Source organism: Strix aluco, chromosome 2 (assembly GCF_031877795.1).
Source record: "Strix aluco isolate bStrAlu1 chromosome 2, bStrAlu1.hap1, whole genome shotgun sequence".
NCBI lineage: Eukaryota > Metazoa > Chordata > Aves > Strigiformes > Strigidae > Strix > Strix aluco.
In genome coordinates this window covers 27,089,394-27,233,572 of record NC_133932.1, presented here as the reverse complement: position 1 = coordinate 27,233,572, position 144,179 = coordinate 27,089,394, and the positions used below count along the sequence as shown (strand labels likewise).

At 39.0% G+C, this 144,179-nt stretch overlaps 1 protein-coding gene across 4 annotated transcripts; it reads right to left on the bottom strand.

Annotated features, from left to right (window-relative positions):
- Window positions 1-44,301: 44,301 nt before the first annotated feature.
- On the bottom strand, window positions 44,302-140,442 carry USP25 (ubiquitin specific peptidase 25). 4 transcript variants are annotated; one of them, XM_074813680.1, is made up of 26 exons: window positions 140,278-140,442; window positions 118,246-118,323; window positions 117,019-117,163; window positions 107,870-107,993; window positions 101,689-101,851; window positions 85,579-85,665; window positions 80,117-80,254; window positions 79,143-79,219; window positions 78,360-78,433; window positions 76,731-76,879; window positions 72,809-72,936; window positions 71,965-72,060; window positions 71,529-71,690; window positions 69,528-69,736; window positions 68,737-68,807; window positions 64,841-65,069; window positions 63,341-63,538; window positions 61,758-61,897; window positions 58,948-59,061; window positions 56,961-57,056; window positions 53,433-53,611; window positions 52,185-52,263; window positions 50,243-50,322; window positions 46,219-46,342; window positions 45,337-45,532; window positions 44,302-44,897 (listed from the first exon to the last, which is right to left on the bottom strand). In XM_074813680.1, exons 1-26 carry the CDS (start codon window positions 140,320-140,322, stop codon window positions 44,725-44,727), a joined length of 3,354 nt encoding a protein of 1,117 aa, XP_074669781.1. In that variant the 5' UTR covers window positions 140,323-140,442; the 3' UTR covers window positions 44,302-44,724. The 4 variants fall into 4 exon arrangements, with proteins under 4 accessions (XP_074669781.1, XP_074669796.1, XP_074669789.1 ...); XM_074813695.1 differs by lacking the exon at window positions 140,278-140,442 and adding an exon at window positions 133,004-133,021; XM_074813688.1 differs by lacking the exons at window positions 56,961-57,056; window positions 58,948-59,061 and having other exon boundaries at window positions 140,278-140,439.
- Window positions 140,443-144,179: the final 3,737 nt, after the last annotated feature.

Genomic DNA, 144,179 nt, shown 5'->3' with positions numbered 1-144,179 from the left:
CTTTAGTACAGTATTTATAAAACAAAAACAGCTAACAAAACACAATTATACAATAGACTTGGGAAAAAAGCTGTCATTCTGCCAAGTGACACATGAGATTCTTTTGGTAACAGGATAAATCAGTGACACATATAGTTTAATAGTTCAAGAACAACTGCATATTTCTTTTTAAAGGTACAATACAGTGAAATTATATTACATAACGAAATCACTATTTTCTACTTTTAAACAGAAATCTTAATTGTTCCCAAATAACTGTGTGTCTGTACCTGTACACTCACCACTACCCATCTTCCCTCCTGAAAATAATTAAGGAAGGAAATATAAATTAAAAATAGGGAGAAAACACACTGTGGAAGTGCTTGTTACCAAGCCCATAGCCAGATTCTATAAAACAGAAATAAATGCTTTTTCTCAGTAGATAGGTGTTTCATTGTCAGAAAAATAATACAAGTTTGGGTTGGTTTTTTTTGGTTTTTTAAAGAACATTTTGGGGGGGTTGGGATCACAGATGGAAGAGCAGTTCTTGGCATGTCATTGTCACTAGCTGGAGAGAGATGATGAGGGGAAATGAACATGCTAGAAGAGGGAATGGAGATGCATCTCCTTCAGGTGCACCTGTGATCACGTAGGATGAGTACTCTGCCACTGGCACCCATCATCACAGCCACTGCTATTGACAGCATCTAAGGAAACAAAATTCTAGATTCTCTTTAGCAGATCTCATCCTCCACTTAGGTGTATTATTATTTCTTGGGAATTAATAATAATTTCCAGTGTGGAAAAAATCATGACAACTAGGACTTTTCATTGTTAAACTCAGATTGCATACCCCCCTATTGCACTCATCATGCATAGACCTAGAAAAAGCAAAAGCCCAAATCTCTGACTTAGAAGCCTTTAATGGAGAAAAAAAATTAGTTTTTAATTAGAATGAGAGATCTCAAGCATAAGGAAGACACAGATGAAAGGATATTACATGTTCTGATAAAATTTGCTTCCCTAGCCCATGGTGGCTACAACAGTGCCACTAGTGAAAATGTACATAATTTCTAAATGAACTGAAAGGCCTTTTAATCTGTAATAACACGAGTAATATGCACGCTTCCTGTGGAAGTGTGAGTGACAATGAAAATACAGAATAAGCATCTGAGACAGGGAGCTTTGATGGGGTTTGGGGAGGGGGGAGAGTGTTGGATTGTGGTTTGTTTCTGTTTTTTTTTTAAATTTCTGGTGCTACTGTCAGTTTAAAGAACTATACCAGAGCCAAAAATTAGAATATCTTACAAGATGTGTCTGTCTATTCTATGTTAAAATAGACTTCGAAGACTATTTTAATGGGGTCATACATCTGGAAAATTTCAGTGACACTATGGGCACCAGCGTAAAGATCTCTAAAGCCAGTATTTAATAGGCAAATAAATGACCTAGTAACAGGGCTTGATATGGACACTTGCAGATTTTTAATGACCAAAGCCTAGGCTTGAATGAAAATTAAATATTATAATGGCCTCACTCTGATTTCCTGAATCCAGGACAAATCATTCTAAACTTCCCTGAGCACAAAGCATTTAGAGAGGGGGTTGTTGGTGGTTGAGGAGAGGGAGGTTTTGTTGGGTTTTGCTTGGGTTTTTTTCCCTTAAAAAAATGAATTTTGTTTCAAATTTTCCAAAAGAATTTGCAATCTGAACACAGACAGATCTGGTAAACTACAGGCAATCAAATCAGTCCAAACAATAACACTGTAAAATACCTTCAAGTAATGCAAGTTAAACTAAAACCATTCAATTTTAATAATCCACAGAAATTACTAGCAAAAAAAAATCCCATTCGTTGATTTAAAAGATGCCACCATTATGATTTGGTTAATCCGATAGTGTCTTTGTAAGCTGTTCACGTAAGACCTCTGGTTAAAAGGCAGCCAGTGATGGATGAAACAGGTCTAATTACATACCTCTTTGTAGGTTTGTCAAATGCATAAATATTATACAAAGAAAATGGCTGTGTGATAAATTATAGTAAATTACTATAATAAAAAAGTTTACTTTTGTTTTAGATAATCAGCAAATTAATTGTGTTTGTTGCCAATTTAAAATGTATAATTAGTACTACATCTGTGTCATTTAAATCAGCTAAGCAATTCTCATTGTATCATTACTGGAAGAATTTGAAGTGTACTTAATGTATTAATGATTCACAATGGGGAAGAATTCTCATTAGTGGAAACTTTTGCATAGTCAATAACCATGAAAACTAGTAAATAAATAAACGTTTCCACCAACCTATGAATTCCATGTAGGCAAATAAATACTTGGTATAAGGGTAAACCTCTCAACAAAATAAACTGCATATACATCAAGGGTGGATGTTTGCAAAAGCAACACAATAACACAATATTGGTTTAACCTTTTTGAACATCTAAGGGAAAATTTGAAAAATTAAATAGGCAACACGGACAGCTTAACAATTATATGCTAGGCAGAATCCAATGGTTTTACACATCCTTGCTATCAAATCACTCGTGCATTCCAGTTTGGTTGAAAACAATACAAATTATCAAAATTTCAAGTCATTCAAGGTGTTCACAATATTCTGCTTATGCAAAAGCAGAAAGAGCGAGCAGTAAAGGACATAAATACAATATTCCAGTGTATTGAGATTGTCCTACCAGCAAATCTCAGCGGGAATATGGCTGGGATGAGACTGCTCACTAAAGGATGCAAGGGGCAACTGCAGACTACCTTATATTTGGTCAGCACGGCTTTCCTGCCCCTATGCAAAACAGGCAAATTCATGCAAGTGGTAATGAGTATCTGTTTTCATATAGTCTGCAAGGACAAGTCAGAAGATAGACCACATTGCCAGCTGAAGACCTGAGATGGCAGAGTATGGGCCTCATTGTCATCAATATGCCTTTAATATGTGCCATATAAGAAATCACAACATTTAAGAAATTAATCAACTTATCCAGCTATTTTTAGCCGCTACACTGGCCCCAAGTACCTTTCCGCATTAGTTATTCAAAATGCTTTTTGGGAGGCTAAAGTGTGGGAATAAATGGGGAAAAGTGCAAGCAAATGGAGGTATTAGTTTCTGTACCTCTCCAAGATAAAATTCATGTTCAAGTCACTCAGGCATTCAGGTTTGCAACTCAGACCAGCTGTAAGACTAAGATCTACTAGGAAGAACTTGTTCAATCTTCTCTTCATGTAGCATACTGTTTATTTCTGAAAAACAACATTCCTGTCAAATTGGAAAACAGTTCATAGAATTTCTGGCTTTGAGCAATCACTGCCCTGATATTTAAATACACGTATCTTCAGCAAGCCAAGAGAATAATTTCGGTAAAACTGGCTTGTCTAACCAGCAAAAAATTTAGGAATTTGGCTTCTAAAAACTGGAAAAAATGAGCTAAGGTTCATCTCATTGAATATAAACCTTAAAAAAAGGATTTTTTTCAAAATTTCTTAATCTAGTTAGAAACTAGCAGAGCTAGAAACAAAGACTATATGAGTGAGAATAAATTTTAAAAGCCTGCAATTAACTACTAATCATTTTAATTTACTAAAGGTGAGTAGTGTGATAGTAGTGCTTTTTTTCCTCTCAAACTGTTCTTGGTAAATATTAAAGATTTTCTTTTTCCTCACAGATTAGCACAGATTCGTTCAGGGCACTGAAATGAACATGAAAAAAATAAATTATTGTACACACATGAAAAGACAACTTACTTCACTGTGACTGAAACCACTACAAATTATGCCCTTAATTCCCTAATTCACTTTATGAGAAAAAAGAGATTAATGCGAATGTCTGCAGAACTGACTGCATTGCCAGAGCCTATAAATATGTTGCAAAAATAAAGAGAGAACCGGTCTATTCTTTCAGATTAGAAAGAGAACTGAAATACACTTCCACTTCCCTCAGAAACTGAGGGAAGAAATTTCCAGAGAAACTAGAGTGGTTTTTTCACCTCATGCCCATTTCAATGCCCAGGCACCAAGATACCAGGTAAGCAACCAAGGTAAGGGATTTGGGCTCAAACTCTAATTTCACCACAGAAGGATGAAGGTTTTCATGTAAAGCAGAACAAGGAGAATCAGGGTCCCTATTTGAAAGAAGCCAGGACCAGCTCTGACAGAATATGAGGGCTGATTGCTTGGTCTGTTTGAGACAATGTTTGGGAGTGTATGTGTGTATATTGTAAGTTGATTTCTATGTTGATTAAAAGGAATAAAACCAGAAACAACTTTGAGTCTCCCAGCTCTGCTACTTACAAAAAAATATCTTTCAAGCTACCATTGAGACATTTAATTGTAAAAAAATAAAAAAAATGCTAACTATACAAAGCCCATGTTTTGAAAGAACCCACACTTTCCCCCTGGAGTAGCATACAATTCCTCTAAGGAATCAAGTGTAATGCTTTTCTCAAGGGCCTTTTGAGTGGATTATTTATTGCTGTTTCCTGTTCAAGTTTTTATGGGCAGGTCAAGTGCCAGAGTGTTGTTCTGCTCTGTCTGCCAAGAATGATAAAAGCTGGACTACAGTTTGACAACAGGACCATATCTAATTATTAAAGCAAGCACTGCATGGATTGCAGAGGGATCCTCCCCACCAACCCACTCACCCTTGATTTTACTAATTTAATAGACAACACCTTTATGGAACAATATACAGCAGCACCGACAGTAGTGTTTATTTATAAGGGATTCTTTTCAAATTTCATTTTTAAAGTTTTCTTTTTCTTTTCAAAAGTAAATAAATAAAAAAGGATGTATTATTGCTTCTTCCAATTTAAAGCATATAGCAGCAATGGGGACTAAAGATCTCTTTCACAGCCATGAGCTAGTTGCAGTCATGCTGCTATACTTGAATCCCCCATGCTGTGCTGTCAGTGACCTCCATGGTGACCTGAAGTAATGGTTATATTTCTTTATTTTCTTCCTTAGGAGTAACGAGTAATTCAGCTTCTGTATTCTAGGCATTAGTTCTACACTTCTAGTACTGAACAGAGACCAATCATTATACCAGTGGGCATTTGTTATATATCTTCTTACGCAGCCAGATTTTCAACACAAGTTCATTTGAACATGTACACAACATACGTACAGCACATGATTTACTTAAGGTGTTAATGGCAGCAGTGGTATATTTATTTTCCTTGAGCACTGCAGTGAAGTGGATCACTTGCTTCCCCCTGTAATCAGTCCCACAGTTTGGAGACTTTTGAAGAGGTTCTCTTACTAAATAAGAGCTTTCTGGGAAGAACATCAACTATTCCAGACAACAGTCACTCAGTCCCAAATTGTATAATGAAAACTGTCATACAAATTTACATTTGCAGAGAATACAAAGAAATGAGAAATTAATACAAATAAAACAGAAGCCAGAGCAAAATTTAACAAGACTTTTGAGTCCCAAAGTTTAGTTAGCATTGGGTTTTTTTTTCACTTCTGGGCCTGTGCTTCTTTTTGAAGTTCAGAAGAAAAGTAAGCTAGAAATGTATATGGTGTAAAACATCTAATGCTTCAAGTGGGATGGAAGCAAGTAGAGGTTCTGCAGATGTGCATGTTAATGAAGATTTAATTGGGAGGCAGGTGCACATAAATAAGGAGCATATGGAATGGGGCAATAGTAAACACAATAGGACAGAGCTCAACACAGATTTAAACACAACAGAATTTAATCTTTTTTTATACTCATAAGATTTCCCACAAAAATGTACTCAGGTAAACATTCAAAATTTAGGACACACAGCTTGTATTTATTTGTTGTCCAAACCATGATCTGAGAATAGTGATCAGCACTATATTCTTGTTATCAAAATGGTGACACTTATAACTTTTTGGTTATTAAATATTTGATGTATTAAATGAATTAAATTTGAAAGCAGGCTGCACATGAGAAGATACTATCATTTCATGTATTCACTACATAATTTCAGAAACAGAGAAAATCCTGCCATTAGAAAAACTTCAGTGGACGCTATTCGGATATCAGGTCAAAAAGGTGAGCACTTTGTGGATCTGAAATATGAAAGGTCATGTTCCAAATTACAGATAAGAGATCTGGGCAAAAAGGAGAACAGGATAGGAACTGAGCCTGTTCCCTTGATACTCTGTGCCATTTTCAATTTAAATTTCAAACAACAAACTACTACTAATAAGAATGTAAAGCTTCTAACCTCTCTGCAAAGGAATCAGAAAAAGTGAAGTCAGTCTGCAATGCATATGTAATAAAAATCAAGTACAAATCAGATCTTTGCATTTAAATTGTAAGCCAAACAGTGCTGAGTTACTACTGGACAATAAATATAATAATTATACTTATGGTAGGCCTTTTACTCGGGACAGCACATTCCTAAAACACTAGCCTGGAAAACAGGTATTTCATGTATTGTGGAAATAAATGGGTATTTTTTCCAGAATGAAGTAGCAGTCTTTTACAAATATTTTTGTGCCTAATTTCTTTAATATATTCTCCATTAACAGTGTTTGACCAAGAAGATATATACTTTGACTTTATCCTTTTTACACATTACAAACAAGGAGCGAGAATGAGCTGTTTTCTACCTACCAGCATAAAAGAACCAAAGAAACACCACAAACAACAACACCACCACCAACTTTTTTCATTATTTTTGACAAAGTAGATATAATAGACGTAATAAGACTCAAGAGAGGAAAAGGTTTGGCTGGCAAGATTAGAAGTTCACAAAGTTGAAAGAGATACCCTTCCTCCTCACTGGTCTGCTAGGTGCTGCAGAAATGTACCTGACATCCGTTACAATAGAAAATGTTTTAGCTGAGTATTGTAAAAGATCGAGACTTGGGTCTTGAATCTTCTTGGGTGAAGCTTGGGTGATAGCTTTATAGTGAGATAAAAGGCTATGTGCTCTAGCATAGCAGAAAGCAGCTTGTCAGGAAAATAAATGGAAAGAGGACTCGAGTATCAGCACCCAATTTGATACAGTACTGGTAGCCATCAGTGTTGTCTTGCTCAGAGCCAGCTAGGTCTGGGGTAAGACAGGATGAGGGCCATCGTGCAAGACCAGCTGTAAGTCTGTCATTTATGGTAAAGATGAGTTAAAGTTGGGCCAGTGACAGAAAATGGCTACCAGGGGAAGCAGGGAAGTTGTGGGACTGTCTTCTGGGAGGCCTCTGCAGGAACGCAGCTTGCTTAAGCCCAACAGAATAAAAGCTGGCAGAACCTGAGACCACTTTGTATTCCTACACTGGGTGTAAACACCAGGCAGAGACAGACAAGAACTAAAAAGGAACTGGGCTAAAAACACCAAAGACGTCTCAGGTAGAACTCTTTATAAAGCCCAAGTAACTCAAGTGCAACTGCACTGTGTACCAATAATACCTCTTCTCTTAAAAATGCACTCAAGTAAAATAAAGACTGCCATGTACCTCTGTTACAGAATTACTTTTTTAATGGTTGTTTAGTAAAGATGAATCTGAATTTCAAGCACCCAGACAGTTCTCAGCTCAGAAGGAAGAGCTTGATCTTAATGGACTGAACATCCCTGAGTTTGACAGAAATACTGCCCTTCTTTACCCAGTAATTGTATCTCATTCCCAATGTATCAGTGGATTTCTCTCAGGATTTCTGTGAAAGTATGTATTCATCACCTAGTTAGGCAGACTTCTTAAATGATAAGAATCACTGAGAAAAGAGATCCCCTTTTTGTTAAGAAAACCTAACCTCATAAAATGCAAGGTGACCTTGTCATTTGTAAACTACCCTTGCCTGCTATGAGAAATTATGAAGCATAAAATGTGAGAAAGTATTGCTTTATTTCATTTGCAGACATCTCAGTCCAGAACTGCTTCATTTCATAGTATCCTTGTTTGCAATAAAAAGATGAAACATCTATGTGGATATAAAATAATTCTTAAAACAGGAGTGATAAAGCATGATATTTAATTTTATTTTATCACAATAAATAGATCAAAAAAGACCAACTGAGCTACGTCATGTCTCACTGAACTTTTTGATTCATACCCTCTAAGCATTCAAAGTGTTTTTTCCAGTCTAGCTATTAATGTCACTGGCAATATGAACTTTCACCACTTCCCCTTGGAAAGTATGCCATGGTCTGATAAAACCTTTAGTGTCGAGATAATTTAGAACAGACATCAGGAAAAGTGGATTTTATTTCATTTTCATCTTATTGCACCTCCCTCTCAGTTTTTTATCTTCCTCCACAACGTTTTATATACTCAGAGATGGTGAACATCATCTCCCTCTTTTAGGTAACCAAGTTGCATTTTGGGGTCTGAATTTTACGTGCATTTTGTAGTCGGTTCCTACCACAACTGGAGTAAGCCATTTTGTAGCTAGTCTAAGGGGTAGTAAACAATAGGCTGCTATAGCTCTTTTTGAACACAGATGTTGAAGTGTCTCTGAATAGAGTGATGACATGAGTGTGCCAGGAGTTGACGCCCACTGAAAGCTTGGTTGCAAAAGTTGAGTCATATGCACATCTAAAGAAGAACACCACACATTTTTGCAGAAGAGCTTTGTGTGTGCCTACATGTAAATTGCTGATGTGCCACTAATAAATGTGCCAGTAGGAGCATGCAGCCTAAATGCCACAATTTTGTAATCGCAAGGCGGCATGTAATACACCACGGATAACTTCTTGTGTGTAGCGTGTGTGCACGAGCACATGTGTGGGTATATTTGAGATCTTAATGCAAAGAAAGCCTGAAAATAAAAACATATACTCCAATGTCAGCCACCAGTGGACCACACAAAATAAATGAAGTGAGCTATTCTGTGATCTGCCTGTGTATGTGCACTATCATATCCACAGTGTTAGGTGGGAGCACCAGCACACAAGGCTACATGTACTTTGGGGATCTGCATTATAGAATCTGCCACAAAATCTACCCCAGTTAGAAAACCATGTTGCAGAGTCTAGAATAAGATCTAATTTTTAAAAATATGTAGGGAGTTCCCTAGCTCTTTTCAGTCACCAAGACAGCTTAGGTAGTCCTTAACCCCCAAGTAGTTCAGTGCATTGTGTGGATATGTTTATTTGCATGGTTATGCTACAAAACTAATCAAGTAATTGGTGTGGCTGAACAAAAAAATTGGGTTTTTTTCTGCTTCCATAGGGTTACTTTTTCAGCCAGATCTGTTCTTTTACTTAAGCCAAGGCACAGCAGCTACAATGACAAAGCAGAAATGAGTGGGCAAAGCAAAGGCTGCTTAAGTATTGCTGCTGTGTATGTGCAACACAGTTTTAGATAAAAATATATGCATGCTCATGTATATATGTATGTCTGTGTAGATGTGTGTGTGATATGCATACATATATATGTGCATATACATGTATGTACGTATACACTTACATACACACACACAGTATAAAGAATTAAAACAATTCTAAACCGATTTCCCAGGCCCCCTAGTCTTAACATTTGCACTGTAACAGACCTTTACCTCAATCGCAGCATTAATTCTTCAGGGTCATCTCCTTCACACTGTTTTTCATCTTTTCCCAACCTTCACAGTTTCTCAAGAAACTCAACACGTTTGTCATCAAACTTTACAAAGTTGCTGATAAAATCCAGGGAAAACAAAAATAATTATACAATGCTTTATCTGCACATTAAAAAGTAAAACAAACAAAACCCACCCAAACGTTTTGTCTGTGAGAATAAGAAAAGTGTTGGAAGGTTCCTATTCAGGTCAACACATTTACAAATATCTGACAATGTCATCCTGACCTCTACTGGAAACCGTAAGTATTTGCAGGATTAAATCGTGGAACATCAGTAAACTCAGAGCAACACATCATTTAGAGATGTAACAAGTATTTCCCAGAATCTTTTCAACATTAGTTACGAGACACTACATGGAATAGTAGTGGAGAGTTGCAACACCACCAGCAACTGAAGAGGACATAAAAAAAATAATATTTTGGAATGTTCCAGTATGCTCACTTATCCAGCTATGTATAGGGTTATGTCTTCTACAACTATATATAGAGTTTAGTAGATGCACTTGCTTTTAATCTGATCATTTATCCGTATTAATTTTTGCACGTCCGTTAAAGTAATGGAAATATAAGGGACTAGGAGTCAGAGTCACAATAGGTACAAACATTTACATCATATCATGATTCCTAAAGCCCTTAGTATTTAGAAAATTAATCTAAAATTCAAAGCGACATTCAGAAAAGGCAAGAAAATTATCTTCTGCTAAAATCTCAAGTACTTAAAGGAACGATTAACCCTTCCAGGTTCGTACCAGAAATCACAAACGCTGCACAACTCAGCTATGACAAATCCCGGAAGACATTAGGAAACTTACAGCCTGGAAACTGCAATTGAAATTTGTACTTCTGCATTTCAAAGCAACCATATAATTTACTAACACATTAGAAGTGACATCAAAGCTCCTGGAACAGTTGTAGTTAGGCTCACTACTTTCCTCAGTACATAAAAGTTATATAATAACCTCTGAGAGGCTCAGAAAATTTCTATGTTTTGAGCAATTTTGGTGTTTGCTACTGAAGTTGCTAAAGATGAGCCAAATTCAGAATTGTTCTACTCTGCTTGTATCAGATTCACGGAAAGCCAGAGCCTGCCATCCCAGCTAGGACTTCTCTTGCAAAATCAGTATATGCTAAGTGGGATCTCAGCTGGTACAAACGACTGTAGCTCCAGGGACATGTGTGAGAAGACACACATTCCTCTATGACCAGCTCTTATGGTTTTGCATTTAGCAACCATCTTTGCCTCTGCTAAATACACATAGCTTTTTTTGATAAAACACTAAGGAACTTTATTTATTAAGTATTTCTTCAGACATTACTCTCATTGGGACCCCTTAGAGTGGCCTCCCAGACAATACCCTCCTTTAAATCTTTGCTCTGAACACAGGCAAAAGTAAAGGTAGATGAATGTGAGGAACCGCAAATGGAAGATTCAGTAGGACAGAAACTCATACTGAGCAGCTGAAACCAGTGTCCCAAACTACATAGGGAAGTGTGTATTCCATATACTATTAATCAAAGCTACCTGAAGCTATCTTGACTATGCAACAACACAAAGTCTTGATACAGCAAAGCACAGAGTTGTGAGAAAAACTAGAATGTGGCCTGCTGCAGTGAAACTGAGGAAAACAAAGCTTCAGCAGAGAGCACGAACCTTTCTGAATAGGGGCATCTGGCAAGAATACCATTCCAAACAGCATTATTTTAAGACAACAGAATGACTGGACGTAACCTAATATTAAAATGGCACACGTTTTGAAGAGCTCTTGTCGGTGCACACCCAAACGCTGCATATTCTTCAAAAGGCAAATCTAGTACTATGAAGGCTGAACCGGGAGTGGGGAGCTATCCTTCCTGCCATTACAAGTTATGGAGCATCTCACATGCCCACTTCCCTCTGACATAACATAAGGTGATAAATCTGCTTGACATAAAGCAGTTAAGGAAGAACACAAGCTTACTAAATGCATCTTTAAATCAAGGGCAGGATTCTCCCTCAGTACTAGATCAAAAGCTCAAGTTATATTTAAACTGTAATGAGAAACAGCCTTATTTATTGGTGGTTGGGGCACAGGGCCAAGAAAGCTTCTGTGTTCCAACTCTGTAGCATGCCAAATACTTTACTTTTGGACAAGACTGTGACTCCATTTCTCCATCACGTAACCAAGGATTATAGTATTTGGTTACCTCATAACAGCTTTAGGAGAATATATATAGTCCTTCTGTGTTGTATTTAATAAACTCCTACCCTACAGGATCTGTAATCTAAATCTAAAAGTTTTAGATCAAATTGAAAAGAAAGCATGGGAAAAAATGTGAAATAGAAAAAGTAATTATTACATTAGAATAATACAATTTCAGTTCTGATAGGTTATTATAAAAACACCAATAAGAAAGGGTCAAAGAGACCCTTGTTTCATTAATTGGCATGTTGTTTAGCAATGGGAGAAAACCAAACCACCCTCCAAATGATAGGTAACCAAAAAAAGTTAATCACCCCTGGTTCTTTCTATATCAATTAGTTTCACCCACAACAGCTATTTCTTACAGCAGATTAGGCCTTCAGCAACCCACATACAGCCCAATGACACTGAGGATATGGCTTGGTCTGCATGCCCTCTACCTCCTGCTCCAGAGAGAGCCAATCCTGTAGGAACCCACCGGGAAACAACAACAAAGCCAAGTATTTGCCTGTAAGGAAAGCAGCAGGGACACTATGGCTGTGGTTCTCTGTGGAGGCACAAGCCACTCCAGATGGAACAATGAACAGGTATTACTGCTGAAAGGAGGGGAATGTGTCTGGGAGCAGCTCTGCGTACTGCACTGCAGGCTCGAGTGACAGATACCCAATGTACAGCGCTCATACATCCACAGCCAGCATCCTGTGGTGCCTATGTACACACGCTGCCTCTGCCCCCCAAAACAATAAAGTCTCAAGGCAAAACCAGAAATGCTGGCTCAGTCTCACTCTTCTCTCAACCCACTGCTGATCCAGGTGAGAAGAGAGGCTCTTCACCCTATGCTAAATACAAGGTGACTTGGAGCACAGCAGAACTTTCTCAAAGCACCTGGGTGGTGATGCAGTAAGGACACCCCTGGCAGCTGGGGAGGTGGGAGATCTGGGAGGCATGTACAGCATGAGCTGACCACACAAGTTCTGCTCAGGCACAAGATTTCTAATGGAGTACAAGCAGGTGCTAAATCCATATGTTTTTAATAACAAACATGTTTATGGTGGTGCCTTTCACACTTTATTAGTTGAAGTCTATCCAAGCACTCCCATGATTGACATTCAAGTATCATCATAAAGAGAGAGACCACCTCTTACAGCAAAGCGTTCATGTGCCTTTTCAGGCTTTGTGAGTCCAAGAATCTATCCACAGTAAAACTTTACTGCATGCAGCACAATAAAAGAAGAAGAAAGGAGAAAAAGTTTAACTTTCAAGTCTCAGACCAAATTTGTAATATTTACATTTTGGAAAAATAAAACACCTTTTCCTCCAATTCTTCATTAACTTTATGCTCAATGCCACTTCACATTCACATTTTTTGGAATAGAAAAAGAGGTAAGACGCAGACTTTTCTAAAGAGGCCTTGAACTTGCTGCAGCATCGAGGAACTCAGCTCTTCAGCTGTTGTCTAGAAAGTAGATGATGTATTTTCACAAAACCTCAATGACATAAAATAGACATGACCTAATAGAATAAGTGAAGATTTTGAGTTTCAACAGTTGTAAGTTCTTCTGAACTAAATTCTATTTAATACTTCAGAGCAGGCGTAGACAGAAAGCATGGCTGCATATCTAGATTCAGAAGTTCTAGCATGAGCTACAATATCTGATTTTATTAAGTAAATCAGAAAAACTTTGGAATACAGAAGTTAAAGCAAGCATATCATTCACATCTTGTTAGACATTTTAACAAGTTTAACATACCTGAAAAATCTTGAGTGAATCTTCTACTAAAAAAAAAAAAAAAAACCACCACCACAATTTCTTGAACTGGAACAGGTTCTCCACTGCAGAATAGCAAGAGGGTTTCTAAAGATGTAAATACCGAGTTCTCCTGCAAGTCACTGTTGCTTATAGCCAAAAAGTTTCAAAATATGGACATTTGTGTTGTTTGTTAACAAGAAGCTAAAATTAACTCATAGTTTGAATGGTGCTTGACCAACAGTGCATTTGATCTGTACTTGCTTTGGAATACTGATATTTAACATGGGAGAAAAACATGCAACGATGACAAAAATGAAGTATAGTTTAGAAAATTATTCTTTTTAGAACTATTTTCATCTTCAAAATTGCTTGCCCCCAAAACTATTTTCAACTTTAGCTTAATTCCATTTCTGAAAATTTACAAATCCAATGAAGTGTTTTATAAGTAGTAAGTGATAAGAAGGAAGATAAATGATCGCCAAGGGTCACATTACTAGGCAGAAGCTCAAGAGACTCAAGAGACTGTTCTTCATGAATCTATTTATAAATGTGATGCAACCAACTTGCTTGCACAACGGTATTGTGAAGAAAAGACTCTCACAGTCTGCCCGATAAAAATTCTACAGAAGCAAAGGACATAAAAGTAACATGCAAGGAAGAGAAAAGATTATTAGGAGGTAAAGCATTTCTTTGTCTATACAGAACACAATAAAATTCCTTCTACTAATTATTTTGACATGAAAGGTGTTCCCGCTATAGTGGCAAAATGCATATTTAATGGTAAAGAGATTAATACAAAGACTTTTGAGGCCTAACAAACATTTTGTTCAAAGTCATGCCTTTTAGTGGGCTTTTTCCTTTGTAACAGTAAGATTTGGACAAGCTATAGATAAATGTTTTAAACCAGATCAGCTTAACGAAATAGCACTATTTACACTTTAAATACAAGTGACAAACAAATTTGAAAAAAAAGAATCATTTAAATATGAAAAGCTTCTTTCAGGTTAAAACTACGAGACCCAAAGCTGGAAGCCAAACCACAGTTCTTTATATACTAGCTGCTAAAATAAGATGAGGGTTATGTCCTAGAGCAGTCTTCTATCGGCAGAACTCCCAAGCTGAACAAATACTTTCCAATAATTCACTGATCATGCTATGGACTTAAACTACACGTAAAACCTAGGGAAAGCAGAGAAGAGATGCCTTAAACTCTGCACTGAAAGTCAGTGAGATTATTCCCGCCTCTGCCAAAGATTTCTTACATTATCTTTGTTATATCAACCAGAAGCAGATTTCCCAATATCCAGAAATCAAAATCCTCAGCCTATATCTTCAACATAGTTGAGTATCCGTTTGGTGAGTGAAATACAGAAAAGACATCCATAGGCAGCCTGCTGCCATGGGGACACTTAAGACTTGATTCTTCAGCAACTGAAATTGTAAATTTTTTGTGTTGAGGTCATGAAAATTTGATCCTTTTTTTTTGCGCTTCACTTTACAGTCCTTGCAAAACAAACAATACTGCTTTTTTTTTTTCTTTCCCCTCAAAGAAAGTCTTGTGTAATTAGATTATAAAAGGCTCGAATTTTGTCTCTTTTCCACACATAAAGTGAGACAGCAGAACCATAACTCTGGCTGGAGCTTTTAAGCACAACTACAATAAAAATAACCCTCCAGTCCTTTCTATGTATTACTCTTTCTTAACAGACAGTTACTAGATATGAATAAAATTATGTAAGTCATATAATAAACCAGAATGTTTTGACAGTGGAAATTGATACATTGTTTCAGTCTCAGCACAAAAGATGAATAATTCCTAACTGGTTACAGGATATACGCTATAGACAAAAATGTTCTCTATACGTTTAACTCCATTTTAGAGGGGAACAAAAGGCTTTCTAAATACAGCTATATGTTTTGGCAGTTGTGACTTGGTGACAAAGCACTACATGCCAATGACTGTCAATGTTGTTGAGACTGGAAAAAACACAACCTCTGAGTTTGCACAGTATTACTTGGCCAAAGAATATGCATGAGCAAACAGAGACCTCCAGCCTGGTAACACATTTTGGGCTAGCCTGAAATGCTGTGAGGCTTGCAAAGTCAATGGCTTTGAAAGCTGGTTTAGACCCCTTTTGTAGCTCTAATTTAAACACTCAAGGTCAACAGGTTAAATCATGAAATCAGTGTGAACTTCAGTATAAATCACAGGACAGAGCCTATAAGGACTTTCCAGGTAAGCATAAAATGGTCCTAAGAGCAAATCTGTGGGCAACTTAAAGCTGACAGTGCTTACAGTTTCAAGTGGACAGACTTGCCTATTATTTCTATATAATGCTGTTACACACATGTAGCCACTCTTTCTTGACGTATTATATTTATACATGTGCTATTTTATTTAGAGGATCTGTTTCCTCCTCAGGAAAAGTTAGGACTGGAGCTTGTAAAGAAACACAGTTCTTTACAAGCAATCTTTACTTCAATTCAAGTTCTAATTGTAGAACTTGACTAAAGGAAAATTATCAAACCTTTCTAAGCTTTCCATAAAATTAAAAAAGGAAAATCATACATCAAAATCATAGTCACACCTTACCCCAAGTTCAGCAACTATGAAAAAAAAATAAAATAACATCAGGTGCACCATTACTAGCGTTTTTTTTCCCTGTTTCTTTTTTTTTTTTTATTAAAGCCATATCTCCTCCTCACAACTTCCCTCATGAATCCCATAAAAGCAGTAGATTCATTTTTGCTTCTTGGTTATCATTCTTCCTTTTGCTTTCCTACTGTAGCTTTACTCAAGGAAATATCAATCAAGATGCCACCTTTCAAAACATATTTCCATGTCTTAATTTGCATGTTCTGTAATACTCAGAGATCTGCCAAAAATCAATCCTTAATATGTACACATAATTCCAAGCAGTGAAACTATCATCAAATCTGAAATTACAAAAAGAAAGCAATCTTCCCCAGGTCTCTCTGAACACTCAGACACATCAATTTGCAGACCATTCTGATCATCTTCCAGAGGTTCAGCACACTTTGGCTGATGAGTGTTATCAAGTGGAACCTAAAGGCATTTTCAATGGGGTTGAAAGTACACGGGAAGCAAACAGATCAGAGCGCACTGTACGGAGAATGTTAAGAGGGTAAACTGCATTCATGGCACAAAGCATTTTCACTTTTTCAAAGAATCTAAGCTGTAGGCATTTTGCTGTTACAAAAATACAAGATTTTTTCCTGAACTTCAAATTTGAAGAACACAGTGTTTAAAAAGCACATTAAAAAACAGTGTCAGCAGCCCCTACATTTTTTTCCAAATCTGAGGGAAAGGGGTACAGATCACATAAGACATATGAAAAAAACCCATATCACCAGATATGGAGTTTATCCAATAAAATTCACATGTACATGCCAAGATAAGTCTTATTTAAATTTTGTGGAGCCACCGAAGCAAGGCTAGGTTTGATAAATTAAAGTTGGATCTTACCGCTGTGCAGCTTGCACTAGTCCCTCCTTTCCCACTTGCCCCCTTGGTCCCTGGACAACAGAATGAACTCATTTTATTTACAGTATAAATTGTCCTCCTACTGAGAAGGACAACATTGCACCTCTGAGCAGAGCAAGTTCAGTACATTATTTATAGTCCAATTTTAATTATTTAATTTTTCATAACCCACTGAGAAAAAAATTAACTGAAAAGACAAGCAACATAAATGTCCCAATTTTTCCTTCTGCACACTCAGGAGAGAGATTCCCTGAGGTTTACTGTCTCAGGAACAAAAAGCTAATACTATCCCCAAACAGAAAAGCATGTGTGGAGGCTGTCTTAAGAGTATGATGTTATATCCCTATAATATACAGACTGCTTCTTAATGCTCTCTGAATTGTTAACGGAAAAAATAAAACTCACTTCACCCAGGTAGCTCTAAAATACGTGCATGTATTTTTTAGGCAGAGGATAATTTGTTGTTACAGAGGCAGAGTTATGAAATCAGGTCTCTTGTGGAGAGCCACCTTTTACATAACTAAATCAAATCCTAAGTCAATTGTCCACAGATTGGATGGATCCAAATTGGATCCAAAGATCCCTTTTCCAAGCTCTAGAAGTAGCATTTTCATTTTCTTTTTTTCTTTTTACAGTAGGCCATGGTGTCTTTTTCTGTGGAAAAGAGGAGTAATACTAACCTTGTTTTACTCATAATACAGAAGCTCCAAAATAGATCTGTTGAAGTTTGCACCAAAATGCTTGTCTCAGTCTTTGTGAAATAGTAATTTAAAATAATATGAACCAAAAACTGCTGAGCAACACTTTAGGGAGCAAGGAGCAAATACCAGAGAAGCTTCCAGTAAATGATGCAACAATCAATTAACCAGTTTATCTACATTTAAACCAGAATAACCTCCCCTTTCTTATATGTCTCTGCTTCAGTTATAGCCCTAGTTTTAAAACCAAATGGAGTATTTTAAATGACACTAAAACACACCTGATTTATGAAACACTGTTTAAACTACATCATCTTAACGGGCCAGCATTAAAAGATCTAATGGTGACTGGTGCACATCATTTACATTTCCCCCTCTGAGGGGAACAAAGATTTACAGGGCTTCATTTGAGCACTAACTTTGAATACAGAAATAAAGTGGCTTAAGTACCTTATCTTGAATTAATGAAAATTGAAACCCTTTCAACACAACAATGCTGGTTGCAAAGGCTTGCAGTATATACAACATTTACAATTACTAATGACTAATTACCTACTAATTAAACACAAGTGGTATTGCACCCTAACCAATGGCTGTATTGGGATACCACAACATTTCTTTATTCTAAATGGTAATTACTGCAAAGCATAATGTAAGACTAGATCTACAAACAATACATGAAATGCAGATCTGCTTGTGAGGGGACAAGGCCTTCTCACCAGTTAGGCACTTCAGGATACGATTCAAGCCACCACGTTACTGAGGAGGCAGAGTTTCAACACTGGCATGTAACTATTTAGAGCTAGGTAATAGGAAATGCTGAGAATTAAAAAAAAAAAAAATCTCCAGTCTTATGTCTCACCTGGATATCAGACATTTTAATCAGAATTTCAAGAAAGTGCCCATACACACTGGGGATTCAAAGCCAAAAGAAAAAAAAAGTGTCCAAAAAATGTCCACACTTTTTCCCGTTTGAGTCTTTTCTTATGGCTTGAGACTTTCTGGCTAATTGGTCCTTAAGATGGCTAGTCTCGTATCACATGCTTTTTTCCTTCTAATGAGTTTGTAAATTTTCCTAAAATTTTCACTAACAGCAAGTAAGATCAGAGAGGGGGCTGTGTTTCACAGCAAAGAGAAAGGTGTTTTTGAAAATGCAAGGGAAGTTGTCAGAAGCTTTGGCACAGGTTTACTGTGAAATTTAATGTATATCTCAAAATATTTCATCCTTTATCAGGCATAAATTGAATTCTTCACAGGAACTTAATATTTCTCTTTCCTAAAAAAAGCACACTGAAGGCAGACGTTAGGAAAAGGGCTCAGGCACCTCTGCAGCCTTCCTTCCTACATCATAACACAGCACAGGAATGCTGTGATCACAGAGGTATGAGACAGGAGAAGACACCGTCCAACCAGGAAGCCTGGACACACGAGGCAAAAAGAAGCATAAGGAAGAATGGCAAATTAGCTTGTTGAATCTTGTATAAAAACTGGCATATTTGATTATAGAATGCCAAGTGAAATAATTATTCTAATCATTGTTTTCCTGAGTGGTTCACATACTGTAGTGAACAGAAAACCAAAAATTTTTTTGATATCAAAGAAAATATTTTTTATTTCCATGGCATGAAACCCTCAGCTTTGATCTATTCAACAGTAAAGTTATTCTCAAAAGAAGAGAGTTCTTCACAAAGTCTTAGCTGGAGCTATTCAGCTTTCTGAACTCTTCCCTTATCTCCCTCATATGACTTGTGAAAAGATCTCTCACCCATATTAACAGCAACTTCATACTTTGATGGAGTTTTGAAGCAATTCCTTATTTCTTCTACATAAGGACAAATCACTTTAAAAAATAAGCATTCCTTGGCCAAAAATACATTAAAGCATAACATAATCAACTGTTTCTCACTTAAGTGATTGAAAAATTTATAAGAAAAGGCAGGAGAGAGTGAGATGAAAAAAAGGAGATAAAATAAAGGTGTGAAGAACAGCTTAAAGAAGGAAAAGCTATAGCTTCCTAGAGGCACAAGAAAAGTAAACGTGTGTGTGTGTAAGTAGCAGAAACTCTACAGGGAAAAGGAAATGCAAGAGAGAGAAAGGAGTAGGTTTGTTTTGCTTTTAAAATACGCATTGATTTTTTTTTTTCCTGGAATGATACTCTAAGGCTCACCAGTAACTCTTTTCTGATAGGTTTACGTGCTGCTTTCTTCTTCTTATTTCAGAGCGCAAAACTGTTAAAATGCCAAAGTAGTCCCAATTCAGGCTGATATGCCAAGACCTTGTCAGTAGTAGAATCTCTCTGTAGCATATAAAAATAAATATGTCTTTTTGTACCAAATCTGGTTTATGTCATGCTACAGTTTAACTATTAACATGACTGAGAGGATTAATGCAACAGCAAGTTTCCTAACTTACAAAAGATCCTATATTTTACACTGGGGTTACACAAAGACCCTCTTCTACAACAGATACTGACAGAGACTAATAGTAGATGCTGTAACTTAATCTCAGAACCCCGATGATGTCAAACCTCTTGAGCATCATATACAGTTTATGGTACGGTATTATCACAATCCTTCAATGGAATTACAGTTTCGTAACTAATCTCTCCCTATCAGTTACACTACACAGAAACTGTGAAGTCCGCATACAAAGAGACCATAGGTGTGAATGATTGCACTTGAGTCTTTTCCCCCAACCATATTTCTAAGCCTGAGAGTAATAAATGGCACACCAGTTATAAATGGGCAATAGGATCAGTGGAACTAAAAGCTGAGAGTTCAAAGAAAAGTCACAATTCTTAAGAGTTCAGGAAAAGGCCAGAGGCTGATGTTGCAATGCTTAATGATAAATGGCCAAGGTTGTTATACTCCAATTAGAGAAGATAGGTGATTGGCAAATAACTGCGGCAATGTGAATGCTACAGCCTCAGACCATCCAAATCACCTTACTAGTGAGTGTTATAGTTTTCCTGTATCAGTCTAAAATTTTTCCTTGACAGAAACCGAATAGCCATAAATAAAATAGCCAGAAGAGGTTCTGGTAATAAGGAAATTAATCATATGAATTAAAAATAAATCAGTCACACCTTCACTAGTCCACATGATGACATCAAAGTCTGAGAGAAGAGGGACTTCATCATTACGTCTATGAACCAGATTTATCATAGCAGACTGAAGGCCAAATCTACTGACAATTTAGGTACCTAAAGCGGGAAAAATTCAGAGACTAGAGGCATACAAGTTCAAAAGGCTGACCCAGGAACAAATTTGCACAGACACCTGAATGTCTACCTGTGCAACTCAGAGAAGTAGAAGCTGACAGCATCTTTCTTTTGTAGAAAGGGTATAACGTTTAGACCATTTTCTCAGGCATTGAAAAAATTGGGTTCTAGACCCCCCCAATACTCTCACAACCCAGGTGAACACCCTACACACCAGGAGCACTTTCCATCCTGCACTAGTGTACAATCAGGAGATGAAAACTGGAAGAAGCACTGGCAAGAGGGAACTTGAGGACCTGGCCTTCTGCCATTCCCATGCAGGAAGGAAAGATAAGATGGTTCCTCATTTCAATTCCAATATTACTTCTACTTTTTAGCCAACGGACTAATGTAAAAATAGTCACCATGGTGAGGCTCGGAACAAATCTCCTTCCTGATAGATAAGATCCAGATTCTAGATAAGCTAAATTGGAGAGATCTCCAGACATCTTTAGAAACAATTCCCTGAACAGACTTTCCAAGGCTGCATTTCCAGGGTTTGTTCAGAGCTGGAGGCACCAGATTCCCAGAATCTTCTTATGTCATGATCTTATAATGGTTGAATTTGCAGGACTGGGGTCTAAAATTGGATCTCAAGAGTGATCATGCAATGCAATATACAGAAAGGTTTGCATTAGGAATTAATTACCATGTATTTTCTAAATCCTTCTCTCCAAAATAAACTTCATCTTTGCTTATTGCTTTTTATTGTATCTCTGCAATCATAACAAAAAAATAGTTCTATGTTAAATATTTTTACATAAAAGTTTGAACAGTAATGAACTAAAACCAGATATATATTTGCCAGAAGATGCTTAGACATAGAACATGAGGAAATTTTACATGAAACAGCTATTCACGCTACCTGAAAATAATTCTTCAGAGATGTACATCAGTGCCTACAACAAAATTACATAAAAGAGAACTAATTGGCCATCCTCACTTTCATATTATAGACTTACACGATGGAATAAATGTCATAGTAACGCTAAAATAATTCATCTATAAAGTGAATGATAAGGCCAAAACATTTAAAAGAACTCACCTTTGAAGACGAGAGTTGCAATGGGAATAAGAAACACTGTTCACAAAATCCAGAACATTGCTCAATGTTCTTTTAAATATCGCTATTCGATTTCCCCTATCAAATCACTCCTTACCATGGGACTCTCCCCTTCTTTTGAGAACTTAACTAAAAAATAGTATAAACGTTCTTAAGTAAAACATTCATAAGGCAGGAAATGGGGAAATTAATTCCCCATCTCACTCACATATACAGATTGAACAGAGTCTTTATGTGCTCATATAACATTTGCTAAACGAGAGTTCACTCCCTCATTACAAATGCTAAATGGGTAAGCTATTCAGTTCTTCACTGCAAAGTCACTACCCTTGGTTCATAAAGTTCCTGAACTACAAATTGCTGGAGGTTAGGAAAATATTCTTGGGAAGTATCGCTATATGCTGATACATTACACGTTCTTCCTCAAGCATCCACTACTGGCAACTGTCAGAGATGTAACGCTAGGCTACATGGAGTTGTGTTACAACCCCACAGGGCCACACTAATAATACTGGGACTGGTTACAGTCCTGGTATCACAAACAGTACACGTGCAGTTAACACTGCTTCCTTTATTCTCGTATGTCAGAGAATTGTATTTACTGTACCAGGTTTTTTCCAGTATGGTTTGGGAGACATGCTCATCTGAGTGTAAGGAACATGCTTTCATCTAGTTGTATATTTTGACATCTAACAGTATTTAGAGGTAACTCTTCCAAATGAACCTATCTTAGCAAGCAAGCAAGCCTGACTGCTCTATAAATTCTCTGCAACTTAAAATGCAATTATTTCCCTTCATTTTGTTCCAATCACTGGCTCCCCTTCTGAAGCATGCCTGAACACTCACCTGGGCACAGCATGGGGAAGTCTTGTTTAGCCTCATTCCCCCACTGCTTCACAGTCAGCAGCACAGGCAGGAAAGAGGAGGAGGCAAGGAGCAGGTGGCAGCATCTTGAGGGTAGGCCTGGGGTGGACAGGAAGGGAATAAAGCAAGGAGACAATGATGAAAGACAAGAGAACAAGGCTGAAGTTACTTGGATGTCTCCAAAGATTGATCTAGAATAGGACAGTGGTTCCCATTCATGAAGAGAATGAAAACTACTGAAAAAAGAATCAGTCTGCAGAAATCCACTATCAGGTAGTCATCCTTTCCTCAGCTAACTATTTTGTAACATATTTAGTGGGGCCTACACTCATTTTGCAGAGGAGTGTATTTTTAATACATTGTACCTGGGGTCTCATTTAACTTGCCTGTAATTCATTCTTCTCTTTTGCACTTCCCTCCTTTTCCAGTTCCCTCATTACCTACATACCTTCCACAGCAAAGCTGGGATCTCAGACAGACTAACTTGCTACACAACCCTAATTCACTCCTTGCAGGTCATCTGAGCAATGTATGGCATTCAGCAAGTATTCTGCAAGTGGTAGAAGGTAAGAGAGGCGCACATGGTCACATGCCCATTTGACCAACAGTAATACCCATGGTATTATTACAGACTGCCCTACAAACTGACAGAGAATCCTGTGGAAGATCAACAACAAAAGCCACATCAGCACAGAAACCGAGGGCTGTCAAGGTTTGCTGTTCATTCACTATTATGGACCCAGATTCACTTCACAATACCCTAGCTCTCAGGGCACATGTCCTAGCCATCTGGGATAGACTCATGTGTCTGATTTGGTTGAAGGGGGATTTTAAATGACAGAGAAACCTTTGTGTTCAAGTTGTTCCAAAAGTGAATTCTTCTCGGTGATTCAGAAAGGGGGTTTGAACATTGGTCTCCAAGATCTGAAAGCTGTAACCTGATCACCAGCTATTTTAGAGAAAGTACCTCCAGATCTGCTGGAGATATTCCACTTTGTATGAACAGTGCAAGAAGACGATGCCTGGACAACTCATGGCTGGGGGACACCCTCCAGCCATGCAGGAGGGACAGCAACCTCAGCCTGAACCCCAGCTTCCTAGTAGGAGCTTTCATAATGGCATTACTTGCTATTTGACAGTAGAACCTTTCTTTTTCCCTCCTCTTCCACCCACCCAAAGGGTGGTCAGAAAGATTTCTTATGAATCAGAATTAGATCAAATTTCTTTAACTAGACAATTACCAATCAGGTCCATTCATACAAGGCAGACAAGGGGTAAATGAAAAGCTGTGTAAGCATCCTAAGAATACCTACCTAGAAGCAGCTGACTGAAATGAAAACCAGAATTCAGCTTTAGGGAGGTCTGGTTTCTCTCCGACAATTTCAACCTCTGAGACAAAATTAGCCATTTTGAGAGCAAAGATCAACGTCACTTCGGAGTCTAGATATCAGAAGCTGGCAATTGTTGCAAGGCAAACACTGAACTTTGAAGTCCTGCACTTTCATTTAGTACAGCAAAAGTCCTTATCACTCATACTTAAACCACAGTGACTTTTCTACAAAGTGCAGATTGTACTGAAGCTTTCTTGCAAAAGACTCTGAACTTTATCTTCCATTTTGAGAATACTGCTCGAAAAAATACAATTTGGCACTTCAAAAGAGACACCTGACTTGTCCTTGTTTCAAATGATTGCCCTTATAGCCCTTGAGCAACTGCAGCTTTGGGAGCATTTCAAAGTGAAATGTTCTAGCACTGTGTTCATTTGGTATCAGAGAAAGTAGTTAGTCTGAACTACTGTAATTCCCATTATCATCTTCTCTGCAAACGTATTACCGCTTAGTGAGACATACAGCTTAATTTTCTCAGTCTTGTTTTTTAGCTATGGTACCTAACATGGCTGATACTTAAGATGCAGAAAAGGTGTTTCAATATATTTCTTTTCATCAAATCTGAAGAAAGTAATATCTGCAGCCATTTAGGGCAGTAATAGCTGAAAAAACATCATTACGTTCTTAAAGCTTGTGTTAAAATGTAATCTGTAATTCTTAAGAAAACAATCATTATCTTTCATCTCAATGAAATATACACAGTATGTGACTGTACACAGACACGGGTTTTTCTTTTTTTAAACTTAAGTGACAGCACGTGAAAACACAGACACTTTGATGTATATATACTTATGCTCTAAAATAATTTTCCATATTTGAAAGAAAAAAACAAACCAGCAAAAAAACCCCAACTATAAACTCAGAATTACCAATATTTTTTTGCATTTCATTATCCATGCTGCTTCCTATTAGGTTCTCAAATATACTTCATCTGATTTAAAAACTTATAGCAAGGTTACCAAGAGGAACAGAATCAGGTCAGCACATTAAACTAGATTTTTCTTTTACATCGGCTCCCAGGCAAATCTTCAGATTTTCCATGTTATTTACAAGGACATTAAGAAGGTCTTGTTTTTTCTACCTCAGTGATTTAGTCTTCCCATATGCAGATGTGATAATTCTTTAGAAGCTGGTTAATTGTATGTTCTAGCAATAACAGCAGGATCTTAACAGAATAACTCTGATTTACCGACCTTATAAAAAGTCTGTCCTTACCTTTCAAAATCTGATTTTACTATAGGATATGCTAAATTAGAATAATAATTCTTAAAATAAATTAGCAAAAAAAGTCAGTGTCTGACACCTCAAGATGCAGCTACAAATACAGTAAATGCTTTTACATAACTATTTGACAATTTGTTTAAAAATATTTACAAAAATAATTTGTAATATCAGAAGTATCAGAAGTTAAGCTATTATTAGAAATTACTTGGGGATGTGATGTTCTTAAACAAGCACCTACTAGTTTTGTCAAATACAATTTGCATAGCTGCAGTACACTCCCACACAAGGTTTTGTTAAGAGATGAGGGAAAACAAGATCTTCATTCAGCTAGATTTATTTTTTTTTAACTAGTATGTATTTTGCATTCAAAATAGGACTAGTTTTTTTTCTAAACACTACTAAACTTAGCCTGAAGTATGAGGATTCAGTATTAGGGTGCAAATGTCAGATTTAGAGATGCTTCTATTCAGATATTTTACACTCAGACTACATGGACTCTATTCATAACCCTGATTTGACACAAACCACAGAACATCTGGAACCACATGTTTTGCTGACTTGCTTCATGCTGCATTTAAGTATTTTTGGGGTCACTGGTCACCTCAGCTGTTCACTGTCAGAGTCAGCCTGGTGGCCAGAGCTCCGTCAAGTTCTTTCTCCTGACCAGGAAATAGCTGAACAGCTTCTGCCTTATCTTCCACTTGCAGAAGCTTGCAGCAAGGTACCCAATAATGACCCAACAACAACAAATAAATCCCGCCGCTCTTGTGGCTACCTAAACGTGCTCAGCAGCTTGCACGACTGGACACTAACCATAAGACCAAACCGGAACAGATTCATCCCTAGGCTGCTTTTGTTTACACTTAGGAAACAAACTGTTCTTTAGTTACTGGAAGTTACATAGCTCATAAAAAAATATTTAATATTCTTCCTATAGCATTTGATAGTACATTTCTATCAAAGATACTGTTAGCTTGGCTGGAAAATCACTTAGGAAAAGACTTACCTTATGTAGAGTAGACAAATTAAACCCAAGTTTTCAGGTTGAGACTTTTTTTTTTTCCGTCTAAGGATGAATTTATCTCTTTTCAGTTCAGTACCTCTGTGCTCTCTTCTGACCTAATTTTGCCCGTGATAAATGCCAGAGTTTCAGTGGAGTCACTTGAGCTCCTGTAAGAAAAGAACTGAAGTAAAAAATAAATGCACTCAACATTCCTGCTCTGACAGATTGCTTGTCAGGACACTAAAAGCCTTGCAAGGCTATAGGTGAGGTAAAGCCCCAGAACTGCCATTCTTCAGACAAAATTGCATTTTGGTTTTCTACTAATTATTCTGTACTAACATAATGAAGTTAAAGCTCATTCAGACTAAGCAGGTCTACAATTTGTACAGGCCTGATACAGGCTGTTTTACAGGATTCATTCCCAGGGGTATTGCATGGCTAGAGGACATTCAAATTAAATTTCAGCCTTGGTTTAGACAGGAGAAAGGCAACAAATGCCTTCTACTGAGAGGTACTGCAAAGCACAGCTGGCCAAAGTAGTTTCTCAATTTAACTACTTTTTATTCTTTCCCTACCCAAGCACCGTACAGGGAATGTTTTTCACTTGCTGATAGAGGGTCAGGAAACAGGAGGAAAGATTGAACACAGCTGCATCTGCTCTTGCAGAAACAGGCAGAAAATGACCACAGAAGGTGCAGGGTGGCTTCACATTCCAACCCTTCTGGGTGGATCCTAAGGTGCAGCAGAGGACCCGCCACCAAAGCCCATGTTACAGCATCAGGCACACATGAAAGCTCAGATGCATCAGGTAACAGAACGATAAAAAGGGCTGTACTGGCCAGGGCCAAAAGCTCTTCCAGCCCCATATCCTGCCCCTGACACTATCCAGTAATGAATCCTAGAGGAAATACAGACGTAAGCACATCATGATTTTTCCTCTACTATATGCTCCCAGCTTTTAACACCCTGAAGCCTTGGGGCTTACAGAACCAGCAGGTGTTTCCTTCCAAGGCTACCAGCAACATAAGGGCTCACTGATCACCCATGCTAAAGCCCTCCTGAATTTATAGAGTTCATTTAGCTCTGCCTCAACACAAGATAAGCACCTCACAGAGCAAAGACTTCAACTGGAGGAGAAAACTGAAGAAAGTATATCAGAATCTCATAACCACACAACACATTTAAGGAAGAAGAGTCTTTCTCCAGAAACTGTCCCAAAGTATGTGACACCTTATGAAACAGTTGGTGGGGGGCCAACAATTAAACAATATGGGGCTATATGATATATAATCTTAAATTGCCCTCTACTGTGCTCTCGTGAGGCCCCACCCAGAGTGCTGTGTCCAGCTCTGGGCCCCCAATGTAAAAAAGGACGCGGACATGCTCAAGCGGATCCAGAGGAGGCCATGAGGATGACTGGGGGGCTGGAGCACCTCCTCTATGCAGACAGACTGAAAGAGTTGGGATTGTTCAGCCTGGAGAAGAGAAGGTTCTGGGGAGACCTTATAGCAGCCTTCCAGTACTTAAAGGGGGCTACAGGAAAGATGGGGAGGGACTCTTTAACAGGGAGTGTAGTGATAGAACGAGGGGAAACAGTTTTAAACTGGAAGAGGGTAGATTTAGATTAGGTGTAAGGAAGGAATTCTTTACTGTGAGGGTGGTGAGGCACTGGAACAGGTTGCCCAGAGAAGCTGTGGCTGCCCCCTCCCTGGCAGTGTTCAAGGCCAGGTTGGACGGGGCTTTGAGCAACCTCGTCTAGTGGAAGGTGTCCCTGCCCATGGCAGGGGGGTTGGACTAGATGATCTTTAAGGTTCCACCCAACCCAAACAGTTCTATGATTCTGTGATAAGTCTTAAGATAATTTAATAAAAACATTATTAAAGGATTGTTTACAGTAGAAACCGCACTTCATTGTGCTATTTTAATACCATCATCAGGTTCACTTATCCACTGAAAACACTCCAAAGTTGTTTTAACTTACTAAAAAACATGCAAGTATCTGACTATTCTTCTGAGGTCTCACAGTTTGCTGAACAGACAAACATTGTGTTACTTAGTGTAAGAAAGGAGTGCCCAGTTCCATCTCCCACTAGCAAAAAAAAGAAACCCAAAACATAAAATATCTTACCTAAAGCACACGAGAACAAAAGACTGCTTACGATGTTAACAAACACTCATTTCATATGACATGAGCGAGAAAATACTTTCATCAGAAGAGCAAGTTATCTTCCATTAGAACATCTCCATTCTTCCTAGAATGCCCCCTCAATCCTCTGAAAATAGATAAATGAAAATATAACCTTTTTTTAAGGAACAGGATTATCAGATTTTTGAACTAATAGTAAAACACAGTATTGCAGTCACGTTAAGGGTACAGTGCTTCCCAAGTCTATATGATAAAATTCCTCAATGTCTTAAATGATTGACTGAGGCTCTGAAAAGTCAATATTTAATAATACGTCAGGTCTGACTTCCAGATGCCCAAGTGATCGTTTAAAAAAAAAAAAAAAAGCAATATTTAAAATAGTATAGCTATAGCTTTTCATTATTGCTAGGATGGGTAAATTCACATGACTATCGCAGAACAAAGCATACACATCGCTTAGGTATCATCAAAACTTGCAGACCTGCGTAAGAGGAACATGTTTGTAAAAGTATTTATAGTTCACATGCTTGTTTCTGAAGGAAGATTAGACAGCTTTCATATATCTTATTGCTTAAACATTTCCTCATCTCTGAGAAAGTACTTGAATTTTCAAAGAAGGCTTAAGGAAATTAAGTGTTGTCCCCTATTGTCAATGATACTCAGCTGTTTACTGTAGTAGTGTCTCTTTTGAAACTCACCCTAAAATAAAAATATTCTTTTGCAACCATTAAAGACCCCACTGCTTCATTCACTTCTGATGTCAGAATAATAATTGTTCTTTTCTAATGCTATTTTCTTAAAATCAATTACACTATTACTTACACAACATGCAACTGGTATCAGAATACCAGTTAGGGAAAACACAGCAGCAATATACTCAAAGCTTCATATTGCTGCATACATGTTCTCCCAGTTTTGGCACTCCTTTTATAAAAACTTTTAAACTTATACATGAATTGTTCTGGCCCTTAAAACTTTTCCTCAAATTGCTGAATAGGATTCTAGAAAAAGCAGTTGGGAATGCAGTAGAGAAAAAAAAAAACCAACGAAAATCATATTTTATATGTGTCTAATGTTGTTCTTTGACTTCCATGATTACAGAGATAACAGAATTTCCAAAACTGGAATTGGAAACTGCACGTTTCCTCCACTTCAAAAATCAAGAAGGGCATTTAAATCTGAGAACTGGAGAAGGAAATTACAGGATTACATTCAGTGCTAGCTTGTAAAGCAAAATATTGACACAGAGGTTGTTGTTATGATTATTATTTTTAAAAGAGCACCAGAAGAACTTAGCACCAGAAATGAACAGGACTAACTGCTAAAACTCGTCTTCCTTCCATGTCTGTACCACAGCAGGAGTCCTGGTAAGGCAAGGGGCTTAGGGTGCTACCTAGCAATTTCAACAGCCCAGTGCCGAAGACTTTTGCAAGGAAGCATCAGCTGCGTGAAAACAACTCCTGTGAACCTGTCTGGTTTCTGCGGCAGCATCAATATGGTAGCAGTCTAGATTCAGATCTCTTTCTTGTAAACTTTTCAGGCACCATGGAGAAAGAGTTGCCTTGGTGCATTTATGCCACTTACTCCCAAGAGGATTTTGCACAGTGGTTTCATCTACTACAACTGAAAGGACTGGGAAGCAACTAATTCTGACAGGAGTGATGACAGCAACTCTTTTTTTTCCCCCCTCCTTCAGAAGGAGATGAGTACAACTAAATAAGGACTAAAAGCTGGATTCTAGGACCAGTTGCATCTAAATGCTCATTTCAGCAAGGTTCTTTTGCATTGGTATCCAGGTTGCTGCTGCTGTTTATGCAAACAGTGATCCATGGCAGCCATGCAAAAAGCCACACACAAAACATTCCTGACCTCCGGAATCCTACAGTTCACTTGGGACACAAAAGCCTTAACAGGGGAAAAAAGGTACAAGCTAGAAGCTGAAAATAACAGTTTAAGTCCCACTTTTCTCTTTAGTATTTACCCCAAAAAAATAGCTTAGCTGAAATTTCATTTAGCCCAGAAATAGCTAATAGCTGAATAATTCCCTATGGTGCACACACTTCAGCAGTTTTAATATGAGCATAATAAAACTGAATTTTAATTGACTTTGACATTACAGTTATTCTAAAATAAGTGTTATTCTCTTTCAACTATATTGGAAATAACTTTTTCTTTCATATAACCTACAAATGCTATTCAAGAGAAGAAACACAGATTAGACTTGGGAGTGTGAATGTATCAGATACCGAAGGCTAACTAACATTCTGGAAGGTGTGTTTGCTCCACACAGCACTCCCAAAACCTGTATACTTCTATTTGACCTATTATCTCTATAGATTTTTCAGTTTCTTTCATACTTTTTATATGCTTCATTACTTTTGAAAGTGATTTTTTAAATTATTAATTTTTCAAAAATCAAAACAAAAAATCTTTAAATCATTTTTAAGGTTGCACATTTGCAGAGGTCTGAGTAGCTTTGAACAAAAATATTGATTATCAGCTTTCAAAATGGAACCACTGACCCCTTGCAAACAAATCTGCTTACATGGCAACCAACAGCCATCCAGAACTTGCTAAAATGTGAGTCTGAAGGTTTTGGTCTTTTTCTGAACATAGTTGTCTCTCTCAACAGTATATTCCATTTTCTCCTTCGTGGAGGAAGAATCAGAATACACATATAAACACACACATTTGTGCCAATCCCAGACTACAGCCAGCAACTGTTCTGTTTAATCTATAGGAGAAAGAGATGAAGACTGGCTTGACAGTAAATAATCAAGACTTGTTTTTAACATATTTCAGACTTTCTTGAGTAGGAAAGAGGGAGCATTCAATCGGCTTCTCTACAAGTGGTTCTAGAAGAAAGATTCAATACCCCAATCAGAAATGTAGTCTTCAAACACATGGCCTAACCTTATTTTTCTTTTATTTCTGCTCAGTTTCCTTTCCCTACACTGGGGAGAACATATCTTTCTCCACTCTGTCTTTTAAAATAAAAAGATGTTCAAGACAGGTATTCACTCTTACCATTAATGATTTTAGTACACTAACAGCAGAACTTTTCTCTCAGCTGGGGTTTCAAGAATATACTCTAATGCAAACCAGAAGGTGATGATGAGACTACACATCTCCAAGTTTTGTGTTCCTCCCTGCCTCAAGGGAGTGTCAGGTCCAACTGCTGAAAGGCTCTATTTGCTCAGGGATACCTGCTCATAAACTACAACAGACAATACTTGGCTCTCCAAAATTGAAAGCATGTTTCCAAGAACTGTATCATCAGTCCTTCAGAGGAAGAATAGGGCAGGAATCAATTTTTCATACATTTACAACCCCTCATTACAACATATCATATTAAGATTTTTCCAAGTGTGCGTCATTTCAGACCGTACAGCTTACAACTGTATATTCCCACCGATCGTTTCCATTACAGCATAAACTTTGCTGAATGAACCCCACAAAAGACTTAAAAGCCTCGATACATGAAGAGGGGATAGTGCTGCACTAGGTTAGCTTTAACACACAGGACAGTGAATCAGTTCAGAAATCTCCCAGTATATCTAGAAGTAGATTAACAACAGCAAAAACAGAGACTATAATGACAAAAACCAATTTACTGCACTTTCATTCTGCAACAAGGCATGCATATAGCTGGTAATAATGTAAGGGCAGGTAAAGTACTGTTTGTCTGGAGTTTATAAAAAAAAATATGCTGGTTTTATCTTATTTCTCCCACCACTGTACATACTCCATTATGAGAAATTCCTTATCTCAGTCTGGCATTCCATAGCTACAGGTTGCTCACTCCAGGCTAAACCCAGCAAACTTGCATAAAAAGAACAAAGACCCGTGTGATGAAAGAACGGAGTGTTATTACTGCACGCACTAACTCCACCCTTGACTTTTGGCAAATCTTCTCTCTGATTATTTTGTAATGAGTATGATGTGCAACTGAAGAAAGTTACTGTGACTTTTCAGCAAAGCATTTGGAAGTGGGACTATAGAAAAAGCTCAGCATCAGAAGCATGACATATTTCCTTCTATTCAGCGCCAGGATTTTGACAGAGCAGGCTGGCAGCTGAGGACTGCTGTCAGCTCTCGAGCATTCCATTTGCAAAGTGACAGAAGTCCATCGTCACCAGCCTGACAGCCGTATGACGTGCTGCCAGCAATCCGCAGCGTGACATGGCCAGGACAGCAAGGCTGAGCTCTGTGTAGCAGGTAGAACATCACCTTTGGTCAAGAAAGCAGGAATGAAAGCAGCAAGCACAGAGCAGCTGCTGGGTTAATGAAATGCATCAAATAGCAGCTCTTCAGCACGGACACCACAAATGGCCTAGTGCTGGGCTCAGTTCTCCAGCTCTCGTGAAGTGCTGTAACTTACAAGCAGTCAAAAAGCATTTATTATGGCAAGAAAGAAAAATGCAACAGGTCTTGAGAGTTGGGGGTTTTAAACTTCCTGTTGATATATGAAAACTGAATATCAGAGATTTTGTGCTGTAAGTTTGCCTTCTATTTAATATGGCAAGTTTCTTTCTTGATCATATGACTTCATAAACTATTAGGTTGTTAAGGGGAGAGAGAAGATTTCAGAAGTCCTAAAACACATCAGGCAAGGAGAAAATACTTCCAGGAAAGTTCTTATAGATATGCTACAGCAGACCCAAATTCCATCCATGACTTTGATCATATCTAAATATCTCAGGTTATCTCTGTCATTTTGATATAGTGCTATTTTGGCCTTGCACACATGGGACTGAGCAGCACAGAAGAGCAAACATTGGGCACCACTTGAATTCATCAAGAATTAAAAAGTCACCAACAGTCCTGGTCCAAAAATTGTACAAGACTAATTGTACTTTCTAACGTGTCCAGTGTTCCTTTGTAGCTTTTGCCTCCCTCCCCTCAACTTTGGCCAGTCATTTTCGGTACTCCATAATGTCCATCTTGGGGTTGTGCATACGAGGAACTCCTTACTGTCTGTGGGATGAAGCAACTGTTGTAATATGTGCCACGGGAAAGGCAAACATTCAGCCTCCTGGTAAAATCCCAGCTAGTTTTGCAAGTGGTAAGCAATGCAGAAGGTGAGGCAGAACGCTCCTTGGGCACCACCCAGCCCAGCATTACATGCTGCAAACCTGCACTCAAGCACTCACTGCCAGGGCACTGCCTTCCTCTCCTGTACCCCTGGCCATGGCAGAGCAGGGGCCCAGGTGTTTTCCCTGCTCTTCCTTCACCAAGGAGCCACCTGACCCTTGCCTGCCCTCTGCTTGTCAGCCCCGCAAGTGGAACCAATAGCTGCCTGCAAATTAGCTCAGTACATGCTGACATATCACTCTGGAAAGCCTATTTAAAAGGTTAATAACTTCTAAAATCCAATTAGAGAGCCTAATTAGCTAAAGTAATCTTTGGTCTGCCTACTAAATCTCAAAACTAGGTGAACACAATAAAGATTAATCTCTTCTTCATTTTTCTGTAGGCACTGAATACAATGCTGGAGAGCGCTGAACACCTCTGTTTTCAGGTAGGCACTGCGATGACACCTTCTTCAGAGCAAGTTCAACTACTGCAGAAAAGCTCAAGCCACAGATCTTGTGTACCACTGTCATGACTGAAGTATCATGATGCTGATACCTCAATCCTGACAAGCAGGCAAGTGACACTGCCATACATACTAGAATAGAGACAAACCTGCCATTTTTGGAGCAGCTAAGTGTGGCACATTGGGTCAAAATTATCTGATTTGCTAGGAACAGCAGCAGTTAAAAACATGTTATAGACAGCAATTTTATTTCTTCACTCAAGTATCTCTGTGGAATTCTTCTTTTGTGACTTGGACCAAGTTAGATCATCTTGTTTTCACTATTGCTTCTTCACATGTATGGATTTCCAAACAGAGAAAAAAACCTCTTTGTTACTAACCCACTAACTCATTAGCAGGTAACTGGCTCAAGACACCCACCTGCAACACTGTTCCACCATTTCATAAACTATTCTTTCTCTTCCCTGCTAGGCATTGACAACAGCCATTTAAAAAAGTAAATGAAATAACTATTTTCCTAGAAACTTAAAAAACAACAACAAAAGCTCCCAGAAACTTCCTGTATATGGCTATCCTGAATCTGTCATCAGCACACAACCTCAAGGCAGAATTATTAAATTCACAGTATGTCAGATTATTTTTTAAACATCTTCTAATGACCTATCCCCCAGTCTCTTGTTCACAAGCACCCCAGGGTCTTGTAAAGCCCCACCAGTTTCCTAGGAATGGTTCCTGGGAGCTGGCACCTCCTGCCAAAGCCATGGGATAGGTACCAATCAAAAAGTGAATTTCAGAGCAAGAGGACCCATGACTAAAAACGTTGCGCTATCAATCACTGGCCATTTTAAAGTCAGAAAGCTGTTTAGTATGAATGGCAACACCAACTACAGCCATTAGAGCAAACTACTGGAAGATGCTGCCTGCCCTAACAAAACACCTCATCACTTCAGGCTTCCTCTGGTAAAATCTACACCTTATTTCCAGCTCAAGGAAAGGAAGAAATTGTTCCTATTCACATGAAGGCATCAGCAAAAAGTGTGAAATTATTTTCCCTTGCTGCAACTGGTATGAAGCGTCATGAGAGAAAAAAAAAATAAATAACGGCCCCGGGCCAGCTGCTGTGCCGTTCTGCCCAGGCAGAGCGAAGCACCGCACCAACCGCCCAGCAATCGCACCCCCAGCGTTTAATGGCTCCAGCACCTTCGGGGTTCACTCCGGAGCGCCCGGACGGACGCACGGCGCTGCCCACCAGCAGTCCGTCAGGAGACGAGCCCAAAGCAGAAGCACCGGGGAAGCCCCCCCGCCCCCGGCAGGGTCCCTCCAGCCCCGCGGCACGGCGGCAGCCGCGGTCCCCGAGCAGGGCCGGGCCAGGGTCGCCGAGCAGGGCCCCCCCCCGGCCCGTGCCCCCCCGCCCCCCGCTGCCTGGCGGCGGGAACCGCTGCCGCCGCCGTCACGCGGCTCCCGGGCAGCGCGAGCGAGCCCGCCCCGGCATGACGAAGCTCCGGTGGCCTCGAAGGGCGGCAGCGGCACCTCCCGCCTGCCCAAGGGCTGAGGGCACCCCCCGGTCTGGCAGAACCACGCCCCGAGCGAAGCAACGCCCTCCGGCTGTCGGCCTGCAGCTTCCCGTCACCCAGAGCCACACTGCGGTACTTTCAGTGAATCTGTGCAAGCAGAAGAAACGTAAAATATTTCAGAATCTTTTTCCCCTGGAGATTAAAACCCCGCAGCCGCCCCAGCTAAGCAGCTGCCTCCATCGCCGAGAGAAGCACTCGCGTTTTTAACGGAGGGCGGCAGTGATACACCGCAGGCCCGAGCAGACCCTGTTCCCTGAGACTACGCATCGCCAGAGGTGCTGTAGTGATCATTTGCAGAGGCTCTCTAGAAAACATAAAAAGTACAACAGGCATAAAAACAAAACAAACCCAGTTCAGACAAAAAGCCACAGACACTGTAAAATCTGCAATGTAAAAGCATTGTCAATAATACATATGGTTTATACACTTAAAGAAAGGCTGTCCAAACTAATGCATTCATTTTAAATGATTTCCTAGGTAGGCCAGCTGAAAAACTCAACAGAAAAGTTAAAAAAAAAAAAAAAAGAGTATGTACAGACTGTCACTGAGCATTTCATGAAAACTTCCAGATTCCTAGTTCAGGGAGATGGGCCGTTTAAGATAAGAAATAGAAACTTCTAAAATACTGTGATACAGTAGGTAAGAGCTTGGTCAAAATTGAACAAATACGAAACTTCAAGTGCATTAACTGTATTCCTCATCATTAGGTTGTTGCCACATAAGGCTTTTCAGAGAGGAAAGGTTTAATTTTCAGCATATCTGTGTTCACTTGCAGTCTGTCTGATGTCATTTTAACCCAAGTGTTTATCTTTCTCTGGTGTACGAGACCTACTACTAATGCTGGAATTTGTAACTCGGGGACTTAACGTGTAAAAGAAGCTTCCCATATGCAACCTGATAATCTCCTACACAACCCTGCTGCACATGCTGTCGGGACATTTGCTATTACTCTGGAGAACCACGAAAACTATTTCACAACAGCACACTGTGCTGGTGTTGAAGAAAGTCTAGTGCCAAGTCTAACCGCACCAAATAGTCCAGGGAGCTCCTATGGGGGGAGACCACAGACCACCAGAGGAGATATCCCATTACAGTCTTGTAGCTCTTAATGCTGCCCAAGATGGCCCTAAGACCAAAAGTTTATGTTTTATTCCAAAGATGTTTAGGTGGTGTCATGATATAGGTTTCTTGTTACTGGTAACTACTTTCCAGAGCAAGCATTACTAGTGAGGGGAGGGGAGGGGAAGGAGTCAGGCCCTGCAAAGACCTCTTCATCAGTGAGCTGAAATATAAACAATAACTGTCAAAATCTGAAAATGGTGTAAAATTTGAAGGAAGGATATACATTGCCAAGAGTCTGTCAATTACAGTGTGGCTGAGACTACTCACAGCTGGATTCAGTTGAGTGCAGATTTAATATAGGCTCCTCTGCACTATTTAGGAAGCAAGAACATCACTGATCCAACAGGGCTAGTACTGTAGAAAGCAGAGGCTCAGAAGGGACTTAAAAATAAGTAAAAATGAGCTTGCAGGTGAGACACTGAGCAGGAGAGTGGCAAAGCAGGCACTCAGCCACTGAACCAGGCTGCTGGTGGACAGACCTGTCAACTCTGCACCCACTCTGCCGGTGCATGAGCCTGGAGTCGCAGCTCTGCCGAAGGGAAGAAGGGGAACGGCCAGTGTGCAGACAGTGACTCCTACGGAAAAGAAGGGGTTTCTCCCAGCTGTTGCCATCCTTTCCACTTCCAGAAGTGGCATGCCTAGCTTCCTAGGGCTCCTTCCAAAATGCGCCCATTTCCTCTCCGTCTTCTACAGCAGAATGGAGCCCTGCTCCTCCACCTCTCATGGCCAAATCCAGCTTTGCCTACATTGCTGAGAAGCATGAGTCTCCTCTGGGCAAAGAGCCTACAACTGATCAAAAGAAAGATGAGGGAACGCAGCAGCCTTCCCTCTCCTGCTCTGCAGAAATCCTGATGGATTATCTCTGTCCGTTCACACCTCTTCATGTTTCTGTAGTTGATAACACCTCCCATTTCTCTTCTGATCTCTGCTGGGATCAAACTCACAATACTTTCACTCTGGAAAGAGGTGTTAAGACTACAGTACTTAGAAGCCCTCCACATTTACTCATAGTCCAGCACTTCCCTTTACACATTCTTTGTATAACACCCTTTTATAGAGGGCTTGTAAACAACATTTTTAACTATTAGCACACCACTTAAAACCAAATTATTCAATCTTAATAGCAGAAATAATGAGACAGATTAGTTTAAAACCAGCTATATACTAGCCTCTCTTCCACTCTTAGCCAGATCTTACCAGTATTTGATAGCTACCTCAGACCTCTTGTAAACCTCTTTGCCAAAAAACTGATTTTAAAAAAAAAAAAAAAAGAACATGATAGTTTGCCCTGAGCCCAGTACTTAGTTTCAAAAGTGCTTTGGTTGGGGCAGTGGTGAATTAGCCAAGTAATAGGATAGAGATAACTGAGGATAACTGCAAAGTTTCACTTCACTGAACTTCTGATAGAAAGTAAGACATCTGAACTCATCATACTTTCTTATCACCAAGAATTCACCATATGCATTTAGAAAACAAGGCTCTTTAAAGAAAACATGCATAAAGCAAAATACCCATAAAATTACTACACAGCAGATAAAAATCCATCATAAATACTTTTGATTATTTTAGCTGTATGCCTACTCCAGGAAAAAACACACTATGCATGCAACTGCCCTCCCTAAGCGATTACAACCAGTTTTAACACTTGCCTGATTTTACCTAGTGGCTTCTATTTTCTTAGAAATGATACCCAGCTTTCCTAATCTTGTGTGGCACTGTGTCAAGGGAGAAATTATTTAATTTTGTTACTAATTAGGAAACATCATTATGGCTCTTCTCTGTCAACTACAACCAGCAGGTAATTAACTCCATTGCTTTCCATCTCAGTTAATTTCACAGAGCACAAACCACTACAAAATCTCTTAAAAAGCCCAGATAACACAGAGATGTCACTGTCTTCAGTGGAAAAGACAAGAACAATGGCAAACAAAATCAGTACTGTTTTACTTGCCCAGTGCAAGCATTAAACTGGACCAAGAAAAAGGGGAAAGGGAGTCAATTCTTAAAACACAGCAGTATAAATCTTTGTATGCAAAGTATATTGAATACTCCATCCCACAGATGGATGCTGAAGCAAGAAATCGTCTGTTCAAGTATCTTGCAACAACTACATAACTAAAACAACCATTAGCTGAGAGTGGAACAAGTGTCTCTACCAAATACAATGACAAGTCTTAATCTCATGTTCAAAGGCATTGGGGATAACAAATCTTCCTTCAGAAATTCAAAGGGAAATTGTACATATTCCAAAACAGAATGTACTTGTTTAAGATCTCCCTCAAGAAATGGGGATTTTGTTATTTGATTTTGTGGGGAGGGGTATTTTGGTTAGGTTGTTTGGTTGGTTTGTGGCTTTTTTTTTTTAAAGAATGTGCTTCATGAGATTCAAAACTTAAGTAATCTTTCCAAACAGAAGAGCTTCATAAGCAGATTACAAGAATGTATTACCTTAAACTATTAAACGTTGCAAGACTTTCAGTTCCGTAGATCAAGGTTGCTCTCAAAAGCCTAACACTCCAACCTCTTCCCTAAGAAAGCATGAGGTTCTCTTCAAATTGCAGTACTAACACTGACTTTTCTCTTAAAATTTACTTGAAAAAGTTTTTTCCTAATCCATATAAAAGTTTACTATGTTTACATAGCAGTTCCCTCCACATTATGATTCTGTATTAGCTCTAATTTTAAAAAAATCAAAAACAAACCCGCCCCAAACTCCCACAGCTTTTCCAAGCCCTTAGTTGTGCACTAATTCAATTAAAAGTTTCACTGTTACAGATTAAGGCCACAGACAAAAGTTTTGTTTCTTGAAGGAAATGTACAGGACTTCTTGCTCTCTCCCTGTTGCCTGCATGTCCGTGAAATACAAATGGATTTAGAGAACTTTAACACAGATAATGAAGATGATACAGTCCCACAAAGTGATAGGAAATACCTAGATACAGAACACAGCTATGGGTGGGGACTCCACAGATACCAAATCAGAACATAGCTGCTTTTTACCAAAATTTGTTTGACCGCAGTTTTAAAAATTCAAGACAAAGTGTGAGGATCAGGGTAAACTGAAGATTTTTCAATGTCAGGAATAGCCTCTACAGCCTTCATAAACCTGGACAGATAGAGCTGAGATACAGTGCACGAGACACCACTCACGCTTCCGAAGTGCCCAGTTCATAGTGCTCAGTTAAGACAATCTCCAACAAATTACTTATTTTTTTTTTAGCGTGCCAAGAGACTATACAAAGCCTGCAGCTTGAACTAACTATCCATAACTTTCCTATTTCAAGCACTCAGATGCTGAGTTGCCAGACAGCATGTGTGTGGTTGGTGTTATTTGACCCACAGATCCTGCACAGGCATATACACCAGACTGGTTCCAAGAAAAGCACTCAGGAGCCTGCAGAGGTGCAAATCAAAGCCCACACTGATCAGATGGAAGCAGAGCATCCTGGTTTCCTATCACTAGCTCCACCTGGTAGCGAAGGCACAGTGGTTAGATGAGATGATGAAGCAAAAACCAAACTAACTAGAAAGCCTGGAAAGTGGATACTCAAGTGACTTAAATGGGGAACAACAGGGCAGGGAGGCAGTAAAAAATGAAATGAGTAAGTTAAAGAACCACGGAGACCAAACCTTTGAGAGGTACTTCAGTTAAGATATGAAGGGAGAGATGACAGATCCTTAACATTCATGATGAATCCACCCAGTGAATGCCATTCTGAAAACAAGCCTTTCTTACTGTACATTTCCCAGCCTCTGAGAAGGGGATTTGGGTTGATCCTAACCACCAGAAAGCAAGTCAAGCTGTTCTTTCAAAGTGCTGCCTCAAGAAGCTGTTTCTGAGAAGTGAGAGGCTCTTCCTGCTACTTAACAGTGAAGACCTGAAATTCATGAAGAAGAAAATTTCATAGCCAAGTCCAAGATTTTAAGAGCATGACAACAAAGTTGAAGCGCATGCGTGTATGGTAGCAATGGCTGGAGCTGTAAGAAATACAGGTGTCTGCAAAAGTTTTGTAGCTTTGCTCCCGTAAGGATCAAAACTGAAACAGGAAAGCTGAACCAAGCAGGAATGTTCTGCTGATGGAAACTCAACTAAGGGAATACCGATACCATTAGTCTGCCTACAAAGGAAGATGCTCCTTAGTACTTAAGAGTGTTTTCAGTTAATAGCTTATCCATCAAGACCAGAATTTCAGAAGACCTTCAAGGACACAATACCTAAAGGAAAAACTGGGTATCAATCACATGAAAAATAATTCTGCTTCACTTGAAAGAATCACTGCCCTTTTGAATTCTACCGACTACATCTGCAAAAAGACCTCTTTTGCTAAGAGCTTTTTCATATCTGTATTAATATCCTCTCCAGAAGCAAGTAATGGAAAGATGCAACCACTTTCCTATCAATGCCAAAACCAATACCCATTTTTCTTGCATCCTTCTAGACACAAAACCAGAATATATTTTTTAAAAATTAATGCACATATTTATGTTGGAAAGTGCTGCATAGATGAGGTATTTATTATATAGAGTGGTGCATTTTTTCATCAACATTCTTAATGTGTGAGCCTCCCACAGGCTCAATAGGTTTTGAGAAAAGAAACAGCACAAAATGAAGAATACAAACAACAAACATTGACTCTCTTTATGGACCTTTACGTTTGTTGGACAATATCAGATTATTTTTTGTGTTCTACTGTTTATGTCAGGTACCTGTCTGGAGCTGCAGTCTTCACATGCATACTGGAGTAGCCTGAAAATAATCTGAAAGATATTTAATACAGACATGATCAGATTTTTGTTTTTTAATGCCTGAACATGAAGTGTATGCTTTTCACTTTGCTTATACTTCACATTTTCTAGAGCAAATCTGTTCACTGCATCAGTCATTCACTGCAGTTAAAGTACAGATTGTCCACAAAGCAATGGTGACTCAGTAATGAAGGTCTTGTCTACCCCCTTGCATCTGGTGTGATTTCAAATATCATCACATCTGAGTAGTACAAGTTAACTCCATCAATCCTCTTCATTTGTTCAGATTAATTCTGCTGCTGCTCATGGTCTTCTGCTAGGCTGGAATGAACAGATCTGCTATGGCAGCTTTAGCTAGAAACAACAGGATTTTTGGTACTACCAAAACATCAGTTAAAGTGCAGCAATATGATAGGTCAGCTAAAAAGAAGGCATATGGGTGAGGGAAACAACTGAAATTACTGAAAGACTGCAGTGCCTTCAGGGTCCTCCACAGTATGAAGCAACATCTGGAAAAAAAACCCTTCCGTTTACTTGACGGTGAAGGTGATTTAGTCAGTGAATTTGGGTTAAATTCCCTTAATCTGTGTGTGTTCTATAAACTGAAAAAAAAAAAAGCCTGATAAAGTCTCGTAATTCCCATACTGAAGAGAAATATCTACTTATGTAATTCAGTCACAGATTATTAGGTGCCCAAATGAACTGTAAGCTTTACTGTCTTACACAGTGACTTACACAGGTTTTGTGCTAGGCATTGTGAATCCAAGCTATCAGCTATCTTATTGCAGTGGAAAAAAAAAAATCAAGACTTCTAAGACAAAATAGTATCTTAATGATTTAAATTAAGGTTTAAATTCATACAAGATATGTAAAAGATATTAAAATTGTAGAATACATATATATTTATTTCTGCTCTACTAGAGACCTTCTCAATTCAATGCAAAAATTCAAGTCATTGCAAAAGAATACATATTTTAGTACTACAAACTACAATGGATTATTTTCTTACTTTAAGAAACAAAAAAACTGAAACAAACCGAACAAATAATCTCGTCCTTGTTTGGTTCCTTTTAATTTAAATATCTTAGATATTCTTCCCAAATTAAATACTTTCTTCCTCTTTATACCTTAAAGAGAGTGCTTTTTACCCTGTGTTTGTCATGGAAGATTACACAGATGATGAGAGTAACTGGCTTCTGCAGGTTTAGATGGGAGCTTTCCTTAGAAGTTTTCACAAACATTCACATTCAAAACCTGTTAGCAGTAAAAAATGAATTTGCTCTTTGACTTTTGTTTTTGCCATTACTGAAAAAGGCAAATGAGAAGTCTAATCTGTTCAAAGCCTTGTTTAAGAATACACAGTGCTAAGCAGGCATATTCTTGAATTTCAAATCAAAGTGCAACAGATGCAAAATGTGAAATATTTTTAAAATATATCTTCACCCTTTTCATAATATGCATATATTTTTCCTTGAAAAGTGGTATTTCACACATCAATAGTTTCAGACCTAAAAAAAGGCTCCTGAGTAGTACTGCACTTGTAAGACTTCAATATTGTATTTATAAAAAATTTGATAAAATAAATGGATAGTTTGACAAAGTATGAAGCACTGCAGTATTGAAAACAGAAGAGAACATCCCTAAAAAGATTTTGAATTGAAGGCCACACTATTCGCTGTATATTGTGATGCAGTATCTCTCAAGAGTGAACAACTTTCAAGATTGATACGTCCTAAGATTGAACTCTGTCTTTTCTGGCATATGAGATGCCTACATTTATGCCCACTACATTTCTAGGTGGTCTGAACTTAATCACTCCTTCCCTCCCTCTGTGTTCTTTCATTAGTAGATATTCGAATAAACACCACTTGAAAGCCTGTAATGAATAAGTTGAGTGCCGCTCCAATAAAAACATACAAACAAATATTCACATATTTTACTATTCTAACACAAAATGTTCTCTATAAAGAGTAGGAATCAAAATAGCGTCAGGTAACAGGATTACCTAAGGATGCATTAAATTTCTTTTTCCATAAAATAATTCAAGTTTCTTCATTAAAAGCAGACAGTATTTCAGTTCTACAAAATGAGCCCTATAGATCCTTTCTTTCACTTCCAATAGAAATTTAATTAGGATGAATAAAAGATTTCTGAGATATTGTTGCAACAATAGCAACCCATTTCAAGTAAGGAATTAATATAAGGTTTTATTTCTGTTCATCTACATGACTAAAATACCAATTTTTAAAAATGGATTAATTTTTAAGCTTCACAAATTCCAGTTTTTAAAAACCTTTATTTCCTCTGCTTAAATCAATTTCTAGAAATTTAGCTCAGAGTGTAATATATTTCTACTGAAAATACTTATAATTTTTTTAATTTTTTTTTTTTTCTAAGAATAGAAGGAAGGTGCCATTATTGGTCTGCTTCAGAAGCCAGTCCCTATCATCAGAAGATTCGGCATGGCCACACACACATAAAAGTGTTCAAGGTGCAGTATCATACAGATCAGTAAAGAATTTACAAAAAAACATAGTGTATAATACTGTGACAGTTTTTCAATATATTCACATACAGTAATCTCTGACTACCTGTAACTGAACTGGCCATAAATCCTGAAGAACCTTGTCTATAAAATTGAGTAACCCATCAATATACTGTATCTCTTCTAAAAATACCCGTATTTTACACCAATATACAAGGTATCTGCTTGCAAACACAGAAGTAGCCATAAATAAAACTTTATTCTTTCATTTCATTTACAAGCTACCAAGTACCATGTATTTACACAGCACTGGACACTTAAAGTAGTTGCAGTCACAAAATGATCCAGACAGCTGTTGATAAAGTAAAGGATCTTAAGATAAAAGCAAAGTAATACTGTAACAGATAAGTGGCAAAAAAGCAGTTTTGCCATAATGGTCAGACTTGCATGTTGCATCAATTCTGGTTGAAACGACTGAGCGCCATGCGATTCTCAGCTTTAATTGTTTGCAGTCTGGCTAAAGTTTGTACAGTCATTTCTCTTTTGCAGTTATTAAAATAAAAAAGTTAAAAACTATAGCAGCAACAAGCAAACCCTGTGACAGGAAGGCAAGGTTTAAGAACTAAAAAAGTTTATACAATGTGCTTAGGAAGGTTGCAGAATTTATCTTCCATCGGCTGGAGTTCGACTGAGTGACAACATGATTCGGGCGTATCTTTCACACAGTTCATGTGTGGAGTAGGAGGGTAACTTTGGCGGGTCATTGAAACCTTTAATCTCTGTAGAACAATCTAGCAGTTTTGGCAGGAAATCTGTCAGCTTTTCTTGCAAGTTGGCTGCAAAAAACCCAAGAAAAACAAATATAAGCATTTACGTCTGCATGTGGAATTCTCCTTCTGCTCAACATTGACTTTTTATTTGTGGGTGGGAAGAGGAGGAGTTTCACTTGGAATAATCTACTTCCTTCAGGTCTGCCAGCAATAACTAGGACATACCAATTCCTCATAAAATGTTAATATAAATGCCCTTTCAGATGGCCTAATACCACAAATGTTTTTCCATTCAAAAAGCATGTTTCCTTTAAGGTCTAATACCCCAGTGCAATATATGGAAAAACTGTTTATTTCAATATGTATGGGATTATTCAAAAGTCAGGGTATCTCAAAATACATTACCAAGGCACAAAAAGATACAGGCTCAATTCAAGAACTGAAAAGATCACGTTTACAAAAAAGGTGCACAAGGGCCTTTTACCTTAATGAATAAATAACTTACGTTCCATTTCTTGTCCAAGGTAGGAACACCAACGGTTTCTCATATCTTCCACAGCAACAATATCTTTTTCTTCCATTTCATCCACCAGTAGTAATGGCAAACACGGGACAATAAGCTCATTCATAATGATCAGGCCATTATTTACTTCCTGATCATCTCCTGATTCAAACAGTGCTGCAGCATGTTCATTTAGTTTCTTCATAAACCACCACAAAAAAGGAAAGCCTTTAAGTATACAGCATTTCACATTCTACCACGCATCAGTTTGTTTATTTTAAAGCACAGTCTTCCTACTAAGCTACCTGGTAATTTGTATTAACCACAGTTGCGCTTTAACATTTACAGCAATGATGCATATACTGTATTAAACCCCCTGATCTTGTGCCACTCAAGCCACTTCAAGTGGCCTCAAACCACTTCATTTGATACCTGCCAACTCAACCTCTGCAGCTCTTCCTTTTCAGTCTGAGGTCCTATCACCTGTTTTTGTTTTCTCACTATTGCTAGAAGTGACATAATCAAGGAAAAAAACCCCTTGTTTCCTGCTGTCTTTTTTTAAACATTTGTCTCCCTGTCAAACTGTGGCAACAGAGTGAGTCTGCTCACAAACACTGTCAAACATTATTCTTACCGAGCCCAGACACGATGGCAGTGAGCACACTATTTACAATCATAAATATGATTATTACAAAAAAACGGGAATAATGTTTTCCTTCTTACTTTTGGTTTTTTCCCTTATACAAGTCTAAGTATTAACTTGTTAACGAAAGGGGGTTTTAGTTGATTTTGTTTTACATGATGGCAACACTTTCCTACTAATTAATTTTGTTAAAGCTATGCAGCAATTTCAACTTTTGGAAACATACTTCACTCTTCACTTACTAGCAAACATTCTCGTCTGTAGTGAGATATCAGCTCTTCATCATGCCCTCTGTACGGGCCTTTGGACAAGAGTTCTTTGTTATTCTGGTAAGCATAGATAAGGTAGAGCAAGGCTTCCATATAGCTGAAGTAAAGAAACAAAAACATTAGATGCAACATCCAGGTATCACCTGTTTAAAGGTAACTACTGTGCTTTTCAAAGGACAGGTAACTTCACTTGCTTGTTTGACTGTAAGTCCACCCCTCCCCACCAATCTCTTCATAATGTTTTTTCTACCACACGATTTTGTCTTTTATGCACATTAGAACAATTTATTTTATTATCAGGTTAGATCACTTGCACATGAAGTCTGATCCAAAGCTCACTGAAACCAATGGGTATCATTTCACTCCAAAAATAGCTTTGGATTAGCCTTGACTATACATGAAAACTTAATTTTTCCTGTGTGCATTTATGTCACATCAGGTTTGATCTTCTGTTGTCATATACATCTTGATAGCATTCTACACCTTTAACAAATAAGATTTAAAGCTGTCACCTTATTTCTAAAAAGTAAACTGTGAATTTTTAGCCTCACTAAGTTCTTCCAAAGTACCGAAGTCTTAAATTGATGGAAGACGACACAACAACATTTCACAAAAGCAGAAGTGCTGCTGGACTCTTGATATGTCAGTCTTTAATCTAAATGCAGAAGATAAATACAAGCCTAATTGTTAATCTGCGTGTGAAGGTATCTCTGTTGATTTTTATCTGTTAGGTTCTTAGGTCCTCTGTTACTCGTCCTTTACCAGTCTCCCCTCACACTGTTGCATACCATTTCCAGAAACTTGATTCTCCCATTTACAGAAACCCAGTAATGCCAGACAGCCACTGAAAGCAGTTCAGGCAGCAAAAAACAAGCAGTTAGAAATCTCATTTTTATTCAAACTAAAATAAAATCTAGGAAGAGAATTTTCCTAATGGAATGGTTAGAGGAACAATATGTTGTGCACTCACTCACTCCTAGTGAGAACAGGTGATCACGGTTAAAGTTTAAATTACTAAACCAAACCACCGAATGACTAAAATATAGCTAAAACATGTGTGAGCACACACAGAGCATACCTGAAAAATACACGTCAGAATTTTCCAAAGTAGACCAAACTCAAGACTTACAGTAATGCCTCCCAAGGAGGCAACACAAAAAAGGAAAAGGCTACTTGAAATAGCAATGGTTCCTTAAAGCTTTACCTTTTAATATCCCTGTTTAGAAGATCAAGATGAACCCCAACACCATCATTTCTGAATCTACTGTGCAGTTTTTTTATTCCACTATGAGATCTGCTCATAGTCCCCTGCAATCCTAAATATTTTTGCTTAAGTAATACAAGTACAGTCACTGTTCTCCAACTTTTTGTCCTCAAACTACAAAGCCATGCTTTCATTAAAAGCAGTAGTCGTATTACCCTCTCCTCATGTCTATTTCTCCTACTCATGAAAACTCTTCACACCACTGATCACCAACACAACTAACCAGACAGCAGGAAACTCAATGTAGGAAGAAAGGGGAGAAGATGGTTGCAAGGAACTGGAATTGCTGGTTTTAGAGTCAGAGGAGCAGGACCTTCTCTCCCTTTCCATTCATTCCATAGTTCAGTTATTTGTGAAACTGCAGGTTGAAATTACAGCATCAACAACTCAGTTGACCCAAATTAAAAACATGCTGTATAAGATAGCAGCCTCATTCCCAGTCCCTCTCTTCCTATTCCTTCCCCCAGTTGTGTGACCTTTCCCTGAAACAACTGTAGTGCCATCTCACAGCCAGGTAAGCTGTTTTAAATCATCATTACTGTACATCCAAGCTTGGAGTTCTTATGTATCTTGAGAGTCTGAGGAATACGACTACAGTGTAAATTCACAAAACAGTCTGCCTTTCCACACCCGAAGTGCACAGAACTCCAGCCTGTGAAGTCTAAGCCTAAAATCACTGAAGCTGCTCACAGAATTATGGAGCTCGTTGGGGCTAGGCTTTGGAAAAGATACAGAAAGCATAGGCTGGCTAAATTTTAGCACTGCTTTGAAAAAGTCATTTCAGTCAAAACTGAAAAACTATATTGGCTTTCCAAGAAACTTATAAAAAGCAACTGCTAAGGTCTACAGTTTGTGCACTTTTCAGTTACTACCACAAGAGTGAGCTGCAGGTAAAACTCCTGCTGAGGTTCCTTAGCTGGCTGCATTTATTACACCCAAAGCACGTTCCTACTCTACAGTACAGTTTGAGAAGATACGCCTGAAAAACCCTTTAATTCTCCACCCGAAGTGAAAAGAGGGCCTTGTCAACCACCTTAAGGGATCATGAGTGAACACAAAGTAGGCATGAAAAAGATATACCAAACTACTTCTTTAATGTTGATTTTGTGTTTGTTCAATACAGTACAATTACTTAAGGAAATCAGAGACCACCTGGATAAAGGCTGATTTTCAGCTCCATCTAGAGATTGAGTGCTGCTAGATATCAACTCGTTTTATTAAAACTAAGAAAAGTTGGTCAATTGAGGGAGATAGGTTTCTGAAAAAAGCCTCAAAACAGTTCTGGTAATGGAGGTCGTATTTTAATTATGAAAGTCTATGTTTCATAAATATTTTTAAAGTTACATTTTGATTTGTTAATAAGGGAATTGGAAGAGTTCATGAATTCAGTCTCATTTTCAGAATAAGGATGGCAGTACTGCCCTCTAGAGTGTACAAAATGTGAACCTCAGTATCTCAGTCCTTTGGGAACCTGTAGCTGAAACATGGGTGCATAATTGCAATAGATGCCTTTGGAGCAGGTCAACGGATACCCAGATCCTCACCCATCCCCTAAACATGCTTAACTCTAGTCTTGCTGTCTTTGTATTAAATACCTCTTGAAGCATTTATGAAATGGGCTCATTGTGTTAGTCACTATACAAAAGACATAGCTTGTCACAAAGACAAGGCAGTGTCTTTTCCAATCAATCTTCCTGTTTTGTTTGGGGCCTTTCTTTTTTGGGAGCATAAGCATAAGACAAGAAAGAGAAATATGAAGCAATTTACTACAGAACATACAGAAAAGAAATCAAGTTTGATTCCCACTATAATTCCCCTACCTACTGCGTTATACATGAAAAATCAGTGACTACAGAATTCTTTTCACAACCAAAAACTTGTATCATGTGATAGCTCAATTTTCGTACCACAGATGTCAGCCCCTGGGTATTTTGCAGTTAATCATTTCATTCCTTTGGCTGAGCATGGAAGGAAGAGGTACTTTTGAACAATTCCATTTCAAAGACTTTTCTGCAGAATGCTCTGAGGCATTTATACTGCAATCACCATCCTTGTTGCATGTAGTAGATCAGAGAATAAGTTTTACTTGTAGCACATTAAGTACATAAATGTCACCCATTTTATACAGCCACAATTCTGACTTGGTTCAAAAAGAGAAGGGAATGAATCATCATTGCCTCAGAGAGCTAAGAAGAATCAGCTACAACTATGACAAGTTATGCATGATAGTTTTCCTCAAGTGTTTTTTCCCCAAGCTTTAAAGACCATTGCAGGTGAAATTTTGGATCAGACAAATGCAGGAGGCAAAACTTTGCTTCTGTGGAAAGACCCAATAAAAAGACAGGTAAGACAGAGACTTGACTAATTGTGATCGCTGATGAAAGCAGATAAATGTATGTGCACATGTGGTGCCAGAGAGGGAAGATTTTTATGTCTGAGGGATACCCAAAGCACTAAGAGTAGGAGAGAAGGAGGAACAGGGGTGCACGTGGAGGGTGCTCTGAAAAGAGTCCATCGCTTCATAGGGAGATTGGAAAAGGAGATTAAGAATAGAAAGCTGCAGGAAATTTTGAGGTAGATGCAAGTCTGAAGACATTAATGGACCAAATAAATGCTTAACTAAAATGATTAACATGTTAAACAATTCTTAATTTAAAAAATAGCTTTACTTATCAATATTACATTTTGCTTTCAAATCACTCTACTACATTTGAGTTCTATACTACCACTTACCTCTTTTTTTGGAAAAACTCCAATCCTACCATGAGAAACATGGTTGTTTCCCTGAAATTTCTATAGTCTTGATGCCATCTCTGCATATAAGAAAGGGTATATAGAATTTCATCCACAAACATGAAATACAAATTTTTTTAAGTGTTTTTTTACCACACACTTCACTTAGTGCTGAATACTCACATTAAGTGCTAAGGACCCCTAGTAAGGTTGCATGTGTGAGAAGTCTGCCTGAAACCCCCCTCCCTCAATAAAAAGAGACAATTCTTAAACATCTAAAATATTTCTAGATGAAATTATATTTATGGAATGTATTACCATTTGAAAGGAACACAAAGCATATTTGGAGAACTACAGTCAGAATTATGAGATCCCCTTTTTCTTCTCAAAAAAGAGTTGAGAAGCTGATTGCTTTTTTTTCTTCCCGACGCTACACTCAGTTATTTTCTCAGAAAGTGTTAGAAAGCTTTTTCATACACTAAATATTAAGCTTAACTTTCAATATAAGAATGACATAGAAAACACCTGAACACTTTACATGGGAAGTGACAAAAAAACAAATGCAGTTCAGACTGTGGGAATGTTTATATTGGAGCAAAACATTTATCTTACTGCATCACCATTTGACAAAGTGACTACTGGTACACTTCACAGGTAAATGCTCCAAGTGAGAAAGGCATTCTTACTGCAGTTGGTTAGTAGCCAACTTTCAATTGCTCGTGAAAGATAAAATAAGGGACAGCATACCACAATACATAATCACTTATAGATTCAATACAAAGAGCATGAGAAAGGGTCCATGAAATGCCAGCTCACTATACAAGACAAATACTGGTATAATCTTTGGAGAAACCACCAACTTTCTGTCTCAGGAGCTAAAAAAGTGGCATGTATCTGCAGGGGAACAGAAGACACCCCCGCTCCCTCACACTCTTAAAGCTAAGTCCAGAATTGCTTAGTCTACCTGTGCAATGCCATTCAGAAACTGGTAAAATACTGAGCCTTGCACAGCGTAAAAAATGCAACAGAAATTCCACTATGAGAGTTCTTTCCCCTCATAGGCTAGGGAGGGCACATTGTAATGTAGTAGCATCTGCTGTAGGTCCTGAACCCAGCAGTGAAAAGTGACAAGTAAATATTTTTCATTTAGTTTGTTGAGGGAAAGAATTCCCATAGTCCTCCTGAACAAGCTGTTTGGACTTAATAGCACAACAATGAGCTATAAGTGGTGCACTGGAATCTGCCTAGGTCATAAATATCCACTGTTAAGAGGTCTTAATAAACAGTATTACACAGAGTTGAAACTGATGCTGTAAAGCCAGCTACAGACTTAGCTTTAAGTATGAGATGAATTATTTTCACAAATATTAGTCACGATTATTTAATGTCCAAGATTTTCTCTTTTTTTCATTCCAAGTTTTTCTAACTAGCACAAGAGGAAAAATTAAATGCATAAACTGGTTATATATGGTCTTGGCAAACAAAAGAATCTGGTGTTCATAAGTCAATAGGAATGGCTGCAGAGTCAGCTGGGGGAAAAGCACAAATGTGACTGTGCCCATGACCCAGTTATCAAGATATGTAAGGCTGGGCTTAGACCACTCTCACTCCTTCACTGCCAGCTGTTTCTGACTAGAGAAAGCCAGTTGGCTCATATGGTGATTAGTTACAAAATACTGTTAGTCATGTCAAGACACATTAAGTAGTGAGGCCAGACTCAAACTTTACATTTATTTACAGCTCAAGTCATTGGAATTACAGATGTGGAAAAAAAACAGCTTTAGATCAACAGATCAGAGCATACTTCCTACCAATAAATGGTCCTTCAATAACCATTTTTAACTTCTCGGTATAAGACAAGAAGAAATTTGTGAAGGTAAAATTCAGCTTACTGATAACTATTTCACGTTACAATTTAATTTAAAGCATAAAAATTACTGACCTCATACTCCTCCATGTTTACTTCATCTGGCTTTATCATTTCAAGTTTAGCCTGAGCAACCTTCATTATGTTACGGCACCTTACAAAAAGCAACAAGAAACGATGGAGTATTACCGGAAATTCACAAAGGATATTATCCATATAAAGACAGCAGCCTCAAACAATATAAAGCTACAGCCTTATGCAAAACAGTATGAAAACATTATGGAAAATGTGCTTTTTATTATGCATGGTATAATCAGCAGGAGGGGACTGTCCTGGTTTAGCCAGGATAGGGTTAAGTTTCCCCAGCAGTGGGGGGGGAGCTCTAGCCAGGTTATTCAGATACCCTGCGGACGTCACATCCTGGCGTCGAAGCAAGACGGGTTAACACGTGTGTTACGCCATCGCGCTTCTCACTGCTGTATTGGTAGATAGTTTGCTCTGTTCATTGTTATTACTGTTATTGTTATTGTTGTTGTTTGTTGTGTTGCTGTTGCACTGTTGTATTAAACCTCTCCTTATCTCAGCCCCGGGGCTTTGTATTTCACTCCCTTTGTGGGGGAGGGGCAGCGGCCACGTGGTCTCAGACCCCGGCAGGGACTAAACCACCACAGGGACATACTTTCAAAGTACGTGTGATGGAGGCCTGTGCTATTTAAGAACTACTTGTTTTATTTTGCTAAATTGCCACATTGGTCAGTCTTTCTTTTTAATTTAAAGTTCAGATGGCTTGTAACTCCCTGATACTTACTTTGCAGAAGTAACAGCAGAGGATTATTCACTACACAGAAATCAGAGTACTGTTCTCTACCTCTCCATTTATTTATTTCTTTAAATAGGTAAATATATGGAATTTTGAGTGGAAAAGAGACATTGTCTTGCTTTCAACTAAGTTACCCATCTAGCCTGTAAGGCTTTGCTGTCTACTGCTGGCCTTCAGGACAGTGAAGAAATGCAAGTTACACAGCCTTACACTGTGTTTTGAAAGAAGGTACAGAAATCTACATGCAAAATTATGACCAACACTGAGTATTTCCTCATTTCATAGCAATAGAAACCCAACTTCTTGTTTACTCTTTTTTATAGAGATTTTTATAAAGATGGTATTTTTTTTTTTACAAAATAGACCTGCAAGCTATTAACTAGAAGACAAACACACACACTAGCCTTCCCTCTACTGCATGCAATATCTGAAAACGAAGGGGCATCTCCACACATCAGAAAGCATTTGTGAGGACAGGAAATGAGACACGCAGATCTTATTACCTTTCATCAAAGCTAAGATTGTGATCTCCAAACTGTTCCAGTAATGTTCTCTCAATTATCTTCTTTGGCGCCTGGTTTTGGATGAAGTAAACAATTGCATGACGCAAACGGTAATCACATTCAGGTGGTGGATCTTCCTGGGCTAACTTTAGCAAACGTGTGTATTCCAATTTAATTGCCTAAAAAATTTTAAAAATATATGTTATTCTTTCTGGCTTTTAACTCTTATACGTCACAGACACTAACATAATAATTTTTGTCCCATGGCCTTTTGCCTACAAAATAATTTTTTAACCATTCCATAGTTCACCCTTCTAACAAGTCTGAACTACGTTAAAAAAATAACCAGACAAATACTGAAGTTGTTTCTGTCTCTCCCCAACTGTATCTTGCCAAAATCCCTGGTAGACCTTTATTTCAAAAGCAGTCCCAATCCTGTGCTACATCTCCCTGAGAGAAGGTTTACCCAATCCCCAGAGAGGCTTCTTTAAGCATTTACAGTCCAAAAGCAGTATAATTAAGACACTTTACTTAAAGGAATCGTCTAATATCTCTAAGGTAAAAAAAGGTACCTCTAATACATGGTTAAAATGCAAATACGTGAATAAACCAAATTCTACAGAAAGTTTAATGAACATGTATGGTTTTGGAAATGCTAAGCAAGAACAGAAAATGTTTTTCAACAAAAATCGAATTGTAGGATTTCTAAAAAAAATAATACTTCAATACGAATAGTATTAGTCTCCTATAGGGCAGGATGGAGTCCTCACTGAGTCTTTTAGATCAACTTTAGAGGTCAGAAGTGTTTACTTTTCCAGCTTTGCCAGTACATTAGATTTTAATGAATATCATCTGTTATGTTCGTTAGATTTTCTTCACTAAAACTATACAGCATGAACAAGAGCAATAATAATTAGAAAAATAGTGACAAATGTTAATGTCTTCCATAATTTATCTCTCAAAATAGGGAGGTGATCAGATTGTTTGCTAACACTAGACGTTGACTTGAAACAAGTGACTTAACCCAGTAGCTTCACACATTAGCAAAGTTTCAATACAACATATGCACAAAATAAAGCTCCAAAGCAAGCAGAAAAATACCCTGTTCAATATTTCAAATTCCTTTATGCTGAAATACCTGGCAGTAGCAGGTAACTTCTTGATGTTTAACTATCAGAAATCTGGGCTTACATCCTCTACTAATACACATTTTGTTTCGGGACTAAACATGTGGGTAGGATACTATTCATACAGGCCTAAACACAGAGCATGTAGAGAAATTTAAAACTTAAGAGAATGTTCTGCATCAATATTTTTAAATACTAATCATATGCATTATCATTAAAAAGGAAATTTGGTAGAACTGATTATAAATATCAAAAGCCACTGAGTTGCTACTATCTTACATCGGAACAAGTTCTACCATTAGAAAACCAACATGGATAACTACACAATTAAACCCTGTCTATCACCAGAAACAAAAAACAATTGCTATTTGACATTTAATTTTTCAGAGAATTACTCAGAAGTACGAAAAAATGCAACACAAACCCTACATTTTTATATACATTTCTAAACAAAATAAAATTGTATACTACAGCTTCAGAAATCCTCTGTACAATAAAAAAACACCACCATCTCTTTACACAGAATACAGGAAAAAGGGATGGTAGAAAAAAGTATTACATGCTTTCACTTTTTCACTGAGAATGTTATATAAAGATCTTAAGGCAAACATTCTGCAAGGAACTGTCTATAAAGTTTAAAGAAGGATGATTGGAAAAGGTCACTGATCAAGAAATATCTTAGTGGGTTCATATCAGTCACATCTCAAGTCTGAGATCTAAAAGGGGAGTGAAACCTTGGCAGTAACAATGACCCACACCAAATGGGTTTTACCTGGGTTACACTGAAATAAAGACATCATAGAAAAAAACCCCACAATCTTCTGTAAACACTCATTTTCTAAAAAACAAACACATGAAGAAACTCAAGAGTATAACAGTATTAAAAAATATCATAGAAGCCTTTACAATAGATCCAATGGAGTAACACGAGATTTTATCTGATACGTTTCAAAATACAAATTTTGTTACTAAGATCATTTCATCTGCCTATGTTCATACTAACGTATTCCTCAAAAGTGAAGCATGTTCCACCTCTTCTACGTTACTGCAAACATGACTCAGCAGAAAAAGAGTAAGGAAACTTTTCTAGTCTCCAACAATTTAGCATCAGAACATTTTCTCAGAGACAAATTCTGTCCCTCGTAAAGTGAAAATGTTAAAGCATTCAAAATTAAAGACCGAAAAACACTTCCACTGAGCATTGTTTTGATAACTCTGAAGCACTGAATGAATTTTATTTAACTGCATTTCTGTTTTTAAATGATCAAAACACCCTTCATCTTCAAAAAATAATTAGGTGTAATTAGACTTTCTGGTAACGAGTTTGATTTGATCAAATGAGGGGTTTTTTTCCAACTTAAAAAAAATAAGATTAACATCGTTTCATTAAGTAATACATTTGAAAAAAATCACAACCCAGCACAGAATCCCAAACAAAATCTATTTCACTAAACAGAGGCCATGGCAGGTGTGTCTCCATTCCCTGAGGGCAGGCACCGTTAACAGACAGCCCTGCAAACAAGTGTTATGGTGATAACACTTCTCTAAGTATCCATTACAAAAACCCACACAGACAAACCAATCTGTAAGATTTCAACTTCCTTACCAAGGGGTTGGAGAATTTTTTGTTCGGCTGTTGTTTGTTTCTTTTGTTTTTTACAATTTCTTCTAGTCCAACTATGCCATAACAATTAAGAAAACAGGCTACAACTCAATAACAAGCAAGAAACTTCTTCCCTCTCTCCAAATCATATTTGAGAGGATTTTGCATCATGTCAAAGTAATTCCTTTCCTAATACCCTGAAAAAGATCATGAGCTAAAAATGCTCTGAAGTTTGTGTATTTAAGAAGACTAACACATTTTTAAATCTGGTATCACTGTGAAGAGTAGTAACAACAAAAAGCCTAACATCTCATTCCCAGCAATAAAACACTGCATACATAAATAGACTGACATCCATGTAGTTACACAAAAGAAAGTAATTTAGATTTACTAAAAATCTTTTAAGGAGTACAAAACAAGAACATGTCTTGGAAATAAACAACAAATGACTACACCCTGATGTCCCAAACAGTCTAGCAAAGGCATGGTTTTTGTTTCTAACGGGGAAAAAATGCATATTCTTATTGATTACACATCTAGGTTTCATGTTAATTGCTACCACTATGAGAAAGCTAAAATGCAGAAAGGTATATAAGCTACTGATATCAAGGTAGTGTACTGCTGAATCAATAGGGAAATAGCTGTCTATTTTTCAAGGGAGAAATGTCTAAATGGATGATATCATAGAAGAGTACATATAAATGCTGAAACAGTCTTAATATGCATCAAAGGGTGAGGGAAGAAGGCATATCTAACAAGAAAAGTCAGAGGAGAAAAAGTTGAAAATGTTAGTTGTACCTTAAAGAACCCTGCTTCTGGCCCACACCTGTCATAAACATTCCTGGCTTTACCTATAGCCATGATAATACCTTGCATGTTCGGGGTCAGCATGACCTGCCACAAGGGATTTAAGGTAAAAGTTTTGAATGATTAATATTTTAATGACCAAATTCAATATGCTTTTAGTCTCATGCAAGATAAAAGCAACTTAATGCATGCATACATTGAAATGGCACATTTCAATACAGATCTGGTGTGCATATTCTGCAAATCAGTCATGGCATGTGTATGTATTTTTACTGTAACAACATACGATTAAAGGAAGCTTACAAAAAAATATTGAAGAACTGTGTCAAATACAATTTAAAAGTTACATGGTCAAAACTTCCCAGGAAAGGAACATGCATTGTTCAGCATTAGTATCCATCAGAAACTGCCTGCATATTGACAAAGTGCTACCCATGACCACCAAAGGATTAAAAAAAAGTTTCAAGTAGAAAAATCACCCAATCACACTTTATATATACTATACAAAAAACATAGTAAACTACACTGCCTGTATTTTACGCATATTTCAACATCAAAATAAGGGACCATTGCTGCAAATGCAATTGGTCCCTGAAGCATTTGCAGACAAATTCTTAAAAATCAGACCCAAAACATTTAACAAACACAAAGTGAGACATAAGACTCATCTCGCAGCTATTCATATCAATTATATACAAACAATTTGATACATCTAGGTTACTCAGAAAGGCCTTTCTCCTTTGTTATCTGTGAGCAAAGAAAAACACTCACTCTCTCCTTGCCCAGGGTATGGCCAGCACAGCAACTGGCACAGCAACAGAAGTTGAAGAACCCTAAACTCTCCAGAAAAGTTTCCCACACATAAGAAAAATGTTAAAAAAAAGTGAATACACTTACAAAAGGAACAGGGAAATAGGGAAGAAAGTTACCATCCTCTAGAAAGATAATCGCATGGGGACAAGAGTAGAAAAAAAGAAAAAACCCAAAAAAGCAGGTCATTAGGTGAGGCTAAATCCTCATGTCTTTAAAGGTGGAGACTACACATCTGTGAGAAGCCAAACTCAGTGTGATGATGTCAGTTAAATCATTTTGTTCCCTATCCCATACTCCCAGTTACCACTGATCACAATTACAGGGCAGAATGACCTGAAATACCCATTTGCCTAGGGAAGCAAAAGCTCCCCATAGCCCACAAGAACACATGCTCAGACACCTGAGAATACGGGCTGCACCAACACTGTTCCCAACCAAAACAAACATGGAGTAATCTGTGTCAAGGCAGGACAGTTTGATGACCCAGCAGTGTTGGTTTCTGCTGCTAAAATAGGGCAGCAGAAAATAATGTCTCTCAGGATACATGGGCATCTCATCTGTTCCTGAAGTAGTACTAGTTACACCCTCCACCCTGGGTCTGAACTGGGAAAAAAAAAGAATTCTGGGGGTTTTTTTGTTTGTTTTTTTTTTTTTTCTTGAGTTTTGGAGGAGTCAGCTCCACCAGCTATATCAGTTTCAGGTTATTTCCACGGATAATTTAATCCTTCAAGTCTGAAAAGCTTAACCTTGGCAAATAAGGGATCGGACTTGAACATTAGCTTTATTGGACTGACAAGAAAGCACAAACATTAAGAACATCACTCACTATCCTGTCACTTTTTAAAAAATGTAGTAGTCCACAGTCTATCACCAGCATTTCAAAGGCTATCTGGCCTAACACAAACATTCAGCTTTCACAGCTAAAAAGACAAATGTACCTCCAGTGTAAATGGTACCATGCAAAGCGTGCCCAATTAGAATAGCTTGTGCTTTCCTTTCGTATTTCATTACAAATTAAGACATTGTTAAGGTTACAAATCGCTAAGCATTTAGTTTTGCAGAAATCTGTTAGGTGTCATGATGTGCCAACATGCCAAAAATTCTTATCAGGCAGCACAAGAAAGCACCGAGGAGGAGCGGTGCACACGACTGCAATCAAATGTACCTCATCGTCATAACCCCCCTCCTCTGACTCAATCACAAAAGTCCCTACATCAGGAATCGCCACCTCTACAACTCGCTGGTTAGGAGCTGGTTGAGCTGGGGCATTATCAGAGCTCTGCAGAAGAAAACCATTATCAGTATGTGTGGGGGGAAAAAAAATAATCAGAAAATAGAGATAATTATGGAGAGATGCAAACTGATAGGCTGATCAAGTTAAAATGATGTGCATTGCTGAAGTTCTGAAAAAAGTTATAAATATCACTTATATGCTCTAATTGATTACAATTTCGTAACACTTAAAGCAGCACATTTTAAAATTAAGCCATAATTATTTAAAAGATTTCATTTGTTCTTTATTCACTAATTACATCTCTACAGGTTAGTATGCCAGTACTGCAACTCTAACATCCATTACACATTTAAGGCAGCTGTTAAAGGATGAGTCTGTGAACCACCATGTCTTTCCATACATTTCACAAAAAAATTACTAAATATATTTGAAGTATCTGATAAATTCATAACAAGGGATGGCAACAAGCCGAAGGCTAACATTTCCTGATGCTCTGGGGAAAAAAATACAAAAAGCCTCCAGCAATCAAAATATTTGAATATTTAAAGGTGCATTACATTCAACAGGTTTATTTTTTTAGAAGAGTAATTAGACAGAAAATCAGGGGAAGATTATGCTAGTCACTGAAATTCTTGCTATGCTAATTTTAAACAACAACGGAGGCAAATCTCAGCTCCTGTCCTCTATCACTGTATAACAGACAGTTTACAACATTTACAGAACTTAAACTTTGACTCTAATCAAAGCAGAGTGCCCTGCTACTTGTTCTGCAACTATTACAATAGTCTCATTTTTTAACAAAGATTCCAGAAACACATAGCATCTATTTACACCCAGCACTGTACAAATACAAAGGAAGACTGTGCAATCAGAGGCAGAAAAAAGGACAAAAGGGCAGAAACTGGACATAAGTGATCATGTGGTGACTAACATACAACCCTGTTACACGGCTTTCCTTCTCTTAAAATGGACAAAAAGTGAAGGAAAGAAATATGCCTGCATGTCAGAATGCATATGGAAGTAGAATAATTAAAAAGCATGCTGATACAAAGGAAGCACAATTCTGCCTAAGTTAAATTTGGGTATGCAGAGAGCAGCTTTTAAACATTAACAGAGTACTTTCAGATCAGCTAGAAACTGGCTTTAGATTCTAGCAGCTGAAATACATTTGTTTCTAAATAAAAGAGTTTGTAGTGTTTGGGTTTTTTTGGTTTTATTTTTAAAGAGCCATCCACCTCATTGCAGAACACTGCAGTGAAAATATTAGAATGAGACAACCCGCATCTGCCTCACTAAGCTTATCATGATGTTCCCCGCGTGGTTGCTCTTGTAAAGTCCTAAGGCCTATCACCGTGCAGTGTGACATTAGCCTAAACTAAAACACGGGATCCACAGAATCAAGTCTGCAAGATTCTTCCACATCCCACTGGGACAGATGCCCACGAACCCTAGAAAGAAGACAGCATCATGCAAGACATTTTATCATGGGTTTGGTATCTTCATAGCTACCCCTTCAGCTGGAGGTAACTCATATTAAACACACTCCCACTAAGTTGTTCTATATTCTGAAAACTCAAAAAAGTCAGATATGCAGTAGCCTGAAGTATTAGTGGTAGAGCATCTTTTCATCCAGGGCTAGATTAGTTTCCTTGTTGGCTTTGATTTCAGTTTAGCAGAGAAAGCATGCTTCTCTGCTCTCCTGACACCACAGGAGAGGGGGATGGAAAACATGTCAGGTCTATGAGTCAATAAGTTGTCACATCATTTTCAAAGTCTTTAAGAGGACTTTCCTGTTGGCCCCAAACGTATCTGTGGCTAGACTGCTTTCGTTTGATGAGGATTCATACCTGAACTTTGGAAGCATGCTTCAAATTTTGCACAGATCTAAATTGTTCATATCTCTACTGGTTACTAGGGGTGCCTAAGCTACACTGTATATTTTGAGTATTTTATCCTTACAGATACAGTTCCAAGACAGAAGCACGTATTGCTTCAATGGCACTTGCTTTTGTGGCAAATATATTGGTCATTTATTTCTATACTTCTAGGGAAGAAAAAAAAAATGCTGAAAGAAAAAAACTGTTAAATATTGGTTTCATTATTAACTCATTAAGGTGTTAATTTCCAATTCCTGTCAGTATTTGTTGCATGAAGTGAAAACACCATAACCCAACACTAATTCTTAGAAGCCTTTTAAGTTAATATATGCATCTGATGAATCACAAAAAATAATTTTCATCAAGTTGTGAATTTGCATTAAAACTACAGAATATTGTTGAAAAAACCCTTATTTTTTGAAAGCTACTTTGACTTCCATAGGTCTTTCAAGGGAACTCAATTATAATTCTTCTATTTCTCAGATAAAAACATGAATGTTTAAAGCAGTATTTTTCAAGTCTTTTACATAGAACGTCAATGTTTACCCCTCAAAAATAAATGGAACCATCTAACATTTTGAAAAGATGGTGGGCACAAAAACGATTGTCATTTGAACAATATGCTGTACTCTTGACAAGTACTTTAATCACATAGAGGACATCTATCTTAGTATTTTTCTTCTACTACACCCATTACTATAGTACACGCTTTCTTGGATGGACTTCAGCATTGGACAGTCTCTGAAGAAGCAACAATTTTCAGTTCAAAGTTTCTACACACACCCCCTTTTTATCACCTAATATATCATTTCCACTTGAAAAATAAAAGCAAAAGAAGTATTTCAAGCTTCAAAATATCCTCACCGTATCCATTATAGCTTCTGGACCTCTATCTTCTTGTTCAGCTAAAGCTTTATTGATTGCTTGTACAGAATCTTCTTTTAAGTGCTTTGAAATATCAGTTCTTGATGGCTGCTCTAAATATTCGGGTTCTCCTGCTTGAACTTAGTGACAGAAATAAGATAACAATTTTTTGTGTTAACATGAGCGTGAATTTTGAATTGATTTATTTGGATCACTGTCTCAGATAAAGTAACCCACACAGAAAATGCAGGGTAGGTCACACCACTCACAAATACAACTTCAGACCAGTCTGTGTCTCAGGTCATTTTGAATACTTTCATATAAATGGATCCATGATTTTATATTAGGAACAACAGATCTGTCGTGTCTATAGACCCATTAAAGCTCTTGAGTGAGGGGTGTTGATCACCTCTCCTATGGGGGATGACTGAGAACAAAAATGAGATTCTACTTGGACTTTCTGTGGGATACAGACAAAATACATGGTATGACCTACAGCCACTTGAGTACCAGATGTACTTTTACTTTGCAAAATAATCAACACACAATATTCTTCTGACTTAAGGGAAATGTCAAAGTCTCCCCCACTGAGGGCAATAAAATTGATTAGCATAAATAGTGTCTTCTATTCCTTACATGATGACAGCAAATTTTGGCAGACATAAAACATTCATTTAATACTTTCCATTACTTACAAAAGAACTAAAACCAGTCTCAAAGTGTTTGTGAAGTCAAAACATATAGAAGATGAAGTTACTCTCCACAGAGTTTGCAAAAGGAGAAATGTCAATAAATCACTGCACCTTTTACATTCAGTTTGTAGTCATAGATAGTCATGAGAAATGTATGCTCAGTCTTAATGACTCAAATACAAAGAGAACATCTGGACAGCAGTCTCACTATACAAATCCATCATGTCATCTTTCACGTAATGTACATACAGCCTTCTGCAATAGAGCAAAAGGTGGATGTAACCTAAAACCTGACAGGTTTTTCTGTGTCAAAGCAGGCATATGTTTTATAGGCAGATTGCCAGTGGTCTTATTAGCTAGGTTCCTACCAGCACTGGCCTCACTGTTGCTGTTCGGAGCCTTTTCCACAGTTTTAACACCCTCGTTTTTACGTAATATTTCTTAAGTAGGCCCTACTATTGCTACCTATTCAATACATCACACCAAATAAATTATTCTTCTCTTCTAGTAGGTCTTCTACTCAATCACTCTGAATAGAGGAATATACATCACTTATGGACTCATAAATTCTCAAAACAGGTGAGACCAGTTAATCATTACCTATCTTAAAAAGCCAAAGTTCCTATGGAAAAGAAAATTAATTTAGTAAAAGCTAAGCACAACTGGTAGGGAAAAGGCAGAAGAACCAACAAATCATTTTTTTCTTTAAATAAAAAAATGCAAAAAACCCCAGACTAAACTTCAAGTACAGTTATCCTGGCCAAGTAAATAGTTATAATTCAAGATTACACAAATTAACTTTTTCTTCCTTTCTTAAACTGCAAAACAAAATATAGAAAACCCAGTAATTTTTGGTTCTACTCTTATTATAAACAGGTAGAAGCAGCTAACCTGGAGCAGGTGAAGGTGCTGGTGCCCTGGGTATCTGAGATAACAACTTCTCCTGCTGTGCTTTCTGGGCAAGTTCTACATCCCATTCTTCAAGTTCTTTTTCAAAACGTTTATTGTCTTCCTTGACGTAATCTCTTAGATCAGAAGGTAGCGTGTCCATTCCAACAAGGATCTGTCCTGTTTCTTTGTTAAATTCCTCTGCAGTACCATGAAATACAAGTTTCAGAGAAAGAAAGAACAGGGGGAAAGAAAGTATGTTCAAGAAGTTTCCTCCAGTGAATTACTGGAAACATACAGTACAGCACCAAAACCCCAAAACTGTATTACTTTTAACTGGTTTTATTCTTTGTCAGGCACTCCTCTGCTACCAAGACATACAGTTACTGCTCTTGTGATCTTTGGATTATACGTTCTTGGGCACCATCAGATCACTGCCCTTTTGAAAGATGAGCCTTTTGGGCCATAAGCTCCCTATGAATGTGAAGATTCAGGGAAGAACACTCACAAAAAAACCATCACACTTCGATTGCATTACTGCTGCATGGAGCTGTACACAACTCAACTTCCCAGCTGAAAAGAGAAAGGAGAGTGGGCCTACAGGGATTTGCGAAGTGAACTGATAAGAACACCAGCTACATTGAGTAACCTTCCTTTTTGCTTTGAGAACAGCCTCTGCAGAGTATCCCAAATCTTAGGGGATCAATCAGCTATAATTGTCCCCCAGCAAGCCGGCCTCAGATTTAGAGTGGCACAGCTACCCTACAGGCCCATAAATCCTATGGCTATAAGTCCACAACTAATCTGGCAATCTAGAAATGTCAAGTTAATATTGGTTCTCATTTAAAAACTGAAAAAATGCTCACTCTAGCTTTCTACCCTATGAAATAACAGGAACATGAAAATTTTCCACCACCTCTAATTGAATCTCTGGCTGTTTTCACAGTCAGTTCCCTAGCCACCATTATCAGGCCACACAACACTCACGCTAAGGGATCTTTGCCCTCTCTCCAAACACTTCCATACAAGCCTTATAGTTACATACTACTACATGACCTGAAAAAAAAATTCCCAATCCATGTATCACTTTGGTTTCACTTGTGGTTGGTAGGGCTAAGCTATTCACATTTCAATATATTACATAAAGCTTCAAGTTTCCACACTCCAGTAAAGTTCATCAGGGTTCTCAAGCTTATAAAAAAAGGCTACACGAGGATATTAATGTCAAGAGGCTCATATCACCTGGCTAAAATATTTACAAATTAGCAAACTTAGTTTATTTTGCTCTCTTAATAATGGTGAAACATTGACATTATCTTTACTAACCTAAAAGTTGAACAACCATTCCACCCACAAAAACAATCTAACAGTTATGAGCATAACTAGAGCTTTCAATAATTATTAAAACCATTTCAAAAAACTGGAAATCCATCTGAAAGAAGCTCGCTTTGTTAATATATTCAGCTATTCTATATCATGCAAAAATCTTATCCATAATATTACCTTGTATCAAGTATTGTTCCTTGTCATTGATATACATTAAACAATATGCACTGGCATTCCTGTAACCACCAAAAGAGTCCCGTTCCAACTCTTCCCAAGTTGATTTTGTCACAGAAATATCATTGTACTTCATCCATCTGTTCTGGTGGTGGTCATAAATATATGCCCAGTAGTGTCCTGCATTAGCTTGACCTTCATGAACTAGTACAGCATGCAACCTATAAGGAACCTTAAAAAACAGAACAAAAAACCCCAAAATGTCAAACTCTCCTTGCCAGCATTTAGTTCCTACTACCTGCCAGAAGTATTAGCTGCATTAAAGAAAAGTAGCAAAAAATAAAGGTAAACAGGATCAAAACATGACACAGAGGACAAACAAAAAGGTAAAACTAGCAACCCACTAAGCAAAATGACTTTGAACTTTTTTACATACCACTACTGGTTACAAGAGATCTTAGAAACATTAGTAAGCCTATAGCATACATGTCTACTGTCTTTACTGTCAGGCATCCCCTTTTCTTAATTCCTTAATATTCCTACTTTCCTTGTACCTACAAAAAAACCCTCAAATATGTCAGCCTTGAGTGTCTATGATTTGCTCCACTTCTAACCTGGTAAATTTGTCCTGAAGTCTGGAAAGGTATATGTAAATGCAAGAAATAAACTCTGGGCTTTCTACATGCCGGTAAGAGTTTATTTAAAGGAATATCTGGGAGCTGAATACTTCCATTACCCAAAGGTAAAATTCTTACAGTAGAACAGGAATACAACTGTCTTTCCAGTATTTTAAATGTATCATTAAGAGCAGCATGGAACACATGAAGAGGTCCTCTACTCCTCCTGAGACAGACAAGGAAGATACTAGTTTCTAGGATCAATGTAAAAAGTATCCCAATGGTTTCATGTGTTCACTGACAAGTAAAAAAAAAAAAGGGAAACTTAGTTTCTATGTAACTAGTTGGAAATCTGAAGGAGAGAGGGAGGGAGGCAGAATGAATGAGTGCTTCCTTACAAGTCTTTCAAAAGCATCTTAGTGATTGGCTCATTTTAACCTGCTGAAACAGCACATGCAACATAAAAGGGAAAACTGATCTTCCCTGCTATGCATAGTATGCCTGAATGACAACAGCTCAGCTAGTATGAAAAAACCCAAACCATCTTTTATAGGTGTCACAGTCTGGACTGTAGATAAACAGCCTACTTACACAGTGTACTAAATATTTGTTGTAAATACCATTTGAGCACCACAATAATCAGTAACCATAAATACATACATAACCATGACTTGAGAAACTCCTTGAAGTTATTTAACCTGATCATCCTCTTCCAGGCTATATGGAAGTACTGGAGATTTTGAAACCCTGCTTGAACTGTAAAGCTGACTGCACTGCAGCTGGAATCAAAGTTTGTCATCCCAGAAACCAAACCGCACTGTAGACCTCCCAAACAAAAGAAGTATACATAGAAGAAATCCTAGCCAGTCCTTAAATCTGGATGCTCTGGGGTTTTTAACATCTGTTATCAAACCAGTGTGAAAGCCTTAAAACAAGCCCATGAGTATGCACATAAATATATGTGGATCCTGATTTTTAAAAAAAGGAGTGAAGTCTCTTTACACTCCAACAATAAAATTTCCTCACCCTAAAAAAGGGCATTAAAATCCCAGTTGAATTTAAATCATTTTACTTAAAACCACGCTAACTGGGTCAGCTTGAGGGCCTCTACCCCTTCCTCAAGCTCTGGAGAACCAGCTGTCAGTCATCCATGCTAAGCTTCCATGAAGGTTCCCCACAGAGGTCTGTGACTGGGGGGCAGGCAAGTTCAGTGCTGACAGGTGTCTCTTGTGATAAGCCATTACATCAACAGTAATTAACAGTATAGGGCAATACAACAAATAAATAGTTGGCATTAAACTTCTTAGCTTACACTTACTACTCATGAAACAGAAATGGAACTTCACCAACATTGTCACATGTAGCTACAGAGCAGCTTATATCAGACTTGATATATCAAAAATGATTTCCCACAGGAAGACCAGGTGGGTCTCATTTCCCTACAGCAAGTTCACTGAAGGGGGAAATAATCAAATAAGCAGCTGATAAAACCTATTCCCTCAGGAGAACATGACAAAATAAGAATTTTGGGAATATATTTCATATAACAATTTGATGAAGTTTTTATGGACAACGATAGTTTCCTTTGAATCAAAGGGGATACAAGAGATGAAGACTCCTTAAACAGTTCATACAAACACTAAGAAGTACCCTGCAAAAAAAAGCTTTCCTTAAAAAAAAAAAACAAAACAAAAACAAACCCTAGTTTTATGTGCCCAGGCCTTATCGATTCACAAAAGGAAAGCTTTCAGTCCTGCAATTGTATCATTCAGAGGAAAACATCAGTACTGTGAAACTGCTCCCAGAAAATGGGGCAACACTAAGCTATCCAGTCACGCAGATGCAGAGGTAGACAGGGGAAAGTAGACAGCTATATGCACCTGCCTCCTTCCTACTGTGCCAAAACACCCACCGGGACAAAACCATCTGAGCTGCAGAAGGGCAGCCTTCACTTCCAGCCTGTGATTTCAAATGGGTTCAGCACCTACTTGTTCCCTAACAACCATTTAACACACACCACCACTTTCAAGCATAGCACAGGAACCTCCTCTACAAGTCTATATACCATCTTCATCCTCCTCCATTTCTGGAATTCTGTTTCAAAACAAAATCAAATTAAAAAATCTAGTCTACATTATACAAATCTGTACTAGGACAAAGTGTTTTAATAAATCTCCTTTTTCCATTGTAATGATTGCTGACTAATATCTTTGCCATCCAGAGGTACTTCCTCCTACAACACCTAAGCCAACACAGGTAGACTATTTGGATGTGAGATCACAAAATTACTTAATTTTACTGCTAGATGACATGCAGCCTGTAGCCTTCCTGTTCCAACGTAAGTATTAAGGAAAAAAAATGCCTGCCGGTTGCAAGCCTAAAGAAAGGCATCTAGGGAAGTCTGCCTGAAATCCTTCACATCAGAGTTCAGCTGCCAGGAACTATTACAAGCGATGTACAAAATGAAAATGTACCTCAAGGAAAACTGTAAGCTGAACAGATCTGACTTGGAAGGAAAATAGTTCTCTCTACTAACATTAAGTAACAGAGAAAGTAATCCTTAAAGTCTGTCAAAGGGAGAGAACATAAGTATGTGAACATAAGAAACACCAGAGGAGCCATGACTCCATAGTAAAGCATTCTGAAAATGCTGTTCAGATTGCACAGCATGAGAATCTCTTTAAAAGGCAGCTCAGACTAACAGTCAAGGTTGTGACTGATACTAAGACTAGACAGAGTTTAAAAAAACCCAACAAAAACAAAACAAAAACAAAACAACAACAAAAAAATCCCGCTGGCATTATTAACTACAAATTAAAATCAGGAGCCTTGAATTCCCAAGTATTAGTAGAGAAGTTGCAATACACAGTCGCAATAAGCATCGAAGTATAAAAATAGTTTCTTGTGACTAATGCTTTGGCACCTTAAAGCCATAAGATTACCTAGCAATATGGTCAAATCAGGGTGAGAAAATTTTATTGCGTTATACAAAAACTGAAGTTCTGCATTCAAGTCAAAAAAATGGATCAGAGGCAGAACATATTTGGGTTTTTCATTACAAAGTTGCTTAAACTTAAGTATGTCACCTGTAAAATATTGTAACGCTGTCTTTCATCTGACTGCATAATTAAAAGGTTTGCAAAACCCTTTGACTTTCCAATGAAATTTCTCAGACCACTACATATAGTTCTTGTATACTTGCTCTATTTTCAAGTATCTAAGAACTTTTATTCAAGTGACAAAAAGGATTATTTTGAATTCTCATGCAGAAATTGTACTTACTTGGACCATTGTTTTGTCAGAGTACATCAATTCAATTGTCCGATGTATTCTAGATATACTTTCTTGTAAATCTAAAAGAAAAATAAAAAAAGAAGCTCTCTTCCATGAGGCTGCATAATTGCACATGGCTACATCTTTATCTTATCTCATTAAAAGCCAAACAAGGGTACATTTCATGTTTGGTGCATCTGTTTATCTACCTACGTGCCAAACACTAAACTTTCTCGGATGATAAAGCAGAGAGTGTGATTCGTGATATGCTGCTGCTTGTTTCCTAGAGCTCAACCAAGCCCACCCCTTCTGGAGCAGCTACTTCCCTTGTTTCCCCTCAGAGCAAAAGAACAGACCATAAGCTCTACCCACCTCAAAAAGCCTTCACTCAGAAACTTGCTGAATTTTCCCTTATGAAAGGGGTCGCTCTACCCTAAACACGCCTGCAGAGCACCGTCACAGCATGGGCCCAGCCGCTATCACACTGACAGCTCAGACACATCTGCAGAGACGTTCTTTGGCGTGGATCCCACTGTTGTTTCACTCTACTCCCCCCAACACCATGCACCCAGAAACCTGCACTGAAACACCTGCGTACACTTTGCTCAATGCCCACCCAGTTTGCATCTTCAGTTTATATGCCTCCAGTCTACCACAATCTCTAACAGACTTCCCTTCCTATGAGCTAGGGACAAGTTTAGAAGTACGAAGCAAGCAGCACACATGGACATTAAGGCAGTTTCCCTCTCTTCCACAAATCCTTTCCAACAGCAAACGCATTCCCAAGCTTGTGACATTACCTCTAGTGTCATTCTCTACTTCAGTCCTCCAGCGATGTAAACAGCCTTCTAGGACAGACAGCTCTTCCTCAGTGATGTGCCTTGGTGCCGGATGCATTGGCAGATCAGGAGGAATTCGCGATTGTGTGAATGGTTTATGTATTACTGATCTTTGTACAGGAGATGTGCTTGGAACATCTGAAGATGAAGGTCCCTGCTGCTCTACTGTGCTACATTCATTCAAAACATGAAATACAAAAATTGAATCATTATGTACACAAACTAATAGCTACACCATAAAAATAAGCTTTTCATCTGAAAACAAAAATTTTAAAGGTAATCATTTCCTACAGTGCAATCCAGGAAAGGTACCTACAATATCAATGTGGAATTAGCATGTAAATTCTGAAAACTTTGTGGTGTACTACGTTAGCACAATAACAACTCTGGATGCCATTACCAAAGATAAAGGAATCTGAATTGGATCAGTCAAGCCACAGTTTGCTTTACTTGAAATGCTATTCACCACTGTCAAATAATATCATACAAGTAATCACTGTGGTCTGAAACATTTAGTGCCAAACTGCAGAGAGAAACATCACAGCAGCTCGTCTTATGGCCCATTGACCATAAAATTCAATAAACACAAGTTCTCCGTTTAGTAAGTTCTTCATGTGTCTTATGCCTAGCAAACTTTCTTTTTCCAATAGCCTACGTACAAATTAAGCTAACTGAATAGCAACAATGAAGGGACCTCTGATATTTATAGCACACTGGAAATTTAGCACCAAACCATCTAAACTTGTTCAAAACAAGTCTTCTCACTTAAACAGCAAAGCAGCCAAGCTTATGAGACTTCTACAAGAGCAGCAGAATATTAAAAATGAAACGGTGTTACAGATTTCCCACCTACATGTAATCATATAAATAACAGGAATCTGAAGATCTTTCTAGCAAGCCACTGACTCTTTACTTTGTGTACAGCATCATGATATAGACTGAGGAACCTGAATTCTTCAGTAGTTTAGAAAGTTCTGAGAACATCAAGAACTAACAATGTGACAGCACATAACATGCTGTTGTGTTTCTACAGATTGACAAAAAAGTCTTACATTTTTACAGAACAAACTTCCTATATAGAAGTTTGAACAAAGTATATTACTTTTGATATTGTATCTCATGCAAGCAATGGTAGCTTTTAAAGTCTGCCTTCTCTTATCAATCATCACGATTTCTACTGGCATTATATCAGTAAGACATCGGAAATCTTTTTAAGGCTTTGTAGATTCATTTACTTCATTGTTCTAAACTACAGAGTTAACCATCTTGACTGGACGAGAACCTAGAACCCTACTTTCCAAATGCCATATAAAAAGCTCTGTTGTAAACCGTTAGTGACCACCTAGTCAAGTCCTATTCTAAGTTAAACTCTATTAACTATTACTAATAGTTACTAGCTTTAATAATGAGAAAAATGACATTATTGGACCTTTGTATCTCCCTGATATTTTGGCTACTCTGTATTTAAAAATTCAGACTGTTATGTTCCTGACAAGTTTGGTGAGAAGGGTAAGCTGCAACGCAGAAAAGGAACTTAATTCCCAGGCAAAAATTAATAGATAAATTGTACATCAGAAACCCTGAAGCTCTGTGGGACATCCATGCTGCCCAAATTCAAATTCTTAAACAATACATTTGGGATGCAGTGACCTCACCAGATACTGTGTCTATTCGGAATTGTAAGCAGAATTGTGCTTTGTTTGAAAATAGTAATTTTCCACCTAAAGACATTTTTATATGTACAGGAGACAAACCCAGTTTATTAACATTTCAGTTTGTTTATTCAAGTTTGTCATGCTTAAAAATACTTCTTGAAAGAGCAGAAACTTGCGCTATGCCCCTTAGGAGATGCCTAGTTATCTTGTGAACAAAACAGTTAAACTTCCTGCCCTCTCTCAGCAGCTGGGTTTGCACCAAGGGAATGACTGGCCCCACCTTGGGAGAGCGGGAGGCAGCCCTTACCTGGGCGAGGTCTGGGCCGGCAACGTGCCGCTGGCAGGGGCACTAGCACCCAGGTCATCAACAGGAGACGTGCACACCGGCTTACTGGAGGCAAACTCCAAGGCATACTGCAGGACATCTACCAAGGGGAATCGTTTAGGACCAGAACCATAGCTTAAATATCTGTTAACCATAAAATGTATTAATGCCATGACTCACAGATACCAAAAAAAAAAAAATTTCTGGTTGACTGCAATTAAATAAAACAAGCCTTTCCTAGCATGCTTCATGCATTAGAATCACTGTGCTTATACACAGTTTCCAAAGAAAACAGTAAAACAAGAGAAATACAGAAGGGAAATCTAGAGCAAATAGCTACACACAAAGTGTACAGTTGAAAGGAGTTATTCTATGTAGCCCATAATAATATATGCATTTACACAGTAATCTATAGTACCGTTCTAATCTCTGTTGTAAAACTGTGAGGTACTCTTTGAGTCTCTTGATTTCATCCCGTTTAATTCTTGTTATTTCTCTGTTTTTGTGCATATACCTGTAAAACATGAAATTCAGAAAGAGGTGTCAACCTATAGTATCCCAACACTGAAACAGAGGTCTGTACCCATCAGCCATACTGCTTAATGCTAACAAAAGCTCATGCTCTCTAGAACCAGCAACATATTAAGCAGTAGAACAGAACTGAGAAAAAAAATGGTAAACCCATTAAGCCAGAAGATGCTTCTTCACAGTGTCAAAAGCTCTGTTCATACCATGGATGACAAACATGTATTAGAAAGCTTCTAAATTAAGTGGTTTAAGTAGCAGCCACACAGTAATACTCCTATTTCATTATTTAGGCTCACAAATAACATTCAGTATCTAACTGAAAGCCATCATGGTATTTTACCTCTCCACATAAACTGCATGCACTGATGCCTAGAATCCTCTTCAAACCACACAGTCTGTCTGGAACACCATGAAATATCTGACTTCTCACCCTCTTTCCCAGATGGATCCATAAACAGTGTGTTTTTTCACAGTATTTAGCCCGTGTACACAACTACCTAGCAATCAAAGAGTGAAGTGCAAGCAGGTTTTGGCACAAAGCAGCAGTGTGTCTTAAATTGTCATTTATGTGTATTTTCTGAAACACATAAAACCCATGAAAATTTTAACCTGTCTAGCTAGAACATAAATTTACTGTGATTTAAGCAAGTATAAGATGCACCAGCAACTTTACCAAACTCATGAGATTTAATTTATATTCATACTAGGACTTTGTTGATAATATTATACTGTACCTGTCCAGATACAAAATTGGAGGAAACTCTAATTTGTTGTGTATCTTCTCTGGTCTCCCCAAAGCCTGATTAAACTCAAATCTTGATAGCTCAAAAGTTAAGACAGGAGGAAGCTCAGTGAACCAGTGCTGAACAAAAGAAAAACAGAAAACCCCATAATGAATGCCTTCCAATAGCAGAACTTTAGTAATATTGGTACAATACCTGGAGACTGACATAGCTATGGGAGAAATTGGGTTTAGAGGGTGGATCAGCATAAGCTTTCCGAAGTTCCCATCTTTCCCCTTCACTGTAAACAGAGACCATTTGTCACCCATGATGCATCAGAGCTTTTCAACTCATCTATCACTATTTGCATTAAAGCAGAGTAGACAGGAAGGCTTCTTCCTTTCACATTTGTCTCGCTTGTCCTAAAAGCAGCCTATGCTTGAACCTACCTCTGCCTTGCCAGCTGTCCTGTTCTCTTTTAACTCTCCAATGCCACTGAAAGGGTTGTTTACACTTTATCAAGTGCTCTTCCCACTAGTCCCCTCAGACTCAACTTTCTGACCCTTTCATTCACCTGACATCACTCAAAGTTTCTAATGACCTCATCTGAAGCAGGACCACCCTCATCTGGGCTGGGTCAGACAAGCTCCCTCAGCACTGTAAAATCAATACTTTTTCTTGAAATCTCCTCCATACTAACAATTTCTTCTGAAGTTTCTGCTCATGTCTCTAATCACTGCTAACCATCCATGGGCCAACCCCTGTTATCATCACCTTATCCTGGTTTTCTTTGAGTATTCAGTAGAGGTCTATCCTTAGTCCTCATTTCTTTAGTTATGTAATTTGTTTCTCAACAACAAGACAAATTCAGCTCCAATTCCAGCATTAGAGTTCCTTTTTTCTCTCCCAATTCTACAACATAAAACCCACAGTCTGTGCATTTAATGTATTTTGGATGCCTAACCATCAACTCAAGCTTTGCCAATTGCAGCAGACACCATTGCCACGTATTTCTGACATCAGTGATCATAGCCCAGATGTGGCATTTGACTTGGGGCTCACTTCAAGCTCATATCCAGCCAAATATCTTGAATAGCCTTTTCACACAATACCTCCAAGACAGGCTTTTCTTCCTGTGCTCATAGCTAAAATTTGGGTCCAGGTTCTCATCACTCCACACCTCAGTGCAGGGTTTCCTCTCTTCTCTTGCCTGGCGTTAGCGCCCGTAGCCTTGTCACACTAACAGACTTCCAGGATGTTGCTGAATTTTCCCAGTTCATTGCCTTCAGCACCACTCCTCTCATCAGTTTACATGCAAAGTGAGCTGCCTTCCCATTTCTTGCCTATATCAGCTTCCAGTAACCACCTTTTCAGTTTTAAAGAAGACAATCATGACTCTCTCTTGCAACAACTTCACACAGCAGTAGACCTCAATGTTAAAGTCAAAGCTACAACCACAACCCTTCCCCCTAAACCCGTTTTATTGCAAGACCCCCAAACCACTTAACAATGACTAAGATGCTGATGTGCTGAAGTTCAACCACCATGATGCTGACAAACATTATCTCATTTACCCCACACTCTTAACTTCAAGTATGTGCATTGACCTCCACCTTCTTTCGAATTTGGATTTGAGTTCCTTGGGAAAGGGAGTATCTTTTTTTCTGTTTGTACATTAGCTTGCTTACACCCTACTCCAGGACAGAGGTTTTTAGGCATCGTGATAATAATAAGAATGATTATAATAATGAACAACAAGCTAAATACCTCATTAGAGCCAATGGTGGGAACAAGGAAAAAAAAAAGAATGTTACTTTCAGGGTCTTTCAACACATGCGACTACCACATTAATATTACTCTCTTTAAGCTTTGATATCTACCAGCTCAGATGAATGTTACTTGAAGTCTTTCTTCACTGGAGACAGACTCATTAAAACTACAAGAAATTCAACTTCCTTCAGTATTTCCAAACCTTCCAATGCACTGTAACATCTTTGAGGCATTACATTTAAACATAACTACTAACAGCAGCAATCACTATAAATAAATTACTTCAGGGAAATGTAACCAGTTTACTTGGCCCTGGTAATAATGCAGTAATATTTTTCTAAATTAGGACTTAACACATTACCTTTCTTGTTTTGCCACTGTTGTCAATCTGTCATATGACTATTTCACTTCCATTTCCACATGCTAAGAAGCCAAGCCGATTAAAACCCTGACAGTTTCACAGAATTCAAAGCTTAACACTCCAGACCTGCACATGACTATCCTTCTGTTCCCCATAGTTTCCTGACATTGCAGGTTAAAAAAACTTCAAAACCAAAACAAAACCAAACCCCAAGTCTGACATTTCTACTCAAGCATTTATAACTGAACTGACATTTTACACATGAATGCACACAGGTTTTAACTGCAAGACAACCTTCAGTCTATAAAGTGAACAATTGTGCTCTTGTGGTAGGTACACCAAGATTGCACCTTGCATAAACAAACTGAACTTTGGATTGTACCAAGATATTTACAAGATTTTTTTTTATTCTCCCAGTTGTATTTTAGGAAACATGCTCATTGTAAGACAACATTTCTACAAGTGCTAGAATAAAAGCAATTGAAACATCCTGTGAAAGAACACCACATCCAGTAAGATGTGTAAATACATTTGAAAATGCTTGATAGTATCTGATTTGCTTGATCAATATTTGATCAACAATAGCTGACCAGAAAAAGGGACTGCAAAAGGGATGATATAAAACTTATGTTGGTAACACAATATTGGAAACAGAACTTCAGACTGGAAGATGATTTCAGTGTTCATCACTAGGCTTGGTAATTAAACTCTGTGCATATGCTGATATGATTAAAGGAAGCAAAATTTCATTACAGCAAAAGACTGACATCAAGGAAGACACTATACCTGAACATTTTACTTAAGTAGAAGCAGCCTCCTAAGATTTCACATCTTTAAAATAACTTTGATGAAACATGAACAACTGTGTAAGGAGAAAGTAGCTCAGCCTTTACAGGCAATGGGTATTCCTGTATTTCCACATCAATAACCCACAGATTATTAGGGAGAGCTCTGCCAGAGAAGAATGCTGGGCATACACATGCATGCCAGCAGTAAGAGGGGACACTTCTGAGGACACCCTCTTGCTTCTATAACCACCATCAGTCCAACTACCTCTTTTCCCTAACCTGTGACTTCTGCACAAGTAATCTCATTTGTAACCTCATCCCAACACCATACACTGCACAACCCACTTCTTAGCAGGGCTCCATCAGAATTCCTCCACCCATGCTTCCAGCATGCTCTGACTTTTGGCAGCTCCTGCTCTAGCAAGAGCTGTCCTGAGAGGAACAGCAGCCCAAAGAGCAAGTATTGTCTGTCCACCACCACAAGCAAAAAGGAGGAGAATTACCCACTGTAGGGGGCAAAGAGGAGGATGCTGGGAAATGTCAGTAAAAAGGGGAGAGGAGAAGAAGGCTAGGGTGCTGAGGAATTACAAGACAGAGGCACAAAGGAATAACAATGCTCTGAAGTGATGCTCAAACGCACAGCTCATGGTTGCTGTTTACAGCACAGGGCGGGCAACTCAGAGCAGTGGTCAGCTACCACAGGACATTATATCCATGACCTCTCTGGAGATCAAGTATCAGCAACAGGTGGGAACCACCCTGTGCCAAATCACTGTACGTGCTTAATTGTGCCAGCTTTTAATAAGCATGAACTTCCTATCTTATGAAAAATCCAAAAAGATGATACTCTGGATACTTCAGAAGAGATATGAACCCTGCAAATTAACATTCCAATTATGCCAGACATCAGAACCTGCACAGAAGCAGGTCACAAAAAACCACCATGAACTCCAATGAAAAATAAAGAGCACTACAACAACATCCTGAGAGAAGCCCACAGGAGTACTTAACTCACCTCCTGACCAGACTTTGCAGAGTTTTCTGAATGGAGAGATTCAATTTCCCCTTCAATCATTGCAGCTTCTAGGCACTCATGCAGATCTTTAAAGCCATTAACCTGGAGTGGATACTGGCCAAACATTTCTGTGTTTTCAAATTTTTTACCTTCACAGAAGAAATTAAAGAATTAAGGTTTTAGGAACAAATGTTTACCTTTAAAAACCCCTAACAATCCTAGGTCACCTAACCTAGTCTACTGAACAATACCTACATTTTCTTATTGAACAATTCAATTATATGTATGAAAACAACTTACTCAAAAAAGTCTCGTGAACATAATATTGAGAAGTACTGTATGTTCCTCTCCAGCCCATTTTTTATATTGTTTTTGCATCTACTGGTAATAAGCAAAACTCAAAATTACTTGGCACCACACGTGTATGGGAATTTTTACACATATAAATCAAAGTCCTCCTCCTGCAAATAGCAGCTTAGTAATACAACTCTACATTGTATCAGCAAAGTCAGTGGAATTGCTGGTATGAAACAGCCCTTTGTATAAATACATTTTGCAAAACTACACCACAAAAGAGAACATTCATGTTTTCTGTCGTGAAAACGAGACCATAATTTGGTTAACAGTGCACAAAGATATAAGCTCAAACATGAGGAGAAACATGGGCGACAAGTGATTTCAATCTACAATTTAAATATATTTCATCCTAAAGACAATAACAAGTCTTCTTACATCCACCAGTTTCTTTTCATTGATTTGGTTTTTACATATCTCCTCAGTTAAGATGAGAACGTAAAGGATTAAAGTAGCCAAACGCAAAGGAGCAAGAATGCTAGCTAGTAGCAAGAAATCTGCAGAATGGTTTTGAAATTTGACAAGTCATTATACACACTGTTCCATGCCGAGGAACAAACTGGAAGCCACTTTAAAGATTATAGATGCTTCATTCAGCCACATCCCAGGAGACATTCATTCTTGGGACGGTGGACAGAATCACCAACATTAAAAATACTTTCACAACTGATGACCTCCTGGAAATAGAGAACCCTACAATTCTGCTGATCTACTAATTACATGCAGGTAAGCTAAAGGGAAGCTTGTTGTACAGTCTCTTCTTCCTCAGCACTCTGACACTACCCTTGAGCAGGTTTTCACTAACTTGCTTTCAATGAACTGTACTTTTAAGAGGCTGAATTATCCATACCAGAAACTGTGCAGAAGAAAATGCAACAGTTCAAATTCTAAATTGCATTAAATGAAGCAGAGAGAGTGCGAGAGACTAGCTCACTGAAATACAGTAACTTGCCTTCTGTATAGCATTAGTAAGCGGCAAAAGTGCCCTGATAATAACTTCCTGCAAGCATTTTTGCTCAGCATTTCACCCTAATTTCTAGTGCACTTAAGTACATACACTTGGCTCTTGAAAGTTATCAAAAGAGTCTTTCTGGACTACTGCAGCTCTCTATATTTACCTTCAGTATCATACTCTCAGGACAAACCTTCTGTCACAGACTGAACCCGTATTCTCCAAGTATACTTCTGCAGAAGTAGTTAAAATGCTGTAACTTCATCATTCACAAGCACTGAACAGACACGAGCACAGAAGTCAAAGTAAATTCAGATGCATACCTTCAAGCACACCTACTGCTAGAAATCGTCCATAAAACAACTCCACCATTGGGTTCTTTGGTTTCTCTCCATCCCTGAAAACAGAAAGCGTGTTAGTGCAAAAAAAAAAAATCAAACACAAAGCTACGAACTCTTATAAAACTATGAGCAGAATATCCTGAATTATGGAAATGCTGCCTATTTTACTCAGTTACTGTTCATTTAGTTTTGTACTTTCCTCTGAGGAATAACAATGATTCACATATTTGCAATAACTATATTCTGAAAATTTAGTTTCAGAAGTGTTTCATTCTAGGAAAATTTATGTAAATCAATTTTAAGTGGTTGAATTGTACAAAACCCTTGCAAAAACTATTTCATGCAATACCCTAGAAACAAGTATTTATTCAAAAGACAGTTTACAGATGTTCACTTATACAAACAATGAGTATTCACTTCTGAGAAGAGAAACAGGAGCAAGGTTTTGAAGTATTTAAACTACAGTATTGAAAAGCAAAACTGCATTCAAATGAAAAATGTCTAATTGGTTATGTACAAAACATATGTGTACTCTTTATATGCTTTGGACTTCATTCAGCAAGATTTCTAACATAAAATAAGAAGGTGAAAAAAGACAAATCATGGAAAATAGAAGGTATTGGCACATATGGAAAAAACACTTGAGCTAAAACAAGCTACTGAGTTGGATCTTTTTCAGCCAAACAGTGGGAAGTGATTTTTGGTTGTTTGGTTTGCTTTTTCTCACCAAAATGTTCAATGTACAGAGCTAGAAAAACATCTTACCTCTCTTCTTCAGCTTTAATTTGGAAGGCATCTTCTAGCCAATCTAATAATTTGTGTGTAAATTCACTAACATCTTGCTGTTGAAAAATACAAAATGATCAGTATATGTCCACATATGTAACAGAACACAATGAAGTGTCACCTTACAAGATCAATATAGCAGTATTCCCCTCCACAAGAGCACCAAAAAAAAAAATTAAAAAAAATTAAAAAAAAAAAAAAATCACACCGTGTCTAAGACTATGCCATGATTGGGGTTTTTTTATGAGTGGCTCTTAGAGAACACTAAGGCTCTGGTGGTGCTCAGTCATTACACTGTCCTGTGATCCTTATTACTTGAGCTCAGCTTTCATACCACGCTAGTCCAAAGGCATCTTATGAATCCCATTGTTCAAACCCTTTGGTATCTAACAAATGGTGACTAATATTACTTCCATCAAACACTAAACTCACATGCTGTTGTAATTAAACACCTTAGCCACATAACCTCATGTGGGAAAAAATAAAGCATCTGAAGAAAAGTGGTTCTCAGAAAAGCCCACTATGATTTAGGCAAGAATCCTGAATATGAGTATTAGGACCCTGCAAACCAACATCTACACAGACAAATACTATACTAGGATTGTACCAGCCCTGAATGTACTGTTAGATCAGAAGAATAAAGCTCCTTAAAAAAAACACAGTCTTAGAAGCTAAACTAAACCCTAAAAGCAAGAATGTGGAACTATTAGTTAGTTTCTAAAATAACAGGAAGAAAGTATACTGAATAAAATAGTCACTCTATCTGGAATTTTTGTTTTCTTTTTAATAAAAGTGACTAGAGATCACATAATATTGTAGAAAAAAAACTCAAAGAATGTGATAATCAGAAGTTTCTTTTCTGTGGACATTCTGACTGTCCATTAAGTATTTCCTAATGCCAGATGACCACATGAAAACATACCTAAGCTTGAACAAAAATACATAGAAATTACCTGCTGGGAATCATTTGATTTAAAAGCATCTTTAAGGATTTCAACTGCTCTTGATGGGTCAACATATTTTCTCTTTGAACCAACCAGAAGTGCAAACAGGTACCTAAGTTCACGCATGAAAGGCAGATTCCTATGTTCCTGTATTTGAAGAAGAATTAAAAATATTTAACAAAGTGGTAACAAAAAAATCTACTTTACAGAAGTGTTACTCAATGAACCAAGCATATACCCATCCAATCATCATAATATTATATAAGCTTACTTGTAGTTACTACCAAGGTAGTGTTGCATACTTTTTACTTGTCAGTTTTACAAAATAATGTCATTTTCTAGGAAGAAAATTACATTTCAGAAACTGAAAGCTCCCTGAAACCACATCTAGATGTGGCTGTTTGACTTGAAATGAGGCTGAATGGACAAGCGGACAAATTGAGTTGCATTTAAGACAGAACTGTTGTTCCCAAGACTTACAAAGCCTTAAGTAATACACTGCAACAATATGCATTTATTTTATTGAAATTAGTATTCCCCTATACATGTAGCAGAATTTCTGGTGAGATTACACACTGACTAGTACCTTTTTAAGCTTTTTTTTTCTGAAGATGAAATTTATAAGGTATACACAAATCATTATTATTTCTTATGATAGAAGTAAGAGAAAGAGCCTGTCTTCCTTTCTACCCCATTTTTGGTTTTTTTTAAGCATAGTTCATGAGGAATATGGAGTTCTTTTTCTGGTTTCCAGGAGAGAAGCAGAAGAAATACTTTCTGCCTGTATAATGAAAAGCAAGTAAACTGAAACACAAATCTGTCATACCATAGATTAAACCACAGGTTACAAATGCTGTGGAGATTGGGTATCCCTCATACTCCTGAGTAGATAGTTGACAAATACTTGTGAAATTAAAAGCCATGTAACATCCACACGTATTTAGAACAAAGTATCATTCAAAGGCAGCACAGATGTCAGATGCTGGTCAAACTAGAATTACTTGGTGACAAACTATTTCACATGCTCAAACAACAGACTTGTTTAGCCACTCGTATGTCAATCCAGCACGCATAAAGCTTCTTGTACATAAAGTCTGGTTTATTTCAGCTTTAAAAACTGTGCATGGTGAACTAGAACATGCTCCACATAATACCTAAAAAATACTTCTAGTCACATAAATTCTTAAGTTTTACTTGCTCATCTAGTTCACCTTGCAAAACACCTGCCAGTTATAAACAATGTTCACAAAAAAAGGCTGAAGAATTCATGAAATATCACCCTAATTCAGCATTAAATCATCATAACTTAATAAAACCAGTCTCCCATTTACATATTTAAAGCACTTTACCACAACAAAACAGGGAAACAAATTGTGAAAGTGATTTTTTTTTTTTTACTCTTTTCATTAAGTGATCTATTAAAAATGAATAGAATTTCAAGTTTTAGATACAGATATATTTTATCAAGATACTTCAATACCAGTGATAATACATATGCATAATATACATGATGGACCACAGAATACTCTAGGTCTCACCTTCCTTTTGTTAAATCTGAGTACGTGGGCAGTGAGTATTATTGCACTACTTACCCAAATTTACACTACTAATTTGGCTGAGTTTTAAGCATACTTGTAGCTTTAGGTTGAACTGGCTAGCGATGTCAGTAGGATTACTCAGAACAAGTTATCTCTGTAAAGCCTGTAAAAGTTCTCTAAAACTAGAAAAATCCTTCTTGTATTTTTAGAAAGCTCGATTTAATGCATTAGGCATGATCCTTGGCCAGATTATGTGGGCATTACCACAACAAACAGTGCTTCTAACTAAACAAAGCCTAAAATCTTCAAAAGGATGTGAGCCAGTCCCCAAAACAAGGTACACAGTTCCACAAAGGACTTGTACAGTAAAACAAAAGAAATACTAATGCAATCACAGCACAGCATATGACCAATTTTACAGCATACTATAAGGTGCACCAGTACAAAAAAAGATTAAAATAAATTTTGAAATAAAAACTGTATGGGAAGTTCATAATCTAAAACATTCTCTATTTTATCACCTATCCTGCCTGCATAAATAATTTCTTAATACACTGATGTTGGAACAATTTATGATTAAGAAATGCTTCCAAAGCAATCTACATATTTAATACATAGCAAACATTCATTATTCTCAATCAGTATTCCAGGTCACTGGCATAACGATAATGTTGAAACTGGGGGAAGGATGTGGTAACCTGTAGCACAGTAACCCACTTCCTTTGATAATAAAACATTTCCTGAAGGTACTGTCGAGGCTAAATATTTAGCTGGCCTCACTGTGTACAGCAAAAAAAGATCTGTTCATATGACAGCAAGAGGTAAGAGAACTGGGAGAGGAAATAATCTGCAGCAACTATAGAGAACCGTTATCTGTTCTACAGAAGGAAGCTGAGGAACACACCAAGGAAAAAAAAATTACTTTCAGATTAAAAAGAAAAAAACAGATTGGAGATTTTAAGTGTACGGCCAAGTTTAAAATCCAGAACAACAAAGTCCAATTAGCTGAGGTAATCAATGTGTGGTTGTTGTTTGTTTGGGGGCTTTTTTAAAGTCAAAATTTATACCAATGACTTCTGGATTAAACATTTTACATGCCAAACTGTTAACAGCATTTGGATTCAATGTATTGATAGGAAAAAACACCACCACCCCACTATGCAATATTCCCTGAACTACAACCACACGCTTTAATTCTAAATCAAGAGATTGTCATGACCGTAACATTAAACTCTAATTTCCACCAACTGGAAGAACAACAGGATGTAAACAGAAGTGCTGAAAATCTGGGATTATTAAAACTTGGTCTTTATTAGCAAGGAAATTTGATCCTAGGGAATGTCAGTCACATACAGTACTTAATACTAGGTTAAAAATAAAAACCAAAACAAAACAAAGTTGAGAGAGTTTTAAAACAAGCAAGCAGATGGAAGTAAATTTCAGGACTTTTTTGTCAATTGATATCTTACATTACAGCTTTAAATCAAATTGCCTCTACTTGCCTTCACCTTACAAAGAAATAAAAGCACCATATTTGGGGACATGCATTCCTCCTATTTGTCTAACTTCCAATTAGTGAAGCAATCTTGTTCAAGGTTAAACTTTTAGAACAATGTAGAAATACTATGCTTAGGTCAAGAAAGACGTTCTTTGTATATGTTAAAGCCAAAGGCACCCCTAATCAGAAGAACAAGTAGATAGCCACCTTTGAGCAAGGACATCCCGGAGCCATTAGACCTTGCAGAAGGTACACTGCCAACTTGGCAAGCAGGCTCAAGGTCCGTGTACCCTTAGCTGAACTACAAAAATCACGCTTATAGGTCAAGACAACCCTTACCCAGGTGAAGACCCTTCCCCTGAGCATGCATAGTAGTAGAAATATTGCGTTGGCAGTATTATAATTGTACGTAAATTACTAACAAATCATCTTAGAGAGGATGGACTTAGAAAATTACTAACTCTGCAAGTTTTGTGTATAAATATAGTGTGAAAAGTCCTGTTGGTGTGCTTGATTTGTGGGAAACCACTGAGCACCTAGGCTTGTGCAACCCTAAAATAAATAAGCAATGTCTCTCCCGAGTGTGTGATTATTGACCTATTGCACACCGGGCAACAAATCCACTTTTTGGACAACAATGTATTTTCCTAAATTCTCCCCAAAACATATTTCAACACTATTTTCAGCTGTATATAGAACAGCTAAGTACATCAATTAATAATGTTATTTCATTCTGGAGTTTAAGTTAACAAAGGAGAGGATACAAGCTACTGTCAGAGATTCTTACCAGCAGGCTTGCAAAAAGCAAGGTTTCTGCACAAATCCATAGACTTGCCTGGTGTCACACCATTTCACACAGCCTTAATATTGTCTGCCATGGTCAGAATTTCTAAGAAATAGAGCTTTAGAACTGCTAAAGAAATTCGGTTGCTAGTGTCAATGCTTGGGCAAGACACTCTTCAAAGACAACAGCTTATTACTATATTGCATACCACCTCTTGGATGCCAACTGCTTTTTACGCCCGAAAAAATGAAGGTAAAGAACCCTGAGTACTGGAGGATACTACTAAAACAAATTATATGTCAAATAATGAATACCAGGCAGAAAGTCAATCTAAAAATAAAAAAATAAACATTTACATCAGTACAACTCTTTAGTAAAGCGTAACTTCATCCCGTCTTTCTTACCAAAATACATTGTCCCATCACCCTCTTGTGATATGTTCCTAATACTACCCATGCTGTATGTGCACATCATCTCATGATCTACTTTCTTCCTAAAAAAACCTCAAGTGACAACTTGCTTTTTGAACCGGGGGGGGGGAGGGCAGGTGGTGTTGCAGAGGTGAGAGGGGGTGGCAGGAAGGTGGTGTAGAAATTATACAGTTCTGACTGAACATTCCACTTCCCTTTTATGGTACATACCTAGAAGTTTAGAAAATAGACACTATCTTTTCTATGTCTGTTTTCTTTCGTTTTTTTAATTGCAGACCTTAATTTTGCTAGTGAACATTCCAGTCAAGCCTGAAGTGCCAAACAACTAAGAAGAGGCCAACAACATGCTCCCTTTTTAAAAATCCAAAAGAAAGGGGCAAAAGGCAATAGTCTAATTTCTAGATATGGAAGAATTCACTGCTCTGTAAGCCCTTGCTAAAAATCAGGACATCGAGTGCCTTCATGCTTCATACAGCCACTTCCTCTTCCCATTTCTTCCTCTCTATTTCATAACATAGAAACCAAGGTGCCCTCATGTATCCTTCCTCAGAGGCCATCACGAAGGAAGAAAAATTGGTCTGTTTTATCCCTCAGTCTATGACCATTCCCCCCTTGACAGCCTGAGGTCACAAGAAACCTGAGCTCTCCCCTTCCCCAATCCCATACAAGTACCAGAATAAACATGGGAAAATTTATGCTTACAAATCACCTCATGAAAAGGCCAGAAGAGACAAGCTAATAACCAAAAGCTTAATCTCAGATCATGAGTTACAATTAACATCCCCAAAAAAACAGTGAAGTGGCCAGGCCAACACTGACAATGCTGCTGGCAAAGCTACACAGATCAAGAACATGCAGGTAACCAAAAAGCATGCCCGTAGCTGCACAGTGTGAGGGAACTTGGCTAATAGAAGCTACGTTCACATTAGAAATGCTCATCCACTAGTGGCAGTGCTGCTACAGCTGTGTCAGCAAAGCCCTTCCATTGAACCTGGTGTAAGCAGCAGTATGGTGTAAACTCTGCCTCCCTCAACACCCTGCCCCCTACTCTACTGTGAAGCTAGCGTATTTTATGTAAGATCCGTAATAGGAAGCTCAAAGAAATGTTAATTGGTACCTATAAAATCCGTGCTAACTTGAGCTAGAGAACAGTGCAAAATTCGATTCCAAGAGAGAAATACCCTTATCAGCCACCAGAGGAAGTTAGCTTCTAATTTTACCTTTTGGTTTCGGGGCAAGTCTTGAGCATTTGCAGGAGGATTGAAATTCAAAACTAGTCTTCGAAATTCCAGTAGGTTAAATAATGACTGAAAAGAAAAAAAAAAAATTAAAAACGTTTAAGCACTTCTACAAACAAAACAAAATTTTTCCAAATGTGCCTTAGTGAAATGAGATGTTAAACATTTGCAATACTAAGGTTTCATTTCAGAAGGTACATTATTTCACTTACCTTTGCTAGACATTTTCACCAGAAGACAGTTACTTTTGCCAAGAAAACATCATAATCAACAAAAACGTCTTTACACTTAATCACATAAACAGTAATTTTAGATAAGAAATTACTTTATTAGTTGTATAAAGTTCTTGTAAAACTGTCAGTTTTCTAATTGAAATGAAAGCCTATTTAGACATGTAAAATTCATCTTGTAGCCCCTCTATCATCTACCTCCTCAGTGCGGACAAAGTACGTTTTTGCATATGCAACTTAAATCCACTTGCAATTATCTGTACTTTTAAAATTCTGTCCACTTCTCCCATTATTATAGGATCTGAATGATATACATTAGAGTAAGGAAACTGGGTTATACATCTTTGCAGGTAAGTTACAGCTGATAACATTCTCATTTTACAAACAGGTGTCTACAGGCACACCCACTGTGTAACAACACTGTAAGAACCCCACAGTGTGACACAGAGCCTGGAGCCAAGAGAGTACAAGAAAAAGATGACTCTGGGTTGCAAAAATAGAAGTCCACAGCAGTGGCTGAGAACTGAAGTCCTCAACATTTGTGTAACTGCATCGTTGCTTTTCTGTACAGGCAGAAAGCACTTTAGTTAAAAGTTTACTTCATTGCCACAGACTGGCACTTTGATGAAGAAAGGGTAGCAGAACAAGGTCTGAAGTATTTTAAACTTTAAACATCAGAGAAACACAGGAAAGATTTGCTCTCTTGCTCATACCCTTTCGTTTTACAACCTATACTGAACTTCCCCCCCCCTCCCACCACATAATAGCTATTTATTTTGGAAAGGCAGAGCTTGCCTACCCCAGCAACAGACTTTGATCCCACAACTTGTCCTACACAGGTAAAGGCTTCAATCACAGACCACGGTGGGTTTAATAGGATTTCAACCCCACAGTGCCAAGAAAGTGAAATTCAAATTGTGAAGAGGGACTGCATTTATTCTAATAATTTAGAACATGCTGGAAGTAAAAAAAGATTAATTTGTAAAAAGTTGCAATGTTTCCAACTGTCCTCATGAAAGAGCTTGTACTGAGTTTAATCTCTTCCCATACCCCACCATATAGAGCATCTCCAGCAACATGAAAAGGCTAAAGTGGTCTTCCCTAACATTTTTAGACTCAAAAATAAAATAATTTAAAAAAAAATTCTAAGTGACCAACCGAAAGACTTTTCTGACCTTGATAAATCAACACAGACAATTGAGTAGTCAAGATTTTTTTTTGATGCTCTGCTGTTCAAAATACAGGTTCCCTTTTTACATGTCCTTGCAGAGAAGGGAGATTAAAACAGAGTCTTTTGTTTACTTACTCAAAGCATAGAAAATGTTAATATTTAATTCAAGTGTCATTCTAGAAGTTGATACTAATTGAAATTATGTCTCATGATGTAACAGCATTCCACTGGTGGAATCTTCAAGCAAAACACAGCAAAGTCTTACATACAAAATAAACCAGCTGTTGAAATACAGTGTCCAAAGACTGACTTCTCTCCATGACTAATCCAAGTGCCATCAGAGTGCCAAGCAGCTGAACTGGCCAATTTCATAATACATATACATAAATTAAGTACACAAAACTGTAGTAAAGTTCAGAATTTTTGCCTGGCACGCAATCCACAAGTTTTTCACAAAAACTATTTCTTTAATCCAGAACTCTGAACTGTGAACATATAACTCTATGCTTTACTAAGCTGAATGAACCTCTTTCTGTAAACTGCTGAGAATAATTAAGAGCATTCTGATATGCTCTCTTCTTCTTCAGCTTTGTTTTACTCAAAATTTCTTATGCAAGATATTTAGTTATTGAACTTTTCTCCAAAACAGCTTACACCATACATGGCTGTACTGAGATGCAGCAGAACACTCACAGTTAATCTACTGCCAACACCACTAATGCTAACAGGACGGTATCATGCTGTAGCTCTTCTATACTGAGCTACATCAACTTCAGGAAACTTCTATCTTCATAAAAAATAAGAAGATAATTTCCCAGTGTAAGCATAAACAAGTATACGATAAGTGTACCTGTGACCAACCAATTTTTGTGCCAAAGCATCTCAAGGAGGAACTTACGGTTCTTCCTGAGGTAAGGAGATATAAACGAGCTCACCTAAGCCCTCACTGCTGCAGAGGCATTCCATAGCCAACCACCCCAGCGCCTCAAAAGTGGGCTAGGCAAAATAAATCCCAATTTGCTGAGCCATGTGTTGACTAGGCTTTCTACACCCAAGGCTGGCGACACCATGGAGCAGAAGCTGTTCTTCTGCAGCCACCGAGAGACATACAGCAGAGACTGTCCCTGGCCCGAGAATCACCCGCTGGCCCCAGGCCAAAGCACTGGCCTTCCAAACACATTGCATGGGGCAGCACTTCAACTCTTACCCACTTGGCTTCAGCTATGGAAAGGTGTCAGGAGTCCCACTGTAAGAGAACAGGCTGGATCTAAAAGGGGGATACTTCATATCTACTGTTCTTGACCAAATGTGTTTAAAATTTATTGAAGTATGCAAAACTTACGCATGCAAGAAAAAGTCGCGGGGGGGGGGGGGGGGGGATTTTTTCCCAGTGTATTTAAACCTATTTAAAAGCTGTCATCTGGAAACTTGACCAAGCTAAGGCTAAGGCAAGTTACACCAACTCAAATTATCATAAAAATCAACAGATTTTTAGAATATCTGCCTCCTATTATGTCAGTTTGGTGGCTGAACAAGATAGCAAAAGAAAATGAGAACAAACAATAACAACAAAAATCCAGTTTCAGTTTAGGGTATTCAAGCTAACTGTGTTGAATGACAACAGACATACTGTGGCTTTCCCTGGCTATAGGTGGTGATGTAGACATATTTTCTGTCACGCTAGAGAGAGCTAGGTAGAGTTGTAGCTTCAGGACTTTAAGATACTAAAACCATTCACTTCTCAGTAACAACCACCCACACTATATAGAGTACAAACTCAACTGCAGAATATAAACTGCCCTGGTTTCACCTAGAACACGCTGCTTATCCCTTTTCCCCCCTTAATGTCTAAAATTATCAAACTTGAGGACTGTGGCAGAATTTAGGTTGCCTGAGTAAAGGATTAATTCTTAACATTCAAGAGCTGTGATGCTGCATTAATACTACAAGAATATAAATTATTCAGCATATTAAATCCATAAAAGTTTGGCATGCAACACAGATCATTAAGAGCCACCAGCAGAGTCCTAAAATAGTAAAGTTACTGACATCAACAATACTTGGAGTAGGAAACAGTACTTCTGCGTCTAGATAAAAGATGACCTATCAAGCTGCTGCACAAAGCTTTAGACAAGCTCTCTGATGGATTCTTGCAAGTTCTGTAAGCACAGGGCACTAAAAGTTGTTTCACCAACAGATGTGTGAAAACCTTTTGTTTTCTTGACTAGCAATTTTGTATTTGTTTCCACCATTGAGAACAAAAAAGCAAAAAATTTTGCACAAAAACTGGGGAATTTTTAATATTGATCACCTTTTATACAAGCTTACATGAAAACCCTGATTTCATAATACAATGAACACAGCTGTCTTCCTATTCAATTTGCAAAGGTTAAGCTTGGAAGGAAGGAAGGACTTTCAAATTGTTCTGTGAAACACACATTAAAGTGATTCAGACTACTAATTCTAAACCAGTCAGCAAGATGACGAAAACATTCTTGTTTGGCAGAAAACCCATCTAGGATGCCAAAGTAGAATGAATACGTTTGACCAGTGCTGCAATGGCTGCAGAAAACCTCAGCTTCTCCTAAGGTGGCAAGAAAAACAATCACAGTTACTAATGAAGCTTAGCAAACAAAGTAGGACATACCTACTGGCACACAGCTGGAACACCACCAGCATATTGTGAAACGCGGTCATCATTCAGGTTTCACTTAGAGCAGCCCCGAGAAGAGCTGTGAAATTTCCATTCTTGTGTCAGGGCAGTTATAGGCTCCCTTTTACCAAAGTGAAGGGAATTAACAACAGGCAAGGATGCCATGACTAGTGTAGGTGTGCATATGTGCATAACGATACCTATGTGTCAGCAGCAAATACTGGCTAGGAATTTGTCCAAGTTAGTGCCAAGGCTTGAGATTTAACATGAGAAAAATACAAAGACTAACTTGAATTTTAGCAAAGAAAATTTAGGCAGGACTTAATTTGGCTAGTACCCAAAAACTAAATATATCTTATTAGTACAGCCTGAAAAGCAACTCTTCAGCAGGGGAAAGAAAAGTATGCGTTCCTACAGAACTCCTAAACGAATAGCTAAATGCCTGTACCCAAAGCAAAAACATGACCTTGTGTAAGTTGAAAGTTTATATATGCATTAAGACATCGCAACACACATTGGCCTCGTTTAGTCATCTGAGGCTTTTATGCATTTCCAGTTTTACATTTTTTCAGACTTTAAAGCCACAGAGACAGTATCTACCTTCACTTTGTATAGCAAGCAGAGAGCAATCTTAAACAATTAATACATTATTATTCTAAAAATAAAAAGCAAAAATACAGCCCTGCCTATGTCATTAAGTATATTATTTTGATTAGTTTGCGTCTGCCAACAAGTTAGACTTACGCTCTTACTTACTTTATAAACAATTTCAGTGTTTTACTGTATATAGAGCTAGTTTTAGTGGGGTAGATCGACCAGTATTAGGGTTAACTTCTTATTCATGCCAATAATTTAAATCAAAGAAAATGCAGAACTCTGGAATGTATGCTCCCACCTGCATGCATTATCATATGCTTGTTCCAGTAACATTAAGAACTTTCATTTTACTAGTTATCAATATTTGAAGTGCTAAAGGTTCAAAATAAAAGTACTCCTAAATACTGCACTTAGGCTTACTCGTGACTTAACACTCCTATATGCCTCAGATTAAATATCAGTGTCCAGCAAAGCTTCACATTGCAAAAACATACGCAACTTCACTGGCAACTAAGTCTTTTAGACTCTATATCACTAACTTGGGAGAATCACTTCTCCTTCCTCTTTAAGACCCTCCCCACTTTTTCTAGTTACTGATCTATTTTACTATTTTACCTTTGGTTCATACCCTTGAACCGACTTTTCTCACAACAAAGTCCATGAAGTAGCTGTTTGTTGCCACTGCACTGGCCGCTCTGCTCCTGTGCTACACTCCTTTCCACCCAGCACCTCCTTATAACTCACACTGGGGCAGCCTCCTACTCCACTTGTGCATGTCTTATTCATGTAAGTCGTAAATCCTGTTTTCAGAATAGAGAGTAATGATGGACATTAAACGTGATCATCAGGCCTATATTTGAGCCTATGCATGCACTGCATAGCAGTAAAAGTCAGCAAGCATAAATACAACAAGAATTCTTCCTATAATGTTTGAACTAAAAGGAAACCAACTACTATATGGATATGCAAATTAGCTTAAACACACTTTACTAACAATGTAGAAAATAATTACTGTAACAAGACTATAGAGAATTTTATACACTTTCTCTTAAGCAGATAAGAGAAAGTATAATTAAAATATACTTTCTGTATAAAAAACAGGAAGTGTTGTCTTCTACCTTTCAGAGGGGAAAAAAAAAAAAAAACCTTAAGATAAGGAAGTTACCCAGAATATATACCTGATACTGCTTCTTTCCATAAACTGAGAATTTGGCACAGTCAAGAGCCTTCCTAAATATCCTCACATTCTTTAGAAAATTGCATGTAAGGAAGAGGGTAGGGAAGAGAGGAAAACCGCTTCAAAGCTGGGACTGGAGCAGGTTCCTGTTCAAACTTCATTGTGAAAGTATAGGAAGAGGAGGTTTTTTTTCCTCTCTCCCTCTCTGAAACAAAACTCCTACAGACAGATACAACTGTTTCATGGCTGAACTTCAGCAAAACAACCCCACGTATACAGTGGTAGCAGCCACGAAAACATTCAGTATTTTCAAAGTCAAACAGAGATTCAATCCCAGATCTTAAAAGCTTTGGAAAGTATCTCAAAAAAGACATTTTTATTTACAAATAAACAACAAAACAGCATTCCAAACTGCTGAAAACCAAAGTAAAAAATGCAGTTTTAAGCTGTCATGTTTTGCTTTTCCAAAAGGCTGAGGTGTAACATGGAAGAAGATGGAAAACAGCTTTCATACTGTTTGATCTAGAAAGTAAAATTAACTTAAGACCTCTAGCAGACTTGGGTTAAGTCAACACTTTAAACAAATAGTTCACCATGGTATTACCAGCCTGCATTTAGAGAACATTTACTTCTTTATAGCAACAAACTCAGAACATTACTGCAATTCAGAAGGCAGGTAAGTATGATATGAGATGTGTCCAGAAGAATCCACTTTATACTTGTGTCTTGGCATGTACTAAAAAATGCCATTCAACCACTCCTCTATTACATGTTCAAAGCAAGGGAAAAAAAAAAAAATCTGTTAGGACATAAAATAATAGCCAACATTTCCTTACATGGTTACAGTTTTCAATTTATTGCCTAAATACACAATGTAAAATAAGTTTGTGGTATAATTTTAAACAACACACCTAAACAATGCAATGGTTTATACCCTTCTAAACCTAGAAACTGCACATAGGATCACAACCCGACACTTATTCTGTATACTTTATTTTAATTAAGTGAACAACTATTAGTCAAAGCTAAAGCTGTCATCCGTTAAAGCTTTCCATCCCTTCACAACAGAAGTTTTTCAGTATTATATATCACTAAATGTAAGGTAAAAGTTTGAAAATTCACACAAGCAACCTGAGGGCACTGGAGACCACAGAGAACAAAAAGCAGGAAAAGGAATATTGGGTCAGCAAATATCACAGGATGACTGAACTTGGAAGTAACAGGTCACTCTCTACTCTACACGGGAACAGAGGGAGACAGCGGGAGGGAAAGCAAGAAACTAGGTTTCAAACATCGTTATTCCTTTGCCCATGAAACTCTACAGAACAGTTTACATCATATTCCTTACCCCCCTCTCCACCCCCAGGCTGTTCCACAGAGAAAACAGTGGAAAGAAAATGTTCCATCAATGACCATTTTAACTCAAACAGGGATTGCACAGTGCGTGTTCTTCAGCATGCAGCTTTCCACAGCATGCCCAGGAAAGCAAGGCAGTAGTGTAGAATTACACATATGCAACTCTTACTGTTTAATACTAGGCTTTTTGGTATTAATGCACTACCACATCATCTACCACAATCCTTTCCATTCAACATGATAAATAGGAAAACCAAAACAATGCAAAATTCAGATACTTGTGGTAGGCTGCTTCAAAGATGGTAAGAACAATAGCTGAGCCACCAGCTGGGAAGAAAATACTTGCTTGGTTCTCACCCATCAAGCTGTCTCGCTTCTTCCCAGAACTAGAAGCTTAGGACCAAATGAGATCCTAACCCCAAATATACTGGCATCAGAAAAGCAAGAAGGCTGCTTCTAAACACAATGCAACACAGTAAAATGCCAGAAGTGGTATTAGGGACCCTGAAAATATAAGTTAAAAAGCAGCCATGGAGATTTATGCTTGTAAGACAGTAGCTTAATTCTTTTTTCTGCAAGCTATGTACTTTTGGGGAAGAAAAAAAAAGCCTCATTTTTGAATGACTAACCAGATTCTGACAGACTCCCAGAGAAAAGGGTATGGAGATGCCGAATCCCAGCTGTCCTGTTGGGATAACTCATCTGGTAAAGGGAGGAGCTACAATCCAGACAGGCTCTTGGTAAGTCATGAGACCCAGGAAAACACTGCATCTAGTACTTTAAGTATGGGACTGGGGGGGAAGGAGAAATAGAGCAGCATTTACTGTACACAATTTTCACATGATTCCCCACACACTTTCTTCCTTTCATCAGAAATTTGTCTTAGTGCACTGAGTGGACAACATTCACTAAACAACCAACTACTCAGTATCTCCCATGACACCTTTTTCAAGGGGCAAGTACTGCCAGGGCATTACTTCTCACACAACTGAAACCCTTCTTGGAACTCCAAGTTAGTCTTGTACAATGTCTTAAAGCAAAACACCTGGGAGACAACTTGCACAGGCAGCAAGACTACAGACATGATTCCACAGCACATCCCTGCAAGTTACCCACTCTCTACCTTCTGCAAACACTTAACTCATACTCAGCATGACACAAAGAAGTCACTTCACAGGCACAGTAAATCTACTATTTATGTGTCATTTTCAGACTATAAGCTCTTAAAACCAAGGAAAACTGTGAAGTTACCTTTTTATGAGGGAGCCACTGAAATCTACTGCAAAACCAGTAGTAGAAACAAGTAGTAGTATATTCATGTTTTGTTTCTTTAAAGAACTTGTGTGCAGGGTTTGTATGTGTGGTGGGGGTTTTTATTAGCAGGAGAGGCGGCTACAGTGATGGCCCCCTGTGAGAAGCTTCTCAAAGCCCCCCGGCTCCAAGCTGGACCCACCTCTGGCCAAGGCTGGGCCAATTAGTGAGAGTGGCTGCGCCTTTGTGATAACATATTTAAGAAGGGGAATCTGGGAGGAGCAGTTGGAAGGAGGAGTTGCGATGAGGACACCTATGCAAACACTGAGGTTAGTGGAACAAAGGAGGAAAAGAGGAGGGGAGGGGGTGTGATGGTGCACCCCACCGCTGCAGCCCGTGGTGAGAGGGCAGGCTGTGCCCCTGAAGCCATGGAGGTCACTGGTGGAGCAGATGCCCACCTGCAACCCCACGCTGGAGCAGGTGGCTGCACCCAAAGAAGGCCGGGACTCTGAGGGAATAAGCCCCCGCTATTGTAGTTTGCTGGTGGGAAGACTGCAACACGCAGGAGTGACCCCCGCCAGAGCAGCATGGGAATGGCTGTGGCCCGTGGAAAGGACTCACGTTGGAGAAAGTTTGCAGAAGACTGTCTCCTGTGGGAGGGACCCCACACTGGAGCAGGGGAAGAATGCGAGGAGTTGTCCTCCCCCACTCCTCCCCCAAGGAGGGAGAAGCAGCAGGACTGACCACACACCCCCATTCCCTGCCCCCCTGGGAGGGAAGAGGTAGAGAAATAGAGACATCAGGAGCAAAGCTGAGCCTGGGAAGAAGGGAGAGGTGGGGGAAGGTGTTCTCAAGATGTGGTAACACTTCTCACTGTCCTACTCTGTCTGTTAAATGTTGCTGTTAGTGTTTGAATTAAAGTGATGGGTTTTTTCTTCCCCTAATGAGTCTGTCTTTTGCCCATGACCATAATGGGTGAATCATCCCTCTCTATCCTTATCTCAATTCCTGAGCCTTCTGCTTTATTTTCTCCTTCCCAGTCCTGAGGGGGATGGGATGAGTGAGCAGCTGCATGGTGCTCAGTTGCCCTCTGAGCTCAAACCACAACTTGATATCTTAAGTTCTATTTCAAGAGCAGACATATGCAGTTACAATAATGAGAATTTAAAAAAATAAACAAACCCACACAAACAACCTTCTAGAAATATTCTGAAACCTCAAGATTTAGGGATCCTTCTATAAAAGTTAATTTAACTAAACAGTAGCAAAAACATGTATGGGTGAAACTGTCAAAAATGTAGGTTTATTACAAGTTCAAGAGGAGGTGGGAAAATCGCTGAGGGACTTGATTGGTTTCTTGGTAGGTAACGAAGAAGTGAACATGCTTTAATACAGTTTTGTTTTGACATATTTTCTTGGGGACTCAGTTTTAAATTCAAGTTTATTATTAAGAGTCTTCAACAACAGGACAGATTTTTAGAAGTTATACTGTGGAAAAAATTATTACTGTTCATTCTAATGATGCTAAACATAACTGTTGAAAGCAAAACTTTGTTTTGGAGCTATCTTAAGTGAGAGTCCCTTCTTCCCCTACGGAGTATGACGACTTCCACATGTGTGTATTTCTCTAATGCACAAATAACTACTGATTAAAAGGTAGTATTTCCAGTAATGTTTGAATCTTCTTGGGGTTTGCTGTCACTCACTGCAAACATGTCTTAAGGAATTTCAGGCTCTTAATGCAAATACAACAAACCATGACTGCATTTGACGAAGGCAGCTAACTGGCTGCTATATAAAAAAAACATACATTGCGTAAGGAAACTGTCAGAATGTCAGAAGTGTTTTTTTTCCTTAACAAGCACCCTCTTAAATAGAAGGAAAAAGATTCTTCTTTCTTTGCAAGTTAGTTTTCGATCATATTACACAATGTATCATTGTGACTGACAGTAGTTAACATTTAGATATTATTGACCTATGTGATGTGTCAGGTTTCAAAAGACTCCTAAAGAAAGCTTGAAAATACTTCTACATAGTCAATGTAACCCAAGGAGTCAATCTGTCCTGTGGATAAATAAATATGGTATTAGTTAATACTCTAAATTAACATGCATTAAATTTCCTGGGATGGTTGTTCGAAACATAAATCTTCCTGGCTGGCAGACAATATTAATAACCTAAATTTTCAACCAACTGAAGTTATAAATCTTTCAACGGTTTACTTGCATTACATTCTATATTCAGACCTAAATACAGAAGTTTAACTATCTTTTAGGATCAAACCATTACAATTTCAAATGCCAGATTTTCACGTAAGGGCAGTGACCATAAGAACTAGCTAGCCCTCTTTATAATCCGTTTTCAAGGTATAAAGTTGCACATCGGGTGTAAGTAACATGAGATCATAGGTCTACCATACGTTTTTACATTCTCTAGCCTCTGTTCTCCTCCCTGTGTTTAATTAATTAAAATTCAACTCTCCTTGAAAACATTTATTTAAAACATTTGCAGTTTCCTATGTATAAATATTTCTTTTACAGAAATGCACATAAACATGAAATCAGTCATCTTGAGATCTGGGACTACTATGAAACATAAAATCTGATTACACAACAGAAAAGGTAAAACACCAAGTCATATTAGCTCCACAAAGAGCTTTATGGAAACTAAATGTTTCTCTCTATTAGCACTAAGACAATGTTTCTGCCATTGGGAAAAAAGCTATGCATGTGAAGGAACAAAGACAGGAGAAGAGATGAACAAGAGAGAAAGATCTCAGGAAAACAGAAAATTCAAACACTGGATAGATTACTAGATGCTGAAAGGAGAGAGGCCTAAGAACATAAAAACTTCAGTGGGAAGGGAGGTGGTAGGACAAATAAAGAAGGCTTTCCATTTCATTATCTACAGCAGTACCCAAATATTATGTGAAGGTAAGTAAGTCCTACCCGTAAAAAAAAAACAACACAAAACAAAAACCAAACATAAAACCCATGACAAATGGAAGAAAACCTCACCCAACACCAAGAAGTCAAAAAGAACATGGATAACAGCAATGCAATTTCTGTAGTCCACTGGGATCTCACAGTAATTTCTGAAGAAGTCATTCAACAAAAGCTTTTAACTAAGCAGCAATGAGTTAAGATGGAAGGTCCAGGCACAAATAGGCAATCAAGAAGAAAAAGAGGGCAGAGGCAGGCCATCTGTTGCAGCCTGAAGGAAGGTTACTACAAACTCACACAGTCTGTGCTGGTAAGTGAAGTGCTAAGGCTTGGACAATAGGCCCACCTATAGATGAATCCTGTATATTTTATAACTGATAACCATTGTGCTAACAGGTGTTATACTAAGTTATAACAAACCACCTATTCTGATGTAAAAAATAGAAGTATTGAAACCTGAACAACAGGCCCTGAGCCAAAGCTGCTAACTCCGTATGTAATCATTAGTGAAATATGTATGGAAGATGTAGCTCTCTTGAATGTATATTTATCTTTCTTTGTGTGTGGATAAAATAACAGGGTCATGGAGACCGTTGTCTGTCACTGTGGCCTGATGTGAGACCTTGCACATAATCCAATTAGATAAGCAGGGAAACTCCCTCAGCTTCTCCCTTGAGCCCTGGCCAGGCTCTGGGGGAATCTAATGTGAGATTGAAAACAGGTATTTCCGCTTAAAACAAAGGTGCCAGCTATTCTGGCTCGCTGATTTTTGGGTATATAAAGCGGGACCCGCTCACAGCGACTTTGGAAGCCTCACCTACGGGTGGACACACCACGTAGGATTTCCCACTTGCCGGGACAGGCTCTCCAAATCCTCGCTGTAACCGGGGCTCCCCAGTGTCTGCGGGTCTGGATGATGGTAAAGTATGCAAGTGGTGATGTATCTTTCTTAATCACTACTGTCTCTCTCAGGTAGTAATGATTTGATCCATTACCCTGTATTTTCCTATTTGTTTGAGTGCACTATTCTGTCTTTTCTTACTGCATGTTTTCTGCATTATTCTGTTATATTATTATTTCTAGTAATACGCCTGCTCTTTTCACTCTGGTGTCTGAGTTTAATTGGTATCCCTAATCAGCAAAACAGTAAGCAAAATTCATAAGTGTTCTAGACAAAAGAGCAAGTGGCAAGATGACCAAGTTTGCTCAGTAGAAAGATATGCAATGTAGTAAAAACAAGAGCTGGCAAAGATGAACTGACGTAAGGATCATATGGGACTGAGGGACTATGTAATAAGAAAGCGAAATTCAACACAGATAAGTGTACAGTGAGGTACACGGTGGAAAACAACCCTAAAATTTATAGAAAATGACAGGCACCAAGCTAACTAATATTATTCAAAACTTTGAATTCATGACAGTTCCATGAAAGTATCAGTTCAGTGCATGAAGTAATTAAAACCAGAATAAAATAATTAAGAAAGGAAGACAATGAAACAGAAAACATTACTATAAGAATCATTGGGTAATTCAGCTCAGAAGGGATTGATGGAAATCTCTTGTCAAACCTTCTGCTCAAAGCAGGAGTTCATCTGTGAGATCAGACCAGGCTGCTCAGGGCTTTTTCCAGGCACGTCTTAAAAGCCTTTGAGGTTCAACAGAGCCTGCACAGCCTCTTTGGGCAACCCCTACTGCCTGCAGGTCCTCATAGGGAAAAATGCTTCTTATATCCAGGCTGAATCTCTCTTATCTCAACTCACTCTCATTGCCTCTCATCCTCCTGATATGCACTGCTGTGGAAAGCCTGGCTCCGTCTTCTCAAGGGTCAGCTAATGCAGACCATCCCATAGCTTCTCAGGTTGACTTTTTTGTCTGTCTGCAGTTAATCAGAAACCTCTTTGATTCTCCATGACCTTTCAAAGATGATAGAGAGCAGCCTTCCTAAGACTTTACCCTATTCTCTCAGCACCACTGGATGCAGCTCAGTGAGTCCTGTAGAATTACATGGGTGAAGTTTCCTCAAGTAATCTCTGACTCAATCCTTAACCACTGCTCAGAGTTCCTCTCCCCCAACTAAGCACAGTGGTCTGAGAAATCTCATCGGTGAAGACCGAGGCAAAGCAAGGCACCAAGTACCTCAGCCTTATTTAAGTCTGCTGTCACTATATGACCTGCTGTATTCAGCAACAGAACCGTGTTCTCCTTGCTCAGCCTTTTATGACTAGTGTAGCATCAAAACCTCTTCTTACCCTAGACATCCCTTGAGGCCTCAACTCTAGATTAGCTTTCACTTCCCTAACACCATCCCTTCATGCCTGGGCAACATTTCCAAACTCCTTCTCAATAGCCCATCTCTGCTTCCAGATCCTGCACACTGCCTGCTTGCACTGGAGCTTGGCCATGAGTTCTCTGAGCAGCAGAATGGATCCTTCTTGCAATTAGAGGATACTGACAGCTTTCCTGAGCTCCTCTGACTTTCAGAGGTGCCTTTTATGGGATCCCAGCTACCAACTTCCTAAAGAAGCCAAAGTCGGCTCTCCTGAACTCTAGGGTCTGTACCCTTCTACTCCTTGCTCACTCCCACCAGGATCTTGAAATCCACTATTTCATGGTCACTGCAGTCAAGAGTACCCACATTACTACATCTCTAACCAGTTCTTCCATTTTAGGGAACAGCAGATCCAGCTATGCATCACACCTAGTTGGCCCATCAGTACTTGTATCAAGAAGCTGTCCCTGACACTCTCCAGAAATCTCCAGAAAAGTTTTGCTTGTGTCCTGCTGTGTTGGACTTCCAGTAGATGTTGGGATATTTATTAAAGTTCCTCATGGGAACCACAGACCATGATCAAGAGACCTCCTTGCTCTTAAAGAAAGCTTTGTCCACATCCTTATCCTGAGGAGGGTGGTCTATAACAGACTAATCAGGGTGCTACCCTTACCAGTCTCTCCTCTGATCCTGACCCACAGACTCTCATCTTAAACTGTCATCTTATCCGACACAAGTACCACATATATTTGATCTGCTCCTTCACAAGGAAGGCAATGCTCTTCCCTGTCATCCCTACTTGTCTTCCTTGAAGAGCCTGCATCTGTCCGTCTACCACTTCACAGATTCACAGCCCACTCAGACCTTGAAAACTTTCCTGGTCCCCCAACTAAAATGCTAATAGAGCTAGAAAAGATCTGGATAACAGCAACAAGGTGGATCAGAGATTAGAACAGATTCTATACAGGCAACAACTCAGCAGTCAGCTTGGAAAGAGAGACCACTGACCTGGAAAGAGCATGACAGCAGTCCACAGAACTGTAACAGCAAACAACATTTAACTGTCTTGTCCACCAGGAAACATGAAGGCCACCAGAAAAAACTAGTGGGAGCCAGGTCAAGAAAAACAAATACAAACAAGGTGGTTCTTCGTGCAATAGCGAGCACAACTACACAATTCCTCCCCAGAGAATCCCATGGGTGCAAGAAGCTTGCAAGGTTCAAGGGAGACAAGAACATAAAAGAGAGGTCCACTGGGGATTACCAGCTAAACAAACTGCAAAGGATTAAGAAACTCCCCCAAGATGAAAGCAGCTGGAGGTTGGGAGTGTTTTAATAGAGCAGTATCATAAGTACTGTTTGCACTCCTCCATAAGCACCCATTTGCAGAAATTGCTAGGCAGAACGTTGATCTAAGTGAACTCAGCCTGAAGTACAACAACCATCAGTATGAAAGTAACCATATTAGTTTATCTGACATGCTTCAGCCTGACAGTAATTTGTTAAAAATGGGTATTAAATATTTAATTTGCTTTGTCACAAAATGTCAGACTATGAAAAGTTATGATATGCTGAATTAGCTTCTTGAAGACCAAAAATAAATTTCCCCCTACTGTATTCCAGTTTGACCCACAGTCTTCTGTGGGTTTGGATGCTTCTAAATATATCTACAGATTATTTACAGACATGCAGATTTAGCAATCACTTCTAAAAAAAATATTGATATTAGAGTATTAGATTTCACTAGACAAGTTGCAGTATCTGTATTCATTTCCCTACTGATCCCATGTTTAAAAAAAGGTAGCTTTTAATTAAGCTACATATACACAAAAACAGACTAAGAGCCCATATACTGGCTGTGTTAGGTAAAGCAACCCAAAACAGACACAACTGCATCCATATCAGACCTTCACTTTCCTCCTTCTCAAGCTTCCTTTTTTATCACTTATTCCTTCTTTTACCCTACTAAGCTATTTCCTTGTAGCTGTTCTAGTAAGCACTCCATGACTGAGGGTGTCATTTCCTCTACCTACCTCCATTGTTAGCCACCCCCTCTCCGTCACTTACATGTGTTCCTTTTAATATAACAAGTCTGTTCCTCATCTCTAATTTAATTTTCACATGTTTTTAGGCATCCACAATTGCCATTGATGTCAGCATGAGCTCCAGACACCCAGGATCTTCAGAGACTCAACTCGTTGTCTTCAACAGCTTTTTAATAAGAAACATTTTGAAGCTTCACTTAGCTATGCTACAGTACTTTCTACACTTCAGACTTATGGATAAACATGTTAAGAGATGCAATAAATAAGTAATGCTCAAAAAATCTCATGCAGTGGCCTAAACTTCCCAAGAAAACAGATATCTTAAGTTATCCACTTAAAATAACTCACCTCACAATAACAACAATGAAGAGCATACACAGACAATTGAAGAGGGTGCTTACCTGAATGACAGCACTAAACCAGCATGTGTTGCCAACATTCTTTAATCCTACTGGACAGTTGTCTTGCCGCTTTCGATCATAAGGGTTTGGAGAGTCACTCCATACCTCTGGATGCGTCCTCTTTAAACTTGCTTTATTTTCTGCAATACTGGCTTCTAGAACTCTTTGGGAACAGAAGTGGGGGAAAAGTGTGAGAAAGACAAAAAAGAAGACATAGTAAAACACCTTCAGTTACTAATACAGACATCTTAATGACATCATTTGATAGCTTATTGTTCCTGAGCTTGGTTTTAAATTTATATGTAATAATATGTCTTCAAAAGTAACATGCTATTTTACTTTTAGATACGTCACAGTAATTCCATTACCTTTTGAAAAATGGTATCAGTGAGTGAGTGAATCTCCTGTGAGAGCTCTAGATACAAGAGCCATGTCTGTAAGTCATCAATTATTTAAGAACCAGATTCATATAGGATGGATGAGAAATTTTAGGCAGTACTATTAGTGCAGCGCTTTCATCTACAAATGCTTTTATTGATATGCAAAGCACAAAGTCACCAATATTTATTTAACTGACAGGAAACCAAAGCTAGCTAGGCAACTTTCAAAAATGGAAGAAGCTTTTTTAGTTTCCATTTTTGCAACTTATGCAACTGTATTAATCACTTTACGTTGCCAGTAATTATTTTATGAGCCATGGAAAGACATCTCTCCACAATTTTTAAAATGCCACCCAACAAGTTAATTGTACACATCAGTGACCACATTCTTTGCAGGAAACTGCTCCTACATGATTTATGCTGAATGTCCGTATTTCACATGACAGTAAGATCTGATGTGTGTTATGCTCCTAAACTCAAGCTTCACTCAACACAGTATTTCTGTATCAGCACAAACCCTTAGACTTGTGACAAAGAACACCTTAAAAGGTAATTTGTGGTAGCCACATATTCTAAATAGAAAGATGAAGATGGATACATTCAGGTCATAGAACAGTAGCTGTAATACGTAAGCCAAGTTGCCTGGCATGTGCACTGCTGACAGTGGTCACTATCCCCGACCATCTAGTCCAAATACCACATAGAATGCTGAGCTGCTACTGAACTACTACATTCGACAAGCACAGGATTTCAGGAGCTGCATGACAAGCATGTAAGCAGTCTGAGCAGCATGAAGGGTTGTCCCCTTTGGTTCTAGACTCACTAAACATCAAAGAAAGGCAGGTTTAGGCTGGTCTGTAAATGGCATTCCTAAAGGACAAAGTTTGAACACCTTATAAAAAAACCAAAGAAACAGGAGGGGGGCAAAAAAAAACCACTCTAACCGTAATCCCTCAGCTTCCTAACTAAATTTTTGTTTCAAGCTATGCTCTTGTCAAAGAAAGAAAATGTATCTTACAAGAAATACACGAACTATGAAGCATTATATGTGCTTCATATGAATTCACTGTAGATAACTGCTTTGGGGTACATACTAATATGTTATTGCTACTTATTTTGAAAAAAAATAGAAGCAATCAGAATCTGGGAGACCATTAAGTATAAATACCACTTTTGTATCAATACATCTCAGGAAGAACCTAAAACTTGTAATTTCCTACTGATTAATTAACTTCTGACAATTTTTTTTTTTTCGACAGGTAACCTTGTAAACAGCACTGAAAGGACAGGCATATAATCCTCTAAAACTTTCTGCTCTGACATCTCTTCAAACACTGCACAGGGATGGAATCTGACTCTTCAGTAGTTCTTAGTTGTCTTTATGATAACGTTATCTCCTAAGCAAACCCCAAAATGTAAAGAAACAGTCAAATTCATTTCCCTTCTCACTGATACAAAAGTGTTAGATGCCCAACGTATGTCTGCTTTGAGAGTAAAAGTTATTTGACACGGACACTAAAAAATAATTCAAAACAAGTGTCTCATGTATTTCACATAATTTCTCATTCAGGTAGAATTACTTAAACTCTCATTTAAAGTAAATTGAAGGGACATGTAAAACTGATGGGAAGGCTGACAGACCAGATTAAATTTAGAATGATGTTGTGTCAGGCCTACAATACCTATTCCATACCACTTTTGTTTCAGGGAAACAAACTTTTTTCCCCCCACAAGCTCAAGAATATTTCAAGATATTTCAAGATTTGAGTTCATAAAAAAAATACGTTCTCAAACTGAAACATTTCCCTGACCCGAAGGGTATTACCATTTATCAACTTAATTACCTACTAAAATTCCTTCTTAGAATTTGTTTTTGTATTTCTTTAGCAGGTGAAGGATTTTCTCATCTTTAGCTCCGCCTCAAATCTGTTTCCGTGTCTTAAAGTACTTGATTCTCAAAGCTTCATGATATTTTTCCTTAATTTTACCTGTAATATTATCTGTCCTCAGAGAGCACATGCAATAGCTGGACACCCTATGTGCCAAAAATAATTTTCAGCCATGATAGCTGTGATGCAAACTGAAATAAAAGTGAGCACAGTATACAGGAACCTAATGATCAGCTCAGAAGCTACATAAGTAAGTGTATTTACCAGCATAGTGACTGTACCTCTTACACTATAATGTTCACTATACTATAGTCATACAGTCCTGATCTGGGAGACTGCTTTGACAAAGAATCTTACTCACACATTGCTCTCAACAAAATGAACATCCTTCCATAAAGTTAGTACAAGGATTTAGCAATTCTGATTATGCAGCCGAAACACCCTCTTTGCAACCCTTGGAGACCACAGCAGCAGTCACTAGCAGCAGAGCTGTAAGCTACGTGCAGGGTACGGCATTCCTCTAGCCTCACAGGACCAAAGGCTTCCCCACCTCCAAGTGTTGGAATCTTGTTTGGAAGGAAACTCTGGAGTGAGGGTTAGTTAATGCCAGGCTTGGCATGGGACCTGAAAGCAGTGTTTTATTTCTCTCTGTAACAAACTAGGCATAGCCAAGCAGCTTTGCAGAGCTGCTTGCATGGGGCTAGCCAGACAATGCAAGAAGCCTCAGGCAAAGTGAGTCCACAGCACAAAAGTTCAGCCAAACCATGCTGAGGAAGCCCACTAAACATGATGCAGAAAAGCCCACTCTGGCAGGCTACTTGGCTAAAAGAACAAGGGAAGGTCTTTATACTGTGACTGTCTTACAGCTGGACACCCAGGAATATCCCCAACCCTACATCCCTCCCCAGTTTCACCTTTGATCTATACACACAATGCTTAACCACAGTGCCAAGTCCCCAACAGTTTCAATGACCATGTTAAAAAAAAAAAAAAAAAAAAAAAAGACCTAGGGGTGGTGCACATCCTTATGCACTCACAGTATGGGCTCTCATTTTAATACGGCTACTACCCTAGGCATAACACAGCCCAGCTAATTTCTCCTTTCAGTCATATCTTACAAGCTTCCCCAGTGATGTCCTATCTGGCCAGTCTCATTTGCCTTCAAACCATCAAAACTAATAAACAGGAGAAACTTTTTCGTATTAGGAAATACACTGATCATGCACATTTCCTTGTGAGATTTAAAAAAGGCAATAGTAAAAAATGTTAAACATGCCATGTACAAGATGTTCAGCTTGGGACACTTGGACATTTCAGCTGCACTTCTCTAAACACCTACATAGTAATCAGATCTGTCCTCATTAAGTAGCACAAGGCAATTACATTCAGGAAGACAAATTCTACGTGCATTACAACATTAATTACACAAATCAAGAAATTCCATTAATGTTTCCTTGGAAACCATAACAAAATCAGTGCAAATTAGGTTCCAAACCACTATGAATACCTCTGAAAAAAATATCCTCCACACCAAAGACTATTTAAATACACACACATCCTAGCATTATTAAAAATGAAAGATTTCCACAGTTTAATTTGCTTATTATTGACTTCCTATTTGATTTCTGCTTCTTATTTAACTTGGAAAAACACAAGTAGATGGCTGCAGCTTGATTTGTTTACAACCACAGTGTTCTACTTTTTGTTTTGAGAAGTCCTGCACAGATACTGTGCTTTCTATTGGAATGCCAACATTCTTCTGTGGGGTGTTAACTACAAAGTGATTTTTAAAAATTTTTTTTAAAACAGTCTTAAATCCTGTCATTAAGGAAACTAATTGAACAGTTCAGATCAAGAATTCAAGAATTCTGAACTTCCTGTATTTGTACAACTCAGACATAATTTGCCATCAACTCAGGGTACATCTTGGTATGTAACTGAGTTGATCTAATACCTCAATGTTGCCAGAACCCCCAAGATTCTCACTCTTCTCTGCCTCCATTCACAAGCAAAGTCCCATTCCTGTGCCATGATACACTCTGAATCTTCTAGTGATTAGTAATATTTTTCTATGGCTTTGGGAAATGAATTCATGTCACAAATGCTCCAAAGAATACTACAGCAAGTATAGAAAATGTGGGACAGTGTGCAGGCCATATCCCCCTTGGTAGCAACAAGCTCTTAATTTGGCAAAATTACACACAATAGCATGTGCCATCACATACACATCTCTCAACAGAAGACCAACGTTTTCTCTGTATATAACTGAACAGATCATCTATATGCCTTTGTACACACAGAAAAAAAACAGCATACTTTGTTTTTCACTTCTCAGACTAAAAAGACCTGTTTAGTCTTACCTGCTTAGCCCATAACTAAATATTATAAATACATGCTAGTTAAATTATGGTGCATTTTTTCCTAGTTGCAGAAAATAACAAAGTCTACAGGAAAAAACCTAGAGCTTCAAGGCTCCCAAGAAGTGAGCACAACAGAAGCAGTCAGAGCTTGGAAAGGAAATAAAAAGGGAGAAGGATTTCCATATCCAGAAATAGGTCCATCTTTCCAAGTGCCTGCCTAAATCACAACTCTCTTGTTATGACAATTCTATCCTTCAGAAGGAACATGCAAGAGCTGAACTTCTGAATCAGAACTGGACAGAACATCCACCATAATCTTGTATACATGCACATACTGAGGTCTTAGGAAAAAACCCATCCCTTAAAATCTTCCAATTATTAATGAGAATATAGATCACACTCATCCCACCTTTCTCTCCTAAAACATGTTATCTTAAATTCATACAAGATGGCTTTTATCACAAATGGGAGGATGGAGAGAGGGGTATGTTTATTCTCACAACTAGTACATTTGTTTTTCAACAGAAAAAAAGAAAGTTACTGTGGATAAAGTAACACTGTCCATATTCTGAGAGCTGGACTTTTTTGATAAGCCATTTAGCCTGTCAAATACAGTGAGCCAAGAATTTTTGTGGTGAATCTCCCCCACCTAAATTAATTTTTTTTATAAAATTAGTCTTTTACAAGGAGGAAGGACTTAACCTTCTAACACAAAGATCAAATCAATGCCCTTTTCCCCTAGAACAAGGCCAGCTGCAAATGAAAAAAACCAACATCCCTCCCAAGGCCAGCCACAGATGAAAAAAAACAGCATCCCTCCCACACAACCCTACACTCACACTTAGTTCAAGTCCCAAATATTTCATAATTATATCTATATTTACATATAAACACACACCGTACAAAAAGTTATCGTAAAATCTGATCAAAGTTAACTTACAGACTCTTAGCACACCCAAGTTGAGCAAGTTATATTCATAAAACTTTAAACCAAGAAGTTAACTTCACTCAAAGCTTACAAATCCTATTTGTTAAATAGGTTAATAATATACTTTATCAGCTAAAATACAGCAGCTGCTCTTAGTATACTCAAGTCATAGCATTACTGCTCCCTCCCTCAATCTCAGCCTTAGCACAGAGGTGAGAAAATGTTATTGTAAAATGAACACTGCAAAATACAGGACAAAGAATTTATTAGCTTCTTAATTATATTTTGTTTTTATTGCTTTTTACCTGATACACAAAAGAAACTTTTTGGTTTAGGTCCTATTTAAATATGACCATACAACCTCTATCTCCATCCACTTCCTCAATATTTAAACAAATACATCAACATGAAACATACTATTAAATCCTAGCTCACACATAATAGACTATTTTCCAGTGCAGAACATACAATACATTAAAGCAACATCCTGAAGCCAGGCATATCAGTAGCACAAGTGAAAGTAAATAAGTTATTGTTTGTTAAATTAAAAGTTTAAAAAAAGCAATACAGGCCAATCTCCAACTCTTTAATTTAATTTCTGCTTTATATAAGTTGTTCGTTTACCTGCTAATGGCTTGTTCCTCATCTGTTATTCCAGTCTCCCTGAATGCCCTGTTTGATTCCTCCAAACTCAAGGCAATTGCCCTCTGAAGATCATCTTTATCATCTCCAGTGAGATCAATCACATCTGAAAAGCAAAACTATCTTTCTCAAAATTAAAAGTGAAACAGAATGAAAGTCAAGTCTTACTGTAGAGGAGAGAGAGCCCACGTGGATTGCTGACCACCATTCCAGTTCATCCCTCCAGTGCCCTGTGCTCTTCCAACTTCTAACCCTGCTAATGGCTCCCTTCCACCTCCAAGCCAGATAAAAACCTCAGCAGCTTTCTCTTGCTAAGATATGATGCGCATAGCCTTCCTTCCTCCTAATGTTCTTAAGTTTCACTAAGCTATGGGACAAATTTAGGAATCCATGGTTTCTGAAAGCCCTCTTAAAGCAATACACTTAAATGTATTACTTCAGCTACCATAATAAGTTGCTTCCAGGGAACACATGATGAAGACAACCTTATCTTAAAAAGGATACCTTAACTGAGCATAGCTGGTTTTCCCTCCTCGTGGAGTAACGTGTGCAGAGTTTTCCCAATACAGACCCAAATTCTACAAGTATTTCTGTGCACTGGTGAGCCAAATACTTTCACACGGTTTCATAACATGTGAGAGAGTTCCTTACTTAACCTAATTCTTTTCTATCCTGTCTGTGCATTCCTTTCCTGAACATATTTAAATCCAATTTCTGTCTACTGGAAGTATCCCATCTCAGCAGTAGAATTGAAAAAAAACAAATACTGAAGCCAAAATGAGGATCCATACTTGGACACATGGGAAATGCTGTACAGGCTACTGACTGAGTGAAGAAGGTGAAAACAACCCTACTTCTGCCTTCCTCTCCAGCTCCTATTATCTAAAGAATCAGATACTAACGTCCCCCATAAACCTTCTTATTTCCTGAGGGTAGCGATAGCACTCGCCCTCCTGAGTAAGGAGAGATTTCATTACCCACATCACACCACGACACAAATCATCACCCCGTCGGGCACAGCTGTGCTTTCAGAGCAGCCAGGGCCAACAGGAATGTCCTGTACAAGTCCTTCAGAAAAGCCAAGGTCGTTGGTTATCATGATTTCAAGGGCCAGAAGTCTCATTTTGCAAGTCAGCCAGACAGAAAGTGAGGGGAAAGTGCAAAAGATACTTATGTGCAATATTACGGAGTGTTGGCTGGTTTCAGTCTCCCTCCTCCAAGGCCAAAGTTTACCCAAAGAGCTATGAAAGGGACTACTCTCCAGCCTGGGGTTTGGACATTAGAAACTAAAAGACTCTGGGAGGAAGCGATACACATTTAAAACTGATGATTGCTCACAAAGAGAGATGAGCAGCTTGTCTGCATTTCTCCTTTCACAGGCCAGCTCAATTACTCATACCCAAAGAGCTTCTCCATCTAGCCTCTGACTTTTCTCCTATGAGCTGACTCACTGTAGAAACAGCTTCCCCTATCTCCCTGGGCTTACTTATCTGTGACATTTCTCATTGGATCAAAATAGAACACTGAACTTATGATATAAAAATCACTGCCATAGCTGTGTATGAACAGAAAATGGGATGACTTGTCCTCACAGAAAGCTGAAACTGAAGAGAAGTTGTAAAAGAAGCTTTCCTGTTAGCACCAGCATCTTGAAAAACTAGTTTTCAACTTAGTTTTCAAATAAAGATCTTGAAATTTCTATTTTACTTAGTGAGCCTTTAAAGGGAAGCACTCTTACCTGCAAAGTAAACTGGGCAATCTGTCATGATCTGGAAGTATGGAAAAACATTATGACCACAAAAGGAACACTTCATAATTTTATTCTTATGTCTTTTATATTCAGCTCAGATCTTCCAGTGTATCAGAAGAATACTTCAACTCAGATGCCTGAAATTCTCCTTCAGAAGTACTAAAGCAATTACAAGAACCACCAGCAGAAGCCTCACCCAGAGGAGTTTTGATATATGAGCTGCCATGTTGAGAACAATGTAATTCGGGCTAAAACAATACCTCAGCCTGGGTCACATGCAAGCATGGCTCTGTTCTACAGCCTGAGCACATAAGAAAGGCTAGAAAGGTCAACAGTAATTGGAGGATCCCATGACCACGCGCTACCTATTACTCTCTAAAATGTCATACTTTTGTTGTATTTTCTACCCATTTGCAGGTAGTCACACACGAGCACCCCATCTCCACTGGAGATGAGCTGTTTCTCTGAAAGTAGCAACAGTGGTCAAAACTGAAGATGGAGTAAACTGCAATCCAGCAGTCACACATGCTGATGAAGAAGTATGGGATTACTCCGATCACCTACTTAGAGGGAAATATTCCTTTAGCTAGTCTCTAGTCAGGTAAGAGTGATGAAATTCTTACACAACCATAAAGAAGAAAGTTAGGTTAAGAAGTAAACTCCTTTATATAGGGAGTATTCTCCAGAAAAGAACTCATACCCTAGCTGAAGATTATGGGGTTAACAAAAGTTCCCACTGTTACACAAAAAAAAATCTATCAAGGTCAGCTCCAACCCACACTTTCATTGAATTATTCTACTTCTTTGCACCTCCCTAGCTCCTTAATGTTTATTAATCTATACCACCACCCTATGTGTTCAGAAGTTTATTACCATTCATATTGCCAGTGATTACATCACTTTAATATTAAAACCCAAAATCCTTGACTTCCACCTGCTTTCAGAAAGCAGATCAAACACAACAGTTTCCTTTGGCATGCAAGGGTTTTGGAGCAGACAATACAGGATTCTCTTTAGAAGTGTTGTTCTCACATATACATTGTTCCTGATCTGCATGAAAAAAAGACAATACAGCGAAGAGCTGCTGTCAGATACTACCACCACGAGTGGTGCAATCAATTTATGTCACAGGGGGTTTACCTAGCATAACTTATGTCAGAAAAATACATTTCTGAGTATCAGCTGATCCATGGTAACCTACTCCATGCAAGCTTTTAGTTTGTAGCAAATGTAAAATAAAAACATTTTGGAGATTTAAGCTAACATATTTTAGCTCATGTTTACTGTACTTGGAGCAGGTCCAAGGTCTTTCAGCATCTCAGCTGACATAGTAACTCATTAAGCTGCAACAGCTCAGGTATGACTTGAATCCTAAATCACAGGATTATAAAGAGCAGATGTCAACAGAAGTCATAACAGAAGGGGAACAGTCTGAGACTAAACTCTTTAAAAAAACCAATACATATATATACACACACATCAGTTTGCACAGTTTGCATTCCTGTCAGTTGGTTATAAATTATACAAATGTACATATACTACATGAAATTCATGCAGGTTTTTTTTGTTTTAAAATATCTTCATCTTTTGAAATTCTTACATGGGGATTGAACAAAAAAAAAAAGCTGACTTTTACCCAAAGTATTTATCAGACACACATGAGCTTCCTGTGATAGGCTGAAGGAAGCATTTCTTAAAGGTATTAAGAATAATGCCACTTCTCCAAAGTTACGGTTACCTGACTTTAATATACCAATTTCGTAACATTCCTCTCATTTAAGGCCACAGAATGCTTTAGTTCTCACTGGCTCATCCTCATAAAGGTGGTATTTATTGTATACCACATAGCCTTAGAAAATGCAAACATTTTTAACTAAGCCATGAGAACTACATAAACAAAATTGCTTGCTTCTGAAAAAATTCTTAATGAACAAAGAAACTACTCATCAAAACAATCTGGCTTAATGCATTCATAATGTTTATTCAACTGAAATTAACATCCAAAATTAATCAACTGCTTTACTAAGAAATATATTCTTGGTTTATAACATTATTATATAATAATGTGTGCTTCTGGTACATAAGATCCAGAAAGTTTGACATCGTTTGTAATTCTACAAAGCAATTTTAAGTTGTACATTGAAATTTGTGACAAATATACTACTGTATATATAGTAAATGCACACACTATTTATCTATCCCCATATATCTTCTTTCTTTTCTAAAAAAAAAAACTTATCAAATCTGTTTACTTAGGAAGTTTCTATCATCATTTAAATAAATGGTTCTTACTTGGTAATTGCCTAGGTCATTAAAATAATTACTGTGTTATTAACTTCTTACTTGTACCAGGAGGAAGCAGAGAGTAGGAACTTCAAACTTAAGTAGGCTGGGAAACTCAGCACGAGGGACAGATCTGAAGTAGCAATTGAACCCAGAGACAGGCAATAAACAACCACAGTGATGCAACCACTGGCAAAGGGTGAGGAAAATGAAGGGGCAGACCTGATGGGTTCAATGGACTGGTGCCAAGTACGGAAATCCAGCAGCAAGACTGATTTCAATGCACCAACAACATAAGAAAAAAAAAAGAAAAAATTAAGTTGAGACTACATCAGTTTTGCTTATTACAAGCAGAGCTAAGCAAGATCCTATATTCTACCACCTATTCTATGACGTTAAATGTCATGATGGTCTCTTGCTCCTGCATGAAGATTTAAAGGAATTTAATTGGCTGTATATGCCAATTCTGGTTAAAACTGGACAAGGAAAGAATACATAATATCCCAGCAGCTTTTTAGACAACCCAAACAGCTCTACTAATGAAGCAGCTAGCAAGTGTTAGCCACCGCTACCTTAGAGGAACTTCCTCATCTCAGCTGCATTTATGCTGTCCTAGGATAACAACATCTTAAACTGATGATTCTCACACTGACAGGGATGGGAAGGAGAGAGGTAGGCATAGAACAAAGGAACAAGTCTCTAAGATGAAAGGAGGTCCTCAAGGTAGAAGACTCTTGACATTTTGAAGTAGGGACCCTGCCATACCAAGTTGGAGACATTCCCAGGAACCTGGACAGAAATGACAAATAATCTCTAAAACAGAAGGAAGCGTCATGAAGACACATAGCGATATCCGAGTTAGGTAAGGTGACAGAAGAAACTGGTGTCAAATTTGTCTCGCAGAAACAATACAATGGACAGCTATAAAATGAGAACCTGTGCCAAGAAGGATCTAAGAGCTACAGCTAATTCATGTTCAACCTACAATTTACATCATCACAGTGTTGAAGAAAGTATGAAGTGTTACACTGAGGTATATTGTCAGAGTACTACATGGACATTTATAGAGATTCACCCATTTTTCGTAAGAACTCAGCTGAAGTCTTATTATTTTGAGTGCCACAGTTCACAAAGAAGACAGAACCATTACAGAAGGTCTAGAAGAGAGAAAAAAATTGACAATAGGTATACTAAATGCATCCAAAGACTTGGAAATAATTTGGGCTGTCTAGTTTAGATCTGAGACAAGTCTGAGGGGACATTATGACACACCATCTTCAAGCATGCAGCACTCCATCTGAGATAAAAAGAATCAGGTGTACTATAACCTCCGCAGGGGACAGCACAAAGAATAAAGGACTTAACCTGAAGCAAGAGGGATTTAGACATTAAGAGTCTAAAAGTAAGGACAGTGAAGCACCAAAATGAATTACTCTATAAACTTTTTAGAGTCTCTAGAATGGAATGGCTTTTAAGCAATGTTATATAAACATCACTTCAGAAGTCTTAGGTGCAGTTAAGTCTACCTCATTGGAAAGTTTGACTGAATTACTTTTAAACCTATGCAAAGGCTCCAACTCTAGGAACAGGAAGATATAAAAAGCCAGGTTCCCCCAGAAGCAATTAAGTCTACAACCCTCAAGTTGGTGTGCATGGCATTTTATAGTTACATTGTACTATGTCCCTATAAAAGGGACTGAAGTCTTTTGTTTTGGCTGTGGAGTGTGCAATTGCAAAGACTAATAATTCAGTTTTTGTGAAAGAATTCTGAGTTTTCAAAAGGGGAGGGAGAGAATTTGTCTTGACAGCTATTTCATCTGAAGACAATACAACTTCTAAATACATGTCTTCTCTTCATTCTGGTGCCTCCTTTAACCCTTGGTTCTGCAAGTTTATCAAATAAGGAGGGGGAAATGGATAAATGCTTAGCAATGCAACAGTTCTGTTGTGCAGCCATAGATGAAAACACACAGAATTACTTTAAATGGGGAAAAAAAAAAGGGGTTCTAGGGAAAGTGAAAATATTGGAAAGTACTACTAAACTTCTTTAGTCTTCCTTTAAGTGCAGTGCCTAGGATTTATGCTACTATGCAGAACCTTAAAGTGATCTTAGATTAAACGTGTTTATTTGTTCATTGCAACCCTAATGCTTAAGTACTTTCTGCTCACTAACACTGCAAGAAGGAAAAAAAAAATCCAAAAGGGTAAAACCACCTTTGCAAAGGGATTAGATAAAGCATGCATCACTCTTGAGGTGAAAGAGCTACACTTGCAGGTGTTTGCACGTGCCATATTGAACAGTCAAAAAGGCAAGCATCATGAATAACACTTGATTGTGTAAGTCGGTCTTTGCTTTTAAAGATGGAGTAAATCTTATGCAAACTCATAAACATTTTTGCAGCTGCTGAAATGTTGCATTTGCCAATTAGAGAAATCAGGTTTCCTACACCTACTGACATACAGGATGTAACTCTGAAACAGCTGAATGATCACTGTCACTTTTGGAAGAGCCAGTGCACAATCCAGGCTAATCGCTGACTGTTAAGGCATACTTTTTTCTTTTACCCCTTTACAACGTAACCATTTTAAAGAAATTTAGTCAGTAAAGCTTGCAGAATACATTTTATATACCCTTATGCAGTCAAGCCTGCATAATACATTCAAGGCATACATTCAAAAGCTTTTGTAAGTGGCTGGAGGTTTTCTGTGGCATAAAAGACAGTTCTGATATTTATCTGTAACTCACTCTCATCCCCAGTTTGTATGATTTAACTTGGTGGGACCACAAAGCTCGGTGAGTCATAACATCCTAAGTTCCAAACGCACAGAGGTAGTTAAGTAGGAAGGAACAGTAAGGGTGAGTTATAATTATCTTCATGTAATTATACCTATGTGGGATAGTAAAAGGGAGTCAAATTTGAAAGGCATGATACTGTCAGCAACTCAGCATAGTTACTGAGAACTGCTAATAGTCTTCTTTGCAGAAGGGAGTGCTGATGGCTGGAGCTATGACTGCTGAATATGTTTGCCGTTTATGCTTACCCTTCCATTCCTTTCTCCCAAGTCATCCACTTGCATGACAGTCCTTAGTAACGTAGGGCCCTGAAACTTGTCCGTTTTAAGTGTACTGCATTTTTTAAATTCATAATCAAAATAATTACAGGCAAGCAAATCACAACAGAACTGTAGGTTTCTGCAAAAAGCTTTCACTAGATTTCTACAGGAGCGGGGCAGGGCGGGGGGGGCTCTGATCAGATTGGCCTAGACTTTTGTTCTGCTGTAGGTGTTGTTCTTGCCCCCTAAGTCTTCCAATGTGAAGAAAAGTTGGCCAAGATGGCTTTATCTCATTTCTCAGTCTAACTAAAACAGCAAAGGCTGGCTCTCATCTTTGCTGCCAGCGGGGATCTGATGAGACACTAAAGATGTTAAAAAAAAAATCAGTCTGCTTTTTCCACAGTAGTCGGCGCTTCTTGATTACTGACTTGTAGTGCTGTATAACTGTAAAAAACCTGGGACTGCCTTCAGTCCTCCAGAAAAGAGAAGAGAATCCTGAAATTCAGCTTGCAATGTGCAACTCAAGACTTACACTTGTTTGACCATCACTCACGGGTAATGCAGACCCTGCAGCCTTGACTCTTCCCTCTCATATGCCTTGTCACCTCATATCTTCAATAAGGTTGCATAGCACAGTAAGTGACAGCAAAACTAAAGACTTCTATTAATGCAATTGCTAATAAATCTAATTAAACACAGACTGCAACAGAACCCAGTTTACTATTCCACTGCTGTAGTAGATCTTTAGTACTGGAGACTATGACAACAGTGGTAAGATTGTTGAAAACAGTCTCCGTTTCCTCAATGGCAATTTTCTTACCCCACATGTATTTAATTTTCAATGTATTTTGTGTATTTTCTTTCCATAGGAAAAAAAAAACAACCCGCAAAAAACCAAACCACCCCCCACAACTCAATGGGGGGATAATAAAACTACCTATAATGCACGCAGGGCTTTTTATACAGGGTTGTTAGTAATACCAGGGATTAAAATGCAGTTTCCAGATCTAAGATGTTGAGAATAAACTCATCTTTAAATTAAAGAAAAAAGTTTTAAAAAAAATCCAGATGCTTATGTCAAGGTGCCATAGACAAAAAGACAATTGTACAACTGATAAGATCTAAATTTCTTTACAATGATGCCACCATAGTCACCCCAACACTAGTGAAACAAAGGGGAAAAAAAAATCCTACTGCGGGTAAGGCTAAATAATGCTACTCATTTAATAAAAGCTACATAGGTGTACTATGTATATGGTCAAAGGATCAATATATAATTCAAATATTCTACATTTATGTTTAGAATGTTGGAATGTAAATACAGTATTAAGAAACCCAGATTTTACAGAAATCATTCCCACTGCAAAACTTCCTTTGATTTTTTCTTTCATGTTATTTCCCATATTTATTTGCAGAACACATTTAACACATTCTTCTCCCCATAAAAATAACTATGCACTTAAGCAAAAGAACAGAACCTGCAAGGCTCAGATAAACACAAGTTATGGGATCTCCTGTATCAACTAAATAAAATCCCTTAAAATTAAGTACATTTAATTTCACATATGAAATACCTACTCTTTTACTACAAAATGCACACCTAACCTCCCGCTTCTCCCTTTTGGAAAGCCATCCCTGTCAGGGAGAAGCTACTCTTAAGCATATTAAACTTTATCGTATTAAGACAGACATTCACAGACCCTTCTCCAATTTCTTTTTGTTCTAACAAAAGAGTACCCAGCTTTTGCCTTTCATTATTTACTGCATGACCCCAAAATCAATCCTATAATAGGGGAAAAAAAAAAAAGAAGGAAAAAAAAAAAGATTGAGAATCCAGTTATTCACCCTCTGATCAGTACCATACACACATGTAAAGGTAATACTTAAGGATAGCTCAAAAAAAATACACTGGAATAAGGAAAGAAAGAATATATAATAATCTTAAAATTGTTAAGTAAGAATATCAGCAGATTAAGTCATCTTACAGGCAAGCTTTTAGTTTCCTTGCCTTTAAACTAATCTTACAAAAAGAAAAAATACCTACTGGTGTCTGCCTGGCTGCCCACGCTGATGTATCTGTCATTTCCAGGAAGGGCTGTTTGATAGTAAGTTGCCTCCTCTAGCTGGGGAACCTTTGCGTTCTTTGCGGTGAGGAAAGCCACAGCCAACTCCAGATTACCATTGCTGTCCTTTAAGCATCAATAAAACAAGAAGTGAGAGTTCCCTCACCTTTTTCTCTTTTTTCTTAACAGCAAAAGACAACATTACAAGCAACTTGTAAGATCAACAACACATTGTATTTTCAGGTGAAATACTGATTAGAAAAGAAAGTTTCCAAACTTGATATGTTCTGCATACTTCACAATTTTTAACCAAAATAAAGATAGAACATCTTATGAAAATTTGATATGGTAGAATTCCACTTATTTCAGGGGGAAAAAAAAAAAAAAAAAAAAAAAAAAAAATCAAAGGTCTTGTAGTGTACATCAACCCCTTAACAAGCATAATCAGCACACTCAGACTTCAACAGCAGTCAGCTCAATTCTTTGGAAAATCTACCATTTCATTTTTAAAGCCAGAAATGCTGGCTTTTGAGGGGCAGTTGTGTACATGATTTATGCTGAATCTGAAGCAACAACTATGACTTAAGATTCACTAAATCCTCATTTACCATGTATAAATGGCTAAAAAGCTCGACTTAAGGGAGACAAGAGGGGTTTTTTTTATTTTCATTCATATTTGGGAAAACAGAATGCAGAAACCTGCCGATCTTGCATCAAAGAAGTCTTCTGTGCTGTGAAAGAATTTACGAAGTTTGAAAAAACAGTGAAACTATAGCAAATTAGCAAAGGGTGGCCAGTTCAAGGAGAGTTCTTCATTCTACATACTGAGCAGGACCTGCACATGATAGAAAACCTAACTACACCTTGACAAGAAAACAACACTTAACTCATCAGCAGTTGACCAGCTGTAGTAGAACAAAACCCTTTACCCAAAGGTTAAAGTAAAGGCAAGTCATACCATTCCTGTCTTTTCATTTTTGAACACCAGCTTAATTTTTATGTCAGTACCAAAACAGAACAAGATTACTTCTAAAGTGAACAAGCCATCAATTATTAGCTCTTTTACCCTGAAATACATCCAAAAAGTATTCAAACTGGGAATGAAAGGGAAGGAAGGGAAGACCAGAGTAAGAAAGGGTGGGGTTTATGGCTTTCACAGGCAGTTAAAATGTATACATTCAGCTACCAGTCAGACACACCCATCTTACCTTCAGAGCCTGTTGAAGTACCTGGATGTCATTGATACCAGTGATCTCCCTCAGCTGATTTAAAAATGTTTGCTGGTGCTAAAAAAAAAACATCATCAAAATAAGGTAAGAGCCAAATAACAGCAAAACCAATTACTTACAAGAGTATGTATCTCTGCAAACATTAAAAGTATCTCCATATAAGCTTTATGTACCTCAAAGGGGTAGAGCCTTCGTTATTCAAGTTTGACTCAGTTTCTGCAACTTGGGCACTTTTAATTCCCAAATGTAATGGTTTTGGGATTTGGTGGGGGTTTTATTAAAAACAGAAAAATTGATGATGGGTGAGCTTACACAAAATGGACTTAAGGAGCCTATATAAAGCCACAATTGGCTCTCCTAAACAAATAAAACTCCATAGTTTGGTCCTCAAAGGCAGTATGGGGAATAGTTGACTAAACTCCCACCAAAACCAATTTCTTCAACTTACAATTATTCTCAACCCCACTATGTCCTTAGCATACATAATTCTCAGCCATTCCAACCTCAAAACTAAGAAATTCATCTTTACTGATCATTTAGGTGTTTTAAGAGAAATACTGTAAAAACGTCCACACAAAACAGTTTCTCGAGACTAAGCTTGTTGAATCCAACTCTCCCAAGTCACAACATCAGTCAGAATCCATGAGTTTAAAGTAAAACTTGGAATTACAAAAAGAATAACAGGTTCTGGATCTCTTAAATACTCACTTCATAAGAATTTTGAGGCTTTAAAAAAAAAAAAATCTGGTCCCACTTCTGTTTAGAGCCAACAAATTATTCCCTTCACTCATGCTCAGGTATCACATCACAGAAGCAAAGAAGCAAGCACTCGGCTGGAACAATCCCTGAACTCCAGTTAACCATTAAAATCATGAAAACACTGATCATTGTTCCATACTAACAAATTCCATTCTTCCTTTGGCAGATGGGAAAAGGAGAAAAACTTGGTATCTGCAAGTATTTTTTCTTTTTACTGTTTGCCCACCACATTGTGAACTCAAAACAATAATTCCATCAATAAAAGAGAAGATTTTGTAAAGTACAGGGTTTTGCTTGCTAGACCAAAAGCATATTTCCTATCAGTGACAAAAACATTCTCATGTTACTCTCCAAATTCAATTAAAAAACCCCACAACCGTAATTGTCTTGCAGCTACCTCTAAAATACTTCTCTTTAATTATTTGGAATCAAATATTCAACTATCCTTATTCTCCTCTTATCACAGCTTTGTATAGAGGAGGAAATTAAGAGGTGCATGAATGCTGAATTCCCCAGTGTGAAATTAACCTGGCAGGCACTACTTCATGCCCTAATATGTTGAAATAGAAGGAATATAGTTCAGGATGTTTATGAATTACATACACAATCTTCCATTCACTTATGATCCTAAGGGACACTGCTAACAATTCAATTTGCCTTTTTTTTTTTCCTCTCTTCTTTTTAAAAACTCTGCTATTGGCACAAGAAATGTGAAGTGATGCAGGAAAACAAACTCCCACTCTTCCCCCATCCTTCCCCCCCCTCATTTGTTTACTCTGTGCATTTCATAGCACTGTACAAAGGCAGGACTTGTTTCCCCTATAAAGTTGCTTTCCTGCCCCTGGGTCTGGCAAGAAGCAAAGAAGAGAAATAAGAGTATTTGGGAAAAGTAATTACAACAGCATTAAAACTGGCAGTAGCAATTCAAGGGCAGTGCGTGGCAGCAAATTGGTTTGCTTTTTGTATTTGCTACCAACATGATGGTTAATAAAACAGAAAATAGTTTCACTATAATTTATTATAACAACAAGTTATAACAGATTTCTGTATCTTCCATAATATATACAACACTTGGAAAGGCTGACTGGAGGATATTCATTGTTCACAGAGACTGGGAAAAGACAGAAGAGACATAGTTTACCAACAAACAATCTCTTAGCAGTTCAAAATATTGGCTGCTAATTTATGAGCACAGCTGTGACTTATAAACCTAGACATCTGTAGTTTATATCCAGATTTCAGTATTCCGGTATACAGCTGTGGTTCAAGGCTCCCTTCCCAAGGACATACACATCTGACAGATCAGAACCAGGCCCAGAGATGCTCCTTTCTCACCAAGAGATGATTTAAGTACCTAACTTCAAGGACAGAAGTTGAAGGCACCCAGCTCCAAAATTTCTAACTGGTAATGAAGTGAACAATACAGAGAATCCATAAGCACCCTAGTTAGAAGGGTCAGAAATTAAAGAGGAAAACTAACAGTTACCCTGAATACCTCAAATGGAGCTGGACTGCTTTGGGGCCACAAACACCTCCTTTAGACATCACTGGCTTTTTGGGTAAATGTGAACAAGCTGCCATTAATCTCTAATTGAGTTCTTTCAGATCACACAGAACAATGACTATATACTCCCCTTCCTAGAAGGAGGAGGAAAAAGATAAAAACAAAGCAACAAAACTATAATTTAAATTGTTTCCACCTGATCAATGTGTTCTCTTGATACCTACCAATAGACTAATGGGTCTCCAGAAACAATTCTGAAACTGCATGGGGCAGCTAAAAACTCCTTAACACACCATCTGACTGGTGGCCTTCTCTTCCATGTATTCACCATGCTCCCCTCATCCTCTCACATTTACAACTGCATCACCTTTACTGCATACAGACCTTTCTCGCAACTGCATATTTAACTTTGCCATTATTCTCCTTTACTGTTATATTGACAATATGTTATCATTCATGAAACTGTATTAACACAGGTAATTCTCTTTCTTTTCAGTACAAATGACAGTGCAGGCAACTACTATCAAACCCTTGTCTCATTAATCAGGGGGCAAGAACAAATTTTCTTTTTGCTTTTCACTTCAGAGGTTTATGAAACATAATCGTACCCATATTCGAAGAGTTAATACTACTTAATTCTTGATGTAACTTTGGTGCATCTGTACCAGAATGCAAAAGTCAAAACAGGTAAAGTTACTTGTTTTGAATTATATTCCTTTAGTATAGGCTGTTGTGGCATACTGGATGATTTTAAAAGATTTTATTTTACTATTACCTATGGCTGAAGTTTGAATTTCCAATACAACTGCTAAAGGACTAATTCTAAATTTCTAATGCAACTGCTAAAGGACTAAGTCTCTTCCGTACCATAACTAATATTTAATACAATACTTAGGACAGACTTCTACATATGAAGCAAGCCACCCTCCTTACTCCTATTAATATTCCTTCCTATTACATCTACCCTAGACACTTTACTTGTGTGAAGCTTGGGCTAACTTGAGCTGAAGTGACTGTAGCATATAGACGCTCAAATATCCACAAACACTAATGTAGATATTCTAAACAATTAGTCATAATTCACTCAAAGGCTTACCAAAAATACCCAAAAGAGCTCACCATACACTAAAGCAAAGTTAAAAAATTAAGGTGGCGGCATACAAGTATTTTCAAGTGTCTGAAGTACCTACACTAATGTGTGTTAATTAAATCTGGTCAGTGAGGGAAGATCCAGAACACAACTAGCAGTCCCAACATAAATAAGTTGCCATCTTTTCAACACAGCTCTCCCCCGACTCCCTATTTTTTCTAGCCTCGCATTAGTAGAAGTTCAGTTTCTGAATTATAACTCACCGTGCTTTAATTCAACTTAATAAGCAACCTCTCTCTTCAAATGCAGATCCAACAGAACCAGTGCCACTACTGGTGCTAACAAATCCACTCCAATTCTTTTGGATCCTATTTGCTGTACCCACTTCTGTTTGCCATACTTTCCTCAGATTTACATGAAAGATTCCATAGTTTATCTATAGCACAGATTCTCCAGTTTAGTGAGTCAAAACTGCACATATATCTGCACTGCAGCACCAAATGTGTTACGTTATACATGCACACATATATACATACATCTACACGCATACTCCATGTAGCTTGTATTGCATTTGACTCAACTCTAAACAGGCTCCAGGACTTGCTCTACGACACCAGACTCTGCTGGTGCAATTGCTACAAGGTAACCCAAACCCTTGGCCAGACAAAGGAGATGGTCCACTAATGCTACAGCTGCCCTGAGATCCAGCTGCTCCCACCCCTCAGCCTCACCACATCACACAGCAATCGGTTCCCCAGGGCTTTCGTGCACAAGCTATTCCCAGCCTACCCCCTTCCTCCGGCTCCCCGAGGTATGCAGTATGTATCTCCAGGCTTTCAGCTCTTGGAAGATTTTAACTAACAGGAAATTCTCCCATTTTCCTGGATAGAAGCCAAATTTGTATATTAGGAATGCATGCCCTTACTTCCAATTCTTTCCTTTTTCAGCCATCCCTCCCTTCCTCTCAGGAAATGCCCAATTAAGATTATCTGGTTTATAACCTCACACAATAGCATATTCAGTAGCTGTGCTAGCGCTAGTGAAGCAGAAAAGGATCTACACTATTATCTGCTTAGGGAGATGCTGTGCCCAAATTAGTTCCACAACAGTACTGTAGACTCTGATAACTTACCAAAATCAGAGCAGAAAGCTAAATTACACAAATGCTTTTTTGGACAGGGTAAATCTCATAAATTGACTAATTATGAATTATACTGCAGATAAATTTGCAGGGAAAAAAATTAGCCACCTTTTGATCTGCTTATTTTCTCATCTCTGTCACTTCTGAAGAAGTACATGTAAGCTTTGGCTTTACTCATGGCAACATCCAAATATTTGTATTTGCAACACAAGCACTTTCAAACTTAGAAGATAAAACAACCCTCTTCAGTTTCCAAGCACAGAAAAAGTCTATGTTTAGTAGTAATTGAGATGGTCCAGCCATCACCAGGAGAAGGCAGGGCCTACTGCCTCACTATTCAGTTCATTTAAATAGTACATAATGAAAATGAACTATGGGAATCCCTTCCTTCTCAAGGGATGAATACTTGTACTAGAGACAAAAAGAAAGGGGAAAAAATGCAAATACCGAGAACAGCATCTTGACTCACTCCCTCCACACAAAACCTGCTTGCTTTACTTTCCAGCACAACACTGATTTATAAAAGCTGTTAGAAAAGCCAAATGACATTGCACAAAATATTTTACATTAAAGACAATTGAAATGTAACCTGAGCTGCAGAGGACCTGCTAATGGTACCATCTGCAGACAAGTAGCTAATAAGGTAGTTTCCTCACATGATGTTGCTTTAATGAGAACACCATGTAATCCTCTATAAAAAGGCTTTAAGTTTTTGCTACAAACAAATAAACAAGAAAATAGTTAAGGTACAAAGGACGAACATACTAAAGATCCTCAATTTCTACTGTGAATGTCATTTTCTGCCACATTAATCGTATCTCCCAGGAACAGTTAAAGGCCCACATACACTGCTGAGCATTATGGCTTCCAGCAACACAGAAACATTAACCATCTTCTAAATAAGCTGTTGGTCAAGTTTCAAACAGGCAAATAAAAAATAACTCCTTCCATGAAGATACTCAGTTGAAACACGGGAAAAACACATAGTCAACTTCAGAAGGCTTTGTTGCATGTCTTTGCTCTTACCATCTCTGTCCTGAAGATTTTTCTGTGTGGGAGCGTGTGCGTGCAGAATAAACATACATATATAAATATGTAAATTAATAAGTGGGTATATGTATACATATATTTTTAAAAGCAGTATTTTGCTGGTGCAAAGACCAAGTTAAATCTCTGCACTGGCTTTACGGTGTTCATTCTTACAGTACCTCCTAAAGCACAGAAAAATTCAGTTCCCTTGTCTGGTATCTGCTAACTGGATTTCCTCTGGTTCAGTCATGAAAAGGGTAACCTCTTACATGACATTGTATCCTCTGAGAAAGTAGGTAAAGATATTTTTATAGTCACACAAATGCAAAATGCATCTCAGCTTTGGCTGGGGCAAAATCACCTGTGGAGAGCAAAGGACATGCAAAGAGACTGCAGATTTTCAGTCTGGAACTGCCCTGTGCAGACTGCCAAAACTTGCCAATTACAGCAGCAGCTTGTGCAAAGTGAATAATTACACACCTGCAACTCGACTGAGAGCAAAGTTACTTCAAGGAAGCAAAAGGACACACTGTATGGCAGTAACTTTCAACCAAGCACAGCCTGGACCAAATAAAAGCTTTAATAGGGAAAAAGGCTCGAGTATTACTTATGTGCATACAGTCCTCCCTGAAAAATTAAAGGAAGGATCCTATTTAATCATAACAATATATAACCTATATTCATCATAAGAAAACACTCAGAATACTCTCACCATATTTCTATGGTTTCCATGAACCATAACAAAGCTGTACTACTTCAACTGAAAATGCTTTAACAAGTGACTTTTCAATGAATTTCCAGATTTGGTATTACGGATTCTACACAAGAGTATGCATTCATGTAAATGCTTGCTATTCTGAGCCTCATATACATGGTCCCCAAAAAAGAAAAAAAGTCTCATTTACTCTCAACATCTAACACTTAAATATTAGCTTGAATTAAAATAAATTTAAAGTTTTTGAAATGAGGTTTTTAAAGAGAAGCTTGAGGAGTTTGGTTTGTATTTACTAACACTAAATATAGGCAAGCCCACCTCAGATAGTCATACACATTTATAAAAAAACAGAAGTTAAATGTGAGCCAAATCATCATCACCTATGTGGGGAATATTTCTGCAATGAGCAGGAAACCCAGTCAGTTCACAGGGGCAAAGTCTGTGACATTCCAAATACTCCACCCATAGGCAGGAAAAGTGGCTTCACACCCTCTCTTCCACATTCACATGGACAGGACAAGGAAGGAATGAGACCCTAAAGCCAAATTTCTTACACAGGTCAGGGGTGAGAAGAGTAAAGCAGGGAGAAGCAACACCTTATCATATGGATCCTCCTAGGCAAATTCTGGGGTGCTAAAGAATTGGAGTAATAATGCAGCTGGAAGAGACACCACTGAGTGCACACATAACAGTAACATGGAGGGCATTCAGAAAGCAACAGAAACACACTTTCTTAAACGCATTTAGTGGATTTTTCTCTCATTTTCCCTCAGGCCAAAGTACTGAAACTCAGCCCTGGACTCCAGGTCTATTGCCTGGATTACAACTAAACATGGTCAGTTTATAGTATCAAAAGATCTGGTTTTTCCCCAGTGAAAAAAAGCAAAACAAAAACAACAACAACAAAGAAAACAGTGGCTGAAGGCAGTATAAGTAGTCATAAAGACAAAGCAAAAGCAAACACTAGGAAGGCAGCAAAGTCATTTAAACTAACTTACAAGAACACAATTATAAACGATGCCATCTATCACAACAGAAGTGTGAACTGGCTCAAAAATCTTATCTCCATCGAAGCAACATGGTTTAAAACCAATCCTCCAAACCAAAAGAGGAGCAGACAACAGAAATGTAACTAAAGCTCTATCTTAAAATTAGACTATGAACTGGTTTATGAATACTGTTGCTTGAGTGAAGAAGCATGTGAAAAATTGTTTAGTTACACATTTCTAGCTCTTACTGAACAATTCCTAAATAAGCTTCAGTGACAGTCTTATAATCCAGAAAGGATAGCAGTCTTGGTACTTACTGAAAACATAAAAGGTGTCAAAAATGTAAAATTATTGAGAATTTTGAGGTTCGGGTGTTTTAAACCACCATCATGATTTCTCACACCCTGCTCAGCACAACAGCAAGTTTCCCAATAGTAATGACAGCAGCTTTAAAAATTAACTACTGTAAAACCAATAAGATCTTTAGTTTCACTTAACAAGATGCAAGTGAACTTCAGGTTGCATTCACCAGAACAGCCATGGGAAAATTTGCTTCACAAAAATCACTTTTGATTCTTAAAACACTCCAATAACTGTGACAGTAATTAGCAAAAATATCTGTGCTCCAATCTAAACCTGATGGGTGATTGGAGTTATTGGTAGCAGCAGGGTGGTCTTTCAAAGCACCAGCACATCTTATCTGTAAGTTACATATAAAATTCAGAAGAATTCCTCTGACACCCCACCCGTGGACAAAAGCTGGGCAGTGCCATGTCCCAGTGGCACGCTCCAGCCTTGGTTCACATCCCAGTCCCACCTTGATGTGTTCAGTCCCCAGCATCAAGAGAGCTGCCAACAGTGTGCACAAGCCACAGCAAATTAAAGTCAGTAGGCTCAATGATAGGTGATGTTATTGTCTTGGTTTCAGCTGGGACAGAGTTAATTTTCTTCCTAGTAGCTGGTATGGTGCTGTATTTCGTATTTAGTGTGAGAATAATGTTGATAACACACTGATGCTTTAGGATAAGCACTACTTAGCAACAACTAAGTTAAGGGTTTTTCAATTCCCCATGCTCTGCCAGCAAGCAGGTGCACAAGAAGCTGAGAGGCAGCACGGCCAGGACAGCTGACCTGAACTAGCCAAAGGGATATTCCATACCATAGAACGTCATACTCAGTATATAAACTGGGGGGAGTTGGCCGGGAGGGGCCAATCACTGCTCAGGGACTGGCTGGGCATCTGTCAGCAGGTGGTGAGATTGCATTGTGCATCACTTGCCCTTTCTGGGTTTTGTTCCTCTCTTTGTTATCTTCCTCTTCATTACAATTATTATTATATTTTATTTATTTCAATTTCAATTATTATTCAATTATTATTTCAATTATTAAACCATTCTTTTCACAACCCATGAATTTTCCTTTTTTTTTTTTTTTTAATTCTCCTCCCCATCCCACCAGGGTGGCTTGAGGAGCAAGCGAGTAGCTATGTGGTGCCTTGTTGCCAGTCAGGGTTAAACCATGACAATCATACGGTGTGGTGGTTTAGTCCCTGCTGGGGTCTGAGACCACGCGGCCGCTGCCCCTCCCCCACAAAGGGAGTGAAATACAAAGCTCCGGGGCTGAGATAAGGAGAGGTTTAATACAACAGAGCAACAGCAACACAACAAACAACAACAGTAATAACAATGAACAGAGCAAAATATGTACCGATACAGCAGTGAGAGGAACAGCTGCACAAACGCACACGCTCACCAATTCTTCCCGCGCTATCGGCGCCCGGAGTTGACGTCAGCATGGTATTGAATAACCCAGCTAGAGCTTCCCCCCACTGCTGGGGAAACTTAACCCTATCCTAGCTAAACCAGGACATATGGATAGAAAGGAGAAAGAGGCTGGAGGATGACAGATATACAGCTGTGTGCATAAATATACCCATACATATACATACATATTTTCCAATCACTCCTGGCTACTTCCTATTGTAAAAGTTTCCTTCTTAATTTTTTTCTTCTGTTCACAGACATTTACCATCATGCCTAAGCATTAAATTTTACAGTGTCTGCCCAGGTAGTAGCACCAAGACACAGCTTTCTCCTCACAGGAAAGACTACTGCCAGGGTATCACAATTTTACTGTAGCAGCTATTAAATACATCCTTTCTAATCTCTTTTAAACAATTCATAAAATCTTGTCTTTCTGAGGTCTAAAACAATGCTGCAAAGATCCACATTTTAACTTCCCTCTTTGAGATATTTTCCTTTCCATCCCAATCACAGTTGAACGCATCACACCAAACACAAGATATTCTGGCTCACATCTGAGGCACTTTACAGCCCTTTCATCACCCATTTATTATCTGTCATCGAAAGGCTAAGACCTACCACTTGACTCAAGAGGGCAGTCCTGCTAGCCCACTGAAGTGTTGAGCTTTATGGGTTTTTTTCCAAATAGCCGTCATGATAATCTCACCCAGCTCTGAACAATACAGAAGAGCCCCCAAGAAAACAACATTAAGCTAGCCCCTTTGTTGTCCTCGCTCTGCTGTCACGATAACAAGGACAACTCTAGGAACAGACAAACCAACTCTGGAAGCTGCAAGTGCCCTCAGATCAGTGGGATCCCAGTCTCTGCCATACTTGCAAACAATAAAGTTCAAACGGGCTGTCAGACCACAAGCTGCTTCCGACGAGTCAGCTCTCCTTCCCAGGCTGTAGCTCCTGTCAGGGCTGGCCAGCCTAGGCTGGTGTTGCCAGATGCCACCAGCTCTAGCCACAAGCCACTCCTCCCTTTGAGCCAGCACTGCCACCTGCTTGAACCTCCAGCAAGCCAGCCCAGGCTCTCAATAAACCAGCAGAAAGCCGCTCTTTGTTCTTAATTAATTTTCTGCTGACTTAGTGAGAGCCAGGGGTGAAACAAGGGAGAGGACAAGACCAAGGCTGCACCTATTTCCACTGGATTAAACTGTTGTGGAGTAGGAGCCTTATGAGAATGAATTGTTTCTCTGCCTTTATTTTAATCCTATTTTTATCCAGTGAAACTGAGAGGGCATAAAAAGTCTCCCGCGGTCCTCGCCCTACTTAGGCACTATTGCAGAAAACCTACTCCAACAAGAGATGAATATAGAATTCATACAGTAACAGGGATCTGATGCATCTAGCATGCCTTGGTGGTCAAAGCTGCACACCACAGAAATGAAATCACACACTCAGGCCCGCTCCTGCACGGGCTGAAACCCCACATGCTGTTCTCTGCTCTCTGGTTTAGGTCTTCACATCCAGAAAGATTTCATTTACTGCAACTGTTAATGGCTCAAGTATCAAAGATCCCACCTCACCTCAAACAACACCACTATGTGCCCTAGGTCAGTGATACCAGGGAAGATTTCACAAATAATTTCTCCACACAAAATTCAGAATAGTACAGCATGGAAACCCTAAATAAAAGTGAAATGGCACATTTTGAGAGGTCTGTATTACAAAGAGTTCATGATATTCAATAGCAAGGACACATTTGGGCAAAGAACTCAGCTGTCTGTTTTGAATAGAAAGAAAAAAAAAAACTTAACAGAAAGCCTTTCAAAAAAGGCTCTTCCATTTAGTCCTATCAAAAAAATTACTAACCTGATCTCCTAAAGAAATGGGCCTTGTGATCACAGTGTGCACATGTACCCAGGCACATCTGCCCTCCCATCCCGCAGCCCAAGGCCACCTCCAGCAGCTCGGCCCGATCCCAGGGCTCGCTGACACCCTCAGCAGCACCCCCGGCTCCCCAGCAACTCAGCCAGCCAGTGTGCAGCTCCCAATCACATTGCCTGCTGCTGCCCACTTCCCAGGCCAAAAGAAATTAGGTGAGACAACACAGGGCACTGGGAAAGAAGAGAGGCGGGGAGCACCTCCACCCCACTGCAGTGAGGTCTTCCAGAAGTGAACTCATCCTGCAGCCTCAACTGATCACCCCAACTTTTAATCCAAGGTGCATTACAAGACGAAATTCCATCAGAAAAGTCATGCACCAATACTTGCAGCATTTAGTAAGATTATTTAATAGTTTATCCTGCCCCTTACTAATCATTCAAAAAGAAATCCTGTGAAGAGACACGCATTGTTAGCTTGAAGGGGAAAAAAAATTTAAATAAATTCTGCAGAAGAACGAGAGTACAGATAACATTAAGTCACCCAAAATCTGCAGCAGCATTTAACAGGTTGCCTGCAAGGTGATGGGTTTCTGACAGCTGTTCCAGCTTCTCCAGCGAGACAGCCTTTCCTGGGTCAAGCGCCAGGAAGCCGCCGGCACGTGCTGTGTCCTTGCAGAAAGGCCACTGCCAACACCACAGACTGCCACCCTGTGAAGGGCAGCAAGCAGCTCTTATTAGGTAATAACCTCCACAGATGCAGATGACATTAGAATTAAAGTGAACCTCAAACACAACAGAGACACTATAGTATTTAAAGATGCATTAAGATTTGTACTGAGGATCAGCATATAATTTTACTACTTCACAGTTAAAGAAATAGTAAATTCAGCAGTGCACAGAGGGCAACTGAAGTTTTCTAGGCTGTTTTCTTCCAAAGAGAAAGAAAAAATAGAGTCTTGAGAATCTCTAGGGGGTTTTTTAATGGACTTTGAATTACCTTATACTGAAATGCACATTTGCCTCAGCTCCCACAGAAAGCTGAACATGTTATATTCTAACATGTTAGGACATGGTCTCAGGAAACTTAGGACAATTTTGGTTTATAACCACTATTTGTTATAATTTAGCCCTGTCAGTCTTCCCTGTCTTGGTGGTATTGTGCCAATATCACCAATAGTGACTTTCTGACATCCTTCATCATCACATACCTAGCTGAAACTTCATAGGCTGACCTGAGTAAAAGGCTCACATAAAGAGTTCACGTTTTTGAAAAATAATTTGAAACAAAAAATTAAAATTCTGTGCTGCCTTCCTAGCAGCAGTATTATGCTAACATACTCCCTATCAAACAGGGATAATAAACTCCAATAGCAAAATCTTCAACCCTTTTCTGCTCAGTAAGGTCATGAAGCAGCAGTCTTCTGCATCTTTGCTGGGGATTAGCATGTGGCTGCAAACTCCTTCCCTGGCCTGTAACAGGGCAGCAGAGCCTGGACGCTGCACACGCACCCCCACTCAGCACTAGGGTAGGTAGCACATTTACCAGTCGTCTTTAAATCAGCCCCAGAAAAAGCTTCATGGCAACATGCCAAGTTAGCAAGAGCTGGACCTGGTGACGGCAGAGAAATCTGTCCATCTTTGCCATCAATAAATCCAGAGGTTAACCCAGCAGACTGTACCCAAAAAAGCAGCCCAGTCAGCTTCAGGCAATGGGACAATTATGGTCCAGCCAGGGTTTTTTTTTTTTTTAAAAAAATCATTTACAAGCTTAAAACCTTAAACCTTTCTCTCACATATTTTCCCATGATTCTGTACCAAAACAAAGCAAAAGTTAAAATCAGCAAAATATAGAATTGCTTTTCAGTCATAACATAAGATTTCTGGGACATGATGAAATACACAGTATTCAGTCCTCTTACCAGGCCATTTATACCTATGCATTTTGTAAAGTGTTAAAAAAAAAGTACATTTCTAACAGCTGTGGTCCCAGGAGAAATTTCTTTTTGCAAAGCTGCTAACTTTCAGAGGAATAAAATGAAACCAAACACAAAAGAAAGGCAGAGTAGGAGTCTGTTCTTGCCATCTTCTCTTCTGAAGAGAATGAAGAATGCCACGTGCCTGTGCATACCCAGCTTTTTCCAGCTGCTTACTTTAAAGCACACTCAAAGCATACACCTGAATGTAAATGAATACTATTGTCAACTTCCATGTAGCACTTTCTTTCCCTGGCTTAATCCCAGTAACAACACAGCTAAATCTAAACTTCTCAAATTACTTTTTTTTAATTGAAACTTTATGGAAATTCAGAAAGACTCATTTTTGGTTTGAGAATAAGAATAGAAGTTTTCAGCACAGCTATGTGACTTTTCTTGAAGTCATACAGCTGTGAGAAGAATAGCTATTGCAGAAACCATGCGCAAAATCAAGCCTAGCATTTACTATTCACCTGAAGTTATAGATGGCATTGAATATAGCTACACAATTCACAATCCAAAACTTTTACATCTCAGACCCTAATGTCAAGCATCCTGTTTTAATTAAACGGAGCCCTCCAGATTATGGGGTGCAATGCGAGTGAAATGACCCATCAATTGGCAGGAAAGAGCTGCAGAGGTATATAATGCCATTATATCATGTGCACTGATTTCCAGGAATTCTGCTTAGACCAAGGTTAAGATACAAGGGTCAATTAAATTTACATAGTTATTGATCATGCCTTGAAAAAACTAATGCCTCTCTGAAAAGCTTTTATTAAATACTTTCTTCTGTCTACATGTGCTTACTGTAAAGCTTAAAAATGCACTTTCACCTGATGGCTAAAAAAAGCTTTAGTCAAGGATATTTTAAGCACAGTCTTCATTTGATTGACACCTAAACTTTGATAAGCTTGACGGTTGCCAATTAGTTGATAACAAACATTTTAAAAGAAATGTTGTGCAGGGTATAATTTTTTTCAGCAAGAATCCACCAGTTAAAATAATTCAGAAGCCTACCATAAACAAAACATCAAGTCAAAGCTGTGCATCTCAGAATAAAAACTATTAGAATTTGCATACCAGTACTTCTGTTGCCTTAAAAAGTGTTTTACATACACAAATCTGTGTCAGGTGATGTTTCCAAAGTTAACCTAGTTGCACTCCAGCCTTCAAGCTGTTCCACATCACATGTTCTTTGGACTCCACCTCTCCAACATCCTTACTTCATTCAGAGAGCTAGTTAAAACTGTGGACACTCAGTGTTGCCACCTCTCACAACAGTGCTGTTTCTGTTAAAGTCCCATCACCAGGTTTCAGGAAAACTCTCATGTTGATGGCTTTAAACATGATCCTGAATTTCATCCATTATGGCAAAGAAAAGTAAAAGTACATAGCTAATGACATTTTCAAAAGAATGAAAACTATGAAACCTAACCGGGAAAAAAAAAAAAAAAAAAAAAAAAAAAAGAGTGCTGCCTTAAACTGCAAGAGTTTACATCTAAATAGAGTAAATATCTTCATAGTGATTTTCAAATGCTTGGAATTAATGATGTTACTAAATACATTGAAAGCCAGTTCATAATTAAGTGGACAAGCCTGCTGCAGACAACTGAAATTATCAGTGTCCTACTCACAACATTTGTGTCTGTCCTTCACACCACCTTAGGACCCAATTCTTCCCCATATCACTCCACAGAAATCTCAGTATCGACTCAAAATGTTGCTTCACATGTCATTTGTGTTAAAGCCTAAAACCACAGATTCTGCACCACATTCACCAGGGAAATTGCTACGTAGTTCAGCATGTTAAAACCACTCCTTTACCAGACGATACAGCCCTGCAGCTATCAGCAGAAGGCAGCATGCCTCTGCCACTCCAATCACAGATCAGTGTACTCACCCCGAATATCCAGGCAGGGAGGCGTAACCTGCTGCAGCAAAGAGACAGACTTCCATTCCCTTTATTCACTTCTGAAAACTGCGATGGTAACATACAGCAGAAAGGTGGCATGGGCAGGATTACTCAAAAAAGAAGTTTCATGAAAATTTTCTATCAAAAGTCTGTGAAGCCCTTAGTCTATTGCAAGTCTTGAAGTCCTAAATAAGTGCAGTGATAAAGAGATCTAAAGCCAGCAGTAAAATGAGTGGAAATGTCAGTGCTGTACTCAAGATTGCACTCAAGCACAGCACACACTACCGCTGCTCTCCATTCTACCTGCCAGCTTGGCACAATACAGATTATGACAACATTTATATTCAGCACAGCATTAACGTAATGTAACATTAAGAAATCTGACATGCACTTTTCAGAACGCACTGTCGCCAAATTAAAAGTTGAAAGTGTTCACAAAAAATAGCAAAAGATGCCATTTGCCAGCCTGATGCAGGAAACAGGAAAAAGTATTTCCATTGACTTGGCATAAAGACTGAGTTTGTACGATTATGCAAGGCATGCCACCACTATCATGTTCAGCAGTAAAGCATCTCACCTCATCTTTACTTCAGCCCCACAGCTTTAGATTACTTTGTCACCGTATTTTCTCCTTTTTAAATAATAAAAAAGATTAAGAATTTATCAGAAAAGTTTTAACTTTACATACTTTCACATACAACTAAGTATTGTGATTTACAGTACTAGCCTTTCCCTATTAATTACAATTGACCATCCGTTACCACTCCACCTATTGCACACTTAGCTCGCTGGCAGAAGTCACACGAGTTAAATTAGTTTCACCGAACTTGGTTAAACTAACATTCACTTCAGTCAAATATTTTCTACTCTTGGCAGATACTGACTTCTTTAACCGCACCACAACTGATGAAGCGTAATCATCAGGTAACAGAAGCAGTCTTTATTTCCTAACGGGGAAAAGAAGACTGAAGTCTACCCTGAATTCATAAAATCAATTTGAAATACGTTGTCACAACAGCCTCTCCTACATTAGTCACCTAATACCATGGTTTGCTATTTGCGTGACGCTAGGAGTCAACAGCCCCCTGGTGAGAAGCCGAATGCTCTCAAATTACAGATGTCTATCTGCTGACTGAAGACCATCACATCGGTAACTTCGTCACTGGGTTTTGGTGGGGAAGCTTAACACATCCATTTAAAAGAAAAATAAAAACACCAAAACAAAACCAAACAAAAAACCCCAAAACATACACAAACCTTCGTTGTGACTCAGTACAGCCTTCCCGGTCCTTACATAGCACACTGGCTACCAAAAGAGAATGAGAAAGTGAAAGCGCTCAGGATACTTTCGTTTCCCAGAAAAGCTGCCCCCACACATGAGGTTTTCCTACTCAGTAAAAGTAGACTTTCCTGTCTCGGTCCAGGTCCTGGCAATACACACACCCCCCCACACACACCCCGCCCCCCCCTCAGATTTTTAAGAGCTCTGTTCCATAGTAAGTACAAGTCAATAACAAAAAAAAAAAACCACCACACCAAAAAAAACAAAACCCAAATGAACAGAACCAAAAAGTCAAGCTTTTAAAGGAATTTATTCCTACATGAAAACATGTAAGTGAAGACACTGCTCTTAAACTTTTTGTTTACTTTTTATGCTAAGGAATATCAGGAATGTCACATTTGGCTCTTAGCTTTTGCCAGATGACCAGCTAGGAATTGCAAATCAGCATCTTCACTACAGAAACTGAAGAGCAATAAAACATAAAGGAACCCTGGAAGCACCCCTGGGTGCCTAGATAATCCCTCCATCACTGGCACCACCAGCAACGGCAGTAAGGGGGTGACTGATGCTGCACCCCCAAACAATTCCTGGCACAGGTTCTGGAAGATTTCCTGGCACAGCTAGTTCTGGAAGATTTAAGCCCAGCCTGAAAAGGCAGCCTCCAAGTCAGCTGGGGCATCGGGTCAATTTAACAACTCGGCCACTACACCGGTCCCCAGCATCCAGGATGTCCCTCAACCCAACCATCACATCACTGAAGTTACGGAGCCAGCTTCTTGCTGACTGAATAATTGGACTGTCGCCACTTGGGTGGGTTCTTCAGCCAAGATGAGAAGATTTAGCCAAAAACAGGACAGAAACTGTATCTTTCATTCTATCTTTCATTCCTCTTCAGTTAGAGAAGTCCACGAACATCAACTGAATTTACAGGATTAAGGAGATGCTATTTCCTGCCTTAACATCTTTTTTTCAGGCATAAGAGAGCAAAAAAAGCAACTGTTCAATTATCCTCCCACTTATCTTTACAAAGCACTTTTTAAAATGTGGAATATTTTTCTCTTTTGAGACATGGGTAATTTCGTTTTTGACCTTTTCATAGAAGCGGATGGGTTTTGTCACCTTTTGTAGCTGCTGCTCCTACTAGCTATAGATACAGGGTCATACCAAAAATATATTTTTTTAGGAAGTACTAAAGATATTTAATTACAAAAAAGGTTAACGGGAAAACGTATAAACACAACATTTTCATATTCTGAAGCAATATTTTTCTTTCAAGGTGTGGACCAAAAGATATTTAAAGACATTATTTCAGACAGATGCTGATGATAGTATTATAGTTGTAAACTCCTGCTACCACAACTGAAATCATTACTGAACTTTTGTGAAAGGTTTTCTAGAATGCAACAGGTTTTAAACTGGTATTAAAGATTTCTGAAAGGTGCAGATTGATATCATATTATACAAATAAAAAAATTCCATGATTCAGCAGGATTCAGCAAGATTCAGCTGCCAAAAAAAAAACCACCACCAAATGTAACCACACATACACACACACCCCTCCCACCAAAATCCATCAGAACATTCACAAAACCAGAAGGCATTCAGCATACCAGTCTGACAAGGGCTTTCAAAATTGCTTTGAATCAGTGACCTTTGCACCTTGCTCTAGCTTTCAAAAAACACAAATAGGAACCTATGTAGAAGGTGTAACTACAAGTAATACAAACTTTTTAAATTAACTTTTTTCTTTTAAATACATAACAAGATGTGTACACCTAAAAGCATAACTTCATTGCAAAAATTATTTGAAGTGCTTATTACTTAGTAGCTGGTGCAAACACTTCCAGTAGACCAGTCTGGTTATTCTGCTAATCCTGGTCAAAAGAGCTAATAAAACTTTCAACACCAGCAGTAGAAGGTATAGCTCCCCCGCCATACCCAAGCCCACTGTGCAAGGAGCCCTCCTGCCAGAGAGTCCAAACACAAGCAGCCTGTTTGCAGGGAGATCTGTAATCCACCCCCATTACATGACCCAGGGCGCATTGCTCAGGTACAGGAGGACACCTGCATGTTGGTCACAGGCAAGAGCAGCTCTGGCTGCGTAGTGAGAGCAGGAGCCTACAGCCTCTCAGATCCACCAGGCAAATGGTCAGTCAGGAAACTCCAAACTCAACTGATCAAAACACAAAGATTTTAAAGGCTGTATCCTTGGAAGGTTGCCACCTATTGAGATAAAAAAAAAAAAAAAAGAGCACAATTCCCAAAATACCTTCCTTGCATACCAAGTCCTCAGTGGATATTCTCTGCGACCACCTCCTGCCATTCAGGACTGCATCAACATTCTTATTTCAGTTGCTGGAAACATACGACAGTATCATCTTCCCTATGAACAACTACCACAGTATTAAGAAGTTAGTGACTATTGCTTTCAGGAAAGAAGAGCAGGCAATACTGTATTATTAACTAAATCTTTCCATAATAAGTACATCAAATACACAGGACAAGCAGAGCAGAAGCACACACATAAGCTAGCACAATTTTTTCCTTACTACCCCAAAAAAGAGCAAGGGAGAAGTAGTAAGTAGCATTAGACCTAGCTTTAAGCCATGCATTATTTCATGTGGTAAATATCCTTAAAGGTTTGTGCTTCTTTTAAAAAAACACCAAGATGAGCTGACACACCTAACTTTATTCTACTATTCCTGTGATTACACTGCCAACATGCTGCTGAATCACAGGTCTGAAATAACAGTGGGTGTGGGAAACCAAAGGACAGATAAAACAGACTTCAAATCCACGTATCAACCAACACTCGGCCTCTCTCCAGAAGCAGAACTTGATAATACACATTGCTGAGAGGCCAGCTAAGTGTCACCCTTTAAAACCCAGCTTCTTCAATCTGCTGTTCTGAGACGACCATCACAATAATTATTAGAGCCAAGACACTGCTGAAACATGTATGACCAGTCCACATAATTTCTTCCAATTACTAGAAAAACCACCATTCACCCCAGCCGCTCTTGCTGAACCCGCTGCGTGATGGACGCTGGCCGAGGGAAGGGGGCAGCCTGGGTCTGTCTTTCTCCGGGAGGAAAATCAACATACGCGTGCACCAGTGCAAGCTGCCCCCATGGTAGCGGTGCAGGACTGCCTGGAGCACGAGTAAATCCTGCAACATACATGCCTTAGCTCTTCAGCAGCAAAATGACGGACAAAAAGGATTTTACTGGACAGAAATACAGCCAAGACAAAATGAGAATCTACTTATTTTAGCTTCCCGCACCATTTACCTTTATTCACATGCTTTAGCCTTGATTTGAACACTACAGATAACCTACAGACACCTAACGATGTTAGAGAAGCACACAAGAGCTGTGAGGAACAAGAGTAACATGATTAATTATTTGCTTCAGGAGATAAATTACAAGTTTTAACTAGGAGTCAAGATGACCAGTAAACACAAAAGAAACAATTTCTTTTGACCCGATCCAGATGCTTTCACTTCACAATAAACTAAAGATAGCTTCAGTGGGAAATGGGCTGTTTGGAGTTGGAGCACTTCCTAATACAAACTTGCATCTCCAAGTACTGCTGAAGTTTGACACATACTTCCTGTATGACAGTAAGAAAACATCTGATGAACAATGTTGGGAACCACAGTTCTGAATAAGGTATGCTGATGACTCAGGCATCTCTTAGAAATCCAATATATTTCTGCTTGTATGTGGTTTCTTCACACTTACAGAAAACAATGATGACAAACTTCGAGGTCTCCAGAACAAACTCTCATTATTTGTGGAGCACAGGATTCTCTTCTTTTAAGGGAAGATGATGAGTTAGTGGTATGGTAACCTCTCCACCTTTCAATCATGCATCAGCCCACTGTACCTTCACAATTTTTCTTCTTACATGCAAATAAGATGAACAATGTCAAAGTTTGTCATCCAATTAGCTATTTGTTCAGTCTCACTAAGCAATGAGATACTCACTTTGGAGTCAGATAGTGGAGGTTTTTTAAATATTCTCAAGACTGGCCTCCCCCAAGCATGCAATTAGGGATAAAATAGGTAACAAGGAGTTCCAGATAATATAATAACCAGATGATTCAATAGAAATAAAAAAGAAAATCCCTGCCATGAAAAAAAACTTGTTATTTTATACAGTTTCTCTAGATACTTAGACAAATAACCATCATCCATAGATGCTGATTACAACTTTAGAATTATTGCTAATTTCATTTTTTGTTGCAGCATGGATTACCAGGTGATCTACCACAGTCAATCTCCAACCACCATTTGAGCTTATCCTCTATTTGAAACTAAAGTAGTCCTGAACTACTGACCTGCAAGAAGTAGTTTAGCTGAAAACTCTAACACTGCTTTTTCAGGATTATTGACAGAAAGTGCAAATAGGCAGCTCTGACCAGTGTCTACCAGGTATTACATGACAGCGTATCCGATACGATAATTAAGGGATATTTAAGTAAACCGTCAACACCAGGTTTTGTAGAAGATAACCTTGCTCACGAAAGTTGTCAGGTGCACAGCAGCAACAAATGAAGTTGTTACACAAGGAGGACACACATAGCAGGGGGCCTCGCAGCAAAACTCTGCTACATTAGCCTGCGAGCACACCCCAACTGACCAACGAAGAGACAAAATTAGCCTGTTCAGCCCTTGTCTTCCTGCTGAAGCAGCCAAAATCAGTGCTAACTACTTCCAACTATGATAGCAGTCTTGGGCGAGACATGCCTCTCCCTCCAAATGAGCTTCCTGAATGTAAGTTGTACCACTTGAACCAATTACGCCTTAATCACCGCATTCCCACTGTCCACTCCTGTGACTGGAGCCATTTAACTTCCACACCGAGTATATCAAAACACATATACCTTTACCATCTTATAAAAGCATAACATGCCATTAAAAAAAAAAAAATCGGGGAAGAGGAGGCAGACATATCACTAACCAGAACAGTTGCATTAACCAGCAACAGCTACCTTTACAAAGAAAAAAATAATTTAAAAAGCAGTGCGATTTAATTGCAGGTTTTTCTCCTGCCAGTTCACTTCAAGCAGAGAAGAGCTTTAGAAGGGGTCCATTATTTTTATCTTTTTCTGACAAAGAAACATTTTCCAGCAACTCCCGGTGCGCAGTAGGAGATTCCCAGACGCTGCCATTCTCTTAACCCCGTTCCACGGTGCCCGTTAACACGAGTCCCAGAGCCCGGCACCGCTCTACTTCAGGAGCGGAGCGTGGCGCCGAGCCCCCGGCACACGCGCGGAGCCGCGCTCTCCCCCCGCGGCCGCGGATGCCGCCGCGGCAGGGTCAGGCCGTGCGTGTGCGGCATCTCCCTGCCGGCCCGCTCCGGCGGCTCGGGCAGGACCTGGCGGTCCTCACCCACCCGCCGGCCGCTCCCCGTCCCGCTGCTCTGCAAGTGCGACAGGCCCGACCGCCCGCCCGCGGCCCCGTCCCACCCCGGGAGCGGCGGCTCTGCCCCGAGCCGCGGGGCGCTGAGGGGAGGACCCGGCCCGCAGCGGCGCGGGGCTGACCCGGGGCCGGGGTGACGGCGGCTCCCCGCGGCCCGGCCGCGCCCCCCCGGGCGGCTTCGCGGTCGCCCCGGCCCCAGCCCGGGGCTGAAGCGGCGGGGGCCGGGAGAAGCCGGGGCGCGGGGAAGGCCGGGCCCCCCCCTCGGCCGGGGGAAGCTGCCCCCAAGCCCGGGAGGCGGCGGCGGGTGGGGAGGCTGCGCCCCCGTTACAGGGGGGAAAAGTTGCGGCGGGGCGGGGGCCGTGTGCGGGGGCAGCCGCCGGGGCCGCGCAGGCCAGGAGCGGCCCGGGGAGGGGAGCGGGGTGGGGGGGGCAGGCCCGGCCGAGGCCGGCAGGCAGGGGCGCGGCGCGGGGCGCGCAGCCGGGTGCCAGGCCGGGCCCTGGCGCAGCGGGCGGGCCCCCGCGGCACAGGGCGGCGGGGCCGGGCCGGTGTCTCACCTTGGCGGCGCCGCCGGGCTGCAGCACGTTCTGCTCCACCGTCATGTCCCCCGCGCGGCTCCCGGCTGCGCCCCGGGCTCGGCGGGCAGCGGCGGCGGCGCCGTGCGGCAGCGGCTGGGCCGGGCCCGGGCTGGGCGAGCGGAGCAGGAGGAGGCGGCGGCGGCGGCGGAGGAGGGGCGGGAGGGGGAGCCCGAGTCACCGCCAGGCGGGCGGGCCGCCGAGGCGGGCGGCCGCCATGGGGCAGCGCGGATCCGCTCAGGCCCCGCTGTCACTCCCAGCGCGGCCGCCCCCGCCGCCGCCCAGCGTGCCCGGAGCGCCGAGCGCGCCGCCGCCGCCGGCCCCGCCCTCGGCTCGGCCCGGCGGCGGTTCCCCGGCGGCGCCGCCCCGCCGCCGCGCACCTGCCCTGCCCCGGGCGGAGCCCCCCCCCCCGCCCCGCTCCACCGCCCGCCTCGCTCGCTGCCGGCGGGACCGCCGCTGCCCTGCCCCTTCCCCGCGGTATTGACGCCGGCCGCCTCCATCTTGGCGGCGGCGCCCGCCCCCGCGGGACAGCGCCGGCCTGGCTTTGGCCGCGGCGGGAGCAGCCCGGCCCCGCCGAGCCTCCGGGCCGCCCCGGCGGGTGCGGGCTTCCCTCCGCCCCCCGCCGGGGCAGCCCCACCGCGCTGCCTCCCGAGGGAAAGCCAACGTTGCCCCGCTCCGCAGCGGCCGCCCCGGGGAGCCGCGGTCTGGCCACGGCAGCGGCCCAAGGGCGAGCACCTCGGTGCCGCCGGGGAGCGGCAACCGGTCCCGGGGGTGCGTGGGCCGGCCGCAGGCTTCTCCCGGGGCGCGGGAGGCGAGGGCGGCCTGCCCTGCGTTAGCCCAGCCCGACGGGCACCAGCGTAGTTCGGCCTCAAGAACCCAGCGCTTTCCCGTGGGTTTCGCAGGAAATTCCCGAGGGGCCCCCGCGCTGGCTACTCGCATCGACCACAGACCGTACCCCCCAGCAGCTCCCGCTGCCGCCCTGCCCCTCCCTACTCAGGTTTAGCCGAGCGAGCTGGCAGGTGATGGCATTTAGCCTTCAAGTTAAACGGGAACGTCCTTAACTATTTCACTGCTGATGAAAGCATGGGGAGGGCTTCAGGTGTCGGCGACCCACCGTGAATTGGGGCACCGCAGATAAACGGTGTGAGGAAAGCGATTGTCCCTCTGTCACTCCGCTCTGTGGAGTCAGGGAAAGGGCTCGGCGCCGGGCATGGGCCTAAGCAGGGGAAAGCCAGGCTTGGCAAGCCCCGGGAGCACTGGGCCGCCCAAAATGCATTTGAGCAGAAGCAGGTGCAGGGCAGCAGAGGAACCCACGCCACGTTTTGGGTGCCTGCACAGTCAATGGTAGCTGCATCCCGGTTTGTTTTCTCAAGCTGGTGAAGCTCGGTCTGTAGGAAAAGCTGAGCAGAGAGAGCAGCACGGTTCTGATAGCCCCAAGGACCGAAAAATCATGAGCTGGGAGCCTAATGCAACGACATGAATTGTGGCAACTGCTCGTCTGTCACACGCAGCCTTAGCATTTACGACTCTGTAATTCAATTCCCCCCTCTGCCCACAGTAGAGTATGAATCTTTTAAAGCTGAGATTATCAGGTAATAACACTGCTGCAAGATCTTGGACTTTAAGTAAAACACCAATTTTTGCACAGCTCGTGATAACCTGCAAACACTGCCTTATTTCACTGTGCAGGAGAGGTTGCAATTTGATCAATATTTGCTCTTCTAAGGTTTGTTGCTCATAGATTGTATCAGTTTTAATGTTTTGCCTTTTATGCTGCAATATACAAGGTGATTTTTAAAATTAATGTTCCCAAAGAATTTATTGTGCAGAAGTCAAGAAAATATGCAGATAATACAATGAGATCAGAAATGGCTTGCAAATTACTTTTCTGACGATAAGAGCAGAAAATATCTCTGCTCAGACTGATGGCTACATTAGGAAAGATAACAGTAGTAGTTTGGGGTTTTTTTAAGCGATGCTTTCTGTTGCACTGCTGTGCTGGAGTGCTAGACCAATTCCTCTAACCTTCCAATATATAGTCACGCTTTTTCTCCTACAATTTTACAGCTCCTACACTGTGTTTTTGGCATAGGCTGCAGTATTTGTGTTCAGATAGTTTTTATCAAAGCTATTCACTGTTTAAATTATTTGAAAATACTTGCTTCGGTGCAGCATTTAAAAAAAAACAACCTTGTCTTACAATAATTTTTTCAAGTCTTTCCTCTGTTTCATTTAACTCAGTGGAATAGCGTCCCTGACAGAGTGTGTCCAAAAACAAAGTGCTGGAAAGAAATTCTACTTTTTGTCCGATTCGCTGCAAATCAGGATGGGATGACAAAGTATCATCTTCCATTAAATTCCTTTCCTTCTCCCACTCCCCACAAAATTATCACTTCTAAGGGCTCCTCCCCATCCTCACTTCCTGTAAAATGAAAAAAGGCTGAGCAATCCACTCCTGAGACAGGGATTTATCCCTGAAATACTGACATAATCTGAACCATAGCCATGCAAATTAGGATTCTGTCATACATATGGTGTTGCTGGAAACCAGACAGAACAGAGTTTCATGTTCCGTTTGCAGCACAAGCTCTGTATGAAGTACATTGAGCACGCGACCGGAATTCGTACCTCATCAGAAAACACTAATGATTTTGTCAGGGCCACAAGTTAGAAAGAGCTCTTGACTTGACGATATTAGTATTCCTTTGTGTCTATAATATATTAAGGAACTATCATTTCAGAAGAAATTAAAAAAGCAGATTTCTTGGTATCACCCTTCGTTCCTTTTCTGCCTTCAAAGCCTGTTGACTGGAGCCCAGATGAATTTTTTGAGAACCTAGCAGAGAATTCAGCATGATAACTCAAGGGTCCAGAAGCTGTCACACCTGCACAGTCCAGCACAAAAAGAACCATATAGGGGACTTGCTTTTTTCATTTATGTAATGCCATCTCCCACAGAGCAGTGCCTGTAAAGTATTGTTTCCAAGACATGCTACCTTAACAAAGAGCCCACAGTCTTAAATTTCTGAGCTCCTGTTGCTAGTCTGCAGTAATCATTTAGTTGTCACACTTTCAGAGCTGCAACCATTTTCTTGCTAGTCTTATTGATGGTACTACTGCACAGTAAGAGAAGTGATCAGAGGTTGCATGATGACATTTGCTTATGAGTCTCAAGAGATGAAATTTATTTCTCTTTTTTTATCCCTTCCTGTTGTTTATATTGTTGGTTACAAGTTGGGCAATGTACCTTAATGTACCTTTAGTATCTTAAACAGTATAAGGCGTAGGTATACATATTTTCCCAGAAGTTTATCATATTTCCCCTTAGTTGCTCCTCACCTTTTAACAATATTACAGGGGTTGGTTATTAAACATTTGGCAATGCCTTGCACCACCTCTGCCTCCAGCTGGTTGATCCCCTCGGCAAGGCCACCCCTGTTTGCATGGTCTCCTCACCAGCAGCGCTGGAGAAGAGGTCCACCTGAAATACAACCACAGCCTCCCCTCCCCCTAAACCAGTTGTTTGCTTCTGCTAGATCAGTTCCCCAAAATGGTTCACTGACTGGCTATACAAACAGCTGTGCCGGCCCAAAAGAGAAGGTGACACAGGCTCAGCGATGGTACCTGCTGAGCTTCATTTCAGCTATTTCTTAAATCAGTAAGTGATTGTGCCTTTCTGATCTGCAGACTGCCTGCTGGATGCAAGCCTTGCTCACAAGGCTCCTTGTCTTCCCACTTTTGTGAAGAGCAAACAATGCCAGCCAACCACAAAACACTTTAGCACATGTTTTATTGTATACAAAGATCATGTACAACAAGAAATAGCTCATTATTTCCCTCCATTTTCAATAGGCTTGTTTTTGTCTTTAATTAAGTGCATCATT

Bases quoted from the DNA above. Each gene is read 5' to 3' on its own strand.
- USP25 (XM_074813680.1), bottom strand. From the start codon at position 140,322: ATGACGGTGGAGCAGAACGTGCTGCAGCCCGGCGGCGCCGCCAAG. The intron at 72,061-72,808 runs GTACAGTATAAT...CATGTTTTACAG, and splicing joins CCAATTTTGTATCTGGACAG to GTATATGCACAAAAACAGAG. The intron at 69,737-71,528 runs GTAAGGGCTGCC...GAATGAATGTAG, and splicing joins CCGGCCCAGACCTCGCCCAG to CACAGTAGAGCAGCAGGGAC.